A 144,179-nucleotide genomic window follows, 5' to 3' on the forward strand; every position below is an offset into this window, starting at 1 on the left:
GATGTTCTGGCCAAAATCACTTGAGTACTCTTGTTCTCAGCCTGAGGTTCCTTACTGCTCAGCATGCAGCTAGTGGGCTTTTTTTTCTCTCTTTTCACATCAACAGAGCAGGAATGCCCTGGCAGCAGTAATACTAAGGTACCACATTTCAGCTGAAGAGACAACCACTTTTTGAAATTGATCTGGCACAATATGAAGTGCTTGGGTTTTTTTGTAAAAGGAACAATAGACTCTGTTGGGGGACCCCAGGCCACTCAGTTTGTCTTCAGATTAAAAAATTAAGGTTGGGATTCCTATCACCTAAATTTATCTTTTCAGGAGTCAGGCATCTAATCCAAGATAGCCATGTTGGCTGCCTGTCTGGTCAGAGGACAGATGGATTGCCGAAATACAGTTCACCTCTCTGAAGACAGCTGCCAGTAGAGATGGGATGACTTGCCCTCTGCTCTTGCTCTTCTATGTACCTCATTTGAATCTTAAGGTAAACACCAACCTCTCACACAGCTTTGAGGGGAATCCACTCCTAAGAGTTCAAAGCTGCTGTAGAAGACTTCTTTCTGAATTGGGGAACTGATATCTGATAATTGGGGAACTGATAATCTCCATGAGATTTTGTTGTTGGGGTCATTTTTTTTGACCAGCATGCCTTCAACAAATGTGAAACCTGTTAAGAAATTAACAGATTGAGCTTTCTTCTGGCTTGTTTTGTTTTGTTTTGTTTCAAATGTACGTCATTATTTTATAAGGGAAGTGCTTGATTTGAGGCAGATACTTGGGTCAGTACTGACTGCTCAGAAAACAGAATTCTGATTCCCCCTTGGGGAAGGGAGGGTGATCTCAGAGCTGAGAGCAGGAGGGTAAAAGAATAGGCCTCTTGGTGTCTCCTCTCCCATTTGTGAATGGAACAAGCCTACCCAATACTTAATTTGGTAGATTAACAAAAGGAGCTATCCCTGCAGAGTTGGAAACAAGCTTCATTATGTCATGTGTTTAAAATTGCCAACAAGTCTCTATAGGACCTAATTTAATACATTAATTTGCTCACAAAAGTGCTTGAAGAACAACAAATCCATCTTGTACAACGACAAAGAAAGTCTCTATTGCCATACCTTGTCAAGCTGAACCAATCATAAAAGTAACTGTATCCTTCCCCTCTTTATTTGCACATATATATCTGATTCCATATGAGTGAGAGTACACGTAAAACTTCTCTGGGGCCCCAGATTGCTTTGGACTCTTAACTAAAACACCCCAAATGTTCTTCACTAGATCCCACCAAACATACCAATTACTTTTACATCAACCCAAAATGCATAGAGGGCCAGGCACCACATAATAGCACTCACAGGCAGAGGATTCAGGGAATAAGAAACAATCGACTTTACTCATGCACACACACACATATACTTTTACAAATATGTATTTTGATATATATTTTTTCTGTGTTCATCTATCAGATCAGTACTTATCTTTGGCTTCTCCAAAAGCTGCTGTTCCCCAGCAGAAGTTGATGTCCAGACTCTTTCAGGAGGAATTTTCTGATCAATACATGACAAGAGCATCCATCACACATTGCTCCGCCTTACACAAATTCCCTGACAGTGAGACAAGGTCCCCAGTGGGAAGAGACTGCACCCAGGGGCCTTCCGACAGATCTGGTCATCTACCGTGAGAGAGAAGGGCAAGGAGTGATTCAGAGTCCCTGTTCTCCACAGCTATGAAGCCAAGACTTGGTCTGGAAATGAGAGAGAGAAGCCAGGGCTGCACCCAGACCTGCCACACTGCAGACCTCACAAACAGAAACTATGCTGAAACATCTAAGGTGGACTTAAGCCAACCACCTGATCCTGACATTTAGTCCAGACCACCTGAACAGCTCACTGATCTCCTGAATTTAGTTGCCACAGCAGGTGCTTCAAGCCTGATCTCCAAGGTCATGGTGTTCATGACTCGAGGGCTGCCTCATGCCCACAAGGAGCGGATGTCTTCTCCCCAGCCTTGGCCAGCGGGAGTCAGCCCCATGCCACAGCACACACAGTACAGACTTTCCCACAAGGGGACGGATCCCCCATAGTCTCAGCACAGACCAACAAAATACTGCAGGATGTGCTTCATTTCCACACACAAACAGCCTGGGATTAGTGATGTTCCTGGGATTAAGCATGTGCTAAAATACTTTTCCAGAAGAAGGAAAGAAAGAGTATGAGAACGGACGTTGGCGATGAAGAGACAGATGCACACTCCTCTAGCTGCTTAATGCCAACAAAATATTCAGGACAAGATTAAGCACATGCTGCCCAAACTATTCAGATACTTGTTCATAAACTTGTAAAACATCACATCAAATCCTGTTAAACTAACATGAAAATATTTTTGAAATGGGAAAATCACTCTCACCTTTTTAATTTTTTCTAATAATTTCTGAGTCTATAGAGAACTTGTGTCTAACAACATTTTAAGTGCTTATTTGTATTCACTAGCATGCGAATCCATTTTAAGAAAGTACCTGTCTTTAGATTAGAGGATTGAATGAAAGGCTTAAATGCTGAAGAAATCAGCACATTCATTTATTTGTCAGCATTCTCTGATACAGTGATCCTGCGATGCATCACTCAGATGCTCTTTACTGAGAGGGAATGGCATTGCAATCAGTGAAGTGAAACTGAATCTAACAGTGCATGCCAGCAGCAAAAAACAAGCGCTCTGCAAAAGAACTTATAAGCAAAATGTTCAAACTATGTGTTTCTTCAAACCAGTACAGCGTCCAGTGTTGCCCACCCTTCCTCTTTGTTGCTCTTGATACAAGTTACTACAGACTGTTGTTTATTTAAGGTTTCAACTGCAGAAAAGGAAAAACAAACATGGAAAAGAAAAAAGCTTACCACTTCATATATAAAAACTCAAATTCTACAAAATATAGCCAGTGGTTTAGAAAATACAGAGAATACAATGGTCACTCTCATGGGTTCTTGTGCAATTTCAGGAGAGCACACACTGCTGCCACAGCTCACCGGGCAGGGAAGTGACCGTTCCGTGCTGGTGAGACTATGGTAAACACATGATGCTCAGCTCTGCGCTAATCTTTCAACTCTGTACTTGTATTGGTACCTCGGCAGTACATAAGAACTAAGCCAAAACCAGACATCAGAACGGGGACGGTAGTGTTAGCAAATGTCTGCGTTTTTACAAGAATGTATTACCTTAGTCCCTGAGTTTATGAATTGCTTAGCTATGTATTCCTCTTTATTGCTCTTCTCCTTCCTGCAGGCTGAGAGTTACTCTAACTTAATACTCCTGCGTTTCCACGCTTACACTGTTTTTCTCATGTCTTTTTTAACCTGACTCATATATGCAACATTCTAGGCTCGGATGTGATTAAGAGTCACCAGATGGTATTACTGGAGATTGGTTTGCTGATCTTATTTAAACTGACTTATTTAAGACCAGTTCCTTCCTGAAGAAATTTTATGGCCAAGAGTGATACATTCATTGCCAGTCTCAGTTGTGGAGAGGCTGACGCGTAAAATCTATTTTGTCTAAATAAGGGGTTTTTTCACAACTGATGTGTAGATTCTGCCTGTTGGTTACATCTATGCAAGCAAGCAGCCAGGAGCCTTGTAAATCCAAAATCAATCTACAGAGAAGTTTGCCTCTATTATTAAATTTGTTGAGATCCTAGAAAGAATTGTAAAGGTCTGATACTCTTGGGAGCTGGAAAAGTCAAAGCAGCATGAGAGCTCTGCTGGATCACTGACTGCCTACAGAAATGTGCTGCTTTGAAAATCAGTTCTTTATCAAAAGGTTTTTGGGCATATGTTGCCTGCAAAAGCTAAAATAGAAATGCATTTTTTGTTTCATCATGCTACACACAGTAATCAGGAATAGAACAATTCAGTCTGACGACAGTTTTCATTCTTTTAGGCAAAAAAAATACTGAATAGCTTTTTGTTTTCCAGTACTTGCCCTGTTGCTCCACTCTAATGTATAGCTTTCTTCCGCTTTTTCAACTGCCACTTATGCACTTTCTAAATCACAGGAAAATTAGTTTTTCATACAAAGGGAAAAGGTGTTTTAATAAATAAGGAAAAGCGAGAGTTCACTTTTACTGCAGTCATTTGTCACAGAAAGGGCATGGAAATTGAACAAGATCTTTGTTCGGTAGCATTTTTAATACTCTTGAAAATACTCTGTAATATTCCGTGTAACCAGTCTCTGCTTAAACTAACTCTTGCTGCATTTACAAAGAAGTCTGCAACAGTGAACTAGAAAGGATACATATTACATACATACATATTAAAGCTATGAAGAAAAAGAAATCTATGCATGTTTTCTCCAAGCTTTCACATCCTCTTCTCATTTTCCTTCAACAAGCCTTTAACCATCAGTTCCCTCATTGTGTCCTCAGTGTCCTATATAAGGATCCTTCTGGAAAAATGAAAGGTTTTCAGACCTCATGCAATGCTCAGCTGGGCAGTAGGACTCTGCCCATCCAGTTTACTAGCAGCCAAGCTGCACCCCAAGGACTTGACAGAGCAGACGCCAGAGCACACGCTGTGATCACTGAGCAGCCTCACTTAGTGGAACAGCCAGCCTACAACCTGCTCGCCTCTCTCAGGAGAGCACTGAGGTGTTTTAAGTGATGCCATGATTGTAACGCTTCCAAAATTACTTCATCATTCATCAGCTTGAAAACCGTGTTAATTAAGTGACAATAGCGAGTTTTGTGCTGCAAAGGAAACAAAAGAAGAACATTTTCTTGCCTCGAGGTGATTATTATTTGAGCCTTGATCCTGTCAAAGTTTATGCACCTGCTTAAGTACGTAACCAGTTCTGCTTGCTGTTAAGCAATTCACTCAGCCTGTGCCCACTGACTCCAGCCACAGCGGTACCACTTTCATGCTGAAGGTCCTGCACAGATGTTTGCAGCATCCCTGGTGTGGGATCTAAGCACTCCGGAGCATGAACAATGCCAGGGTCGGGGTGGGTTGGTGTGGAACATCCCTTAGCAACAAATCATGGTTACCTTTCCAGCTAAGTGGTGTGTGGAACTGAAAACACCATGTTGGTGGGGAGAAGTGAAAGAGATTGCAGAGAGATTCACCATGTTTATCTTCAGATGTATAAAAATTAAGCATCTAGTCTGAATAGGCTTTGTGCAGGTTTTTTTAATAGTCAATAGAGTGAAGTAAAAGTGCCTCATGTAAGAGGCCAAGGTGGTGGATGTACCTTGCTCCACTGATTACAGATGGAGGACGGACAAGTAGCTTAGATAAGATGTCAAATATTTTTTGAGGAGTAAATTTAGATGAGTTGAATCCCACCCTTAGTGTCTGATAAAGGGAATCTGAAAATGTGCCATAAGTTTTTGCACATGGACAAACATTGACACTATTGTTTCTCATTCATTTATTGTGCCTGCAGCTGGCACCCAAGACACCAGCCCATTGCCAATGACAGACACAACGTGAGCAGTGAGACTGATGTCTGACAAATTCTCCCTTCATTTAATTTGTATCTAAAATTGTTTTAATAAATTAATACAACTTAAATTAATAAAAACTAATAAAGATCTTTAACGGCAACTACACATATGTGGAACAAACTTAAACATGGCAAAACCTGTCCACTCAGTCTTTCAGACTCCATTGCTCTGTTGCTGTCTTTAGCAAGACTCTTGCTGACAGTAAACCAATTAGATGAATTTCAGTGCTGGCTATTTTGGGAGTAATCGCCTATACTACACAAGCACCTATTACTATCCACATAGGCCTTGGGACTGGAAGGAGAAAGGGAGGCTAGAATTAAATCAGATCCTCTTGGGTTTTATAGTTATGATGAGCAGAAGTGAAAATAGAGAAAAAAATCAGTCTCAACACTGGCAGCATTCAGGACCCAAGTGACTGTGAGCTTGGAAGTAACATGGAATTCAGACTCTTATTAATTTGCCCAGTCCTTCTCTCAGCTTATTGTAAACCAGGAATAATTCAGATTACATCAATGGAGTCAAATTCATATAAAATTAATATAAGATCTCAATGCAGCCAAAAGCTTCCCTGTTTAAAAATAAATAAATAAATAAATAAATAAATCCTGTATGCAAGACTTCATTCCCCAGAGCTATTTTTTTTCTGGTTTTTCCCCTTTAAATCTGAAAGAAAGAGGACCATTCAGTAAAACAAAAAGCAGTTATTCAGTGTTTCATATACTGACAACATTCATCCTCAGGAAGTCTTTGTTGATTGTGCCTCACATATATAGTAAGAAAGTAAAAGAAATACAAAACTGTGGTGTCTCCATATCCTATAGATGACATGAGATTATTGTGCCGTTATGTTTAAACAAAGAGCCACCCACCATTCATGGATAGTCTGCCCAACAACAGTAACCAGTTACCAGAGGTCAGGCAATATCTTCAGCCAATTAAAAATAGCATTTCTAGACACTGGCTCATGGAGACTAATGAATGATAGAAAATAAGGCAGACTAAATGTTATATTGCATTGACATAATGTATGTAAACAACAATTATTTCCTCAGTCCAAATTCTGAGACGGGTTTTTGTTTCCATTCAAGTAGCATACAATTAAATTTGAGTGTAATCTATCTGAGTGCTACAGTTAATTTAAAAAATGTTCAGAGAATGAATATGTATGTGAGCATATAGGTTTAGAACCTATATAAACATATATTTGTGCATATATACACATGCATATGCATATAACTATCAGTCTTAAATTATAGACATGTGAAGATCTTTAAATTACAAAAACCTGAAGAGTTATAGTGTAGATAACAGACATGAAAATCAAATGAGCAAGAACAATTTCTTACTTCAATTCAGTATTTTTAGCACTAATTTTATAAATACTAAATTTGAGCTATAATGAGAGCTCATGAATGTTTAGGTTACCACTGGAGACCCTTACAGTAAACACATATATATATAAAAATGAACCTAGCCGGCTCATAATGTAAAAAAGATTCTGATGTAGTCAGCAGGACAGGGGGCTGATAAAAGGCAGCCAGGACTCCAGGGTCCCGCTGAGTCTGCTCTGCGCAGCTAAAGGAGTTCACTCTGTCAGGGGCTGCAGCGGCTCCTGCAAGGCACAAATGAAGGCTGGGACTCCGGTAGCATCAACAAGCAATTCCAGCTTTAGCTCTTGTGTTTAACAGTTTTACAAAGCCATTTTCCTTCCTTCCTCTCTTGAATATTAACTATGTATTTTTCTTTAGTTATTTTCTAGACAATTTATTTTGCAACGTTGAGTTTTGCAACAGCCATTCCCCACAGTCACAGATTCCTGTTACTTTTTCTGCAGAGCTATCATTTAATCTAACTTGGCAGTTTGGGGGATCTTCAGCTTCCCCCTTCTCTGGCAAATTTCAGTCATTTTTGCCACCACAACCCATATGACTAGTTGCACAGGACTTTCGAATTGCTACATATTTGATTTCCTGATACTAAAGAGTATTTTACTGCTGTGCTTTGTAAATCCTTTGCTAAATTCAGGTCTCAAGTTCAGAGTTCAAGAATTATTTTGATGTTTCCCTTAGTTCCTCCTTGTGAGGAAGCTGATCCAGGATGGATGTTTCTCTCCTAAAACTTCTCCTTCCTGTTTCTTATCTATTATAAAATAAATAACTTTTTCCAATTACTTTAGGGTTATTTTTGTTTACAGACTGGACAAATGTATCTGCTAATTCCTAGATAGTTAAGCCACATCAGAACACTGGTGATTTGAGCACTCGCTAAAAACAGGCCCAGGGATTTCTTCTTCTCATTCGTGTTAGTCTTGTACCTTTGCACCCTCCTCTATCAATCTTCAGCCTTGCTCTTAGGAGTTCCCTGACATAATTTATGACATCAGTAACTGTAATACCCCTATGTCATATCTCTGCTACGCCCGTGAGATTGGCAGAGCGCGGTTCCTGCCCGGTTTAGTTGCGTCAAGAAGGCCAGGAATAACCTCTGGCACTCTGGATCACTTGGTTGTTTCCTATAGACTTGCATTTGTACAGAGGTATTGCAAATGTGAAGGGAGGAAAAAAAAACCTTATATTGGAGCATTCAAGGGAACAATGTGAGTTCTTTTAAATAGCTCTGCATTTTTATTTTCCAGTAAGATTGGTCTGATGAGTAACTTAAAAAGTAAATAAATAAACAAACCATTATTATGGCCGGTGGTGTGTATTATGAAGTCTACAAAGCCTCAGAGGTTGTTTTATTGCCTTCCTGCTGGCCCTGAGGCAGGTGAGGACTGCTAAATGCTGTTCCCAGAAGTCCACTGGTATCAACGAAGCTGGTAGGACCCACATGCTGCATTTGCCTTGTCATAGAAGCAGCAAACAGACAAAAATCAATGTTCTTCCAGAGGAAAAGGAACCAGTTTAGTACAAAAACATATCTGAAAACACAAAATCAGAGGTTTTTCCAGATCTCAGCACTAGAAACTGACAGTGCATGGGAGCAGACGGCGGGCAGCAAGCACACTGCAGGATCCAGCCTTCATTTCCAGTGCAGCTTTTCACCTAAACGCTCCCTTGCAAGGGGCCTGAATTCAAGCAACCTGAGTCACACAAAGTTAAATGCAAACTTGGCTCTGTAAGAGTTAAAAAAAAATGGCCACATGTTTCTACAAAGGTATTAAAAGTATCCTGTTGACTAGCCCAGTGTGTTCCTTGCTGCCCTGGATATCTTGCCTCTGTGTCTGCCAAAGAGGGAAAGAATTCTGATCTGTCCCACAGCCAAACCCAGGAGAACTAAACCCTTTGTCTCAGGAGCCTTTCACCTTTGCAGGATACTCTGAAAACCTGGAGAGAAATCAGAAGCAGGGGATGTTCTTGCCTTAAAAGAAATTTCACGTTGGTGTGTTCCTTCTCCTGAGGTTGCGCCTGTTTGCAGCCTGTCTCAAAGGGAAAATGCCGGAGCACAGTTAGGGACTGAAAGCTTCTAATACCAGTCTTGGCGAGCAGGGTCGATGTGGTCTCCAACCCCAGCAATAACAGCCGTTGAGAGAGAGCTCTGCTCTTTTGAAAAATGGCGATTGGTCCTTCATGTTACTGATGGGTTATTCTGCCATTAAGGCTATAAAGGACTTGAAGTTCTGTGCTTCAGGGCATAAACCAGCCTCTCTGGCAGCCTTGGCAGCAGTGGAAACTTGGCAAATTAGAAGACTGTCCACCATGGGGGTTTGTGTGTCTTTCTCTGAAGCATTTGATGCTGGCCACTGCTGGAGACAGGATATCGCATTGGCTGGACTACTAATCTGATTTAGAATAACAGACCTTTTATTCCTATTAAGCACACCTTGGTACAGAGTCAGGTTTCAACTGGTACTGATGGCAATGAAACACTAAAACCACAGCCCAAACTACCCATAGATATCTGGCACAATTCTTCTCAAAGAGAATACAGTGTGGGAAACTTTTACTTATTTACTCATGCCATGCCATATTTTTCAAATTAGGAGCAAAATATCAGTTGTCTACTTCACGATTTTCCCCCATAAATTGCCAAAGTAATGATGATGAATTATTTTGTACCTGAACAGCTAAATTCACATGACAGTTCTGCAAGGGAGACTTAATGGAAATAAGATTTATGTATGTGAGTAGAGTATTAGGTCCCCAAAGCAGAATAGCTTTTTAGCTCTCCATGTTGCTAGCACTTCTCTCAAATTGCACTTCCCTTTTCGCTTGATCCTTGGATGTAGGAAAGATTTGTTTTCAGATGTGTATGCCTGTAGCACTTGCTCAGGGTTTAGGTGCAAGCTGATCCCAGTCGCAGCCTGCAGTTATACTTTTGCAGGGTCCCTTGTTCCAGCCGACTTCTGCTGACCACAACTCTAATTTCCTCTCTGTGCAAATGTGAAATGAATACTATCATAACAGCCTTTCTTTATACATGCCAAAGAGAAAAAAATCTTTCTCTGCTTTATATTTGACCACACTGCATTTCAAAGACATGACCTCATCTCCACACAAAGTGGGACTTATCTCTTTCATCATATGCAGTACAAACTCCACCAGGATCACTGTGCAGCACCTCTTTTTATTCACTTGCCCAGCAGACAGCCATCCTAAAATGACCTCCAGTACGTACCAGTGGTGCTGGATCTTCCATTCGTTTGTGTTGTGTCATCATAGCTGAGAGCAGGGGGAAAAATATCAAGCAACTATGATATGTCAACCATAGAGTAAACTTGGTTCTGTGAAGCTTTCAGGACAGGAATTCTGATATGTCCTTGTACGTGCTGCACCTAGGACAGTGGATTTTGGTCTGCAGTCATAACTGTAGATTCAAATATTATTAAGAAGAATAAAAAAGCTAATTCTTCATGCCATCTCTTGGACACCACAGCTCCATGTCAAAGACAGAAGCTCATCCTTGTTTATACAACACTCAGCAGAAAACTTGACCAACCTGAGTGCGTACATGAAGCAGCAAGGACAGTCCCCTGAGCCCTCCTGGAGCTCACTCACTGAGTCATCAACACCAAATGCATGATCCTTCCTTTTAACAAACTGTTAAACTGGAAGCAAAAAAGCAAAACCCATAGAATCACGCTGGTTTAGGCTCTTTATCTTCTGTATCCTTTCTTACGGCTACATCCTAGGTATGTGCTTATCTTTATGCACCACAGATGAGCTCGTCCATCTAAACAATTTAAGTCATTGGAGTCATGTCCAATGCAGCAGATGTGCCCTGCTGCTGCCTGCTTGCCTTGCTGACCCCTCATCCAGTCTATCTGTGCTTGTCAGTGTCCCCACTTGCCTGACTTGCTCGGGCACATGGACTTCTTGACGCTCAGTTGAAGGGTATTTCCATACAACCTTTGGCAATTCTCCCTGCGAGCTGTAAATAATTACAAAGCCCCGCTGCCTACCCTGAGGAGAGAAGGGCCATGTACCTCAGCTGTCACAGCGTGGCCAAGGACATAATTTTGAGTGGCCACCAATTTTGGTTTACATGAGAAGACAACTGTGAGCTGCACCACTTGAAAAGCAGACAGGGTGCCTTTCTCTTGCCCCATCACAAGAGTGCTAGAGGGAAGGGCATGGGCAGAGCACCTCCTAAATTACCCTGAGATCACCCTGAGGCACCTGTACAGTGCTGCTGTACGCGTGGAGCCAAGGGTTGCTCTGAAGAATGGCGTTGGAGAAGATCTCAAGAGCCTGTTTAAACTTGAGCTGTTGTATGTAAGTGGCTTTTTTTGGTCTTTTTTGGTTTGTTTGTTTGTTTGTTTGTTTGTTTTTCAGGAAAAAGCCCACATTAATAACGTTTGAAGTAAAAACTATTCAGCAAGATCTATTTATAATTCTTCAGTCTGTCACTGATTTAACCAGAAAGTCATTTGTGTCCAGGAATGCGTATTGTTTGAGATGGAGAGACATCCTTCAGGGCTCATCCCTTGGACCCTCATCCATGAGCATTATTATTATTATTTAGATGCTTTATGAAAGTAAAAAAAAAAAAAAAAAAAAAAAGAATGAGGAACCCTTGCAATTTTTCTGTCCCTCGAGGATACCCAATTGGAGAAAAAGTAAATAACGCTTCAGCAATTTGCCATTACTTCCAAAAACATCAGCTTTTTTTACCCCATTGGTGACTAGAAGACCTGAGATCGGTGATAATGATATAAGATATCATAAAAACGTTTATCAGGGGAGAGTCACAGTCACAGCATCATTTGGGTTGGAAGGGACCTCTGGAGGTCAGCTAGTCCAATCCACTGCTCAAGCAGGATCAGCCAGTGCATGTCTATGACCATGTCCAGTTGAGTTTTGAGTTTCTCAACAGACAGGCTCCACAACATCTCTGAGCAACTTGTCCTAGCGTTGTCACCCTTACAGTGAAAAAAATAAAGTATTTTCTTATGTTCAGATTGAATTTACTGGTTTTTATTCCCATTGCCTTGTTCTGTCAGTGGGCACCACTGAGAAGAGCCTGGCCCCCTCTTCTTCATTCTGTCCTACCAGGCACTGATGAGACCCCTCCAAGACCTTTCTTCCTGGGACCAAACAGTCCCCTCTCAACCTCTTCGCCTGTGAGAGATTCCCCAGTCACTGCCTCCCAAAAAATGTACTGTCTAAGCAAACTAGGCTGATGAGGGAGTGACGTGCCCAAAGTCACACAACGTGTGACAGCACAGGATCCTCACACAAGCACCTCTGCTGGCCCTCAGCTCTTCTCCCAGGTATCTGACAGGGCTCCTTGCTGTCAATTCTGTCTTCTGAAGTGGGTAGCTTTGTGATACTTTGGAGCAGAGTATAAAGAAAAGAATTATAACCCCTGCAAGGGATCGTGTCTTACCAGGGGTTGCCTTTGCTGCACGAAGCCCTAAAGAGGAAAGGCAGCCTTGAACTTTTTGTGTTAAAGGGAACAACTCTGTCTTAATTTCCTGTGGTTTTACATGAGATCTCACCCCGAAGGACTGAGGCTGCATCTGTCACAAGCTCCATCTATTTGATTTTCTTGACTTTTTTTCTTGGACAGTTTTACAGTACTGGCATATGAACGTGTCTCTCCACACCCCTCTCAAAAGGCCTACTCATTTCTGCAATAGCTCTGCACCTAGTGTAGGGGTTTTTTGTGTCTTCGAGGTGGGATGCGTTTTTCATCAGCCACAGCCTTTCTTTGTTGAATGCCTGGAATAAGGAATAAAAATCCCATTACAACACATTTTCAGATAATGTGGATCCATAGCAAACACAAATCTGCAAAGCTCTTCAGGGAGTGGGAAGGCTTCTGAAGGGGCATTTTACATGCTAAGTGCCCGTCCTCCAGATGCTTCCAAGTCTGAAGTCATCATTTTCCTCATTAATCTTACAGGAGCTTTTTTCACTAATAGAACTACACCGTTTGTAAATAATAATAACAATAATAAAAATTAAAAAGTTGATATTTCAAACTCTAAAAAACAACGTAAGGAATGAGAAATACAAAGAAATGCCACGCAGGCTCAGACTTGTGGACGTGGGGTGAAAAAACAATAAAATATGAAAATGTCCTGATTTTTTTTTTTTAAGCAATCCAAGAGTACAGCACAGGCTCACAAGCTGGGAACGGGATCCATGGAGAAAGGGTTGCAAGGGGAACCCCAAACGCCCTGAGGAACCTATAGCCGCCCTTGAGAAAACGATTTGTGCGGGATTTGCCCAGGTGGCGGGGGGGGGGGGCGGGGCGGTCTCTGCTGCGGAGGCGGGGACGCTGCGCCGAGGCCCCGGCGGTGCCCCGGGGACCCCACGCTGCGCCCCCGCCCTCTGCCCGCCGGCACCGCACGGGGAGCGCGGGGCGGGGACCGGGGGCAGCCCCAGCGGGGCAGGCCGGGCCGGGCCGAGGGGCCCCGGGGTGACGCGCGGCCCCGCAGCGCCGGCGGTCGCTTCCCCGCCTTGGCAACGGTTGCTGAGGGGCGGGGCCTCGATGGGGCGGGGCCAGGCTGGCTCCGCCCATCTCCCCTCGGCTGCCTACAAGCCCCGTGGTGCGGCGCGCGGCGGCGGCACGTGACGCGGCGGGAGGGGGCCGGAGGAGGAGGGGGTCCGTCTCTCCTGCCGTGTCCCCTTTCTCGGCTCGGCAGACGCCATGTTGGTTTGAGCGGAAGATGACAGGGGGCGGCTGCGGGCGAGGATCGCGCTGAGGAACGGCACCCCCGGCTCGCAGCGGGGCGAGGCAGCGCGGCCAGCGCGGCTCGCGGGGGAGGGGGGGACGTACCTGCCGCGCCGCCGAGGGCGCCCGGAGCCGCCAGAGGACGAGGCGGGGGAGGGAGGAAGGGCGGGCTGAGGAGGCGGTGGCGATGCGCGCGGAGACCTGAGGCTGCGGGAGGCGGCCGCCGTTGAACGCCTCCCGGCCCCCGCCGAGTGCCGTCGCCGCCGGAGCGCCGCGGGGGAGGGCTTTCCCCTCCGGCCGCCCCTCAGGCAGCCCTCCCCGGCCCGTCTCCCCGCCAGACCCTGTTGAATGTCGCACACTGCCTAGGGAGTGCCGAAGCCCGGCGTCCTGCCCAGCGGCCCCGGGCCCACCCCGGCCCTTTCGCCTCTCTGCCCCGCCGCCGAGGGGCAGGAGCGAGGTCCTGCCTGCCTGCGCGCCCGGGTCGCCTGCGCCGGCTGAGGAGGTGACTTGGACGCACCATTATCCCGTGAATCATCCCGTCGTCATTTGTCAAGGCTTGGAGAGGAGGAAGAGGAGAGAGGGAGGAAAAAGCCCGCTCGCAGCTCATGTGGCGGTGTAGTCCTGCCTGGTCTACCTGGCACCGCTGGTGCTGCTGCTTCTGCCGCTGCTGACAGGGATCTGCTGCCATCTCTGGTCTCCTGCTGGCTCCTCGGCACAGCCCTGGCACCGCTTGCCCCTGGATATTTCTCCTCCTCAGCCGGCCGCCTGCCTCGCTGCGCATCGGGCACCTCTTGTTCGTAGGGGACGTGGAAGTTGCTGCCTCCAAAATTGACACCGGTTTTGCTTCTTGAAGGTCTCCAGCGGGCTGTTGTTGCTGCTTTTTTTTTTTTTTTAAAGTTGATTTTAAGCCATTAGGGTAACATCAAGATGTCCAGCAGCGTTCCAGCTGATATGGTAAGTCTTACACACCTTATTTAATAGTATTTTTATGGAATAACGTTTATTTCGGCCTGTTTGGGCAGAGAAGATGGAAAGAAGAGGAGTGTGGGGGAAAAGAAAAAGGATATCGGTTACATATTTAAGGAACAAAAAGTTCCCAGTTAATACTACCCCCCCGCCGCAGATGCTGGTTCCGCTTTGCTTTCTGGTAGCGGAGTGGGAGATCTGCAGCGTCGCCTTCTGAGTAGCAAGGCAAAGGATATCTGCTTTCTCTTACCTATGGCAGTTAATATCGGACTGCTTTTGCTTAGTGTGTGTAGCACTGTTGTTCAGCTCTGCCGAGCATTTTTGGGGAGGAAGATAAATACGAAGAGAGCATTCAGAATTATTTACTTGAGCCATTTCTCTCTTATTTTTTTCTTTCTAAACCAGATGAAATTTAGTCTGATCCTTCTTCATTTTCTTCTCAAACTCCGCTTGTTTCTTACCGACGCTTTGTCTTCCTATGTTGATGGGAAGTTAATCACTTGCTGTGGGTCAAGAGCGAGAGAGAAATTCTCATGCACTTATTTACATGGCGAGGTCCTTTGTGCACTAGCTGCAATCTGGACATTTTTCAAGGGCACTCCTAGTACTTCTTATGGCAGACGGTACTTCAGCCTGTGTTTGATACTCGGCTCGGTACATTTGAAATAGGAAGGTATAGCAGAGCATGAGGAAAGAGGGTGAATCAAGTCTGCTAGGTAATCTTTTGTTCAGCACGACTTTCTCCGTTTGTATATATTTCCATAAATCACTTAATTAGGGGGGAAAAGAAAAAGAGTTGTGTCTGCAGTTTGATATGTTGGTTATTATTTCTTATGGTGGAATATTTTCACGTATCTCCCCCTGACTTCACATTTAAAGGTACTTTTTTTCCTTAAAAGCAGCAGACTTGGCCATGCCTCTTTTTTTTTTTTTTTTTTTTTGTTCGGGATGAAGTTCTGTTTGCTAAGTAAAACCTGCCCTCGTAGTGGTAACAATAAAACCCAGTAGCCCTTGTTTCAGCCATCGATATATGATTAATGGTGCATATGTATGACAAGTGGGCTATTGAAATAATAACATCCTTTAGTTGCTTACTTTCAGTGTTTCCTTCACAGCTTTTGTACTGCAGTCAAAATGAGTGAATTCTGCCAAAAAAAGCAGAAACAAGGTAGTGGATAATCAAACACGGTGTTAAGCTCGCCTTTCTTTTTTTATTCCATTCCACTCCCCCTCCTCTGATTTTCTCACATACTACAAATAAATTTTGCCCCTTGGAAGAGAAGAGTGATGAGGAGACTATTGCTTCTGACTAAATCCTTTCAGCTATCAGTTTTCATATATTTCTTTTTAGGGTCTCTCTGGGTGTTAGAGTACTCTCAACCCCCTTCTTGCTTGCATGTGTCTGTCTGGCATTATATCACAGAAATCCTTGCCTTAGCTCTGGAGGGTTAGATGCAAATCTCTGAGTGCTGCTTGTTAAATTGCCCGGAGGACTCACTTGACGGTGACATGAAGAGCTCCTCTTCCCTGTCACCCTGGGCTGAGCGCTCTGCCACCTCCACACTGCTCCTAGGTACTGCCCACCTGGCAATCATGATCTTGCCACCATGCTTGTAAAGTTTAACATTTGACATTTTATACAAAATATACAAATTTTAAGATTGGTAAAATATTCTTTTGTTTCTATGAAACCTGTTTCCATCTGTTATGATGTAATGAGGATACCACTGACAGGCATAGCTAGGTCTAGTGATGCTGTGTTTCTTCAAATCAGGAAGAAGCTTGTTATATGTAGTGATGCTTAAATACTGAGTCATTACACAAACATTTGAGTGAAGATGTTACCAATGTCAGTAGAATTTAACTGAGTAAATTGACATATTCTGGTCTGTCTCAGGATCATTTTGTTGCATTATCAGCTGCAGTTTCTCTCTGAAAGTTTGAAATGTGTTATAGAAATTCATGTTATTAAATACAGCTAATAAATATCACTTTGTAAAAAAAACACATGGAAACTCATTTTGGGTCTCCTTTTGTCACCATCCTCCTTATTTCAAAGGAGCTTGTTCAGGAAGGAAAATGGGACTATTATTTCATTGATCTTTAGAGAGGAGCACTTAACAGGCTGTCACCTTGTTTTTATTTAGTGTAGGATTTTGCAGTTTGTGTTTCTCTTATCCACCCCCTGTATAATTTGCCTTTACAAAAAATTATTTCCCATTTCTGTAGGAGCTGGCATCAATGTGATAGTGTCATGTTACAAAGACTCGATCACAGTTTGTAATTCTGCTATGAATTGCTTAAGTGTTATAACAATTGTTTCAACTGTTTATGTCGGATTCATGAACTAGTCCTCTCATAATAATAATAATAATAAAACTATTATAATTGCTACTTTAAAAAAAATGTGTTAATTTGTCTTCCTGTCCCACCTTTGGGAAGGATCTGCTATACATAAACTCATAGTAAATTATCAAATCTTCAGCTTTGTTTTTGCATGTAGAGATGATTTAATCCAGTCTCCCTTTCTGTGACATTTCATTGACTTCTTTTGAGAACTACAGCATATTTTACCAGCTAACGATCTTAGCATCACTTCTAAAATAATTAACACAGTAATTTATCATTTGCATTCCACTAGTAAATTGGGTAGTGATGCACCGCATGCCAGGTATTGTACGTTTGTGGTGTGTTATTCCTTAGCAATGTGTGCTACTTATAGGTTAAAACTCCACTGCTGTAAAGAAACCTGCTGATATTGACCTCTCTACTTGAGTAGTTTCATTAACTTAATTAGGATTAGACATGTATGGGGCAGTGCTTGAAGACTACCGTATATCTAGTGCCTAATTTTGTTTAATTTTTCACATAAGTTCTAGTGATTGTAGTGGCAACAGGGCATCTCTGAATATGTTAAATAATTTCATTAGGTAATATATCAGTTTTGCCATTTAGTAGCAACTAGAGTTTGGCTGTGGATAACAGCAGGGCTGTTTGCAAGTTGTATTTCTTTTGTAATAATAAAGACACATTAGGTGATTTATGGACTTGTGAAGTTAATCACACTTTTTTTGAGTGGACTACATGAAAGTAGTTTGGCATTTGTGTAGACACTGGAGTTGACTATTTTAAAACAAGCTACGAAAAACCTATGCTCAGTCCAGAAGTTATTATTCAATTGAATAATCCCCTTTATTTCCGTGGAGTTGTCACTAGTGTCTGGGAAGCTGTGTCTCTGTATTCTGTGTGCCCGTGATAATTCTCCTTACAGATATAATTCTTCAGGGATCTTAGAAGTTCACAGCAAGGGGGCTGTATGACTGAAAAGTATTACAGTGTCCACTGTTTCCTGTATCTGTGTGTTTTGTGTAGGCACAAGAAGGCTCTGCCAGCACTTTCTTCCAGGGTAGTTCTTTGGATGCCCTCTAGGATATCAAGTTCTTTTTCTGTCTGAGTAGTAACTGAGGGTGATACTCTTGGCCCATGGTGGGCCTTTTTGTTTTTTTTTGGTCATTTGATAAACAACAGAACAAAAATCTATCAAACAGTTAAAGGTTTTCCATTTTATTGTGTACAACTATACTTAAGAGATATAGGCAGTATGAAAGAAATTATTTTTCATGAAACTGAGTGCTTGGTGCACGACATTTGTGGACACGCTAGAGGATACATTATGTGGTCTAAAACTCTTACGGACAATGCTAGAAGGGAGCAATAGGTGGAAGAAGAATAACAAATAGAAACCTTATTCAGTTGGTGCCTTGGTAGTGTCAGCATCTTCAGTGGGAATGTGTGTATCCATGTTCCTTTTTAGGAAATTTAGTATAGAGTGGTGATGAATAGCTTCATATATATATAAGGACTTCCTTTTAGATGCATATCAATGGAGGCTAACTGGGGAAAAGGATAGACATGTAACTGGTGCTATATCAGTAGGGGAATCTTGGCATCCAGAAGTAAGGTTCAGGCAGGAGGGACTAAAAGCTGGTTGTATGGCAGCTGAGTTTTGTTGTCCATCATTCAGTTTCAACAATTCCTTCATTTAAGAAGGAATTTAAGGATTTTCCTTCACTTAATAAGCGCAGTATCATTATAATATGCTTGGAACATAGAAAGAAAATACTTTGTTCACTCACAGCATTTTAAATTTTTCAACAAAATGCAGGAATTAATGCATCTCTGTTATTCTATTTTAACTACTTTTCCTTTTGTCTTCCTTTTTCCTGGTTTTGAAAATCATTGTGTTCTGGTAGCCTTTGTGCATAGAGTCACAGGTTAGTCCCTTAAGTTTAATAATAAAGATCTATTTATTTTTCTGGTTTTTTGTACCCCCTTGTTGGGAGTTCTAAATCGTTACATTCTCAGATAAAAATAGTATGTCAGGTTTTTCTGTGTGGATATTTTGTCTTCTGCTTCTTTGGTTCCCTCCCTCCTATTGTTTGCTGATTGTAACAAACAAGAGTATCCTATCCTTTGCCGTTCTTGGTGTTTTGTTTTGGATTTTTTCCCTTTCTTTTGGAGATAGAATTGGTGGGATCTGTATCAAAAAGAGGAGCTTGAAGCAGCTTCTTCCTGCCTCATAATATATTGTGCTAGCCTTTGTAGCATATTGCAGTGTTTCTTGTAACGAGATGAAGAACCTCTTTCTCTGTTATCTGCAGCCATGACCAGGGATAAACTTCTCAAAGCTTATGTTGAATGTATATATTTGGGTATACTTCAGAATGATTTGTGTTTACCATTTCCCCCACCCACATTTTGTCTTCCACAGATTAAAAAATGTCTTACCTATTTATCTAACACCCAGAAAGAAAATTCTTAGTGATGACTAGTGTTTTTATGTATGACACTGTAGTGGAAATTCCACAGCATCCTAACACATGAAACATACTCTGAAATTATGTTTGCATGTCCTTCATCTCATTTTCTTCAGGGATGAAGAGCTGTAACCTGTGGATGAGGTAATGATTGATATTTATGCTGGGCACTGGTGCACCACTGTATTTCAGATGAAGTGTAGGCTGGCAGTGTAAACTGCTTCTTCCTTCCTGCCACCCACCCTTGTTGTTGTTGTTACCTGAATTAGTTTCTCTCTACTTTGTTGTCTAACTCTTTGAAATACTGGAGGGGATGTGTACTGAAGGACGTTTAACTCCTCCCTTTTTGGGAATGCTGGGAAGCCAGCAGTAGCTGCTGGCAGGTTCCAGCAGGGCTCAGAGGCAAAAAAATGTTGAGTATCTGAGTGTAGCAAAATGCTACAGCAGGATCATTGAATTCTTCATGTTAAAAAATTGCCAGACATCATCTGTGGAACTGGACAGCTCGGTCAGGGCCTGGATGGGGACAAGTCGTGCAACTCTGATGTGGAATTAAGGACAACTTCAGGTACCAGTAATCTGTATTTCACCTTGGAGTCTGTGACTGCTGTCCATGCGTATTTAAACTTAAATTTTAGATCGTTCAAGGCCCATAACTTTCTTCCTTGTCTTTGCTTAAGGCTGTAGTAGGAAATTAGCCTGTCTGAATGCAGTCCTTGCAGCAGACTTGGTAAGCAATACTTTTATGGTACTGTAAACAGAATGACTAAGGGCATGCTTTTCTATTTAAGTGAGAGTTTTCCCTAAGTACAACTTCTGTGAATGTTGAAAGCCATGGTCATGGTATATGCCTAAGTGGAATTTACTTGTTTCATGTTTCTGGTCTGTCAGCTTTGTTTCTCACTAGAAGCCAGAATGTAAACTTTTGATGGTGTCTGTATGTGCTTATGCAATACTGAGCAGAATGGAGAGCTCAGTTCTGACGCAGCCTGTGAGTGCTACTCTAGCTTTCAGGAATCCAGAAATATCTGGAATGTGACTAATCATTATTGTGGTTTTATGTAAAAGAGATAGTACAGCTTATTTTCAGTCGTTGTACAGTATTGGATCCACTGACTTGGTTATTTTTCATTGTAACTGTGGTGAAAGCCAGAGCTGCAGATCAGTACTCTTTTCCATGTTAAGTCTGTTTTCGCAGCAATTAATTGAGCCTACTGAAGCAGCAAGCCTTCTCTGCCACAATTTTGCACGCATAAACTTTAGCTCACCGTAATTATTAATGGGATATGACTGAGTGCAGTGCTTTCATTTTAGAAGCTGTTGAAAATCAGCAGGAAGTCAATGAGAAATTTTAATGTCATTGATCTCATGTCAAATCAGAACTTTGAGACCCCAGCTCTTCATCAGTTTTTAACATAATTTAGAGGTTTGCCTTTTGAAATTCAGTTATTCTTAAAGTTACCTTGTAAATTCTGGTAGAATGACAATCTTTAGTTTTTGACAGTTTTTGTTAGACATATGTTGCAGAACATCTTAAAGCAATGACTGGAATATTTTTTGCTTGGTATACCTCCAGACAAACTGAAATTCACAGATGTACCACTAAGTGTTGCAAGCAATGATAGGAAGGAAATACTGAGGGAAGAAAAAAATGAACAATCAACACCCTGCAAGAATTTTTTTTTAAAAGGTTGCTGAGACACCAGTTGAGGTTCTGCAAATAGAATTATGCACTTCAATACTATGTTTTTCTTTGTATCCAAAAATAAATTTGCAGGGGGAGAAAAGTTGCTAACAGGTTTTCAAAGAATGTAGAGAAAATTACTTAGGAAGTCTGTTTATTTTTGAGAGCAATACTTAAAGTTCAGAGCTTCTTATTTGTAGTTCTGCTGGGCCTCAAAATTATGGTTCTGCAGAAATACGTGAACGTTACGTATTTGTGGAAATTCTGTGCGTTTTGTGGTCACTAGGTGGGATTGTGTTTAGCTCCTTGACAAAGAATATATTTGTTGCTGCTTGTAAACCATCCACAGTGAAGGCAATATCTCAATTTGTATTAAGGCTCTGCAAGTATATTGAAATCTGATTTTAAAATGCAGTGTTTATTTTCCACAAATAGAGACTTTGTGTAAAATGAAGATTTGGCAGATTATGCAATTGCAATACTGCCATTAGCGTCTTGTAGTTTTTTCTACTTTATGTAAAGAAATTTGAAAATAGCTTGCCAGTGACAGGAATACATTTGTTTTGTTTTGTTTGGTTTTTTTTTTTTTTTTTTCAGTTAAAATTATTTGAGAGATTCAGTTTAGAGTTAAATGGAAAGTTTGTGACGAAGTTTTGCTGAAAATTTATTCCATTATTTGTGTTGTTATGGAGACAAACTCAAGCAGTTTCTTGCTTGTTTCTATGTGTCACATATAAATTAACCAAGTAAAACCAGGAGATTCTGCCTTGGAGTTTGGCAGGTTTATTCTTCTACCAAAAACTGAATCTATGCCTTAGTGGGATGTAGGTACCAAAATGATACTTCATATTCAACAGTGTCGAGATGCAATCTGGAAATGTGTTTCTTGGTGTCTATCTACTTTGATGGTTTCAGTTTCTCTTGAGAGCTGGCACAGATTGCCGTTCAGGCTCATCTGATTTATGTCAATCCCTTGAACCACTGTTGAGGAACTAAGGTGGTCTTATCCTGGAGTACTCTTCAGCTGCAGCTGGGGATCTGGATTTTAATCTGTGAATCTATTGGCAGTTTGGATTAGAATGAAAGCTTCTCTCTCCGCTTTTTCTTAAAAAAACCCCAAACAAACAAACAAACAAAAAAACCAAAAAACAAACAAAAACAAACCCCACACCATATTTAGAGGATGGTCCTGAGCTCTTCTGGAAGCTTTTCTGTGATCTTCATTATGTGTTGCACTGTTTCATAAATTTTCTGAAGTACTTGATAAAAGTGTAGTACCAATTTAAAAATAAACACAAGAAAACTAAATGTGTTTTTCTTTCAGAGATTGAAAAGAACAATATGTTTAATCTAAAAAAGAATAGTACTTCCAAGTCGTAAACTGTAGCATTGGTTGATATCTCTTCAGCAGAGTTACAGTATGTTAATGCTTTGTGGTCTGGCAGAGATCTACATCCCTGTAATCTGTTTCTAATACTTAACGTATATTCTAGATGGTACTACTTAGTCTGTCTCTTGAATCTGACATATGTTTTTATTATAGAGAAATAATGGAATACTGATAGTGAAGTACAGTGTTAGTCAAAAGCCTTTTGCAGCTGAGGGTGTGTATTTACAATCATCATCTTCTTAAAGGTAGATTAGTGCCAATCTACATGTGCATATATGTGGCATATGTTGGTAAGCTTCAGGAAAGTTGTTATAAATTACTATAAAATAATTCTATAATAGTGATCCTTTTCAGTATTTTTTTAAGATGACTGTAACATTTTCAGATATGCTTTTATATAGTATAATCGACTGACTAGAAGCTTTTTTTTATGTTCTTAAAGCCTGAAATACCTGGTTGCAGTATTTTATATATATTTTATTTTAATTATAGAATTCATATTTGTATGGGCAGTAACATGAACATCAAAATAAACTTCATTTTTGGAATAGTGTTCTGTTGTACTTGAAGCATAACATGTCGCTTAGGGCATATCAAATCTGGATATGTAATTTTGCCTGTGAATGAATATACTTTTAATCTGTGCAAATGAGTTACACATTGTAACAGCTGTGAGGTATGATAGTGAAAGCTTAGCTCTCACTTCTGAACCTTGGTTATCCATCTGTGATGGAAACAAACTTTGACTTGCATGTTTTACTGATTTATACTTTGTATACATGTGTAGCTATTTTGGCAACAAACCCCAAACTCTGAGAAAGCATTATTAAAAGATTTTAAGTGAGGGGAGTAAGTCCCCATTCACCAACTCCATATGATTCAGTAATAATGAAATCAACATTAAATAGCACACAAAATTAGTAAATTCCAATATCATTATTAGAGCAAATGAGTGATAATGAGGATGTGTTATTGTATGTTTATAAGAATTATTAAAAAGCTGCTCTTTCATTAGAATTGTGTGCTCTGTCTATGTGGACTTTCACTTGTGTTAATTTTCTGGATTTTAACTGTTGGACTGTGATGTCCTATATAAAACAGGACTGACAGTGGTGTGGCATCATGTGCATGATGTAGCTGCCCCCCGGTAGCTGCTCAGCCTGAGTAGAACTGCAGGTAAATCCCTGCCTGACATTGGCCTTTTGCTGGTCAGTGTGGTTGGGACACTGGAGTAGGTGGTTTAGCTGTTCATGTGAACACCTGAGGAGATGCCTTGCTCTCTTTTATACAGAGGTCATGGTAATATTTCTTAGAGTGTGTAACTACTACATTTATACAGTCCTAAAATTACATTTAGCCTGTTGAAGGCAGCCTTGAGGCTGATGTGGCCCCTGGTGAAAATGAGTTTGACACCCCTGTCTGAGAGTCATTCTAGTTTCACTATCTCCTATCAGGAACTCCATGTTTGTAAGGTGGGGCTTGTCCAGTATGTTACCTTTGACCATAAAAATGTTTAGAGGTTGTTTGACTTAAATATTCAAAGATTTTGTACCAAAATGTGCTGCAATGTGTATTCTTCATGCTATTTATTTCCAAGAAAAGCTATTTTAAAGACCACCTTTATAATTAGAAGATGTGGTAAGTATTTAATATGACTGTCAGCTCTACGCTAGTTCACTTCAAACCCAAGTACAAAGGTAGAGAAGCTTTTATCTCTCTCCCAAAAAAGCTATTGAGTATTTCTAGTTGTCTAGGTGCAAGACTGGGATTTTAAGGTACAATATGTCAGATCTAGCACTAAGAGAACAGCTTGTTAGTGAGAAATTTGACTTTGTCTAGAAGGTCTCATTTTCATAACTAATAGCAAGATGACTAGGAGCTCTTATTAAAGAGAAACTGCAACTGTGTTTGATTTCTGTCTGCTTATTGCCTCTGGCCAGTGTAGCTTCATACAAATGAGGATTTCATGTAAATCTGGAAATGGTAATTTTTTTCCAAATTATGTATGTTTAAAATTATTTGGAGGTTTAAAATATTGACTGTAGTGTGTGGAATGCCAGGTAAACTGCAAGCGAGGTTGTGATGAGGGCTCCAGTGAAGGTGGCTGTGGGTATTTGCAAAATTATTTTAGCTTGAAGAAGGTTCCTTTTAATTGTTTCTTCTCACTAAGAAGAGAGCCCTGGTGCAGGTGTTTCTGAAGAAGAGTGTAGGTGCTTGGAACAGAGTAGCAGAGGGGTCCAGTGATGGGCTGTAGTGCTTTTTCACTAGCAAGAATGTCAAAAATTCTATTCTTTCAGATTGCTTTTAAAAAGGAGAGTTGAAGCATGTGGGTTTGCAATGAACTACCATCACTCACCTCAGCCAGGGTGATGTGACTCATTAACTTTTTCCTACATGCCACTTTTTATGGGAAAGAAAATGGTCCCTCTGTGCCCGTTTCTTCCGCTTTGGGGATAGCCAGGGGAATCCCCAGGGAGGGTGACACTGCAGGTGCAGAATATTTATTGTTCTGGCGTGCTGATGCTGGCACTTGGTAATGCTGGTGCGTGTGCTCATTGCGCTTACTGCAGGAGGTAAGTAGGCCTTGGAAAGGCTTTAATGGGGAATCTATGAAGTTTTGGTGGGGGTGGACTCCAAAGCTGCAGCTATAGCTTTCCCTGAACTGACTCTGAAGAGTGTAAAATCTTTCTATAAACTGCCTGGCACTTCTAAGATGAGGTTGTATTTTTCAATACAGATTTGTGGCTTTTGAGCAAATACAGTTTGTCTTGTATTTTTTTGGCCACTCTGAGAATGATGTATTAGGTTGGTGCAAAAGTAACTGCAGTTTCAGACCGTGAATTTTAAATCATTATAACTAGGCTCAGGCATAACTTTATTAAGCAAAATAGGAACAACTACAGTCAACATATTTTTGCCAATGAAAAGTAAGTTTATTCTCGTGGCATAAAAGTCTGTGCTTTGGGATTTGATGAACACTTGGAACACATTTTCTGCATCCTGTTGGTTGTGGAAGCGTTTTCTCTGCAAAAAGTTGTCAAGATGCTTGAGGAAGTGGTAGTCAGTTGGTGAGAGGTCAGGTGAATATGGCAGATGAGGCAAAACTTTGTAGCCCAATTTATTCAATTTTTGAAGTGTTGGTTGCATGACATGCAGTCAAGTGTTGTCATGGAACAGAATTGGGCCCTTTCTGTTGACTGATGCCAACTGCAGGTGCATCTTATTGATTTGCTGAGCACACTTCTCAGATGTAATGGTTTCACCAGGATTCAGAGAGCTGTAGTGGATCAGACCAGCAGCAGACTACCAAACAATGACCATGACCTTTTTCTGATGCAAGTTTTTCTTTGGGAGGTACTCTGGAGGTTCTTTTTGGTCCAGCCACTGAACTAGTGATCACTGGTTGTCATATACAATTCACTTTTCATTGCACGTCACAATCCAATTGAGAAATTGTTCCTTGTTGTTGTGTAGAATAAGAGAAGATGACACTTCAAAAGGATGGTTTTTTTTGATTTTTTGATCAGCTCATGAGGCACCTGCTTATCCAGCTTTTTCACCTTTCCAATTTGCTTCAAATGCCAAATGACTGTAGAATGGTTAACATTGAGTTCTTCAGCAACTTCTCCTGCGGTTGTAAGAGGATCAGCTTCGATGGTTGGTCTCAGTTGGTCATTTTTAACTTCCGATGGACAGCCACTGCACTGCTTTTCTTCAAGGCTCTTGTCTCCTTTGTGAAACTTCTGGAACCACCACTGCACTGTACGTTCATTCGTGGTTCCTGGGCCAAATGCATTGTTGATGTTGTGAGTTGTTTATGTTGCTTTATGACCCATTTTGAACTCGAATAAGAAAGTTGCTGAAATTTGCTTTTGTGTAACATCATTTCCACACTCTAAAAAAACCCATAAACAGCAAGTAATGTCAGTAGCAAAAAACCATAAAGCGAGAGAAGTGCAATCAAATTATGTATAGCATAACTACATTTAAGAATGTATTCCAGTATCAAACATCGAATTTCAACAATGCAAGAACCACAATTCCTATTGCACCAACATAATAGGTACCATAGAGCTATTTATGTTGTACATGGAAAACTCACTTGAAGAGGGAACTCTTCCACTTGTAAAATGAAGCACAAAACCCATCATAAATACTAGGATCAAGACTATTTAACAATATTTATCCATCCTGTGGTATAAAAGCATAATTGTCTCTTCTTCCAGAACTATGTGCTTTTTACCAGCTCTTTATTCAGCACCCCCTTGTTGTTCAGTGACTGAATTCAGAGCATTACCTTCCTCTACTGCTCAAACGTTTCTTGGAAGATAAGTTTTAATTTATCTGGAGCCTTCCTGTGATACTAGTCTCCTTAATAAGTACTTAATAAAAATCCATTTATTTTTTGGATGATCTGTGAGAGAAGAGGTTATTATTTATCAAAAACTGTGGATATTGTGGAATGAAATTTCACTTCAATATACTCCTTATACTAGGTAACTGCAGTAGAGCTGCAGGCAATGAAATCTTACAGTTTGAACCGCAGTCAGAAACAAAATGAAAACAAGATCAAGACTTTCTTGTGGTGTGTGGCATGTGTGGGTTTTTGTGTGTGTGTGTGTGTGTGTGTTGGTGGTGTATTTTTTTAGTCAAATTTTGTTGAAATTTCTCTGACCAACTCTGCTCTGGTGCATCTTCAGTGCCTGTCAGTTATGGTTGTTCAGAATAGTCGTGTTCCATGACTGTACCAGCATTGCAGTTAAGCTCAAGCTCGTGTGCTCTTTGCTGATGTGAAGGTTTTATTGCAGAATACTTAAGGTCAGTGAGTTAACTAAAATGATGCAAAAGTCAATGAAGTTTATACATTGATAGATGGTCTCAAGAACAACATTTGGAGAAAGATTGTAACCATATTTGTTAACAAGCTGTAAGAAGTGAGTTTTGGGGAAGCTGTGTTTTTGTACCAGCTTTGTTGTAGGGCTATGTTAGTATTTCTTTTAACTCTTATTATTGACTGAGAATCACATGATTTTGCTGAAGTGTTTTTGTTGATCTTTTAAAGAAACTGAAATTCTGAGCACTTTATTATCAAGTCTTGCCTTAATAATGCCTGTCAATTATTATGTTCCTACTTTTCAAATAGCATGCTATCAGTTTAAATCTTAAGTAATTTCAGGAGAAGACAACAAATCCACAGGACTTTCTGATGTTCAAGGATGTGTGGACTTAGTTGTATCCTTAAATTATCTCCCTCAAGTTCTGTGGGGTTTTTGGTGTGTGGTGTTTTTTGTTTTTTTTTTATTTATTTGTTTGTTTGTTTGGTTGGTTTTTTTTAATGAAATGAAATATTGGAAAGACAGCTAGCCCTATCTGCAGAGCACAGAATGATTATCAGTCAGTATCTTTATCTGCACATGTGCTGCTAAGTAAATTTCAAACTCAGCTTAAAAAAAAAAAAAGGCAAGCACGAAAGTGAATACATAATTCAGAGTGCTGACTAATGCCAGATAAGGTGTGGTGTAGGTAAATAGTTTCCTGCCTTTTATAGTTTATTCTGCTGCTGTGTAGCAGTCCTGACTTTGATGCTTAAATAATGTCCTAGGTTATGAATTTTATTTATCATGAACTTGTGGTTAGGAGGTCATTTTGTTCCCCTTAGTTCTATGCTGAAAAAAATAGAGAAACTTTTGGGTTTTTCTTGTACTTCTTAGCATATCAAAATGAAGACCAGAGGGAAAGAAAACTGGTATAGTTAGTGCCTCTATTAATACAGTTTTGAAGACTTTTTTTCCTTTTACTAGACATTGTTTTGCAGGACATGGGAGACAGAGAACTATATTGGAATAACCACAGCATTTTCTGTAGTCTTTTGTATCATGTAATATGTTTTTCTGTAAAATCAGATTGTAACATGTTCCAAAAAAAATGGCATACAGTTTTTAGGAAGAACCATAGCTATTTGGTGTGGCAGTTTGACATTTCCTATACAAAAATCACTTATTCAGAATCTTAAAATATCGTCATCTTGTATTTTTGTCCTGTCTTTAACTTTGGGGTAAAGCCAACAGTTGTTTTGTGGTGCTCCATTGGAACCCATATTGGCTAAGCCTAGAGTATCTGTGGAGCTGTTGAGATAGGGGAAAGAAGTCTTTTGAATTGTTTCAAAACAGTTCTTGCTGGGTTGCTGGGAAAAATGGCATTCACTTTCTTTTGTAGGCACTTTGGACTGCTGTAGCGGTTTGTAGGGTGGGTGGTGGTAGCAGCTGCAAGGAGTGCAGGGAGAAGCCAAGTCGTGATTACACAACCATCTAGTGACAAAGGTACAGGCACTGAACTTGGGAGTGTCAAAGCCTTCAGGCTTATTTATGGACAATAAATTGCTGTACAGGCATGATGGGTAACAAGGAACAGTCAGGGAGTCATCATAATTTTCTCTTACCATGCACAGGTTTTGTACTGTTAATGATTAAATTCAATTTAATGAAGCTTTTAATGTGTCAGATGATAACAGATTTCCGATGAAGGACATTCTCACCTTTCCTCTGCCTGCCAGAGACAAACATGTCCAACTCCATCCCTTAATATTTGTATTTTCATTACTGGTGCTGAATGGAGGTAGAAAGGCAGCGTGTGTTGCTTTCCCAGGTGGAAAAACTATGGAGATGTGTCTGTGTAAACGTTATCTCATCTTCTGGCAAAAGTAAATCTTGCATTACCAGATACAGACTCTAAAGCAATAAGGCTTCGAAGACTTGATTCAATTGCCTAAATGTGGCGTTCAGTGCCATTTTGCACATGCCCCTGTGTCCAGGGTGGCCAGAGGGAGCATGCAGCAATGACACACAGGTGGGGAGAGACCTGAGCCCTTTGGGAACAGCAGCTGTGCTGTATGGGAGAAGTACTTCATCACACCTAAAAATTGTACTAGATGTATATGTTTTGGTAATTCCTTTGAGCTGTTGGGACTTTGCAAAACCTCATTTGCAGTGCTTTCGTATTGGGTTTTGGTAGGTTGTCTTTTCCTATCTTAGATTCATTAAATAGTGCTTCAAAATCATTAAACATTTTAATTTACAGTAAATCACAGTTCTGCCGGCTTCGTTATTTCCTACTGAAAACTTTTACATCCATGGTTGTGAATACTGCAGTAGAAAGAAAATATTTCTGCATTCAAAATACCTTTCTTTTAGCATAGCAGATCTTCTCCCAATTACAACTATATGGAAATTTGAATGGTTTTAGGTGTACTACTGCATGTTACGGTGAAGTAAGTACAGTGTAATTCCAAATCTTTGCCAAGCATGTTCCAATCTAAGCTATTGCACACAACTTGTTAAAAAGAACAAAATGGAAGTTTATACACATTATCATAGTAAATATAAGAGTAATTTAAGTTACCAAACAAGTGAAAATTTCAACACAACTGCGTTAATTTTGAAATTTGTCTGAAGTCCTTGAAGGTGCATTATCTCTCCTCTCTCTAATTAATTGTAGAAAATTGGACTTGAATGGTGTATTCTAAACATCACAGCAGAAACCCAGTGTGTTTTTGTTTCAGTGTGTAATCATACTTGTGGAGCAGGAGAGAAAGAATATTGTCTATACAAGTGCTATGCTATTTTAATGATACTGAATTTTTTATAATGGAGTCTTGCAAAGAAACAAAGTCATATGTGTTTTGGGTTTTTTGTTTGTGTTTTATTTTTTTGTTCTGTGTGTGTTTTTGTTTGGGTTTTTGTTTGTTTGTTTGAGTTTTGTTTGTTTATTTCTTTTTAATATTGGATTAAAAGAAAGAGGCATACTACTTGAAGCTTGACAGGCCTCTCTTGACATTTGGCCTGAAATGTTTGCAAGATATTTCATATCCTCACAGCAGGCATGAATATGAGCGGGTTGAAAATTTATGCTTATGTAATTAAATAATGAAGATTCTTTGGCATTATATAAGATATGAATGCAGGAAAGTTTATCATTACCCTAGCAAGGTTTCCATTGTATAATGGAGTATGTTTAGCCTGTTGTGATAATGGTAATAGTTTTAAATTAAAAAAGGGGAGGTGCAGGTTAGACGTGTGGAAGAATTTTTTTACAATGAGAGTGGTAAAATACAGGAGCAGGTTTCCCAGAGACGTGGTAGGTGCCCCATCCCTGGAGACATTCAAGACCAGGCTGGACAGGACTCTGAGCAACCTGATCTAGTTGAAGATGTCCCTGCTCATTGCAGGGGTTTAGACCAGATGACCTTTGAAGGTCCCTTCCAACCCAAACCATTCTGTGATTCTATTCTATTACATTTCATACCTGTAATTTGATAAATATATTATACATTTATATTTTGGAATGCAGCTTTTGATACCTCTGTGTTGCTAAGGGTTGATTTACAGATTGAATGAAGACTTCATGCTGTGTTTCATATTAGCACTTTTGTTTTGGCTTAATTCAAGTTCTGAAACATAAGTTTTGTGTGTGTCACGGTTCTGTGTGTGTTTTTTAAAAAAATTTGTTTGTTGTATTGTTTTTTAAAGTTAAGTCTAGTGATCCCAAGTGAAACCTTTCCAGCATAAATTGTTGTAGTATTTTTAAGAGGAAACAATATCCAAGCTATTTGATTATTATCTTAAAACTAATGTATTTTGTCTCTGTATACTTAAAGGCTCCATCTTATTTTGCTTAAACATTTCATATTTTGAGGAATTTCTTATAGAGGAATCTTTAGATGGTAACTGTAAGTAGATATATATCTAAATGTAGTCTTCATTCTTTTGACAAAACTAATATTTGCATTTGTGCTTCTAGGAGTCCTCTTTTGGATGGCTAGATTTCTTTAGTGATGGATCAATCAAAAATTTACAAAGCATAATTGACAAACTGGGAACACTGGAAATAACAGTTGACCCAAAGATTCAGTTTTTTTTTTTTTAAATCATTTTTAAGTATAAAGAAGCAAAGAACAGCCCACAAGTATATTTGTTTAACTCCATCCATTTTCTACTGTGGATACATGGTCTGTTAGACTTTATAATACAGCTTCTATTTGCGGATGAGCGTGTCAGGATTGTTGAATGCAGGCAGTTTATTCAAAAGACTTTTATTGTTCAAACTAAGCTGAAAATGATCTGTAGGATAAAGCTGTGACCTAGTTCTGGATTTCCATGCTTTGGAAAGCATTATGTTGCCAAATCTGTGCACGTGTATGTATTTGTTTAATTCTCTTTCCTTCTTTTTGAAGACTGATGATTAATAAATTATCTTAAAGTTATTACTTACATATCTATGAATAGAATGTGCAAAATATTCTATTCAATGTTAAAATTTGGGTTTTCATTTTTGTGGGAAGAGAATTCTTCACTCAATGTAATGTATTGGAGAGAAGGTCAACCTACGTAACTCATGCTGGCTCTGAAGTGTAAATATGCACATTTGTAGCATCAGGATGTTATATAGGAAGGGAGAACTGACTGCGTAATCTGTAATGATATGTATTTGGATTTTCTAAGTTTAATAATGTTCACATTTCTTTTTCAGGAATGATCAAGTCTCTGTAAATGAGCAAATTTATTAAGATTTATGAGTATTATAGATTTTAAAAAATAGAATGGAGAATTGCACTTAAGTGGTTATGTTTTGTGTTTTGGTTTGCTTTTAAATTGGTGAATTATGAGGCTGTGCTATTTTAATAGTAGCTTGACCCCACACTGAGCTTGATTTTTGCGTCACTAAACTTCTGGTTAAGAGTTCACTGGTCTGCCAAATGTTTATTTGCAAGTTTAAGAAAAATCTCTAAAATAAAACAAGGTTTTCTGAGAAGATACCTTCACTTTTCCTTCAACTGTGTGAAAAGGTTAAGACTTTGATTTATAAAGTAATAGAAGGGAATTATACTTGTTCGAAACAAAAAAATCTCCTTTCCCCCCCAAACCCTGTGATATAAACCAAAGATGATGGAATTTTTTTTGTGAAAATTGTGTGTGGTGGCATGGCATTACATGCCAAAGGAGTATATACATAGAAGGCAGCTTAGTGGATATATGAATGAGGGGAAATTTTTTGTTTGTGGGTTTTTTCCTAACAAGCAATATAATATTCAGATATGCCCTCAGTTTTTTTGCTTGGCATGCTTCTAACCTTTTTACTTGAGGTACAAGAAAGTAATCCTGAAACTTGTCATTTTTCGGACCGTGGAATTTTTTTTCTCAGCAGAAACATGGAATAGGATATAATCTATAGAAACATGGTTTTTGTTCTAAACGTAAGTGCGTGTACTACAATAAATGCTTAGTTTTGTTTCATTTGGGAAATATTCAAAGGCTATTTAATTATTGTATCTCGGGTTAAAAAATTATATTTGGAGACTGAAGAAAATACCAATTTCATAACCTATGCCACCATCTGTTAAATACTCCAGAAGCTTATTTTTTTTTTTTTTCTGGATGGGTTTAGCCAGCTGTCTATTCTGCACTGTTGCCTGGATGGAGGCGTGCATTTAAGAATAACACAGTAGGCTTTCTGTGAGTTGACAGAAAAGCTTTTTTATTTTGATGTGAGACTCCTTTAGCTTGTCTGACACTTCCTTATATTTAGTCTCTGGCTGAGGAATGTATTTGAAACCTTTCCCCTGCTCCTTTCCTGTAGTCTGTGCTTTCATGTTCTCCCACTTCGGTCTGGACCTGCTCCACGGGACAAGACATGTGCCTCTCACCCAGCCCTCTGCGAGCCATGTGCGTGTATTTGCTAGTGGCAACCAAAGTCCGTTCTAATCCTATCGGCATCTAACCCGAATGGCATTTAGTTAATCTGTCTGGCACTCTCCTTTCTTTATCTGACCCTGTGAGATGATATAACTTTTTGTAACTTTATTTTAGGTAAGTGTTTCAGGGCAGTAATACAGACCAGTAGAGTTTACTGAAATAATTTTCCTTTTTAAAATGTTGTCTTCGTGATAAATAAAACCTATTCAATAATTGTGTCAGGGTGACCTGGCAGATTTTATTGTTGTTTTGTTGTTATGCTTAATTACAGTGTACATAAGGGCTGATAAGACAGGGAAAAAATTAAGTGTTTACAAAAGTCTGTAAAGAAAATTATTGCAGGTCAGTTAATTATTCTATTCTGCTGTTCAGTTTGCAGCAAAGCAACCTGTGTTCAGGAAAAAAAATAATAAATTGCAGAAAATCATTTAGAATTAGAAACTAGCTCTTTGCTGACTGCAATTTAGATCTGGCTTTAACTCTAAAATGTAGTTTTATAAATTAATTTTCTGACTTCGCCAGGAGCTTTAATTTTTCTTTTTTTTTAATTGTAAAATAATGACCAGGTAGAATCTAGCAGAACTCAGTTGAAGAAGCTACCTGAGACAATACACTGCATTTTCTGATTTGGATTTCCATGAAATACATTGTGGGCTGTGTCTGATCACTCACTCTTAGAATGGCAAAGCTCCTTTTGTTGGCTCACTCTCTTCTGTCAGGTTGAGACTGTTGGGTTGGGAAAGGATTTGGCTTCACTTCATGTGGAAATCCTTATTTGTTTATCCTTCATCACAGAGTTGGCCAGAGGCGTCTGTACCACTTAAAAACATGAAACCTCTGAATTCCATGTTGTGTATGAATACACCCCAGTATATTCTTGTCCTGTCCAGCTTAGTTTTCTGATCTTCTCAGAACAGCAGCACTCTGTTTTGGTGCAGCTTGATGGAGCAGCATTTTGCTGTCTCTCTGGAGTGTAGATATGCATTTGAAATGAGAACAAGAATTTGTTGCTATTGTATGGAGGACATCTGTGCTACTAATCAAGCTACGGTATCAGAACATTTGAAATGCTTGCTTTTCTTATATGTCTGCCAGTTGGATAAACTGAACTTGAGAATTAATTGCATCCAGTCTCTGCTGTTTGTACATAGTTTGCTTTGGCTTAACTTTATTGGCCCAGCTCATTGGAGGCTTATTCTAGGGAGATCAAGGACCTCAAATCAATGCTTTTAAAATCTCCTTTGCCCCAGCCTTTGTCTTCAAAGTCTCATTGGAAGCTTTGTAGCTAAAACCAGCGTATATAAGGTGATCGCAAGACAGTCCACTTATCTCTGTTCCTTGCAAGTGAACAGCCAAACCAAGCACTAAATGCCTTCATTCAAATGTTTTGATGAACCACTGGACAAAATTTTGTTGTAAGCTCTGCTTTGCCAACTACATTTGTCCCTCTACTTTCCTGTTTAGTCATTATGTCTGTACATGACTAGCCATGTAGTGTTTGCTCTCCACTGGCCATGTTTCCCCCATGTCCTTATAGCAGGATATGGTCAGTGGTCATGCAGCTGAAAGAGGAATTGGTCACTGAGTGATTTTATGGAGAAGTAATCTACCAGAAATTCCCCCAAAGCTTTTCCATATGTACAGCTTAAAATCACTCATCTGATGATGTTGGGTTCACTAGGTCTGACCCCAGCAAAGGGGAGAAAGTGGGGGCATCCCTTTCATTGGTAGCCTGCATTCACACAAGTTCAGGTGTAACAGAAAATGCACTCTTTTTATGAGAAGACAAGCTAGCTCAATGTTAGAGATCCAAGCGTGCTTTCATTTATGTAACCACCAATGTGCTGAGACAATACCAATCTCCAAATAGGATCATAACAATGAACATAGCTTAAAGGATTAGTTGCTTGTCAGGCAAAACAGAAGCACTCTTTTTTTTCTTTTTCTTTTATTTTTTTTATTAATATTGTGAATTGAATATTAATAGTAAAAGGCACATGAATACCTAAATAGTCTTAATTTTAAATAGTTATTGCTGTTGTAAAGTTCAGATGGAATTGAATAACCACAAAGAGAACTGAGAAAATAAATTTCTTTCATTTTAATACCTGTTTGATGCAATATTTATTCACTCCTTTCTCACATTCCTGGTGCCATAGTTATCAGACATTAATCTCCCTACTGGTGCTGCTTTGTATGTGGAGGGAAATAAATCAGAAGAACAGTGAGAAATCTGTAGCAATAAAAAAAATTTGGCCTGACAGAGGACATGCATTTTAATAAAAATGTAATGTGTGTCTATGTGGGAGGCATTGAAAGTGTTTGCCTATTCCCGTAATATTTTTATTTTTTTTTTAGCCCCTCAGCTATCAGTTGTAGTAATGAGATAATAGTATCAATTGTTATGGTAGAAGAAAAGATTTTTTTTTTTTTTTTTTTCCTTTTTAACTCTTAGAGTCTCATTTGTGAGTCAAATTTCCAGAACTTGTCAGTTAGGCTTAAACCTGTCGGTGGAGCTGCTGATGATCATGGTCTTCAAAGCCCTACTCAGTTTAGCAGTGCCTTGATATAGGCAATGTGTTTAATACAGATGAAATTAAAAAGTGAGAAGATCCATATTTATAGATCATAGAGTCTTAAGGTTAGATGAGACCTGTGAAGGTTGTGTAGCCCAAAGCAAAGGTCGCTCTGATCGTGGCTCAAAGCAGGGCTAACCTCAAACTTAAATCATGTTGCTCAAGCCTTGTCCACCTGAGTTCTGACTGTGTCCAAAGATGCCAATTCTGCTGCCTTTCAAGGCCAGAGCTTAAGCAGAGGTGTCTGGGCCAGAGCTTAAACTCAGATCACCAAGAGGGTTTATCTGCATAAACAGAGAGAATTTCCCTTGCTGCAGCTTGTCACCATCAAGATGGTACGAAATGCTGTGAGATACTTTAGCTCTCTGAATAAGAGTTTGCAACCAAACTGCATCAGAATTCCTTGTATTTTAAAGTCTGTAAGTGATTGATTTGAAATTTGTAGCAGGTAGGGAGTTTGCCTGTGCATAGGAGTTTGAAGAGATGACACTGATGTTTTTTCAAAATAATTTACCATTCTGCATTCCTGATTTTTCTTCATTAGGGTGTTTACCCTCATCCATAGTGGAAATGGTTGTGACTGTAGATTTTTATTGAAAAATGGGCTTAGATGAAATACCAAAGAAAATCGTCCATCTCAGTTATTTAGGTGAGAGTAGGAAAGAGAAAGCAAATTTATTTTGGGGGTTGAGTGACTTCAAAAAAGCATGACACTTCAATAAAAATAAGTACCTAAATAGGAAAAAAGAAAAGAATTCTCCTCAGATGCAAAACGGGCTCTTGAATGTGGGAAGCTTTGGAGGGGAGCAGTTGATAAGGTTTTTGTAAAGCAAAAACAATAAACAAGGAAATGTGTATTCTATTTGTTGTTGTTTGTAGCAGGATCAAGTACTTTAAAGGTGTATGCATAATGTTATGTTCTGCCTTCCATCTTTTTGGATCAGAAGTTAACCTTTTGATCCTTGCATGTGTAGTAACCTGTGTTTTGTTCACTCATATACTGTTTTTTTGTTTTGTTTTTAACTTTATTCTAAGCATTCAGGCTATTCAAAGAAACAAATAGAAAAAGGGGAAAAAGACACTATCAAAATGTGTTATTTAATCTGAATGGTGTCAGCAATACTAAAAGCAATGGGGAAAAAAGTGCCAATTGTGTTCTAAGTTGTTCTCTAAAATGCTACATTACATGTGTTTCATAAATTTTTGAAAACAGATGTTGCAAGAGAGAGTCTTACCTCTGAAATACGCATCCTGGTGGAATTTGGTACTAATTGTTGGAAAGGAGGAAAATCTGGAACAGAATCTCACTCTTTGCTTTTGTTATAGAAGTGGAAAGGAGCATCAGTTAGTGCTCTTATCCCTGGCTGGGCAAACACTTGATGTGTGAATGCTCCACTTGGATGTCCACACTGTTGCTATACCTTGCTGTTTGTATAGGACAAACACTTATTTTAATATCTCTTCACCTGGTTTTATTTACGAAAAGCCCTTCAGTTTTCTGAAGTGGGATAAAACACAGCTAACATTCTTAGTTTAATCCTGCAAGGCCACTGAGACCTGTGCTCCTCCCATATGGATGTCACATAAAATGAACAATACCTGCATTTGCTTTTTATCAAGCAGTGTCATCCTCACAGTTTGTTGTGAAATTGCCAGGTAGTATTTTTAGATGATGTGACAGTATTTTAGATAATGTTCTCCACTTCATGACTGCCTATGTGTGTCCATTTTGCTATTTCAATCTAATACCAAGTGTAAACAGTCAGAGAAGAAAAGCACGTTTATAGTATTTTCTTATCAAGGGAACATGAATGACTGCTCATACCTGATGAGTTTTTTGATCCTTGCAGTTTTACAGGAAAAAAAAAATCCATGCTGCCACTCAAAGAAAAAGAATTTCAATACTGGAAATAAATTTATAATATAAGAAAGCACCCAAACCACCTATAAAGCTTAGTAGACTCAGTAAAGGCTTTGGGTAGTATTCTAGGGAAGTGAAGATTGGGAAGATCTTAATTTTAATGAAAATGACACTTTTTCTCCTTTCAAATATAGGCCATGAAAAGTTCATGCTGTTTTAATGAATTTTTAAAAATGACCTTTTCATAATCTTAGTAGGTACAGGAAGAAATAATAAAAAGGCACAAATATACCTTCAAATCCCGAATTACTTTCTGAACAGATATTTATTCCCTGCAATATGTTTGTCTTTCTAAACAGATCCAAGGGTTGTTTTATTAAATTTACATTTAATTCTCAGTGCCAAGGGAGGACTAAAAGTAAAATAAGAATAATTGTTAAGTAGGTTTATATACTAATAACTGACAGCATTCTGATAAGACATGCCTTCTTCAGACTTCTGTCTGGCCTAAAAGTTGTAAAATCCCTGCTCTGGTTGTGGGAAAAGCTATGTTAATTCAGGTTTAATGTAGACAGCCATATGGTAGGAGAAGAAACAGGGTTTGTTTTTTTTTTTTTTTTTATTAGATAATGGTGGAAATACTGTAGACTACAGCATCTTACACTGCAACCCGGAAACTGTGCTGTGCTGCTTGCCAAACAGCTGAAGCCCCCTTTTCTGAGCTTGCTTCTTCAGGGCTTTGTACAAATTCCAGCTCCTCTAAGCACAGGGACAGGCCATCCCAGTAGTTGGGAAAATGAGTAGATGAGCCAGTAGACTGGCTTGGTTAAACAGGGAACTTGTGGTTGGATCATTATGCTCAAGAGATTGTGCTTAATGGGTGGTTTCCTACCTGCAGGTTTGTTACTAGCAGACCTGCAGGGGTCTGTTGTAGGATCTACATTGTTTAATATCTTGATCATAGAATCATTTTGGTTGGAAAAGACCTTTAAGATCATCAAATCCAACCATTCACCTAACACTGCCAAGTCCACATCTAAACCATGTCCCTAATAACCTCATCTACGTGTCTTTTAAACACCTCCAGGGATGGCAACTCAGCCACTTCCCTGGGCAGCCTGTTCCAATGTCTAATAACCCTTTCTGGGAATAAATTTTTCCTAATGTCCAGTCTAAACCTCCCCTGGTGCAGGGGACAGACTCGTTAGGTTTGCAAACACCAAACTGCAGGTGCTCTTGATCTATTTGTCTGCCTGGCTGGAGGACGCAGTTGGCCAGATGTGAGCTGTCAGTATGTCTTGGCAGGAGCAAAGGCTAACAGCATCCTGTCTGGTATCACGAGGAACGTAAACCAGGGAGCTGGGAAAAGTGATGGTTCCCATTTGCTTGGCACTCGGTAGACTCCACCAATGTCCAGCTTTGAGTGTTTCTTTCCTGTACCACACTGGAAGAGGAAATATACTGATCAGCTGCAGCATGTTCAGCAGAGGCCACTGAGATGGTCTGGGCTGGAGCACTTCTCCTGTGCGTAGAGGCTGAGGGAATGGGACTTCTTCACCCTGGAGAAGAGCCAGCTTCGGGCAGACCTAACACCATGCTCTGAGTACTTACAAGGAGGTTATCTAAAAGATGGAGCCAGGCTATTTACTAATGTAAAAAGGTGAGAGAATGAAGGACAGTGGTCATGAATGGGAACAGGAAAGGTTTCCAATTAAGGCGGGGTGGGCATACTGTAAGAGAAACTGATGACATTATGTTTCTTTGCTTTTGCATTCATCTGTATGAAACTTTTTTGACTCATTCATAAGTCTTGACTGCACATCTTGAGTGTTTAGGTTTACTTTCCTCCATCTCCTTGCTTGCTAGAGAAGTCTCCTGCTCCAAACAGTAGAAGACCTTCCTTCTTTTCCTGTTTCTTGGTGAACCAAACCACTCTGTGCAGCTTCTGATGGCATATATTTTATCTTTATTGGATAGCCACTGGAATATGCTGGGAGGTAAAGATGCTTCAATAAATTGGCCAAATCTTTAGGTTGAATGACTGCTTTGTTATTAATAAATTACCTTGAAATAATCTTAAATAAATCTAGGTTAAGGTAAAATTTAAAAACATGCTCTATTTATAATATTTCAAGTAGAAAACATAAATGATATAAGGAATACAAATACAGAAATAGAAGAGAGGATTATAGTTAATTGTTTTATGTTAAGATTGAACCTGGAAGACCTGCCTCTTGTATCCAGATGGTTTGACATATTTTATTTCTGGAAAGCCACCTTGACAGGGATTCTGTCTTTTTTGTTGTTGTTGTATTCCACATGTAGTTGCTTCTCCTTGGACATTTTTCTTTTTTTTCTTTTTCCTTTTTTTTTTTTTTTCCCCTCCAAATTCTTAGCTTTTTGAAAATCTTGAAAGGCTCAGAACATGTTTAATCTCTCCCTTGAAACATCTTAACTTATACTTCAGAGAATGTCTTCTGCTGTGTTAACAGAAGTGCTGCCTTGCTTTCTTGAAGATGGAATTGCAACTTTGTTTTATTAGGTGTCATTTTGAATAGTTTTTTTCCTGCTAATAACAACTAAAGAAGACTTAAACCATCATGTTCTTTCTTCTGTGCCCGCTCTAATGCCTATAAATCTTGGAGAGAAATGTCACCTTCAACTACATCATCTATCTGTGTCCAACATTCATTAAATAACACACTTGTTGCTAACATCTAAATGAGATAAATGTATATATTTCACTATTGGTTGTAGATTTGGGACCAGGCATGGAAATAAATTACAGCTTTTGAGTGATAATGGATTTGAGGTAGTCTGTCCTTCAGGAATGCTATAACCATTATTTTCTCTTGCATTTTTCTGCAGTGTCTTTAATGTATCCTCTTTAAATGAGTCCTTTAGCTCTCTTTTACTCCAGGCTTTCTTGTAGAGATTTCACAACACTCTGTCCTTGGTACTCTGCTCAGTTACGTTTGTGCAGCCGTCTCTGCTCCGTGTCTTCCTGCTGTGACTTTACCAAACATTTCCTTGTTCACAGACAGAACCATCTGCTGCCACATTTGTATGAAAACCTCTAGTCCAGGCTTGGCACCTTGTCCAGCTAAAATTTCTGTCCCTCTGACATGTCTTTGTTTAGCTCAAGCAGAACTGGGCTTGAAGCCACTCGCTTTACCTCTGTTCTGGTTATGTGGGCAGTATCAGCCTTCTGATCATCACTTGGTCCTATAATCTGCATGCCATTTGTGAAGGGGTGTGATTGAAAGGCTTTAAAGAGATCTTTATCTAAATCTTTCAGATTATTGTTTCATAGCAACTCTAAGTAATTTACATTGTTTTTACTTGTTTCTACAGCTAGAATTCTCTAGGTTCTTCTCATGTCTTTCTTTGGTTACTGTGGCATTCTTTTCTCTGATTCCTTTTATATGCTTCCAGAATGATCTGCAAAGATATAAATGTAATGTTTGCATTCTTAATATATCTGTTCACTGTTTCAACCCCAGTTCATGAAAAATAGATTGGTTATCATCCACTTCTGTTTTCTGCTGGGTGGTTTGGCTCTCAATGGCAACTGCTCCTGCACAGGCACTTAATGATCCAGTGAGTACCTCTTGACCTTTATCTCATGCTGCCCATTCTGTTCAGGAAGAATATTGTATATGTCTGCTGCAAAAGTAACTTTTCAACTTTTTTTCCCGTTTGAATTTCTTGTACAAATTTCTGCAAGAATTTTGACAGTGTGTAGGTGCTGTTCTAAGACCACTGGCCATAATAATAGTCAGCAGTGCTGTCTTTGTAGTTTGTCTGTACGTTTTTGTTGGGGTTTCTTTTTTTATTTTTATTTTTTTAAATTTTTATTTCCTTGCCAACCTTGAGTTATAAGGGACATTGTCTTTATTCTGGTCACAGTTAAATATGTTAGACTTTGATTTCTAGGCAATACTGTGACACAGATAAGTAAGGGAAAGGTGGACTGTGCCTTGAATATTATTTTTTTCCCCTTATAAACATAGACAGACAATCTGAAAATTGTAAGGTACACCTGAATGATGGAAGTCCTGGTCAGCAGCTACTCACAGCAGTAAGAAAAATGGGACAATAGGAGTAGGTACAAGTAGGACAAGAATTTGAAGGTAAAATATAAACATACTTTGGCTTGTGCTGAGACTGAGCTACCTGCAGATGAAATGAATTGTCAGATATGTAGGAGACTAAATCGAGGGAAAGTGGCTCGATGTCAGGTAAATGTGTGAACACAAAGGAGTCAGCTTGGACTGGGTGCTGGTAAGATGAAAATGCTGCTTAAAGGGGGACATGTTAGGAAAATAGATAGGAAAATTGATAGGAAGCTGAAGTGTTGTAAGAGTCAGAGAGGGCAAAGAGCACACAGAATCGTAGCAGTTCAGAGGAGACAAGGGATTAAACAGTCAGAGTGTTTTATTGCAGTTCTTGTTCACTTTCTGGAAATAAATTGGTTTTTGGCTTCCTGACAAGTCACAGTCAAACAGGCAGGGTGATATGATATGTCTTTTCTAGTGATTTGTGCACTGGTGTTTTTTGTTTTGTTTGTTTGTTTTTCCCCCAAGGAGCAAGAACTTACCCACCTAGAAAAAGTAAAGTTAAATTGTGTAGGGTGGTCCATGAGGGAAGCTGAATATGATACGCTATGCACATATAACAATTTCTCCAGTGTTTTATACTCACCTGTATTGCTGTGGATGGCTGGTTTCTTCAGTTGTATTTACTTATTTGTGTAGTTGTATCTAATTCATTGTGAATTGAAGTAGAAAATAAACCTTATCTACAGACAGTAATGTTGGCCAATGAATTAATTACCAGAAAGCTGTCAGCTAAAATGATATCTGCAAAGGATGACTTGTTGTGAAGCTTCCCTTTAAGTCTAATTCTTTCAGGAAGGAGTAAATAGCGTGTTCTAATATGGTTGCCAAGATAATTGTAAAGAGATGAGTTTTCTTCTCTTGTGTTAGAAGGTGGCTATGTATAGATCATCAGTTAATGTTGAACATACAGTACATCACTTAAGCCTTACCACTGGACCTCTAAACTTATTTCCATTTATCTTGATACAGTTGTTTTGAACTTTTAAAAGTTGCTTTTTAAAAAAATACCTAGAAGTGCTTCTCCTTTTTCCTTTTCCCTTCACTTATCACAGAAGTGGCCATTTAATTCTGGCTCTACTTTTAGACAAACAGCGCAAGCCCTGTCTTAAGTGAGAACCGGTACTCAGAGGTGGAAGTCTCAGAATGTTGGGTGATCAGTGGCAGAAGGCTTCTATAAAAACCTTGGTCAGTGTTTTAACCATCTTCTAACACTGTATGTATTATTAATGCAGTGAATGCAGGTCTGTCTTTCTGTAAGAATGTTTTTCTGGAACTCATTTGAGGTGCATGTGCAACCTGCAGTTTTATACATCAAAAATGTAATCTAATGGTTTCGAGAGCAATTAAAATAATTGTGAGTGTATGAAAACCGAAACAACTCTACTAACCCTTTATTGTACATAAAATGATCTAATCTATTAAAAGATACTGTTTATTTATAGTTCATGAACACTTAATGCTTGCTTTTATGGCAAGAGAAGCAATCAGTGTTATTTCAATAGATTAAATATTTGTTCTGATTTTGTTTGTGTTTTTGTATTGCTTTCATTCTTGAACGTGTGCAAAGGGAAAAACATTTTGATTAGTAATACAATTTTATGCTAGATCACGGTGAGTGTTAAAAAAATAAAAGAAGCTAGCATAAAAATATATTAAAATTGTTGAAGTACTGTTGGAATAACTGAAAGTGGAAGGCACTAGTGAAAAATGTTTGCTCTTTTTTTTTTTTCTTAGGTTAGACTAAGAGCATGTACTTAAAGTAGTACTTCTACACCCATTGCCACGGACAGTATGTCTAACTAAAACTATTCAGAGTGTGTGCAGGTACAGCATAGATTTCAAAATGGAAATGGAAGGCTTTCTTAGGTTGGGTCTTATGTCTTTGGTCTGTTGTCATGAACCTATGCTTTCAACTGTTACTCTTCCTGCTTTGCTTATAGGATAGGGTTTTTTTTCCCCCTATAAGTATTTCTTAGTGTTTCTATCTGCACTGGTTTCTGTGCAGGAGAAAAATCATATGACAGCATGTGTTTGTTTTTGGAGACACAGGAGGGGATGGAAGGAGGTCCATTTAGTGGCTTGTCATTATTAATATTTCTCTCTGCTTTTCTGTTTAATGTTTTTCTATAGAGCAGTAACAACTCTTTAGGAGAACCTATTTGGTTTCAATCTATTGCTACAAGGCAGCAGAAGCAACAGCCTGGGTAACTGCAGGTCAAACTCCCAGGTTCTCCACCCTCAAGCACATAAGAAATGATGCAGAGTCCTCTCTTGCAATCTATTTCTATTGAATCAGTGCTAGTTGGACACTCAGAGGACAGCTTAGTTGATCAAGAGAAGGGAAAAAAAAATAATCACTATGACTTTGTCTCTTGTGGTTTGCAATGTCAGTTATACTTCCCTCATCAATGAAACAAACAGGAACAACAAAACAAACAAGGGAGTATTTATTACCATTGCATTTTCCTTTGGAAAGTTTGGAAGTCTTTAATTGAGGAGTGTCTGAATGTAGCTTGTGAAGCAGAGAAGTGGGGTGAAATATTCTTTTGATTTATCTCCCTCTACTCATTTAGCTTACCACAAGTACTGTCCTTCTATGCGAGCGCTGTTACCAAACCACAAAAGAAATAATTAGTAGGCAAGAAACATTTAGTTTTGTGTTGCAGTTTGCAGAGTTCTGAAGAAACGTGTTTTCTGTGTATGTGCATGTGGTTTATGTTAATGATTATTAGTATTTAAAGAAAGATCAAAGTTGTGTTTTTTCAAACCTCCCTGTGCAACTTAGACTTAGTGCGGTTGAATTTGACTTCAACTTTATAAGTGAAAATATCACATTGTGAATTATGTTTACTATTAAACATTAACTTAGAAAATAATGTGTTCTGAGGAGCTATGAATTGTTATTAGCCCTTAAATTCAAGGAAAAATGTGAAATTCGGGTGCATGCAAGAGTAAAAATTAAAAGTGCTGTTTTCTGGGTAAAATTACTTTTTCTTGATTAAATACAGTCTTTCAAAATAGACCAAACTTGAGTGGACCACATGCTGAATTACTACTTTTTTAAACATGAAAACTATGCTTAACCTTTGTTCGAGGTAAGAAAAAGAACAGGAAGGTGCTGTAGGAGTTGATAGTTATGTAAAATTGTCTTTGGACAGAGAGGCAGATGAATTGTAAGATACAAAGATCATAAAGGTTGTGTGAGGTAAGTATTCAGTAGAATTTACTAGTGTGTTTTAACAAGGCAAACGATGTAATTTAATAGGAATCATTGTGAAAATGGTTGTCATGATTTATGTCAAACAAGGCTGTTTATTTTCAAGCCAAGAACAGTAATTGCTAGGAGGAAAATATCCTTCAGTTATGGCACCATGGAAATAAGACTCTGCATAAAGATTTTAGTCCTTTCCCTGAGATATCCAGAATAGGATTGTGTCAAAATAGGACTCCAGCTATGTTAGATGCTTGGACTGATCTTTGATAGTATTTTTTTATTCCTTCACTTTAATCACAAGAGACAAGAAAACTTTTAAACAACTTTGGATCTTCCCCCCCTCCCCATTTTGTTGCTTTATAACTTCACCCCAATGTTGCAAAATGACAGAGGAGAACTCTTTTTATCTTCTTTTTCCTTAATTTTAAATTGTGCATTAATAGTTAGATGTAACCAAATTGAAAATTTTGGAAACTTCTCAAAGTAGGGTAGATCTAGTTGGGTTGACTTGGAGATTCTTACACTGTAATATAATAACCAATTACATAGGGTAGTTTTGCTGTGCATTGCAGTACACTGTGTGGAGATCCCTCTACAAGTTAGTGTTCTTCCACAGGTCATTGTAATACTGAGAAGTAATACTGTAATAATTACAGAAGTGTTTGCTCATATATGGACATTTGTTCTTTGGTTTTTTAGCAGAGGTGTTAATGGGGAAAGGTAGAGGTGTCATTTACAAAATGCCCATAGTATTGGAGCTGCAAAGGAAGTATAAGAGAAGTTTACACTTGTGAGCTGACAAGCATTCTAGAATGTAAGATTGGATACAATACTGTACTGGTTTTCTTTTTGTGAAAGCATGAATTATTAATATTGTATGTAGAATCACACTATTAATAAACTGGTAATATATCTTAATTTCTTGTAGTGGCATTGAATGTGAATTATTTTTCATTATAATGCAACCACGTTACTTCAACATACGTATCCCAGATAATACATAGAACACGCAGTGGTTCTTAACAACACTCTAGTCACTTTTTCACTACTTAATAATTTTCTTACATGCACTTGTGTTTGATCTCTGTTTTGAAGTTTCAGATCATTTGCCCTTCTTTTGCACTGATTTTTATAAAATATCCTTATGGAGGCTTATTCTTGTTTGATATTTATTCTGTTGAAGATTGTTCTGTTATGTTAATCTGTTATATATATTGGATGGGTGCAAGACTGGGCTGCTTAGCATGAGCATATGTGTGATCTTTCCTATGTTGTTTTAAGAACATGACACCAAGGCTTTTGAGACTTGAGTGTTAGCAGGTAATTGCAATAATGGTCTCTTCTTCAGAGAGCAAATAGTACCCTGATGATTTTACTGACGCACTTGGGGAGGATGGTGAATATGATCAGCTGGTTCGGTGCTTGCATGAAAAGCTAATTAAACTTTTTAATGCTACCTTTGAGGCATGGATTGGAAATGTTTGAAATACCATGGGTTTTGAAGAGAGAGGTTTTGCTTACTGTCTGTTACAGTTTCCTGTGCTTCAGTTTTTAAAATATGAAACTAGTTCTTGCCAAAAAAGTGAATAATCTCCAATATTTGATTAAAAGTTTCAAAACTTTTGGCTCAGAGGTACTTTGGGCAAGCTCTTATGTGGGTCATAGCATGTTATGTATATTTAAGTGGTATTTCTGTGAAAGGTTTGCAACTTGAGAGGCCCAGAGGGTCAGTACCTTGTTTTTATTTATTTTTAACTACTTGGCCATTAATATTTATGGCCAGTTACTTTTCACAACCTAGAGCCTCAATGGCTTCATGTAGCTTTACAAAGATTGTGGCTGACGGCCGTCAATCTCATTCCATGCCGTGTTCATCACCATTGTACTTGATTTTCTTCCTTTTACTACTGTTCTGTTTCCCTTGCTGATGTTTTCCTGTGTTCCTTGCAGTCTGGAACTGGGGTTGGGTTTGGGATTTGTGTTGTGGGTTTTTGGGTTTTTTTTGCCGTTGTTGTTTTGCTTTAGGTTTTTGTTTGGTTTGTTCTTTGTGTGTGTGTGGTAGTGTGTGGGGTTTTTTGTTTTGTTTTCCCAGGGGAGACAGTTTCCAGGTTTTACAAGTTTTTATGGCCTGCCATTTTGTTCCACTTCTACCAGTTTCCTTTGTCATTCTCTGGGCTTCTGTGTTTAGTTGCTTTGTAGTGGTTTCAAGTTTCTTAATGAAGTGTTAAATTAAAAAAAATATATACTTTTTTTGAGCATCACTTACATCAGAGTAAATAATGACTGAACTGTCCCAGGTGGTACTCTCCTGTCAATTAGCTGATACTAACAAATGTATTTCCAACATAAGACTGAACTTTCCTGTAATATGTTGGTGTTTAGATCCTGTACAGTATCTGCCACAGTGCACACTTACCGAGCTACTCAGTGCCTTGATTTGTAGTGTAAACACTACACACTGTTCATGTGACACTTATTTTGTATAATTTGATAGGCTGTTTATTGTAAGTAAACAGCTTTGCCTGTTGGAGTAAGCAATGGAATAGTTATATGCACATGAGAGTTCATTATGTTCTTTGAAAACTAATTTCTTAGTGAGAATGTGAATATGAAAAGCAGATGATGCCACAGTTGTGTTGGCACCACGAAGTGACAGTATCGCTAGTCGCAGGTTGATGCAGATTGATTCTCAGCTGAATAGTCGTCCAAGCCGTGGTTAGCTTAAGACAATTGTTTTCTTGATAGATGCTTTGTATGACAAATGCACTTTTCTTTCTAAACGCTAGATCCTTCTTTCAGCTTTGTATAATGATTTGTCTCCCAAACTATTGGGAAGAATTAAATAGTTCTGACTATGTGGACTTTCATTCTCTTCCGATAGAGCAGCTGTATCTTCTATACTGTCTTGTGAGTATAAGCTAGACCCTTTGTAAGAAAGTTGTATCTACAAGTCTGCTACTGTGCTGTAATTGTGACTTAGTAATTAGCCAGAAAATCAGTTGACTGTTAACTAGAAACTTTGAAGTATATCTCTGTTAACATCAGCTTGTATGCACAGAATTGTCACTCAGTTGATGCATACATACGTATTTCCCCAAAAAAGATTCATACTAATGGACGTTTGGATGTTGTGTCTCCAGTAAAAGAACTTGCTCAATTCTGTTCTTACGCTCTTCTCTCCAAAAAACATCGTTGCTTTACCTTTTATCGTGTCATGACAGCAAATGCAAAGATATGGTATTCTTCTTTCCTGTGATGAAAAGATGTTGGGATTTTTGTGTGTGGTTTTTTTTGGTTGGTTTGGTTTGGTTTTAGTTTTTGGTGGTGGGGTTTTTTTGTTGCTTTTTTGTCATTGTAGCCAACATGAATATCTATCCACAACTCTGAGCTGAGCATGTTGAGTCCCAATAAGAAAGACGACCTGGATTGTTTGTTTTTGTGAGAGGGTATTTGCCGCTTCTTGTAACATCAAAGTAATGCTTCAGTTGAGATAATTATAAAAGTTTAGTAATTGTCTGGGAAATAATTCTCCATTAACTGTAATTAGTCATAACCAGTGGTACCAGTGAGATTTTTCATAATATGGTCAGTCATTGATGCTATCTGTCAAGACTGTCATGTCTTTTGCCTTAATGAAAAGAGGGGGTGAGAGAGTCTTTAAAACCTGTTATAGAATTTGTGGAACTATTAATGAAACACTCCTAGCTTTAAAACATCTGCTCTGAAAATAAGCTGTGGCCTGGAAGTATTATATATAAAGCAAAACAAACAGCTGTCCTAAAAAGCTAACAATCTGAGTGCATGAGAAACAAAGGGGAAGAGACACAGGTCATCACCATGTCTTGGTGAACTCAGACGTGTGGAGTTGGTGAGTAGTATGTGCTACCTGTACTGACCACATGTGCTAAAAACATAAGGACAGTGAAGTTTGGGATTCGGAATGTGACTTAAGTCTAAAATTATTTCATTCTATCAAAAGTCACAACATATGAGGAGAAGAGCCTGTTAAATGACTTATTCTCATGTTGCCTATGTATATAGATTTGAACAAATTAGTTCAGGGAACTAATATTTTTTTTTTTGTTTTAAAGGTAAGAATCATAGATGCTTGGGGGAGCTCTCAATAATATACCTCCGTAGTTGTCTATACATAGTGTTTAGCAAACAGTAATTAAGATGCAAGCTAGAATACATGTTGCCCCAGATTCACAGAAGCCAACCTTCCTCACTACTTTGACACAGAGCAGATGGCTTGTTATAATGTGGTTGTTGATGCACTAAGAACTGAGAGCCATGACTGGTATTGCTTATAATCGCTACCGATTAAAAGACTATAATGCCTTCAAGAAGGCATCACTATTCTCTCCTTCTGCTCAGGGTTTAGTGAGATATTTAGTTGATATTTATACTTGGAAGATGCCTGAATATCAATAGGATCTTAATTTTGTGCTTTTTATATATATTTGTTTGTAGATAGATTTTTCTGGAGGGCTGTAATGAAGCTTTTTATGTAATTTGATGTTTTTTGTATAAACTGGGCATACAAGACAAATGAAGAAAGGAAAAAGATATTGAATGCATGATCCCTAAAAAACTTTTTTCTTTTTTTTTTTTTTCCCCTCCTCACTAAAATCTAATTTCCTTTGAGGAAAGATCTTTTCATGGATGAAAAAGGTCAATGTAGAACCTACCACAACTTAGTGGTACCTTGCCAGGCAGATGCAGTCTGCTTTGGAAATGCTAGACTACCATGGGGGCAAGTACTTACTGTGTAGTAAATGTACAAGGATACTGCATCAGGAACTAGATCATCCAAAGAGGTCGAGCAGTAAGCTAACAACAGGTAAATTGTATGTTTCTGACTCTGTAGAAGGCTTAACAATACCAGAGAATGAGGCTGCCAAAATGAAAGGGCAGCTCTAACTCTTTTAGTCATTAGTAGACAGTCTGGATGCACTTGTGTTCTTCATGATGGAACAAGGATAGGAATTATTATTAGACTGCCAGGCAGTTGGAAGAACACAAGCACTTGACTGGCATTCAGAACAGAAAGGTGGATAAGCCAGGCCTTTTAGTGTTCAACAATGAATGCAGAGCACAATCAGTAACTGGATCAGACCTTATTTGTGATATCACTCAATTAACTTCAGTCAGTTGACTTCAGCAGGCTTAGCTTCTGGATGAATTAGTGCCATAATGTTTAAATAGAACAAAAACATGTAAACTTTATATAAACACATCTTATATTTCTGTTGAACATTAACTCATTGAGGAAGGAAAAAAATGGAAGAGTGTTCATTATTTTGTTCTGACAAGTACGGACATATGTTAAGGTCAAGCTGTTTGCTCTTGAAGAGTTGTATTCTGAATAAACTGGCATCACAATCCTTGATCTCTTATCACATAATTCAGTGTTTTCTCTGGGCTATTTTAGAAGGAAAACAATTAAAAGAGGTTGTGTTCTCATTCATATTCAAGTTGCGTGCTTTTGCTAGAGTAAATGAGACCTATGGTCATTGAAACATCAGTTTTTATTAAAATGTAAATGGTCTTTTTTATCAGAGACAAAAATATATATTGCTCTGTCTCTTGCCTCTTAATTATCACAGCTCAGTGGTGCTTTGGAATAGTGAAACTTTGGCTGGCTGCCATGATACACAGAAAGCACAGAGAAGCTGGGAATCAATACCTAATAATAAAAAATTAATTTTATGGTATTTCCACACAAGTAAACAAAAATATATCTCATAAGTCAAGGTGAAACTCTGTCTCCTTCATGTTTTAAAAAATATTTAAGACTTGCTTTGTTTTTGATATTCTCTCTTAAGGCTTGAAAAATTTAGCACTTGTGTGCTGACCAAGATGCAGAATCACACAAGGCCTGTCAGCAGCATCTCAAAATTACTCCCAAGTGGGAAGCTGCAAATTTACCACCTATTGCTGCCATTTCCATTGGGATGTCGGTCCTGAAAAATCTTAGGGAAGTTGTTTGTTGGTTTTTTTTTTTAATTCACACAATGTTGTAAATCATAGCTTAGAGCTGATACGAGGGGACTTTCAGGGGACCATGTCACACTTTATTTGTCTTTAGAGAGTGACTTTTTTTTTTTTCCTAGAATGTTTCTATCTGCATCTAGATTTATATTAGCTTTAATGTTGTACTTAGTTGCAGTGTGCTTTTAGCGTACCAAACAGTAAGCCTGCATTAAAACCATACAATGCAAAAGTTATTGCAAGAGAGAAGAGAATAGAAAAATTTGATTTAGAAGGTCATTTCCTTGCTTTTCCATTATTTCTCTTCTGCTCTAAATCAGACTATTTTTGTACTTGATTGTCACTGTCCCTTTTTGGGGGCCTGAGGAGTAGTGCATTTTAAAAATAGGCTTTCCATTGGAGATTAATTTGTTTCTGAGGAAAACTGTCATCTCATGGATCTTTTTCTCATGAGGAACTAAGGGGTGGATCTTTAATTTCCAAGAAAATGGATATGCTTTTTTTTCTTTCCTTATTTAAAGATTTATCCAAGGAATTTTCAAAATTGACTGGTTACTTATGTATTTTTGGTGAGACCTGAAAATTGAATATATACACTAGCTTTGAAATGATCTATAATGGCCTTTCCTGTCTCATGTGGTAGAAAGTGGGAGCAGAGGGAACAGTAATTGGACTTCTGCAATGAAGATTGACTCAGGAATACAGAGAGCTCAATACAGGTTTATTATGTTTATATAACTTAAAGTGAGAAATCACTTTTTAAAACTCAATTCAGAAACAAAACCACCAAACAAACCCAGTGAAGTGGGGGAGGGGGAAAGGAACAAAACAACAACAAAAAGAACAACCAACAAACAAAAACACCCTTACAACAAACACCACAAAACTAAGAAACAAATAACTTAATAATTATCTCTTAATCTCTAGGAGGGTTCTCTATACACAACCATGCTTACTCCAGCATCTAGTGCAAAAATCAGTGAGGTATTGTAGGAGGTCTTAAAACTTATCTCTTGCTGATTAAATGGCCCTGCCTACCTCCTTTGAATATTATTTTTGTCAGTCTGTCTTTCTGATATTGAATTCAGGTGAGTGGGCATTATTCTCAGAAGTAATGAAGTTGAATGGGAAGAGCTTCACTTGTCTCTCCTGAGAATTAGTATGTAGAACTAGATGATATCCATGACCATGTTCTGCCCGCAGTTGTCATTGTTTTGATTGCCTCTAGTTAACAGCAAATCCCTTGAAATGTCTTTATTTTTTCTGTATTTTTAATGATTTGTTTGTTTGTTTTGTTGGGGTTTTTTTGTTGTTGTTTTGGTTTGGGTTTTGTTGTTTTGGTGGTGGTGGTGTTTTTGTTTTTTTTCTTTGCTGAACTTCATTTCAAACTGAAGCTGATGTTTGTTTTCATCCAGGCTGTAACTGAAATATTACTTTTGTCTTTGTCTATGGTCTCACTGACCTATTCTGGTTATAAAAATTGTAATCCCTCCAAGTCTAGTACATAGTACCTGATTTTTGAAATTTTCATTATGCAGTAGGAAACAATAGTTTTCTGCCTCTGTTTTCTTACAGTGCACAAATAGAGCATTCAATATGCTCTTCCTTGCCCATTATTAGTTTCTCTTTATTCTTTGTAGTAAGTGAACAGCTGCATCTGAAACTTCGAGGAAGATGGTTAAATCAAATTGAGTCTCACAAAATTGGTTAAAGATAGGAAAAAATAATTGACTGGCGATTAAGAAAGGGTGGAAGGTATCTGTCTGCTCTTTGGGCTTGGAAAAAGCAGCTATGTATGGAACCAGTTCCTTGGAATTGGATTTTCTTCTTTGTTAGCAGCAGCAGTAGTATTCATTTTCAGATCGGAGGTGTTAGGCATTTCACAAAACAAGCATTCATAAACTTTATGGTCTTACATATCTCTTTTTAAAGATAGCATCAAACTGTCCTAAATAATATTTTAAAATATTACACAACTACTCTATAGAATAAAACCAAATGTTGGGTTATATCAGAATTTGATCCAAATTTGAGTGCCTGGCATTATCATTATTCACATTTGTCTAGTGAACTTCTAAGCTTTAAATACCAGCTGACATGACAAGGTGATGGGCTTAACCAGGGGCAGCTCTTGAAAAGAGATAACGGGACAGTAAGACAGATGGTGCGTGCTGATTTCACTTCTAAATTCTGGAGTCCAATGTTGAGATGTGTCACTAGAGGATATTTTTAGGGAGACAGAGATTGAAAAAATAGAAAAAGACACCTTTTTCTCTCTCCTACTCGCACAGTTTCCCACTTCAGAAAGAAAACCTGGAATGTTCTTCTCTGATAGTGTTGTATGTTTTGAAGAAGTCACGCAACAGCCTGTTTGTTGCTGCTTCTCCACTAACTCCATGTGCTGAAGGCCAGGGCCTCCAGGATCTGTCACTCCAGGATGGACCAGTTCCACTTTCACTGGGAGTCCCTGCTGAGAGCAGAAGCTCTAAAACACCAGAGTTATCAAACCACCTTGTTGTGACCATGCTTACCAGACCCAAGCAGTTCAATCTGACAGCATGATCTTCTCATGTGTGCATCATCATTTGATGCACGTTTATTATTATTTCCACTCTAGTGTTTTGAAATGACTGGTTTAGCATGGCATACTGATAGCTAAAGAGATCTCTACCAAGTTTTCATGTTAACTGGGCATATCAGTTTCTCTCTTTCGTATTCTAGTCACATTATTTCAAAGTGGAAAAAAAAACACACTTACTTTAACACTGGGTTGAAAGGATGAACTTTGCAAATAGTGAGCATGAATACCATGTGGTTACCTTTCTCCCATTTTTGTTACCTCATTGTATTAAAGCTCACTTCCAAAACATGGTCTTTTGTGTGTTGTAATTTACACATTGAAATTATGATGGACTTAAACAATTCTATCATAAGTGAAACTTATTTTGTGTGTGCAGGGTGAAACTGCCCTGTTCCTGGCTCGTGAGTAATTACAGCAGGTCTTTCTCTGAGTCTTTCCTGTCAGAATGGATTCACTTGGGGCCATTAACTGGGTAGGTTAATTCTGTACCCTGCAATTGAAGCATGCACCTGCGATACAGTAGACAAAGTGCCATGTGAGCTGAGAAGATCAGATACTCGAATACTTGCATTATTTCAGGTAATGGAGTGCCTATGTTATCTCATACTGCTGGGAGAGGAGTTATTCCTGGGTAGTCATTTGTGGCTCTGATTTGATCGAATTATTGAAAAGTCTTCTACTGACATGATCAGAATGTTTCAAGAAAAGGTTATTCTTCTGGTTTTACTCTTTTTTTTTGTTTGTTTTTTTTTTTTTTTTTTAAGGCTAATTTTTGGTAAAAATTCTTAACTAGATACTTTCGTGTGTTTTGTTTAGCTCACCTCCCTCCAAAAAACCAAAAAAGCAAAACTAGCTTTGTCCCAGGAATGCTAATAGTCAGAATAGTAAAGGAAACTATGTGAACTCCACTGGAATCTATTGTATTCCTCTAGTTATTTATGATAGTATCTGTATTAATTTAATTCGAAGAACAATGTTTCCTGGATATTTCTTTTTAAAAGATAAGCCTGGAACTCATAGGAGGATCATGAAGAACATATTGCTGTTGTATTATTTGAACTGAAGTGAGGGAGTGGCTAAAGTGTGACTGAGCACTAGGGTTTTAAGTTCAAGAATGTCCTGGTTTCCATAGAAACAGCTAGCTCTATCTTAGCTACCGAATTAAATGCTTATAGGATATTGCTTTTTCCTCCTCTAAATAAAATTTGGTTATGTGTTGTTTTGGTCTTCTCTCTCTTTCACTTCAAACTTCTCTGAAATTTGCTTAGTTTTTAATCAGTGCAAAGCTGTCAGCCATTTGTTGTTTGAAGGAAAATAGTTGCAAATAAAAATATATTTGTTTCTGTTTGTAGTAATCTATAGACGTGTATGTCATTGGAAGTGGCTGTGGAGTTCACCTTAATCTTGAACAGGGTGATTGATGTGAGGTGCTGTCACACTTCCATGGTGTCACATTGGGATCGCCCAACTTCCACAAGTGGCATGGCTTTGAATGAGTGATGCGGGTCTGTTGGCAATGAAGCTTCAGAGCTGTGTTTCATCTTGTTGACAATTTATGTTACCTCTCATGTCCCATGCTCCTTTTATTTCCAGATATGAAGTAAATTAATTGTAGGTGCAAGGTATTGTAAGGGTAGAACAAAGCCCCTTTGTGCATCGAAAGCTAAAGGCAGCAGTTCTGAGTGTTGCCAAATGTAAATTTCAGATGTTCAGTTGAGGAAGTACAGTTTAGTCACCTATATTTCCTATAAAGTGTCTGGTGAAAATAGGTGTCTAGAAATGTGATTCATAAGAACTGTAGTTTTATTTATTTATTTTACCAAGTGACTCTTGAACAAGAGTCCAGAATCAAGGATCTCTCTCATGAGAATGTTTGCATTGTCGGGCTACAAATTCATACTTCCTGCTCACTTTCTTACCTTATGCATCTGTGTCTCAGTTCCTCTACTGGCTAGTTTCTTGACCAAGAAGGAGCTAATATTGTTGTTCTAGATGCGTCTCTTAAATTACCAAAAACTCCGTAAATCTTCAGAAGGCTGCTTGGGAAAATGACATTGGATCCAATGATCACAAGCTGATACAGTTAAAATCAAATGAAAGAATCAACAAAGTAAGAGTGTACATAAATTCTTTGGATTTCAAAGGGGCAGATGCTGATTAAATAAAGTGGACTGAGTTAGCAAGAGGAGCCTATCTGAAGAATTTGCATGCTTGGTATTTCTTCAGGTTGAAGACATTGAAGTCATAAAATAGTCTGCATGCCAAATGAGTGAAAAAATGTGGAGAAACTGTGAATTTGACAGATGAACAATTGCATCAAGAAGGATATTGAGAAGCAGCAGAGAAGAAACAATGCAATAAAATTCACAAAATATATTTACCCAAGTGAAATTATGATGGATTCATTAGCCAGCTTTATTTGGAAGGAGAGTGTTTTTCAGATGAGGGAACTACAGAAGAGGCATGATCTGTCTGGACTTCAGTGAGCAGTTGATGTTGGCCTGGGAAGGGTTTGATAGGGTGTGTGGCTTGGGTAGAGAAGATGGTAAGATACAGTGCTCAGTGTGGAAGTGTCAGGGTGACAGTTATGCTTAGTGGAATTCTTTAAAGATTCATTTTGTGACCAGCTATCTTTCTGATGTTTTAATTTATACCACTGACACAAGGAAAATCAGAATATTGTTAGTTCCTTGATGATGAAAATTTGGAGGTACTGATAGTACAGATCATCATGGTGTATGGAAAAGATGGGATGATCTCAAAGGCTGAATTAATAGGAACAAAATTAATTGCATTAGTATAAAAGTATTCTGTACATCATGAGTGGGTAAAAACAATACTTTGTAATGCAAGCTTGAAGGCTTATGTCATGGAACTGACTGGGCTAGAGAAGAGCATTGTAAGATTACTGCATTACAAATGTGAGACAGTTGTGATGGTTGTATGGAAAATGGAGAGGCATTTGCAGACAGTCTAAGGAAGTTCTAGTATAATTTTATAAATTCCTGAAATACTATGTATAATTCTAATCATGCATACTTAAGACAAATTAATCAAAAGCCATTCACTTTGGAAAGGACCTTGAGAAGTTCTCTAGCCCAACCTCCTGCTGCAAGCAGAGTCACCACTAAATTTGGACCAGGTTGCTTGGAACTTTGTCTGTAGGGTCTTGAAAACCCCCAAGGACAGAACTTCCAGAGCATCTCTGCGTGAACTCTTACACTGCTTTGATGTTCTCAGGGTAAAAACCTTTCTTCATATATGTCATGGTTTAACCTGAGCTAGCAATACAACCACGATAGCTGCTTGCGCATTCCACACCCCCCACGCCCCAATAGGGGAGAGAATCAAAAGGGAAGGGAGAAATTTGGATTGAGAGAAACACAGTTTAATAAAGTAACAAAATACTAATACACTACTAGTAAATATATATATAAAATAGAAATGAAAGATATCCAAGGCCATTCCTCACGCACTCTGTCCACACTAAGCAGCCAGTCACAGGAAGGTGCACCCTGGTCTCAAACAGAGAGAGGAAAAAAAAGAGGGAAAAGGCAGGAAGGCTCAGAGGCCTCTGCAAAACAGCAAAAGGCCGAACTAAATGTCCCAAACCAAAACGCCCCCGGCTGCAGCAAAAAAGAGTGAAGAAAAATTAAAAACGTGCACAAGAGAAAGTGCCCAAGAGCCAGAGTGAGAATGCTTAAGAGCAGAATATACACCAACACCCCCCACCACCTTTTAAAGAATTAGCATGATGCTAATGGGATGGAATACTCTCATTGATCAGTCTGGATGTCAGCCAAGCTCTGCCCCATCTCTGCCCCGCTTCCTTGATGCCTCACACCTGTGGGCAGAGCACTCAAAGTGTCCTTAGTTCTTAGACCAATTAAAAACATCAACTCTGTTCTGGGGTGTTATCTCTTGTTCTCAAACTAAGTCCAAATAATGACTGTGCTAGAAGAAATGTTTCTAACTGCATGAAGAAAATTAACTCATTTTCAGTCAAACCAGCAAAATATCACAGTTCAAAGCCTCTAGTTTCTATTAATGACTATTGTTTGTTTTTCTTCTGTCTTGAACCTCAGTAAAGAGGTCCTTGTATGGGCATAGGAAGGCTGCTAATAGATGCCCACCAAGCCCAGTTCCCTTAACCTCTTTTGATGTGCTTTGGAGCTGTGAAGACAGTGATCACACCAAAGGCCAGCATATTAATGAGGAAAACCTTTGCTTGTTTATTTTTGAAATGTATGTCCTTATGTGTGGATGTAGAAGAAAGCCACCAAAACCCCAAGAGGAGAAAAAGCCTGTTATAACTAAAGCACAAAGTAGATGTGGCATCAGTGGATGTAACCTTTTCAAGAATACACTTACGCTGGGAATTAGAAGAAAGCTCCATTCAGTAAGACAGTCATGTTCTAGAGCAGCCTTCCAGGGAGTGTAAATACTGAAGTTCTTTGTTATATTCACATGGATACATTTCCAGAAGGCATGACATGAAATTATATACCTACTTCAGGAGTGAACTGGAGTCTAGAACCTGCAGGTCCCTGATGACTTGGCCTGTAGAATGCTGCTGTTTCACTTAGGCTGTTGTTCAGGCTTGGTTCAACCTTTCATGTGAATCTGGTGGAGAATTCAATCAGTAAAATGTGTTTGCATGGTCCTGTAAGGTTTCTCTTTGGCTGAGAGTCATTAGGAAACTCTGGTGCATCTTTGGAGAACAAACATTTCTTACAATTATAAACTAGGAAGATTTAAATGTATTGTATTTTGAGAAGTGAAACTTCAGTCTGTATTTCTGCTCTTATCTGATCACTTTCTGTTCCAGTTAGTTTTTAATTGAATTTCACATCTATTAAGAAAAGGAAAAAATTAGTCTTGTGGATGTATTTTAGACAGCTGAAGAAAAGCAGTTCAAACTTGGGGTTGCATAGCATGTGATGATGCGACACTTTTCCTCCTCTGCATTGTAATTGTAAGATGGGAGTAATCTTAGGCTGTTACTGGAGCTTAAAATTGATTAAAAAAAAAAAAATCTTATTTAACTGAATAGATGGGAAGTCATTTAAACATCAAGAAACATGGTGTAGGTTGTAAATCTCTCATTTCTTGATGTTTAAGTGACTTCCCATTTATTCAACTTTAGCTGTGAAATTAGAAGCACTGTAGCACTAAGACACTTTGTAGTTACACCTTAAAGAAGGAACAAACACTGTTGGAGATGCCTGTAATGAAAAAAAAAATCAATATATTCTGCATATACATGACACAAAAGTTGTAATCACAGTTATTACTACAACCTTTGCACATACATATATATAATCTATGGGTTTGTTTAGTTTTTCTCTTGTTTTTTTGGTTTACCATATATAATCTACATTGAGATTATTGTGTATGTGATGCAACTGGGGTAGCTACTGGAGCTGTAATTATGAAATTGGTGTTGGCTGTAGGGGGCAGGGAGGGCAAGCGAGGTTTTCATGCTTGAGATCACAGACAGAATGTGCTGTTGTATAACTGTGCAGAGATGGTGTAGTACACAAATTTTATTTAATCCTACTTCTGATACTATGGCTCTTCTTGACTGCTTTCATCGGTGATGTTGCAGTTGGTGCTATAATGCAGAAGTGTGAGGGTATGATCCTCATCAGTTTGCTGTAGTAAAAGACAGGAATTACCTTGGGTAGCCTGAAAAACAAAACCCAAGGTGGTCATTTTTATGCCCACTGTGGAAGAGCAAACTTGTCAGGGCCATGAGAATCGAGAAGGTTGCTCAGGATGAAGACTCTAGGCAAGAATAGATGGAGGGGCTTTAAGTATACAAGGGATACAGATACAACTTCCTTGCTAACTTTTAACATAGGAAATAGGATACGGGAGAACTAAGACCACTAAGAATAATTTCGTAACTTGAAAAAATAGAATTTGCTGCTTTTGTATCAAACCTTCTCTACCTAACCGAGATTTTTTTTTTCTGCACTTTCCTTTGAGTAAATGTGTGTATACTTTTTTTTTTTTTTTTTTTTTTTTTTTAGAATCAGACTTTCTTCAGTGTCATTGTGCCAGAAAGGATTGTTTTCCATCCCCTGTAGTTTGTTTGAAGTGCAATTCTCAGGCTTGCAGAATAATTAGTGCAGCAGTTGCAAGCTGTTAAATTTCCCAGAGCTCCTGAGGGAAATGAGATTAGACTCTAGATTTAAAGGCAAGTTTTGGGATTCTTTGCTTCAGACCCTTTGAGGCTGTGTGATGTGCAACTCAAGACTAAGATTCCTTCAAGTCAAGATTAAGATAGATAAATAGAAATATATATATATATCATATATATGCACATATATATAAACATGTGAACTAAGTGAGTCAGTGGCATGCTGTGCTATAAATAAGAAAATACCTTAGCCTTTCATTAGAGCAGCTATTTCCTCGCACTTGATGCAACATCTGCTTGACTGATTTAAGGATTTATTTTGGGCTTCTGCTGATATTTGGTGATCTTAGGGTTTTTTATTTAAATGAAAGTATTCTTTCCACATCTTACACATACTTTAGTATATCCTGTACAATTTTTAGGTTATCTTGATATGCTTTTTATATTTGAAAGTAAGATGATAAGAAATGTTATTCAGGAACAAAAAACTTCAGCACTACTAAGTTACCTATCTTGGGAGGGGGTTAAGGAAGGAATTAACATTTTTCAAGTTTTTCCTGCTGTTGCTTACATTGAGTTTTACATTGCGTATCAACTGTAGAAGTATGACGTAATCAAATTTTCCAGGAAGCCAAATTAGTTCGTTAGTTTTGGCTATTTCTCTGTAATATGCTTCTTCTTTCTGTATTTGCTTTAATGTGCCTGCTAATCTCAAAACTCAGTAGTGAAAATAAAAAGAAATGTGCCTCCTTAATGCTATGCTAACTGAAGAATAACTTCAGTTCTATATTAATGCTGTCCCCTAGTCATATTTTTAAGTGCTGGGCAGGAGGAGTCTTCTGAGGTTTTTTTTTAATCATCTCTTTGTTGGATCCGAATCAGACAGGTCTAGGGAGCTGATGCTTCGGTGTTATGTCTCCTGCCCAGGAAAGTGTTACGATCGTCAAAACAGATAATACCCACCACAGATAAACTACAGATGGATGAACAAAAAGTCCTTGGATAAACCTGCATAAAATCAGAGTTGGGGGACTGCTTGGCCAGAGGGAACAAGTGAAGGGGGGAGTCTCAGAAGCCAGGCAGAGGGAATGGTGGTGGGGAATGCGAGGGAGAGGCAGGTGGGCTGCTGGGGAGAAGCTCACAGCAGGCACCGCTGCCGACTGTTTGGGCTGGGTTGGTTGATTTGTTTTTTAAACAGGCAGCCTATTCCCGAGTACAATTAACAGTTTGTGACGCAGTCTAAACCTCCTAAATTTTTGGCAGTGTGTTGGTGTTGTAATGAGATGCATTAATGCTTAAAGGATAATTAAAGATAATGAGGTACAGAGAAAGTGTAATGGAGTGCAGCGCACCACGCCTCTGAAAGCTGGAGTGTGGCAAGCTGACTTTTGATGAAAATAACTGCTTTTCTACCTAGACACTTCTGTAGTTTCATCTGTGTATAGTAACTGAGGTTGTAACTATGTTGTAAACTCTTGGTTAAATAGGACAAATTAGGATTTAATAGAGAAATTGTGAGTGTCTGTGAGGGCCTAACATAAGGAACATAGCTGGGGGGGGGGGGGGACACCAGGTCAGAGAGAGCTCATTATTGGTATTCTTATGGATCAGTTGTCAGATCAGTCTTGTGCTTCCTCAATCATTTAACGACAAAGGTATGTGTAAAGGGATCTTGCTGCTAGAATTTGTTGATGACATGAAGTTTGGCAAATGCTCTTAGCGTAATGAAGAAAAAGTTTTACACAGAATTTTTTTGAGGATCTCACAGGTCATGGGCCTTAGACAAGGGGGGAGGCTTGACACATCTTTGTGGTGCAGAATACTTCTTTCTACCTAGGCTCCTTTCCCTGGGAGGGGTGGAGTAGTAGGAGTGGGATGAAATTTAGACCTTTGTACTTTGGGGCATTACAGCCAAAATATTCAGCATCCAAGCATGTAACTTGTAATTGAAAGAATCCAAGTCGAGAAAGGTATGAAATAACTGAGCAAACAGCGTGGTGCATTTACAAAGAAGATGTATGTGCTTTTCGGACACAGTCACAGATGTTTCCAGTAGACAGAGGAAATTACTGGTGGTGTTATACAAACATCTGGTGAGACATCATTTAGTATGCTTCAGAAACGGTCATCTGATTTGAGGAGAAAAGAAAAGAAACTGAAACTTGCAGAGATGGGCTCCTACGATGAATGGGGAAAGGGATAGCTCACCAGAAAAAGTGCCAAAAAGAGCTTGTCCAGCCAGAGCTTGGGTAGTCCAGCTAAAGAAACTGTATATGTAAGTGTTGTCTATACATACACAGGTAGAGACAGCTAAAAGGGGGAGAAAATATTTTAAATAATATAAGCAAAACAGTAAGTAGACATAATCTGGGTATTGCTGAATTTAGGCATAATGTTTTGAAGTTGTAATTGATCTGAGCAGTCAGATTTTTGGAGTAAACAGGATTAGTGGAACTTTGTCTGCTTTTTCTGCTAAATCTTGGTGAGATTGGTGAAAACAAGTCCTTAATTGTTCTGGAAATATTAAAGTGGAATTTTAATGTTTCTAGCCAGGTGTGTTCTGAATTTTCTGAATAATTGTCTTTGACTGAACAGCATTCCTGTAGCTTCTTTAACTTGTTATTTATGCTTTCCTGGTATGCAGTGATAGCCTTACAGTGGCTGTGGTGCTTTCTCAGAGGCAGCAGCCATTTGGCTTCTCCCCTGGGGTAACAGCAGAACTTGTATTTTCTGAAGGGTGTTAGCAAGGGTCAGGGAGTAGCTCTTTTATGCTAACTCTTTTTATGCTTGCTACAGTTTGAAATAGAGACTGGATTGCTTTTTGGAGGGGTCATTTTCTTCAGTGACGTTAAGTGTGCAGGATGATACAGATTTTAGTTTAGATACCTTCATTAGATGCTTAAAGATAGCTGAAATGAAATCAAGTCAAAGCATTCAAGAGAGATTAGACAATCTGTCTGGAGAGCACTTGAAATAAGTGAGGAGTGGGTAACTGAGGCAGGGCTGTCATGTTCAGTGGAGATGATATGCTGAGATTTTTGACCCTGAAGAAGTCTTGGAAACCTGAAAACTCACTGTAATTTTTTCCATTTGTATTTAATCTAGGAAAGAGTTTACTGAATTCCAATAAGGAAAGCTTTCTTACAACTTAAATTAAAATGAGAGCAACTGTTTGAGAGTATGATTTGGAAAAAAGTGTCCAAGCAGTTAGTATGCTAAAGTGTTGCTAAAAGATGATGCAGTTTAGACTTGTAGGCCAAAATGCAAAAGCAGCTAGAATCCCACTTGCCATGGGCATTAGTAAGTGATAGCTACTAAAATACATTTTGTGGCCCTGCTAGCAGTTGCTTTAGGAACCAAAATATAATCTCTTTTGCATTGCAAGTAATGTTATAGTGAGCTCTTTGTGCAGGTTATTGTAATGCTATATGGAAAAGTAATTACATTCAGTAACTTGCAAATAGAAGAGGAAAATTATAGCTGAAGATGCTGATGGTTAGATGAAGAAAATCTATGGTAGAAAAACTGTGATGTGGTGTATTACTATATTGTATGTGGATCTCAGTGACTTTGCTTGTCGAGAAAAACAGTGGTGAAATAAAGTTTTGGGTTCAGAGGAGTGGCAGATGGTTTTAAGTTCTGTGGCAGCTGGGACTGAGGAGGAATGCTGTCTGACTGCTGGTGTTTTGTAGGAGATGAAGTGGGTGAGATCAGGACTGACAAATATACTGGAGGAAACGTGCTGAGGCTTTTGCTGAGGCTCACAGGATATTCACGTGCAGATTTTACTATTTTTAGTGCTGTTTGGGTTACTTTTTCAAATTTATCTTTTTCTCTTCATTCAAAGAAGATACATTGCCAGTGTGTCTTGGCTGGAATTCTTTTATACCCCACTGAAAGCTTTTTTTTAATGGCACAGTTGATTCAGTTGCTATCTATCAGAACATTCTAATCTTTATCATAAAAAATGCCAGCTGGTAGAATTTGATCTTTGTAGCTTATATGTAAAGAAACAATTTTTTTTTTTTTTTTTTTTTTTACCTCTTTGACCCTATTTTTAACACCATCTTAAACTGTTTTCTCAAATCACCTTGGATTAATTTTCTCTGAAAACTAATGGCAACTTTTTAGGAACTTGAAAAAAAAAATAATTTTAGTCTTTTGTGGATACTTTCCTAATACTGCATTTTAATTTTTTTTTTTTTTATAGATAAATTTGCGCCTCATCTTGGTAAGCGGGAAAACGAAAGAATTTCTGTTTTCTCCAAATGACTCTGCTGCAGATATCGCAAAACATGTGTATGACAACTGGCCGATGGGTGAGTAGCTGTGTGGCTTTGGCTTTTTAACTGGCGAGCTAGAAGTTTCCTTGTATTTTCAGACTAAAGTGTCAATAAACTGATGTCTGTTCTCAACATTCAAATTAAGTATGTTTGTTGTGTACCCAGGCACAGATTTATATGGAAATACAATTGCCTTCTTGCCTTCTTTTTCCTTCTTTCTTCGGTTGGGCACATTTTTAGATGTCTGGATTATTTTCCACTTTATTTCTGAAATTTGCTTCCCCAAACTGTAGTACTTCTTTCCTCCTATCTTTAAACACCTTTCTTGATCAATCTTGTTAGAGAAACTAGTAAGTATGAGGAAATGTTGGCGATTGTCATTGGTGCCAGCCAGCTTGGGTTCATGTGAAGGGACAGTCCTGCTTGACCAACTTAATTTCTTTCTACGACAAGGTTACCCACTTAGTTGACCAAGGGAAGCCTGTCAATGTGATCTTTTTGGATTTCAGTAAAGCCTTCGATACTGTTTCTCACAGTATCTTCCTGGACAAGATGTCCAGGATGCAGCTGGATAAACACATAATGCAGTGGGTGCAACTGGCTGATGGGCCAGGCTCATCTTGTAGTTCTAGTTCTAGTAAGTGGGGTTATAGCTGGTGACCGGTCACTAGCAGGTTGCGCAAGGGATACGTCTTAGGGCCAGCGCTCCTCTATGTCTTTATAAATGGCTTAGACTCAGACTTGAGGGAATATTAAGTAAGTTTGCTGATGACACAAAATTGGGAGGAGCTGTCAACACTCTCAAGGGCAGAGAGACCCTGCAGAGTGATCTGAACAAATCGGAGAACTGGGCAATCACCAACTGCATGAAGTTCAACATGCGCAAGTGCTGGATTTTGCACCTGGGACACAGCAACCCTGGCTGTGCATACAGACTGGGAGATGAAATGCTGTAGAGCAGCTCTGCAGAGAGGGATCTGGGGGTTCTGGTCAATGGCAAGTTGAACACGGGCCAACAGTGTCCCTGGCAGCCAAGAGGGCCAACCGTGTCCTGGGTGTATCCAGCACAGCATTGCCAGCCGGGCAGGGAGGTGATTGTCCCACTCTGCTCTGCACTGGTGTGGGCTCACCTGGAGCTCTGTGTGCAGGTCTGGGTGACATAGGATAAAAATTATATTAAGCTGCTAGAGAGTGTCCAGAAGAGGGCTATGAAGTTGGTGAAGAGTTTGGAGAGGAAGCTCTATGAGGATCAGCTAAAGTCCCCTGTTTGTTCAGCTTGGAGGAGAGTGAGGGGAGACCTCATGGTGGCTACAGCTTCCTCACAAGAGGAGGAGGAGGAGGGGCAGGTGCTGATCTCTTCTCTCTGGTGACCAATGACAGAACCTGAGGGAATGGCAAGGGAGGTTTAGGTTAGACATTAGGAAATGGTTCTTCCCCCAGAGGGTGGTGGAGCACTGGAACAGGCTCCCCAGGGAGGTGTCACAGCCCCAAGCCTGACAGTGTTCAAGAAGAGACTGGACAGCACCCTCAGACACATGGTATGAACTGTGGGGTTGTTGTGCAGGAACAGAAGTTGGCCTTGATGATCCTTGTAGATCCCTTCCCACTCAGGACATTCTATGATTCTATATAAAACCTCTTATGTGAGGACAGCTAATGTAAAATGTAGCATGTCACAGGAATGCATTAGTGAAATTGAGTGTGAAGTACTTCTCTCTTTACTGCCTTATTTTGGAAAGAATCTGTAATAGTTATTTTTTTCCAAACAAATATAAACAAATATAAAGAAAACAAACCAAAAAAGCCCACCAACAACAAAACAACACCACACCATTTTAAGAAACGTTGAAGACTGAGGTTGTTTATGTGAATATATTTGGTGTTCTGCAAGAAAAGTAGCTTTAGAAAACGGAATCGAAATGGAACTGAAAACTTAAGGTGTGTATTCACATATGTGAATAGTTCATAGAATCACAGAATGGTTTGGATTGGAAGGGACCTTAAAGATCATTTAGTTCCATCCCCCCTGTGATGGGCAGGGATACCTTCCACTAGACCAAGTTGCTCAAATCCCCATCCACCCTGGTCCTGAACACTTCCAGGGACAGGACATGCACAACTTATCTGGGCAGCCTGTTCCAGTGCCTCACCACCTTCATGGGGAAGAATTTCTTCCTTATAGCTGATCTAAATCTACACTTTTTCAATTTAAAGCCGTTACCCCATGTCCTATCACTACATGACCTCGTAAAAAGTCCCTCTCCAGCTTTCCTGTAGGCTTCCTTTAGGTACTGGAAAGCTGCTAAAAGGTCTTCCTTGAGCCTTCTCTTCTCCAGGCTGAACAACCCCAACTCTCAACCTGTCTTCATAGGAGAGGTGCTCCAGCCCTCTGTTTAGTTCCACAAAAACAAAGCTCTTCTGTTCTCCCCGACTGTGATTTCATGGGAAAATAGCCAAAGCACAGACATAGCATTGCATACGATGAAAAATCTTTTTTTGGTACAGGACTTCATTTGGGTTGCTGTTATAATGTTAAAAGAGTCTGCTATTCACACAAACTAAAATGTGACACTGTTTCTGTGGTACCCTTTTCAAAGAGGTATGGTGGATGATAACTCATGCCAAAATGTTAGTGTTGATAATGCATATTTTAGGCCTTGTACTGGTCTTTGAGGTCAGGAAGAACAGAGTTTCAGGGGACTTGTTTGCTGTTTGTTTTGCATTATGTATTATGCAGCATTATGTATTTAGTAAAATATGTAATGAAGGAGGTTTTTAGTGCTCTCAAATGTTAGATATAGATGTAAAACACTTTTAAACTAAGGAAACTGGTTGATGTAGCATCTGTGTAGCTACTGTACGTATTTTAATGTGTGTCTACAACATCGTCGTAATGACCAAATGTTCTTTGTTTACTTCTATCTGTATTAGTAAATGCTGAACTGTGTTTTTCTTACTCAAGTTTATTCCTGAACATGTGGTTGCATGTTCAGAGTCTTGTGAAGAGCTTGGAAGTTGCAGTTTCTGAGTTTAGAGTTGGGAGGAAAACCAGACTTTAAAGTCTGTTTTTTAAAGGAAAGTAAAACCAGACACATAAGCCTCGGTTCAAATACCTGCTGTCCTGAGTGAGTGCTCTAAATCTGGATGGGTATTTAATTGCTTGTGCAAAGAAGAATAGTGTCAAAGTAAAAGACTGAAGAAAAATCTACTACAGAATAGTATATAGGTTTTCACAATTAGCCCACTAGGTGTTCAGACTGAAAGTGCGGCTCTTTGCCACAGGACTAAGAAAACTCGATGAGAACTAAAGACTCCTTGAAATAAACATTATATGAAATGGTTGCTTTTACCACCACTTTTACTTGTTGTGTTCTTGCAGGGAAAAATTTTGAAGTATCTTCACTCACATGCTGGCAGGATTAAGGCAAACCTCTCCTTCCCTCTTTTGCCAATACAGTTGCTAATTAAAGATCTCTTGACTTGTAGAGGAAAGTGAAAAATTTATATTAATGTATATAATCTAGGTAGGCTACGTGCTCTCTTCCCCTCTCATTTGCTTCTAAATAATACTAACTTTTTTCTTGTCCAGCAATTATCTGCTGAACTTTTTTTTTTTAAGAAGAAGTTGTAGGTAAATATTTTCTTCTTGGTTTACTTAGTCATCAGAGGAAATCAAAATTTGAAATCATGTCAGAAAGAAGTGTTTCAGGCTGCCAGCCAAGAAACAAAAATTAAAAGTATGAATAAACTGGCAGCTTAACCATGGAAAATACCTGTACCAAAATGTAGTCGGTCTTCTTTTGATTGCTGTTTTATGTCATTATGGACTGTAAAGTGGCTGAACTTCTCCTCTGTACAGCCATAGTATAGTGGAGTTCAGACTGTATGGAGTAAATAAATTGGTATCTTCCAAAAAATCACTTGCCCTAGCAGTGTGATAATTCTGATCCTTAACTTAGCCCACTTCACAGCATAGCACAGCAAAGAGGGCCTGTGCTTGAATTGCAAGACAATTGAATCAGACCCTGAGTGGAAATGCTTGAAAGTCAAGCAACGTTGCTTGCCTAATTTGATTTAATCTTATAAACTGGGCGCATGCAGCTCCCAGGATCTTGCAGCCTCTGTTGTTGCTGCCAGTTCTGCACAACTCCGGGGCTGCCACAGCTCCTGCTGCCGTCTCTGCCGGCTCACTGTTTCGCACCAGATGCCTTTCCATACGCCCTCCACCACCGTGGCTTTTGTTTTAAAGGCTTCCCTTTCTCCGCTTTTCAGTTCTTCTCCTTTTGTGGTGCCAGTTGCCACTGCGCCTGTATGTTAATTATATGTTCTCAGTGAACAGTTTGGTTTCTGATCCCTTGCTGAATATTCATTTTGGTATATAAACACTACAAAGGCAGAAAGAGAGAACATTTGTGAACAGCTGTTGCCAGATATCTGGTCAGCTAAGAAACAGATGACACTGTATTCCTAGAGAACCCATTTAAATTCAGCATTTCAAGGTTTTATGATATTTATTCGGAAAGCAATGCACAGATTTATTTGTTGTTCACGTTGTGAAAGGGTACAGTAAAGAGTAGGAAAAGAACATTAAGCTTATAAATGGTTTATGACAACTTAAGCATTATAGGAAAATGCATGCTTGCTGTTCCCAAATCACTGTTTGCCAGACAAAAAAATCCACAGATTGTCCTTTGAGAAGTTCTTTGCCATGTACCCGTCCATGTCTCCCCTGTGAGAGCCCTCGGTTTTGGGCTGCTCAGGTCACTGTCCACTCCGGACATGTCACTGTTTGGATTTGGCTGTCCCTGCCGCCGCTGGGCAGCCTGCAGAGCCTCCTCAGTGCTGTGGGCTGAGAATCATCTTTCAAATGATCCATCACATGTGCCCTGGCTGTGTGTGTGGCTGTTTTGCATCGCTGGGGAACAGCTCCAGTTGGACAATTAACTGGTGAGGAGGAGTTCAGCTTGAGAATCTTCTGAATGGGAAGAAACAAAGGCAGTTCTAGCCAAGTGGATATTAAGTCTCTGGAAGCAACTCACAGTTATGAAATGTTTTCTGTAGGATTTGTATATGTGCTAAATATCTCATTAAATCTGTGAAGTTAGTAATATTTGTACTTGCAGGCATAAAATGGTGTTTTTCAATGCCCAGTGTTAAATAATAAATTTAAGAATACATTTCAGGAGTATCATCTTGAATCATCTTTCTCTATCTTCAGCCTATGCTCTCTCTTCAGTGTTTCAAGCAGAAGAGTCCTGTTCTCAGTTTTTTTCCTGGGTAAAGATGAGATAAATAACAAAAGATGTTTTTATTACAACATAACTGTGAAAATTCTCTCACTTCAGATTGGGAAGAAGAACAAGTCAGCAGTCCAAATATCTTGCGGCTTATTTATCAAGGGAGGTTTCTTCATGGCAATGTGACACTAGGAGGTATGAAAATAATTTCCATTATCCATATTATAACCAGGCAAAGGGGATATTTATTTATAGTGTGGTAAATACTACTTTACTACTCAAGATAGCAGTATGGCTTGCTATATACTATTTTTTCCTCTGCACAGAGTGACACTGCATTTTATTGTGTATTTTATTTTATTTATTTTTCCATCTTCCAACCACTAGTTGCTAAACTTTTTGGAGGTACCACCTGGTAAGTCAAGTCTGTTGCATAAAGAAAGAGTAATACTGTTATTTGTTGTCTGTCTAAATGGAATATATTGCTCTGCCTCTCTTACATTGCACTGGCAGGGTAAGCTTCTTCATAAATGTCTTAAGTATTTTAAAATTTTTGCTACAGGTTATGATAATGGGTTAAACAACACTTTAAATCTTAGTGCAATGAAGGAAGACACTCTATGAATGAGAATGAGGGGAAGCATTCTTGCTGTCCAGTGCTCTCCCAGGGATACAATTGCATAGTTATGTGAAAACAAAAGTAAATGGCTTCACTTCATATGCTAAGAAAATGCAATTCAACTATGCCCCCTTGTGGCAAGTTTTTCCCCGCAATTACACATTTTGATGGGTATCTTTGATAGAGACGTGGCACAAATTTATTACAATAATCTATCCTTTTGTAGATAAAAGTTGGCAGTGTGAATATCAGCTATAGCAGTGATGAAATCAAATGACACTCTTCTCTGTGCCAGTTTAAAAATAAATTAATACTTCTACTTTCTCTGTATGTTCAGATTGTTGGTGCATTTGGTACTTGACTGCAATACAAAGAGGAGAATATAGAACAAAATCACAAATGAAATGTTTTTGAAGTTTCTTTTTGAAAATATTATTTCTGGACTACTTATGGTGGTCTTTCCTCCAAGAAGTGACTGGGATGATATAGCCATTGATTCGCTTTCTACCATTACTGATGTTGGCTAGTGATGTACTTTTAGAACAGATTTACTCTCCATATAAATCAATTTTTAATGCTGTTATATATACAGAGAAGATCATTGTCAATTCAGCTGGGAGAACACTGATATTTTTATTTACTCTTTAATTTGTCTGTTTACCAGGTGCCAATGCATGCAGATAGTAGCAGTTGCAGTAGAGCTGAAAGAAAAATGTTAAGTCTTTGGATCAGCTCTGCAATTATAGAGATGCTAGTCTTACCTTACATTTTCCGGGCAAGGATAGCTAAATGGGATTTTCTTTGCCATTCATCTCTAGGTGTTACTCTTGACCACCAGTGCTTGTACCCTTCAGTAACATTTGTCTAAATCCAAAACAACTTTGAGTATTTGTTTAATATATTTAATGCATTGTTTAACGAGTTAAGCTGAAAAATATTAGCTGTATGCTGTTGTCTCTTGCGTTAACTCAGGTCTGTGGATTTTGAACACTTACTTGGGTTCAGGACATTTTAGTTCATTCTGTTGCAATTTAATCATCATGATTTTACCCTAAGAATACTACATGTATATTAGTGGTTTTCAGAGATCTCTTTGTTGCTGTATTATTTTAAGAAAAAAAAAAATATCCCCCAAACGTTGGCTTACTTCAGTACTAATGAAGTTATTTGGAGTAAGATTATAGCTGAAAGAGGAACAGCAGTTCGTGAAGCAGCCTGAAAAGAGTGTTGCTTTAGTTTGTGGTGTTCGTTATAAGTAACCCTAAGTGAACTAGTTATCTTTAAAAGATAGGGTGCAGAATTTCTTACTAAATACAATATTTAGTTTCTTAGACTCTTATAATCTGCAGCTTTCTATAACTGAGTTATGACCTTTAGGGTTTTATTTGCTTTAGGTGATTAGGAAATATTGACTGGAATTTGGACCTACTGTGTGCTGAAAGTCGCTTTATCAACTAGTGAAAGAAAAGTTTCCAAGGAAACAGTTTGGTGTTTTCTTTTTAATGGGAGCCCATTTTTGTTCACATTTAAAATGACATTGTAATGTTCTAGTTGTAACTTTACATGTCTATGTAGTGTCATATGAATTTGAGATTCTTTTAAACTAAGCAGCATCAAAAAATGACAAATTGATAGGAAAAAAAAGCTGGCTTTTGGGTTTAAAATCTTATTTTAAAGGAACCATCTCTTTTGCCAGCTTCTCTGAATGGACTGTCACTGTAAGAACAGTAGAGCTGATGGCATTGGAAAGTAGTAGAGAGAAGCAGACCCCTCTGGAAAGCTGCTTGTGCCGCTCTCGCCCACAGTGCTCACGCCAGAGCGTGGTGTTGTGTCCTGCCCGCGGAAAGGGCTGGGTGGTGTCTGGCAAGGCAGGCTCTGTTCAGCTTCCAGCAGGAAATTTCATCCTTTAGCTAAATATTTGGTCTGCAGTTTGCATTTGAAAAAATATTACATAGGGAGGTAACACATAATCGACAGTTTTCTGGTTTTTGTTCTTTATTGCTGCCTTGCCTTAAACTGTGACACTTGTTAGATAATGGTAGTTGGCAATGTTTTACTTATTTATTGGGGAGGGGGAAGGGTAGCCAAACCACCTTGTGCCATACAGAAGTAAATTCTGACAATAAAAAAATCTAGAATAAAAGTGGAATTAAACAGGTGGGAAAGGAAGGAAAGTTTAGTTTAACTGAGAGAAAGGGGTGAAAGAACAAAGACAAGAGCACGAAAGGATGAGTGGGCATGGGTTTGGGTGCTCAGGCTCCGACAAGGTGCTCCAAGCAAGAAGCTGGAAATTGCTAATAACTTGTGTGAACTATGCAAACTACTAGCTGAAATAATTTAATTGAAATATTAGCATACTTTTACTTGATAACTGTAAATAATTAATCTTCACAGCTCACTAATCAAGTCTCCTCAAGTGTCTTGATATTATGAAAGATGTCCCTAATGTGATTAGTTTGCAATGTTTTGCTCTTTCTCTACTGGCTTCTTAGGAGTTTATGTCATGAAGGCAATCCCTTTTCAGTGAGTTTAAAAGACTGCTGTCATGCTCTTAGCGGAGTTTTCAGTTGTGTCACAGAGTCAAGTACCAAAAATACTTAATCCTTTTCAGACTGCAAGTTATCAATAGCTTCTAGTGGCAGGCACAGGCAGTGCTTCAAGTAAGCTAAGCAACGTTCAGATCTGACTGTCTGTGGAGATGGTCTTTCCCAAAGTACAGCTCCTCCAAAGAGGCTTGTGGATCTGTGTATCCCTCCATATGCTTACCCCTGTGTTTTAATCATAACTTACGTTTTTTCAAAGGAATACATGGGCAATGAACATGATTTAATAGCAGTGTTGTAGCTAGGCTTGTATGGAATGCATCTAGTAAGCAAATACTAGTGTGTTTGTTGTTTGTTTTTAATTTTTTTTATTCCTGAATTTTGAATCTATGCTGTAGTGATAAAATAGGCATTTTCATCTTCAGTTACGTTCAGTTTTAGTGGACATTCATTATTCATTTATTCGTTTAAAATGCTATGGTGCACTGCATGTGAAAATAGAAGATGTAAATGCAATTTGAGAGGACAAATTCTACTCAAGTCAGAATTTTTTGTGTATTTAGGGTTAAATTCTTGTTACATTTTTCACTAACTTTTTTCCGCTGTAAGGGGAGAGGACTAAACTTAGAATATCTTTACCTTACATTTCTCAGAAAAATAATCAAGAAAGATGCTTAATCTTAGGAGCTGGAGAGAGGAAACAAAGTTATGTAAAGAACTTGTAAAAATAACTCGAATAAGTCAAGGTTCAGAATATTGAATCTGGTAATGAGAATCTGATAAATATAACAAACACAGAGAATACTTTCATTTGAAGAAGACTAGAAAATTTGGTGTTATGCTGCGATACTCAAACCATATATTCAGCATTGTGTTGGTACACTGAAATCAGAATGTGAAAGTGATTATTTTAGTTTCAGAAACAAGCAGAATGAATTGCATTGCTAAAACTCACAAAGGCAACATTGTGAGAACTACCTTATCTTATTAGGTTTTAAATTTGATACTTTTCACATAGAGCTGATGTTACAGATTAATATTAAAAGAGAAGATGCAGACATTTTGTATTTCGGAAAACCTGTACCATAGATCAAAGTGTGTCTTAAGAAAATCTGTTCTCAAGTAGCACCTCTGTTTTGATGTCTTGGGAGTAACAATTTTGTGGCTGAATTAACCACTTTTTTGCATCGTTAACAATAAAGAGTTCTTAGCATCTGAGTCTTGGCATGTATGCCCACTTTTACTCAAAAGAGGAAAGCTAAGTTTCCTAACAGGAATATCATGTCTCTAAGAATACAGTGTTTTAAGTGATAGTTATCAGGTCCCAATACCTTGATCTACAAAACTTTAGCCAGAAACACCTTTATAGATCTATTTAGTAAGCAGTTCAAATCTAACAGTGTGAACTTTTGAATAGATGCTAATCCAATTATAGTTGGTTTCAATTGGGTGTTTTAGAGAAAGAAGGCTGCTGTAATGTATTAATAAATCTCCCTTTCTCCTTTTGCAGCATTAAAACTTCCTTTTGGCAAAACAACAGTCATGCATTTGGTGGCTAGAGAGACATTGCCAGAGCCAAACTCTCAAGGTACGTTGTGTGCTGGAGGTGTTTCTTACTCAAGTGCATGGCAAAGCAGTCAGATCTCTTGTAGGCTTTCTGAGTATTTCATAGTAGAGAAAAGTCCTTGAGGTCTTTTGTGAAGCAAGTAATGGAATGCGTTTTACATCTCTTTTTATAGAAAACTAAGAAATTAATTTTGTGCTTTACCATTTTTATAGAATGCAGACATTTCCTCAAACCTTAAAATCTTTCGTTTTTATTGTCAAAAACTACTCATGATTCATTTTTCAGTTATGTATGCATGTGTATAATAATAATAAAGCCATAATTTTTAAACCAAAAATAATTTTTAAAAATGTACCTGTATCAAGCATACTCGAACACATACCAACCTAATTACTTTAGAAATGGCACATAAGCAAAACTTTCTTCTTGCTCCACAGGTCAAAGGAACCGTGAAAAAACTGGAGAAAGCAATTGCTGTGTAATCCTGTAAACCCTGTTAGCTTTACCTGCTAAGTGTGATGTAATATAGTCTTTGTCTTTCATGCTGCTGGAATAGAAGGGGCCCTGCCTTGCTTCGGACACCTGTAGGAAGAGCCTGTCTGTAAATCCATGGAACTGAAATATTACACGAACACTGTCTCATTAGTTTGGGGTTTTTTTAAGAGAGAAATCTATGAACACTTTCATTGTTTATGTTTTTGTAATTCCTGCTTACTGTTTATTGAATAATCTTACAGTACATCAGTTCTTGAAATAATTCAATCTCCAGAAAAATTAATGTGTTCTTTTCCATAGCAGGAATCATTTTGCTACCACAAAAATCTCCATTAACTGGATCTAACCAATCAAACTTTGTAGAGGCAATTTGCACTAAGTATGGTTGACAGTATATTTCTCATCAACTATCTCTAACAATATTTGAGAGACCTAGTAATAACCTACAGCTTATAATGCAACACTGAACACCAGTATGTCTGTAATTAAAACAAATCTCACTTATGGCCAAATCAAAGGAAAAACTGTTAAGTCCTTTCTACCTAAGTCAACCTTGGTGGCCGAACTGGCACAGAATACTAACTAAACCAAGTCTAACTATATATATTTTCCCTGCAACAAACAAAAAACTATGTGCCTGTAATTTAAAAGCACTCTGTAGAGGGCTGATGAAACTGACTCTTTTTTTTGTTATTGCGTGCACTCTGATCACATATGTTAGTTGAGTGCTTATTCCGACAGCACAAACAAGTGCAGAGAGTGCATTTCCTAGCCTTAATATGGGAGGGGTAATTTCCTGTAGTTCATAGGCTTTTATTATTGTGCATAAGTGTTAGCAAACATCATTTACTAATCAATTTTATGTATTTGAATATTGGCAATTGGTGTTTTTCAGACATTTTCTCATCTGTACCTTAGTGTCCAGTGTCAGGCTTACTCATTAGAGACTTCAAAAGAATTACTGAAGTTTAAAAAGCAAAAAGAAAAACCTCTGCCATAGTACTAGTTTTGTTTCTTTATGTAATCTGCATTTGGTATTAGTGCTTGCAATGGTATTAAAATCAGAAGCTGATTTTTGAAGGCATACATAATTAAAAAGGATGCCATTCTTTTATTTCATATCAATAATTTAAACGTTGATATGCTAAAGAAATTTGCACAGCACTAAAGCATGAGCTAGTTTCATCTAAACCTGTAAAAAATAAAAATAAATAAAAAATATAAAAGATTTTATATTTTTTCACTGGGAGGAATTCTTCCTGGGTGAAATTACAAATATGTGTAGAATATATTTAATAAAAATCTTATAAAATACATAACTATAGAAGTGAAATATAAATTGGCGTGTAGTATAATAGAACAATATTCCATATAAATAGCTTTAGCCTTTAAAAATGAGTCACAGGTTGACATTGTGTTCTGTACTTAAGTGTCCACAACTCTTACAGATGTTCTGTGTAATCGTTTTTTTCGAATGATTGGCATCATTCAAATGTAATGAGGTTATTTTATTCATTGTTACTGCTTTGATGAAATGCTTTATATGCAGTAGATTTACAAAAATATTGTTCATACTGATCCGAATTAAATTTGTATAGAGCAGAGTTTTAAAAAAAATTGTAAATAGCACTAAACATTTTCTTTCTGCAACCTGTACTGATAGACTCTTCTGTAAACTAAATAAAAGAATATTGTAGTGCATTTTGGTGGTATTTTCAGGGTGGTAATTGAGTCCGTGACTACTTTTAATAATAGTTCTTAATCTGGAAACTAAGTAAGGACAACATTTTATTTATTAAAAAAAAAGAGGGTCGCAAAACCTGCTGAAAAGTGCTAATAGAACTTATCACTTCACTTTTGTTTCCCTTTTACGTCAAAAGAAGTGACCTAGAGGGGTGTTTTCTGTGGGAAGAGAGTGCGAGCACAGGCAGTCGCAGATGCGTTGCCCTGTCACACCCTGCTGTACGCACAGGAGTTGTCTGCTCCTACCATAAAGCTTTTGTCGTCTTCATTTCCTTACAGCGGGGAGCACGCACGTACCTCTGAGGGTGCTGGGAGCGCAGGTGAGAGCATTATTGTGTGCTCATTGCCCAAATGAATCTTGGCGGGGAGGGGTTCCTTGTACTCTGCAGTGCGGTCTCTAAGTAACTAACTACAGGGACACAAACCTCCTCTTTTTTTTTTAAATAAACATTTAATAAACATCAGCTTGAGAAAGCTACTAGAAGCATGTTGTCATGAAGCTTCCCATTTCCAAAATGTTGACTGCCTAAGTGACACAGGTTCAAATGGGAAATGGCTATGACAACAGCAGAAAAGGAAAGGGGCTGAGTTGGGACGTGTTATCTTAGCTAAACAGTCTTTCAGATGCATTGATTTTTGAGAAATGAATGTCTGAAATGTAATCTTGGTTTGAACAAGTAGCTACGTACTTAGTACAGTTTAAATACATGAAAATCCAGTAGCTTCTTGTTAAAATATTTGGCAAGCTTGGATAGCAAAGTATGTGGAGTTCCCTTTTGAGATGAGTAAGATGCATATATGCACGTGTCCAAGCAAATCCCTAAACACTGCTTGGTATTTAAGGTGTGAACTTGCCAAAATAACTCCTGCAGAAAGCAGATAGAACGGTTGCCTTAATTTTCCTGTAAATTGTCAGAAGTCTGCCCATTGCAGAGCATTTCTATTGTGGTGTGAGGCTGGTGGAAAACTGTGGGGCAGAATTCCTAAAGGATTTGTGATTTTTCTCCTTGGATGTTTTGTATTGTGGGTTGTATACTTGCCAAAACAAAAGCAGTAGCTCTTAATCCCAGATTCCTGTGCCTTGCTAAAGTTAATGCAGTGCTTCTCTTCTGATTGGAGTCAAGAAGATTCTTGCAGCCCACAAAGATTAAAGCCAGCTCTTTGCAGGAGGCTGTTGGATGGTCTGATAATACATTGAGGAGTTTGACATTTGATTTTTCATTGTTAGATAGAAATGATATTTTCCCTATGGATGAGTTAATAGGTATCATGAAGGAAGGGAAGGGGATGATGAATTGGAGCCCTACATATTCTGAAATATGAAGGGACCACATCTGTCTTCCATACTGCTGTGTGTGTTATCAATTGTAAATTGATATTCACATGTGAGGATTGATATCTGGTAGCAATGAAAGTACTCTAACTTTTATTTTCTTAAATGATAGCAAAAAAATGACGGGTGAAACAGTCTTTGAGATTAGCTCAGTTGCTGGAAGAAGAACATACGGCCACTGTCATGGTAAAGGCTTTGCTAAGGTGCTGCACTGAGGTTAACCCAGTGCTGATCTCTGCAGTCTCTGGATACCTTTCCTTAGTACACGGCGTTTGCAACTGGAGAAAGAGTGATTGAGTTCAGAAGAGAAATGTACAGCGCTCTGTAAAAGCTTCTTTCCTCCCACAGGGGTAAGGAGGGAAGCAGCTGTTCCTGGGGTGGCCAAAAGTGAGGAGTTTCTGCTGTTTCTCTTCGGGAAGAAAAGCTGGTGTATTTTGTGGTTCTGTCTGTGCTCTAAGATGTGTTATACAAATCTTACTTCAAGAAGCAAATAGGAAGATGGATGTACTTCTCCATCTAAAACTCTATCACTAACTTAATGCTAATTAAAGGGGTAAGTTTAAGCTGGTCCTGCGTAAATTGGCATCGAAACCATTAAGAGCAGTTGCACCATTGAAACTGATGGGACTTCTGTGCTTAAATCAGAAGAAATGCCAAGATCTGTTAAGATTCTTAAAAGAGAGTTCCTACCCCCTTTATTTCTTCTGAAGTACTTAGAGTATTTAGGAAGCATCTATCTTGGCCATCATTTGTCCATATCAAAGTTATTTCCAGAGCACAGTAAAAGGCCTTTGTTGGTCAAGAGGCTGACAGTAATAATTCATTATAATAGTTTAAAAATTCTTGTACAGTAGTAGCATACTTGTCCTTCTGTGCCATATGTACATACCTGTGATGAAGTTTACAATATAATAGCTAATTTGCTTATCAATTTATTATACTAGACTGTAAAATTACAAAACTATCTTTATGCTTTGAGTATTTCCAATTGTTATGATTGACTTATGCTTTTTTTTTTCCTAATTGGTAAGTTGTTGTGGGTTTTTTTATTTTGTTTTGTTTTTTAAATTAATCTGGAAAAGGAATGACAGTGAAATACAAAATAATGAAAGTTATTAAAGTCAAGTTCACAAAAAATAAGGAAGATTTAGTGGTACCTTAATCAAGCTCATGCAATGGATCACAGTAACAAATGAAGTTCAGTTTTGAATGTAAAGGAGGATGTAGACAGAGAAAGCAAAGTACCCACACAAGTCTGAGCTTTAAAAATTACCTGGATTGGTCTGAGACTGAGTTCTGGGCATCATGGGCAAACACTTCGTGTTGCAAGTTCCTTAGGGTTCGGCAAATGCTAACAAAAATGAGACCACAGAAATATTATAGAGAGATTGAAGAGAATGGAAGATAAAAATAGCCACAGTTATGACTAACACAGACAAAATGGATGGAGAACTTCTATTTTTGTCTTGTAGCTTTATTGGCCCAGTTTTTACATTTGTCTTTAAAGCAGAGGTGACAAATTCAAATCCAATAGAAAAGTTTTTCATTAAATCAATGGCACTCACTTACTTCCACCAGAAGTAATTTGAGGAGAAAAGCTGAGCAATGTTTAAAAGGAAAATGGATCATTGTAACCATGAAAACTGATAGACTTCCAGAATTATAATAAGCAGTGATGCCAAACTTTTTCTCAACAAGGTAGTAATTTTTGTCCTTCAGACGTTCCTATAACATTCGATGAAGAGCCCAGCTCTTGGAGGGAAAGCACTTCTGGCACATACCAGCTCCGCTGAGTACAAGCAATTGCCCAACAGGAGCCCCAGGCTGCGCAGGACCAGGACAAGCACATCGTGTACCCTGCTGAGAGTTTATCTGTACGAACCTGCTGCGGATCCTGAGTACAGAAGTTGATGCCTCTTGAGTGGTGCAAGATGAAAGCACCCTGCTTTATCAATTCGGAGAATGCTGAATTTATAGGTAGTAAATGTTTTGAATCTTCTACCAGAAAACACTCTTCAGCTACTTCTTTTTTTATAATGGAAGCAAGGTAATAGGATGAAACAGAACAATTTTGTTTTTGTGCTGTCTTCCATCTATTATTTGAACTAAAGGTCTGGAAGATATAATTGGAGAAATTTTAGGCACCTCCTGTAGGATCAACCATCAAACGGCTGGTCAAAACTCACCTACCAGCAGCTGTCCGTGCCACAAAGAGCAGCTGTGGGGAAGAGGTGACCCCTGCCCACAAATGGGCAACTCCCCTCACCAGGGTGACGTGGCTGTGAATGAGAGCAAAAGGGGGTGGTATCTGGTCACTTCATGAGGCTTTCAGTTGTTTCCAGGCAAAAAAGGAAGTTGGGATATTGTGCCAGTCGTTATGGGGCAGAATAACAGAGCAGAATTACCTGTAGAGGTTAGATTAAAAAAAAAATAAAATAAAAAATCCGTGACACTGAAAGCCAGCTGTGCTGGATGGATGATACTGCACTTCCAGACCCAGACAGAGAAATACGTATTGGTGTCTGTTACGTGCATCTGTCTGTTACCTGTGGTGGCTAAATGAAAGGAAGACTGAGTCTCAGTTCTTTAATTTCTGCAACTCACACGTGTCCCTGAATGCAGGTTGTTGATCCCCGGTGCTGCTGAGGTGACGGCTCTGCTGGAGCAGGCAGCGGAGCTGGTAGGGACCTCGCACCCCGCGGCGTCACCGAGTGAAAAGTCAGCTCTGCGACTGCACACACCAGTGTGAGATAATGTCCTCTCCCTTTTCCTCCTATTACCTTTCCTTAGCAGGGAGGCCAAAGGGTTAACAGGGAGCATCGGCCATGGTTTATTTTCACCCTGAAGTAAATGGTGACAGATGAAAAGCACGTCAGTCTTCAGTGGAAGGAAATGTCAACGTGGCAAATCAGCAAGTGCCCAGGCAAGGGAACTCAGCCAAATCCAGGCAGCTCTACCAGCCACTGAGTGTTCTGCCCTTCAGTGATGTAAATTCGGTGGGTATTCTTTTGGAATGCAATAATCTTCTCTTGCACTGTTGTGTTAACTAAGCGATGTTGGCCACATTGTTTGGTTCCTGGTCACCCTGATTGCCAGCATCCCAGGAAAGATCTTCTCTCAACAAACAGATATGGAGGCTGCCTCAGACTCTATTTTTCATGTCCTCTGAGCAATGACCATCTCTGGCTTCATTTCCAAAGTCTTCAAGCTTCCTGTTGTTCAGATTTTCTCCCATCCTGGTGCTGCTGCCTGCAGACAGCAGTGATCACCACTGGACACCTACTCTACTGAGCTGAGTCCATGGCAAGGACTGGAAAAAGATGTCACCAATGCAGATGAGGTGTGCTTCTGCAGCACACTCTGCTGAGCTGTGCACAGGACTCCTCCATGGCCATGGTTGGTGGTGGGTGGTCTGAACTGCCTGCAGGAGAGAAACACATTTTGAGCTTCCAAGCTAAGGGCAGGCCCCACCATTCATGACACTGTGGCCAGTTCAGCTGCATCTTCTTTCAAGTTAGGCAAGACAGTGTTGCAGCAAAGAACCTTGCTGGTGATCGAACTGTTAAGAGCTACTGTCCCTCCTGCAGCAGGAAGGCCGTAACCCCAGGGGTGCTCTTCCAAGTCTAATCATGAGAGGAGATGTGGGTCTGCTCGAGTGGTGCCCAATGACAGGATGAGGGGCAACAGGCACAGACCTGAAGCATAGGAGGTTCCATCTAAACATGAGGAGAAACTACTTTGAGGCTGACAGAGCACTGGAACAGGCTGCCCAAAGAGGCTGTGGAGTCTTCTCTGGAGACATTAAAAACCCGCCTGGATACATTCCTGTGTGATCTGCTCTGGTGAAACTGTTTTAGCAGGCGGGTTGGACTAGATGATCTCCAGAGGTCCCTTCCAACCCCAACCATTCTGTGATTCTGTGGGTCATGAGTACCATTAGTGCTGCCCTCCTGCTGAGGCGAGCACCACGCTGGCACGGGGCTGCCCCTGGCAGCATGGGAAACAGACAGGGAAAGAGAGCATGGGGAGGTGGTTTGAGACCTGACTGCGGTTCTCTTCGCAGCTGCTGGAGCTCCTTGTCACAGTGGGGCAGGGCTGGGACCCCCAGCCCAGGCTCCAGCAGCCTGAGCTCTCCTGGGAAGGACTTGCCTGTGGGTTGCCAATGCAATTTTATCATCTTGAGGATTGTGATGATGAGAATAATAGTGAGCTGGCTGTTGGGTGGCTGGGAGGTAATTGCAGGGCTGGGAGTCCTGAGCCAGCCCTGTCCTTGGAGAGCTACTGGGGAAGTGCGGTCACTGCTGATCACTGCTGCCAGCTTCACCTGGTTGCACAACTGCTCATCTTCCAGCCCCTGGTTCAGAAACTGACCCTATTTACCACAGTGCTGCATGGCTCAGCCTGTCTACTGAGGACCAGCCACATTGCCTTCCCATTAGGCCCAAGACCATCACTCACACCTGAGCTGGTTGCTCCTCCAAGGCAAAATGCTCCCATGAGGTCCCTGTGGAGGTGTGCTGCCACCAGTGGGATAGGGAGACTTGGGCTTCCTGAGAGTCTCACAAGGGACCAGGTGTGAGCCTGTGGCTTTCATTTGCCTCACTGGCCCAGCAGCTGCTGCCGCACAGTGAAGCCATTGGCTCCCCTTGGGCTTTGTCCAGGTGAGGAATGAAGGGCTGGTGGGGCTGACAGGGGTTGTCTCACTCTATAAAGACATAGTTTCTTCTGCCTGGTGCTTAAAAGCTTTGAGGAGGCTTTCGTTCATGTTAAATATTGTGTCAGTGCTTCTGTGCTTGGCTGTTTTAATCAACTGAAAATTAATGGTTGAGCCCCAGAGGCTGCGGCCAGGCACTGAGAAGCCTCTTGTTACCTCTGGAAATCAAGGCATCTGGAAGGTGTGGTGACTTGCTATCTGCTGTGTGCCAAACCTGCCTTTGAGGAGGGCTGCCTTGTCAGCGGTGTACGTTTGTGCCGTGGCAAGGCTTGCATGCACAAGTTCAGGGGCTGTGTAAGGAAACGTCGTAGAGATGTTGGCTCGATGTAGTGGTATGTGAGTCTCTAACTCCCCTTTGATTTAGCAAAAAACTTTCACCCCATTTCCTGGAAAGGGGAACTGGTGTGAAGGGTTATTTGACTCCCTTTTTATAATCTAACAGTTCTGCTGGAAATAGTTGCCTGGAGTATAGGTTTAGGTATTCCCCCGTGCTCCAAGAGGGAAGAGTTGGCCAACAGAAAGTAAACATAGAGATTCCTTGCATTTTCCTTAGGGTGAAACGTAGCTGCTGCCAGGGAAAACCTGAAGGGTTCCTCTGATCCCCGCAGGCTGATTCCAAAACCTGGAGAGACACCTCTCCTTTCTCAGGCGGCAAAATGGAAGCAAAAATCATTTTGATGACGGTGAGTCAGAGCAAACACAAGAGCCTCGAGATAATGAAGCTTCTGAGAGTACAACATAATTGGCATCTAATGCACAACTTACCTTTTCAGCTGCTGAGAGGTATTTAAATGTGAGTGATTCAGTTTCTGCACCTCTGGGACATTGCAGTCCTTAATGCCTGAGACATGTGTGAGAGAGGGGGAGACAGAAGGTGACCTCCCTGTAAAACATTTAGGGCATGCAAACGTAGGGGACTCCAGTAGCTATGAACACTCCCCGACTTGCCAGACCTTTCCTCAAAGAAAACTAGTGGGATTTGCAAAATCACAGACTGAAGCTTATTATCTGCTGAGTAAGAAGACCATGAGATTTCATGGCCCTCCAGTGCCCCCAGCCCCACGCAGGGCAGCATCGGGCAGCCCCAGCCGTGCTGGCACCGGCGTGGGCAGGAGGGAGCCAGGGGCTCAGCAGCTGCGCGGTGCAGCCATCTGTGTAAGGATGTTTAAATTAGAGGTGCATGAATCCCTAATTGCACGGTTTGGCCAAATATGTCGAAAGGTTTTTCAGCCAAAACTAAAACGGAGTACTTGTGGAACAACAGGAAGATCATATATTTAGCTGCCCTGGAGCAGAGCTGCAGTCAGAGGTGCTGGTTTCCAAGGCAAAAGGTAGCATGGTTAATGGAGGGGGAGGAAAAAATGCTGAATGCAATTCGGCTGGGGAAGAAAGCAGGGTACCGCAGTGTCTGGGCATCAGCATCAGCAACGAAAGGCTTGTTGTAAATAATGCTGCTCCCAGCACTCTGGGATTTTGCAGATTGTCATATTGAGGCCAGATTGATTCCTGGGTACAGGTGCTGAATTTCGGCATCTGATAGTCCTTCGCAACTGCAGTTCTTGAGCTTATTTCTTTATGGAAGTACAATTTCTATGCGTGAAAACAGCTTTGTTTGAAGAAATGCTCCAAGGCAGGAGAGCTGGTTTTATAAGGAAAAGCAGAAGTGACTTCTGTGGGGAGCAGAGGCTGTGGCTTTTCATCTGATGTTTTTGCCAGCTCTTGATGACGTGCTCACAGCACCTGCAGATCAGAACTTTCCTTCCTATACCTCCTGCCATTCCTGAGTGAGGGTATTTGTGCTCACTGTCATTTTCTTCAATGTGCAAGTAAGGTCTCACCAAATGATAAATACCAAAGCAGGCACTTTTATTAAGCTTTACAGTACTGTAAAAGTAGCTTGACTTTTTGTCCTAGTTTTGGCATGAACACAGTATTTTTATACTGAAAACCAGAAAAAAAAAATCTGTATGAGATACTAAAAGTGCAGAAGCACAAAATAGATGCTATTATTCATCTCTAGACTCAAAATCCAGCCCCAGTGTTTGAACCTGATTCAACAAAAATGTACTTCTTCCCATGTGGTGTCCCTTGTTTACACCTCTTTTAAGTACGGAGTTCACTTCATCAACAAGAAAAATCACCTTTCTGTCTGTCATAAACTCTTGGTAATGCTGCACCATCAATCCTGCCATGCCTGGAAGAGGAGCCGTGTCTCCTCCTGGCTGCTCCACCACTGTTCCCTCTGGCCCTGCTGGTCAGGGCCAGGGTGGTGACCCTCACCTGCTCCTTTGAGTCCGGATCAGACACCAGATGTGGCTGCCAGCGTTTCAGGTGCTATCACAAAATTACAAATGGGCAGGTCTCTGAACTTCTTTAGGAAGACACTACAATAATTTCTCCATTTTGTATCTTCTCTGCATGGATCCTGTGCCACTATATTTATATCGTCTTCTTTTTTTTTTTTTTTTATAAATGTAGGAAATACACTGTATTTGTTTAGCCAGGCTGCAGCAGCAGGAATCAATCTTCTTTCTTCACATGATGTATGCATCTTTTAGGATGCAGTTGTGTGCGGAGTAATAGCTGCTAGCTCTAATGCGGTCATTACGAAGCAATCACAGCACAGCACCACATCCCACCAGTCACACGGGGAATGGGAAATGAGGCTGCTGTACTCCAAGCCAATGCATAAAATGCTTTTGATTGTAGAAAGAAAGGTGGGCCAATGTGCAGGTACATCACATGATGACTGAGTTTGGGCTGGTGTAAATGAGCATGTTGGAATGCTGGGGACCAAACTGGAGGGCTGTTGTCTGCTCTCACTAGCAGCCATCTCACAGCCTTACTCTTGGTTTCCTCTTCCAGTGCATCATCTCTTTTAGGCCTTTTGTATTTTGGTTATGCCAAGCTTCAGGACATTATTCACGTGCTATGAGAAGAGAGCAAGAGAGGTTTTCCTACCAGCATGTGAATACAAGTCTAAGCTGACATGATGTCCCTGCTAGGAAAAGAGAAGATAGGAAAGGAGGTTGCACTGATTTTTGCTCTCCTGTGTTGGTCTTTTAGTGTTTTTTTCTGCACCTGTCTTAATAGCTGAGGATCTGCCTTATATAAATACATGAAGCTCATGTGTGACGTGATGCTGTTGTGTAAATTGCTCTGTCAAATCTGTCGGACCAAAGGGACCTGATGAACTGTTTGAGCGCTATGGCTGCCTGATAGATTTTGCTCAGTCCTCCTCAGCCCAGACTACCCTGGGATTTATTAGCAAGGTGGAAATCGCCGTACAATTTCCTCTCTTTCCTTTTAAAGCTACAAGTTGTGACCGGGCTGCCTTAGTTGGGAACCACTTAGCACTTGCGTGCTTTCTTTGAGCAGGCATGTGCTATGCTGCAAATACTTAGGAAATCAGAAAGGCTGATTGTCATTTGTGTGAAGGACCACATGTGCCATGAAGGAGATTTCAGCGCTGGCAGATGTGCAATTTGCATGTGGATGGAGCCTTTCAGTGCCTTTGTGCTGACAGCGATGCAAAGGGCTCCCAGCCCATTGAATCTAGAGGACTCCCGCGTCATTAAAATCAAAAGTGATTCCTATTAATGGATGCGGCATGGAGCATCCTGACCGAATATCCCACAAGGGTAGCAACTGCAAAAGGGTCGATCATGGACCCAAGACCCTTTGGAGTATCCTCCAGAAAAAATTGTACTAAATGGTTTACAGAGTGCTGGAGACCCCATGTCAATGCAGCTGTTTTACAAACTCTAATTATCTGAAATTTCATTTTGTCAAGCTACCCTTGTTGCAGGAAATGATAATGCACTAACAGAAGTAGCCAGCGCAAGACTATTGATTTTTAGGAGTATGCTGATAAATGAGGAGCACAGGAAGCAGACTTGGCTGGTCTCCAAGAATTGCTGATAGATAGGAGCAGCAAAAAGAAAAAGGTACTGAGAAACGTGGCCCCATCTGAGTCCCACAGTAGCTCACGGAAAGTTTTCTGTTGACTCCAGTCATATTTTTTTGCATCTAGCCCATACCAAATGTGATGAGAGCTGTGATGGAAGTTTCCCACTGAATGAGTTTGCCCCTCTTCTGAATTCAGGAGATTTCAGTCCTTTTTGAGACTCGAGCCAAGTCCCTCTGTGATGGGGATCCCTCTGGATGTCCAAGTAAGTCAACAGCCACGCTAGGTCAGTCTTCCCCTCCCATAGTTTTCCTTTGAGGACCTCCCCAAAGGAAGGGGAGAGTTGTCTTTCTCTTGATGGGTTGCTCTTTCACTCTACTTATGGTGCAAATGCAGCCACAGAGGGATCTGGGGACAGGTTTATCTGTCTAGGTGACAGTGGTGATGTTACATTTTATTAAAAACAAAACCAAACCAAACCCAAAACTTAAAGCTTTGTCATGTTCAATGTCTTCAAAAGAAAGCTATTGATTTCAGGAAGACTGTTGTTAGCACAACTATAAATAATTACAGAAGAGAAAACAACATTTGTGGAGGGGAGGGAAACAGTTAGTAGTGGCAGCCATTCAAATCTACACCCTGATTTCCTTCAGCAGGTGCAAAGTCCAAAGTCATGCATGGTCTTCCTTTTTGGAAAGTCTATTAATATTTTGCTTTGAAACATGCTCCCTTTAATAGAGATCAGCTCTGAAAATGTACCATCCACTTCCTACTCTCTGTTGTTGTTAGGTCTGAAGAGCACAAGGTAAGAGATTTGGAAGATTTGCCACCATGCTCACCTGAGTGTAACACCGTGAGTCCATAAGTACAGTTTCTAGATGACAACTGTGCTGATCTTTGAAAGGTCATGGAGATTGTGTGAGGTTCCCAACACTAGGAGAAAAGCAAGAGTTGCACCCATCTTGATGAGAAAAAAGTGTAAACAGACAAAAGTATAATCCAGAAACTACAGGCTGGTCACCCCGCTCTTTGGTCCCAGGGAAAATCATGGAGTGACCACTCCTGCATATGATTGTTAGGACATTCTGGTCTGGATGGGTGGCCAACCAGATAGGTAAAAGTAAAAGCCTGGTTGGATGATCAGGCTCATGGGGTGAAGGTTAATGGGTTGTGCTCTACCTGGAGCCCAGTAACAAGTGGGGTACCACAGGGCTATTGTGGGACCTGTTCTGTTCAACATCTTTATCAATGACCTGGAGGAGGCAACAGAGTGTACTTGTCCAGTTGACAGGTGACACCAAACTGAGGGGACCCATCAATATGCTGCCTTTCAGAGAGATCTAGGGAGCCAGGAGGAACGGGTCAGCAGGAACCTCATGAAATTCAACAGGGACAAATGCAAAGCCCCGTCCCCCTGCAACAGCACAGGCTCGGGGGCTGCCTGGCTGGGAGAAGCTGGGCTGAAAATGCCCTTTTGCCATGTAACCAAATGTCCACCACAAGGGTGGCCAGGCCTCAGAGTGGGTTGTCCAGGGAAGCTGTCCTGTTTCTTTGTCCTCAGAAGTTTTCAGGACCCATCTGGACCCCTGGTAACCTGGCCAGATCTCACAGCTGACCTTGTTCTGAGCAGCAGGTTGGACTAGAGACCTCCTGAAGTCCCTCCCAGCCTCTCTCCAGCCCTGCCTTGGATGATGGGAGCTTTGTGTGACAGGTGGTAAGGGCCACTGCATACTTAAAAGCTTTTACCTTCTAGATAGGAGCAAGGCAGGCAATCCATATTAAGATAAATGCAAGAAAGGCCAGTCTGAAAAAGGACAATTTATTTTCTCCGTTGTGCTTAGTAGTGTCTCCAATTCAAATGATTCTGCCAAAAAAAAAATACGTGGGTAATGAGACAAAAGTATGAGGTGGTTCGTTTCCTATCCGGGCCATCTTTTTCCTCTGGCAGGTATCTTGCAGCTTCAAAGAAATTGTACAGCTCCAGCTAAACCGCCCTTACTTTCCTGTGCATCCTCTGCAAGAAAGTGGTCTCCGAGCCCTTAAATCAATACTTTCCTTCCTGTCCCTCTGAGATCATTTATCTGCAGTTGCTTCATCACTCTTCCTGCAGACTGCTGAGCTCATTGGTTTCCCTACTGAGCTGGGCACCTTGCAAGAAAGTGTCAAATTCCCCTGCCCCAGCTCAGTTTGCTGGTTCAAAGGCATTTCCCTCTTCTGTCACAGCAAAGTCCTGTCTCTGGAAGCTGCAATTCATTCTACTGCTCCATCCCTATGCAAGGGGGACATGACAAGAACACAATTCCTGATGAATAAATAAAACCTTCTCTACAAATGACCCAAAGTGCTGTTAGGCTTCACTACAAGCCCATGCAGTGGAAATCCAAGGTTTACTTTGGAGGGTCAAGGCTGGGGCAACGCTGGATCCCCCTCCTGCCCAGTGCTCTGGGATGGAATGCCCTTGGCTCTGCCCCACAGCCTTGCTGCTCCCCTATTTAGCGCTGCACCTTCCTGCAGCAGGGAGCGGAGGTCACTGAAGATGCTTTTACCCCCTCCAGCAAGTTTTAGCTACTACATAGCTGTTTTTTGAGCCATCTGATGACTTTAGATTATACCTTGATATAATATTCATGGAGCCCCTGTGGAAAACCCTCCTGAGCTCCACACATTTCTCTCTGGACATATGCCCCATGCCAGGGGACACCACTGTCCCCTCAGCTCTCTGCCCGCAGCCCTGGCCCCTTGCAGGGCTGTGCTTGCTGCGTTGCTGCTCCCAGGTTCTGCAGCAGGGGTGCGGAGTGGGGTCCGGATCGCTCATGGGCACGTGGAACACACTGTGGCTTTCAGAGGGGCAAATGACTCACTTGCCTGCTTGGAACGAGATGGAGAAGAAAGCCCTGGTGGGCAACAGGTTGGTTGTGAGCCAGCAATGTGCCCTTGTGGCCAAGAAGGCCAACGGTATCCTGGGGTACATTAAGAAGAGTGTGACCAGCAGGTCGAGGGAGGTTATCGTCCTCCTCTACTCTGCCCTGGTGAGGCCGCATCTGGAGTGCTGTGTCCAGTTCTGGGCTCCCTAGTTTAAGAAGGACAAGGAATTACTGGAGGGAGTCCAGTGGTGGGCTACAAAGATGACCAGGGGCCTGGAGAATCTTTCTTATGAGGGGAAACTGAGAGAGCTGGGTCTGTTCAGCCTGGAGAAGAGAAGGCTGAGAGGGGATCTCATCAATGTTTATAAATATCTCAAAGGTGGGTGTCAAGAGGATGGGGCCAAACTCCTTTCAGTGGTGCCCAACAATAGCATGAGAGGCAATGGCTGCAGACTGAAGCACAGGAGGTTCCATCTGAACATGAAGAGAAACTTCTTTACCTGAGGGTGCCAGAGCCCTGGAACAGGCTGCCCAGAGGGCTTGTGGAGTCTCCTTCTCTGGAGATGTTCAAAACCCTCCTGGACACATTCCTGTGCAATCTACTCTGGGTGAACTTGCTTTAGTGGATGGGTTGGACTAGATGATCTCCAGAGGTCCCTTCCAACCCCAGCCATTCTGTGATTCTGTGAAATGCATCGGTTTCACAGCAGTTTGTGCAGCAGAGCCACATCATAGTGTTTCAGGGACCAAGGCAGCAGCTTCCCACCACAGCAGCCCCAAGTATCAGTGGGCACGGACAGACCCAGAGGCACCTCCAGATCAGGGGCAGGGGGTGAGTGGGCAACCGCACATCTGTATCTCAGCCCTGACCTTTCCCTGACTGCTGACCACGTATGCATGGGAAGGTTTGTCCTGGCACATCCCTCCTAGGGGTGAATTTCATTCTTGATGCAGAAGGTTTCCCGAGCCATAGGTGTTGGCCGTGTGGTGAGAGTTTGGCTCCAGGAGGCTGTGCTAGCACATACAAGCTTGAAAATTTTCCCTCACCCTCATAATTGACATAATTACCTAATTACAGGAGTGAGATGTCGACTGAGATTCATGTCAAAGGGGAAGCCAGGAGGATGGTGGCAGCCATGTGAAATTCTGGCTGAAAAGCAAAATCCCTTGACTGCAGCTTCTGCTTGAACACCAGGAAATTTCCCATTTTATCCCTGCCATTCATCTGAGACTTTTCCATTTTCTGATGTCCCTGTTTTTCACCAGGAACAGACCAGAGGTCCTGGCAGAGGCCGTGCGTTATTTTGTTATTTCACAAACACAGAAAGCCCATCAGTGTGCACTTCCCTGGCCCCGGCAGCTGGGCACGTCGCTGCCATGGAGAGTGCCCCAAAGACAGCACATGGGTGTTGGGATGCAGCATGTGTTTCACCTCCTACAAACCATGAAGAAGAGGGAGAATATGGGGAGGAAATCCGTCCCAGCACCTTATCTTACTAACATGCAAAAAATTATTTCATTGCCTATTTAATGCTGGCAGAAATGGCTCCAATTTGGAGGGTATGTTGGATGCTCACACTCTGCCTGCAGAGATGGGCATGGCTGGATGTGACGACTGCAGGTAATCGATCTCTGCTTCTCTGCGTAAAGTCTTGATGTCCATACCAGCAAACTGTGATGAGAAACAAAAGTGTGCGGTTGCAAACGCCACCGGCAGTGCTGAGTATGTTGGCTGCAGTAAAGCAGAGGAGCACTGAAGAGTGGCCGCTTCCCTCCCTGAGGAGCAGCCCCTGGGTTTTGCTCATCTATTTTTAAAGCACATTTTATTGAGACTTTTACGTGTGCAGCGGTGCAGAGCTGCAGCTGAGCTCTGAAGAGAAGAAAGCGTTTGGGCTTCCGGAAAGGCTTTGCTGAAGATAAGGGGTCCCAAGCGATGTTCAGAGGGGCTTCTGGCCCCTTCCCTGACTGCTGCTGCCCCAGCACAGCCTCCAGCGTCCTCTTGCACCTGCTGGCCTACTAACCCTGTGGCTGGACACAGGAGATGCTGGTCTCAGTTCATGTCTCTTAAGGGTATTTTTTGATTTACTTTTTGATCTCTTTTACTGCCATAGGTCTAAAAGGCTGCCATCACGTGAGAAAAACCTCCTGTGCCTTCCTCCAAGGAGAACTGGGAGGTTTGGTTTCCAATGGGCTGTCCTCAGGGTAGAGGGGGTCATAGAATCACTGAATAGTTTGGGTTGGAAGGGAGCTTCAAAGCTCATCTAGTCCAACCCCCCTGCAATGAGTAGCAACATCTTCAACTAGATCAGGTTGCTCAGAGCCCCATCCAGCCTGGCCTTGAATGTCTCCAGGGATGGGGCATCTGCCACCTCTCTGGGAAACCCGTTCCAGTGTTTCACTACCCTCATTGTAAAAAATTTCTTCCTCATGTCTAGTATGAATCTCTTCTCTTTTAGTTTAAAACCGTTACCCCTTGTCCTATCACAAAACAGGGCCTGCTAAAAAGCCTGTCCCCATCTTTCTTGTGGGCTCTTTCTAAGTACTGAAAGGCCATAATAAGGTCTCCCTGGAGCCTTCTCTTCTCCAAGCTGAACAACCCCAACTCAGCCTGTCTTCATAGCAGAGGTGTTGCAGCCCTTGGACCCTGGCTCGTGTTCGCTGTGTGGGGTTGCAGGTGAACTGTTTGAAGAGTACCCTGGGGTGTCCCCCTCTGGTCTCACAAGCAGAGTGGGAAGGAAGAAAGCAGAAAACTTCAGCTGTAGGCAGATATAGGGTCTCTGGGCTGGGGACCACCTGCATGTTGTTGGTGTAATTTTGCTGTGACTGCTGCCAGATGGAGCAGAAATGAACACAGCAAGAGAACAATTGCTCTGCTCTTTCCCCAAAGTCAAACACATCCCACAGACGTGCCATGGGCCACCACAAGCCTGGCAGGCAGCAATGCCATCCCTTTGAAAGGATGTGGTTGTGCATGGGGGCAAGTCCTGCACCTCAGCCTTACTGCTCCAGGCAACTTGTGTCCTTCCCTCCTCAGTAAGATGGATAAAAAGGACAGAGCACGGTTTGTCTGTGACTCAGGTGATGCATAGCTTTTCCTGCAAGGGAGGATGAGCTACATAAAGCTTAACTGACTGTTTTTTCGAGGAAGCTGAGCATGGTCGGGCAGTGGGTGGGCTGGAACTCAGCACTGCATGAGTGAAGGTCCTTCTGGTGGTGAGGAGGTCTCTGGGAGGGTCTCCATAACACCAGAAGTGTGGAGAGCGGGCAGATGCATAGCCAGCATCCCCCCTCCTCTGAGATCCCCCACCCCAGGGCTGGGTGGGGGCAGAGGGTGCCAGCTGAGGAGCGCGAGACCAGATTTATGTTTAAAGTCTTTTCCAGCCTTATTTTGTGTGGCCCTGCTTCTGTACTTTGGGTGGATTTATTTGTCAGCCACAGAAATAAGAAAATCTGTGTTATTGGGAGATTTTTATTGCCACATGTATGTATTGTTTGACCTTTTCCTCTTAGTTGTCCAAGATGTGCAGTGAGCCCCAGAGCAACCTTTTCACATCATCATAGAAACCGTTGCTGTCATAGCATGGAAACTTAATTTTAGCCTAGATTTTTGAAGGAGTGAGGCACGTAAACTCAGCTAGCTGTCTGTCCATCTGTCTCACTGCTCAGGCAGCCAGCTGGGTCTGCCTGCTCTCAATGGCTTCTGATGCCATTGATCAACCCTAACTCAGCCTGACAGGCAGGTGATGGTCCCAGTGGTGAGAAGCTCTTACAGGTGACGCAAAGAGTGACAGCTGTGTGGGTGAGATGGATGGAGACCTGAAGTGGAAGTAAGTGAGTGGCAGGAACATGAGCGAGGTTATTTGTTGCTGGTTTGATCCACCAATGGCCAAAGCAGGGAACTGGAGGGTGTGACACCAGCGCATGGAGATGGCCCATCTCCCACTGGAGTTACTGGGTAGGAGCCAGCCGGGGACAGAGGAGGGAAACAGGACATGAGTTATGATATAAGGAGATGAGCAACTGAAGGGTGAAGATTTTGGGCCCAACTTGGTATGAAATCAGGCTTTGCTCCCTCTGCCATCCCCAGGAAAACCAGCTACTGCAAAGCAGAGCTCAGGCTGGGCAGCTGGAAAGGCGGAGGTGGGGGAGCAGCTGCCCAGGGCTGGCCCAGAGGGCACCATTATTTCCCCATTATTTCCCCGTGGTCAAATCAGGGCAACGCATTCACATTTTGTGTGAGGTCCCAGGGACCAGGCGCTTCGCCTCCCTCCCCGCCTGCCCCAGCCTCGGGGACCTGCCTGCCTTTAGGAGGCCACATGTTCATTCATTTAACTCCTATTGTGCAGGCTACAACTGCAGCTTGGGAAACCCTGATTTATATTGCCAGTGAGTGCCAAGCATGGCAGATAGAGGCTAGGGCACCACTTGGCACAGAACAGGGAAGCAAATGGTCCTTTTTGCCCCGTGGAGGGAGTCTCTGAACTCAGGGAACCCCAAGGTTCATGGGCTTCATGTGGTAGGAGGATGGTGGAGTGCAGTGAAGAAGGGTTTTCTCATTTTGAAAATGGTATTTTAAATAGCTTACAATAACTCCTGCCCCACTTATCCCTTTTTCTGTCTTTCTGACCCTTTAAACACATAGACTTGTTTTAAGAAAAATCTTTGTGAGATTTTTACCCCCAAATAATTCCAAATCTCATAAATTCAAACATGCTGCATATTTTGTTTCCAAGCATCATAAGCCTCACAGTGAGGCTGCAGGGAGAAGCACATTTAGATATTACCAGGGCTTGCTTTGCCACGTATTGCTGATTTTATGGAGATAAAACTCTGCTGCAGGCTGTGCTCCAAAAGCCCATGGTGTAATGGTGACTTTCTCTAAACTGTTATTATAACATTTTTAACAGATCCCATGTGAAAAGTAACCTTCTCTGACTTATAGATGCCATTTTGCTGTATCCAAACATCTAGCCAATATTTAGACTCTTGCAAGCTATTTTCATCTGGAGAGAAAAAACAGCCCCAGGATGGCATTCAGTGTATTTCAAGGGTTTCTTCAGCTGTTGCTTAGTATTTGTGTCTGTTGCCTGTTGGTCTTCTTTACCTCAATTTTTAGAGTCATGCCTGTTCTCACTTGTGAATATCCAGGCAAACCCACCCTTGTGGTTTGTTGTCTGTCCGGGCCTTGTAATGACACTGCAAGAAAGGAGCTGCATACATCTTACATTTGTCTGGAGTGGCGGCTTTTGTGCCAGTTGACATCAATGGGACCTCCAGGCTCCACTGTGACAACACGTAGGGGAGGCTTTTCAAGGGCAAAAAGATGACCAGGTTGTAGGTGGTCACTCCCTATGAACCAGATGAGGCTATGCAAAAAAATACAGGTTTGCAACCCTGAAAGACCTTTTAACTCCAACAGATGAGGCCAGCTTTGCATGAATCTGGTTGCATAATGTGACCGAACATCAGGGCCGTTCAGAGGAGCAGCCTTCCTTTGCCAGGACTTGCATTTCAGGAGCCTTTTTCCCCTCCCAAGCCTTTCAGAATCAGTGAGATGTGAGGCAGACTCCCGGGATGAACCCTACCACATGCAGGGGGTTTAGGTACCCAGCTGCATCCCCCTCCTGGGGCCTTCATGGCCTCTTACACTAGTGCCCATCACTATGATGACTTTTGAAAGTAATTTGAGGCAACTGTACATACCCTTAGTTTCATAAGAAGCAATGTCATGATGTGGTGGACCCAAAGCCCATGGCACAGGACAGTGTTGGTGGAGATGGGGACACAAAGGGGGTTGATCTGAGCTTCCCGTGGTCTTGCAGGGGGGGTCTCCCAGACAGACCCTCCTCTTCCCACCTTCCCACCTTTCCAACCCAAGCAGTTCCCAAGCGGCAGCAGCACTGCAGACCAGCTGTAGGGATGTCGGATCTCACCAGGCTGTGGGAGGAAGGACACAGCAAAATCAATGGGCAGCGTCCATTTACTGTAATGGACTTAGGTTTGGGTCAGTGGGTTTCTTCCTCCTGTTAATCATCGTTGCAGCCCACTGTGCAAAGGCAGTGCTGGAAGCGAATAGGGAAACAATCCCATCCCTGCAGAGAACAAAGACAACCCATTAGCAATGCACGCAATGCTCTCTCGCTTGCATTTGCTCTGTCTTTTAATTGTGATGTGGGTTACACGCGAAGGAGGGGCTGGGCTCAGTTTATATATCCATTTTTCATTAAAAGGATTACTTGGAAAGAGGTGTCCCACGCATAGGCTTCGCTGATTAATTCTTGACATTTCTGAGAGTCGGAGGTCTCCCCATGCAATTCAGCTTCCTGACAACCTTTTCTTCTGGCTTAACTAGTGCTGAAATTAGATCTTAAAATTACCTGGTAGTCCACACAACTGCTTATGGAGAAGTCTGTGTTTGCCTGTGTCGAGGGTTAAGATTGCGGGGTGACAATAAAACCCTGGCAGATGTATTGTTAACCCCCTCTCCCCGCCCTCTTCCCCCTTTTTGCCCCTCCCTCTCCCCCCTTCCCACTCAGGACAGGCGATCGGGAGGGAAAGAAGGACAGAGAGAAGAGAGTTGGAAAAATTAACAATGTTTTACTAATGCTACTAATAAGAATAGAGAAAATAATACAAAATATACAAAACCAATCTTGAAAGTCTCAGCAACTGCAGAGCCGGCACCCAAAGTCCTGGATTAGACTCTGCAGCCAACCGGAGCTGGATTCAGTCTGTCACTAGGGCTCAGTTCGCAGGGACGACTAGCAAGGTCCTCTCCTAATGTCAGCCATAGGGAAAAGAGGAAAGGGAAAAGGGAAAAGGGACAAGATCCTCGTGATCTCCCACTTTTATATGAAGTATTCACGTGAATGGAATGTTATACACAGTTGGTCAGTTTCTTGGTCACCGGTTTCTCATTGCCCCTCTCACGAGATGTCCATCCATGCTTATCAATAAGTTTGCATTCCATTTCTAGGTTTACCAAAACATGTGTCTGGTTCTCCAGGAAAATGCAGTTAATATGAAGGCTGTAGCTGACAGGCAAAATTCACTGAAAGAGAAACTTGTTTTTAACAAAACCGGGACAGCCTGTGATGGGAGCTGGGTGAAGGCTCCCATCCACATGCCACAAACAGCCTGTTATCCCCTGGTCCCCCCAAAACCCCCATGGGAGCCAGCTGCCGCATGTGCTCCCCCTGCCCAGCCTGGCTGGTGTCCGTGCTCAGTGATGGGGACCGGCCAAGCTGCCTCCACACGTGTGTGTGAAACAGATTTTCAGTTCCAAGGGGAATCTCTCACCTGCTCCTTCCAGCAGAGGGTATTGGCACCGAGACAGGCAATGTCACTCATCTGCCAGTGTTGGACCCAGGTGCAAGTCACAGGTGCTGGTGGGGCCAGGGCTTGGTGAGACCCAGGCGGGACATCCAAAGGGCTTCGCTTCTGCAGGGTTGAGGAGCCTGTAAGTGAATAATGAAACTGTTGGTGATTAATGGACTTTTTAAATGGGGCTAGAACTTGGAGACAGTCCAGGGAAACACAGCCATGAGACACAAAGGAGCTACGCTCATCAGATCAATTATTCATTGCTGTTTTCCCAGCTCAGGTCTCTTGTTGACCTGGTATCACTGATGATGAAGAAAGGCCTGCAGAGAATAACTGGCAAGGTGCGACCGAAAGAACAGAAAGTTTGGACAGAGGCTCAGCATGCAGGTAAACATCATGTCAAATGGAAAACAACAGAAAGAGGTCAAGATTGAACTGGGAGATGAAAAATGAGGACAAGCTGAAAAATCTGGTGAAGAACTAATGGCAGTGGTAAGAGCTATGAAAATGGTACTAGGAGGAACTCAAGCCTAGAAACCCCACAAGGACTGGAGGGTCCTCCCAACATTTTGCTGAAGCTGGGAGTGAGCATATCTAGGACAGATCCACTGAGTGGGTCAGGGTGCTGGAGCATGAGAAACGGCAGCACCCCAGGGATGGGGACCGTGGAAATGAGCTAGCTGGAAAGAAGGCTGCCAGGGCTGGAGCTGGAGAAAATAAAGCATGATGTGATGAGGGAAACAGCTAACACAAGAAACTGCCCTGCTACTGAAGAGCTGAAAAAGACAGCTGTGATGACTTGGATGTGTGTCAGGAATGGCTCCTAAAAGATACCCTACATGGCAACACACAGAGGAGTGTGAGGCACTAGAAATAGAAGAATCCTGAGCATGGGGCGAGCACAGTGAAGAGCAAAACTGACCTAAATGGTTTGAAGACACGGGAAGGTACTCCAAGACCAGCAGGGTAGAAAGAAAACCCTTTACTGAGCTGATGGACTAGGAAAAAAAGATAGAAATTACAGAAATTGTAGTTTTCTGTCTAGGCACCTACCTCCCACTGCAATGCCTGGAGAAGAGGTTGGTGCTGGAAGGGCACCATCATCCATTAGTTTTTTTTCTACCAGGGAGGAACCATGAGGCATCAGAGCTGCCTGCTGGGAGCAAGGGTGGTTCAGGGAGCTTTTCCATGCAGCTCTTTGATGGTTTTCCAAAATTCTTCTTTACTCAGATTTACATTGAAATTTATAAGTGCCTAGCTCATGTTTTGGAGCTTTGAAGTGTATTTCAGGTAGCAGTAATGGGGTGGTGGATATGAAATAAATAATTAAATGAAGAGAAGCAGTTAGTAGAGACACAAACCTGAAAGCTCTACAAAGAAATGACCCCACTGCTCTTCTTGATCAAACACATTCCTTATGCAGATCAGGATATCTGGCTTTCAGGAATTCAGATGGGTTTGACTTAGTTGAAATAACAGATATGGCCAAGAAGGTAATGGCTTTGATTTACATTGTTGAAGGAGTGCTTATGCTCCGGGAGGATGGCTAGCGCTGCAGTGGCTCTTGTGCCCATCAAAACTGGAGGAGAACTTTGCTTCTGGGCACAGCTACAAGGCAAAACCAGGGTGGGAATCAGTGCATCAAGTAAGACAGGTTTGCAGGACCGCCTCGCCACAGCAGGATCACGATTTATGGAAAACAGGAGGATATGGATAAAGTGTTTGTATTTTTTTCTTACTGATGAAAAGCTGTAGCCATAAATACATATGCAGAGCTGGTCTTACTGATAGATCCATCAGGGCTTGCTCTTCTCCAGGATTTAGCTGTCAACCCAACAAAGGCAGCTGCTCAGAGGCTGAGTTTTGTTTCTGTTCCCACAGTCATCAATTTTTCAGTTAATCCCAGCCTGGACGGCTGCTTTAATCCCTCACCACATCGGCTGTGCCACGCTCTTTCCCCCTGGCGGGGCCCTGGGGTGTGAGGGGAGCTCAGGCAGGTGCCAGTCCCCTCCCAGCTACCACCGGGCTGTACCTCCAGCACCTCCCAGGACAGGTGGCACTCAAGAAAGCCTGCAAGAAAGCCAAAGGTTGCTGTCGTTGTTGTTGTTTATTTCCATAGGGCTGTTTTTCAAGCATTCAAGAAGTGCTGGAGGTAGACGTATGGTTGCAAAAGCAATAAAATTGCTTAGCTTCATTAGCAGGGCAAATTTTTAAGGGAACATCTAAAGAAAAAGATTGAACAAAATCCTGGAAGCAAGTAGGGAAGCATTGCACTAAAGGAATAAAATCCCTTCAACTCTTCCATGGTAAAATGCTTGGCTTGCTCTTTTGTGAGGCAGCATATTGTTCTGAAATTCATTTAATGTAAAAATAAAACTCCTGTCAGTTGTTGAAATGACAACAAACACTTTGACAGGCATCAAAGTATCTGCTCGTCTTTCTCAAGTTTAGTTTCATAGGAAATTCCAAAACTTGTTGGTTTAAATCCAGCAGAGAATAAAAGCCCATTGCAAAACCGGGGAATTCCCCACAAAAATGGAAATTCCAGCTCCCACACAGCGCTAGTTACTCTCATTAGCTTTAGTTTCTCACTCGCATGCTCCCTGGTTTCCCTCTGCTTTCTGGGACTCCCCGATGTAACTCCACAGCAGCTCAGGCGAGTGAGGAGGGACTGGGAGCTCACCTGGCATGGGAGAAGGTGCCCACGTTTCTTTGTGTTTTGCCACCAAAAGCAGCCCAGGAAAACAGCAGAATGGGGCTGGCAGTTTGGTCGAATATGGTCATGAGGGCTGGGAGCGTGCTTGTAGCACCGGGATGGGACACCTTACTGAGGAGGGAGAAGTCCTCCTCCAAACTTGCAGGCAAACTGAACTAAGGTTTGGGCAAATTATCTGCAAAAGGGGAAAACCCAAGCCCTGCTGGAGCTGCAACATGAATCAAGCCGGGTTCCTCCTGGGCTTGTCCCTGTCAGGAGTGTGCCCATGTGGGTCCTCTGCCTAGCCATGAGTGAATTCTTCTCTACCTGCACATCTATATCTACCAAATGAACAGGATTACCCCTATTCCAGTTTATCTCCACTCTGTAGTTAGGTTATTTGTTAAGGGATAGACAGATGGATCTTGAAGCACTTGTGGGAAAACTGCCTTTCTCCCTCTCCAGCTTGACTGTGCCAGCTCATCCCTTGAAAACTTGGCCAGGAGGGTGTTGAATGTAAAATGATTTAGCACTGGTTAAAATTTCATGGGAAACTTTTTCCTACCCCAGTGTTTTTTTTTTTTTCTTCTCTATCTGGTTTCCACACTTCAGCATCACATAGAGAATTGCTTTCCATGGAAAAACCAAACCCACCACCAGGAAAATCAGCTTTCTGCTCTTACAAGGAACAGAGCTGCTCGCCCTGGCCAGGAGGTTGCTGTCCCAGATGTGCGTTTGTGTGGGCTCACCCTGGCTGCACCCGGGCACGCAGCCATGGGGAGACATGTCCTTCGTGGCCCTCAGATCCCCAGCACATGCAAGTCCTGTGTGCACCTCAGTGTATCTGTGCATTCATACTCTAGTCCTTGGCATGTTTGGGGCCTTTTCCAGCAAAATACTGCAGCACAAAGCTTGCCTTTAGCGTGAGAAAGCCATTGCACAAGAGCCCCAGCTGTGGCTCCACATTGTGTTTTATCAAAACACGCTTGCATCATGTATGCAATTTTTACACAGTCCTGGCAAACCCTTCTGGGCACTGCTGCAGTGTGCATGGCAGCAAGAAGCATCACGACCTTTGGAAGCAGCCCTGCTGGTGCCACATGACTATGACCATGAGCCAGCACTGTGCCCTTGTGGCCAAGAGGGCCAATGGCATCCTGGGGTGTATTAGAAGGGAGGTGGTTAGTAGGTCAAGAGAGGTTCTCCTTCCCCTCTACTCTGCCCTGGTGAGACCACACCTGGAATATTGTGTCCAGTTTTGGGCCCCTCAGTTCCAGAAGGACAGGGAACTGCTGGAGAGGGTCCAGCGCAGGGCAACAAAGATGATTAAGGGAGTGTAGCATCTCCCTTATGAGGAAAGGCTGAGGGAGCTGGGTCTCTTTAGTTTGGAGGAGACTGAGGGGTGACCTTATTAATGTTTATAAATATACAAAGGGTGAGTGGCATGAGGATGGAGCCAGGCTCTTCTCGGTGGCAAACAATGATAGGACAAGGGGTAATGGGTTTAAGCTGGAACACAAGAGGTTCCACTTAAACTTGAGAAGAAACTTCTCAGTGAGTGTAACAGAGCACTGGAACAGGCTGCCCAGGGGGGTTGTGGAGTCTCCTCTGGAGACATTCAAAACCTGCCTGGACACCTTCCTGTGTAACCTCATCTAGGTGTTCCTGCTCCGGCAGGGGGATTGGACTAGATGATCTTTCGAGGTCCCTTCCAATCCCTGACATTCTGTGATTCTATGATTCTATGCAGGTTGCACCACTGAGTCCCAGCACCCAGTGATGAGGGGAATGCACTGGCATGCAGGCCTGGGGCAGGATGTGCCTCCGCCCAGGGACAAATAAGCAACTGTTAAAAGGAAAAAAAAATTGGAAGGGGGAAGGGGACAAGTAATGAACTGAAAGAATAAATTCATTTGCTATGACAGAAAAATAGCTCTGTATTGTTGAAGAATAGCGCATGGTCTACTTTGATTTTTAAGTTGTGTCTCCTATGATTCACAAACTGACTCATATCAGAGCATTGTCAGTTATATAAAGGGATATATTCTTGAAGATTTGTGATGGCTGAAATTTTCATGATGAATAAAATTCAGATTGGAGCCTCTGTTGTTACATTGCTGGATCATCTTGGCAATGACACACTATGGGAAGTGTAAAGAACAGGCTTAAGTCACACAAACCTGTACTTAAAAATTAGGAATTCATAAAGTTTGCCCCAGATAGGTGCTCTCCTACACTCACTGTACTTGGTCACGGGCAGCACAGCAACTAGTCAAGATTCAGATGGATATAAATAAGACTGGGGCTATTTCTGTTTCCTAATGGAAATGCCCAGGGAGATTGAGGGCTGTAGGACTGATAGAACTCTTCTGGCTCATCAAATCAAACCTTCTTTTGCCTCCAGCACTTCACCAGCTAATGCGGCTTATAAAGTTACTGTGCTCCAGACCCAAGTGGATGGGGGCCCTGTATGCTGGGTCAGTGGCTGCTCCGAGCCCACCAGGACATCCGGTGAATGCCAGCTAAAGTGCATGCATGGCAAGCTGCTGTCACTTTGCTCTTGTGACAGTGCTGGTTTGCAGTTCAGAAAGCTTCTTCAGCCTTCCTGTGCTTGCACTTGAGGTATGAGGGCAGCACTCACAGTCCCTCTCAGCCCCTCTCATCAGGCATGAAGTGCGCACTCCACCTGCGTCCTCTCCAGACAGGGAAGAGTCGCTCCCCCAGACACCTGCAGCCATCTCTGCTGATTCCACATGGTTTTGTTTGCCTTGAGCATGGCTGAACAGAGTGACGAGGGCTTCAAAGGAGGCTTTCCACCTCCTGTGTCAAACGTGGGACATGCAGAGCTACCCCACACTAGCATTGCAGAAGATGCACATGAGTTTTTTGCTATGTCAGCATTCTTACCCCTCACCACAGCTTACTGCAGACATCACTACCACCCTGCCAGGGCAGCCCTTGCACACTGTGCTGTTGCAATATGTTCTGTTCCTTCTGCTGTGGTCCTCAAGGTGGAATGGTTAGGGTTTAGGCATAATATTACCATTTGAAAGAGCTACATCACCAGACCTTGCAAGTTGTTAGTGTCTCACCCACAGGAATGGATATTCTCCACTGGATGTGGATAGCCCCTTGCATCATACCAAGCTCCAGGTGCTATGGAGGCACGTAGACCCTGAAAGCCCTCATCCTGAGACATGGGCTTTCTCTGGGGGAATCAGGGCACAAGCAGGACCAAAAGGCTTGTGGACTGATGAAGCTTTTAGTGCTAAACAAATACATCTAACTTGTAGTGGCTGATGCTGATGCTACAGCCACATTCCTCATGTGGTTTGCTGCTGTGATGGGCATTAAATGTTTAGATTAAGTTTTTCTTTATAAGAGTAGTTGCATCATCTATTTTTTCATTTCATGTTTCCATTTATAAGGCACAACTGTTGTCAGCACCTGGAATACTTAAAGTGAGCAATTAGGATAATTATTTTTATTAAGATAACACCAGAAAGCCCTCAGCGAGGGTGAGGACGCTTTGATTTCATGTGTTGTTCAAAGACAGGGCAGAGACTGTTTCTGCTGCACCTGATAGCCTGTCTCTTGCTTGTTATTTATTAAGTTAAAGAGCAGTCAATCTCTTAAATAAGCCCAGAACAGAGACTGGGCAAGAGCTGAGGATTTGGCCCACTGCTGTTACTGCATGGTCAGAGCCAACACCATGGAGAGTTGTCCCCGAGAATGCAGCTTCCTTCCAAATGAAAAGCCAGAGGAGATCTGATGGGCTTTGCAGTGTCCCTCAGAGGTTGCTGGGGCACATGAATTGCTGCTTTGCTGGCTGCAGAAATGTTGCATCCAGCACCACCGTAGTGGGAAGCGCGATTCATGTGGACTGAGCAGGGCCAGAAGTAGGATGCTGAGGGCTCACAACCTCTTGCTGATGCAGAGCTGCTGTGGAGGTCAACAGAGGGAGTTTTCCTCCACAGACAGAGTTGTGACACTGGACTCCTGCTCTACATAGGCAGTAAAAATGAAACAACCTGCAATAAACGCAACCTGGCTTGTTATTGATGAAAAAACTTGCTCCCACAGAGAATGATATTAAGGTCTAAGCCTTAACATAACAGATGGTTGAGCCCTTAAGTGTCCTGCTCAGATGTCTCCTATGACATTGACATCTGAGAGAATGGTTTAGACCTCTGACATCCCTGTGTTGGCTCTACACAGCCTGGCTGAGAAGCAGGGCCTGTATTCAAACCATAATCTATAGGTACCTCCCTAGGGTGCTTTGATTGCTTCCCTTTATTGACCACGGAAGCAGGCAGGGCCTGGGAATGCTGGATAATTGCGGTTTGAATTGCTCACGACTCTCTTGAACACAGACTTCACAGGAGGCACCAGTACCGGTTGCTGGTGTCATAGAAAATGCCCTGCACATCATAGTCTCTTTTTGAGACATCTGTCTAACCCAAGACACCATTGATCTGGACAGAGGTTCTTAAATAATGATTTTCCACATACAGAACTCCAAATAAAATTCCAATATTAAGATCTTAATTATTGCCTAAGCAACTTTAGCCTTATTGCCAGCTCTGGCTGAACAGACCCACTGCGTCATTAGGGAATTATAGCTAATGTAAACAGAACTCTGATGTATTTCTTCACAATATTGTGTTAAGTAAAATCCTTGAATTCCTCCAGTGTTATTTTAAAGAACTGCATGTGATAAGTCAACTTGGTTATGTGATCTGTGTGAAAAATTGCCAAATATCCCACAGGGCAAATATGAAAAAGCAGCAGACAAGACATTCTGAAGAAATGAGATTTTATTGACTTTTTCTGTCCCACCTTCAAAGGCCATCAATCAAATATTGTTGAAGACTGTGATTTCACAATTTCATTGCGATTCCAAAGGTTGGGTAGTAAAGTGAATCTCATGTTGGCATATCATTGATTGTGTGATTTTTCTTTTTCAAACCAAAAAAAGAAAGAAAGCAAGAAAGAAAACAGTGATGGAGACCAAGGAAACAATGAGAGTCCTTGATTCAGTCCCTTTCGACATCAATGACAGCTGGTGCTGGTCTGTTACAAGGACAGGATTCACACAGAAGAGGAATAAGATGGGAAGGCAAAACTCATGATCAGGGAAATTATTTCTGAGCAGATTAAGAAAATCTGGGTCCCATATTTGGGTTGGTTTTGTGTTTATTTATTTATTTTTTTTTAAAGTAGAGAAATTTTAAGTAGTGACACAGGTATCTATTTAGTCTACAGTATATTTTTCTTGATCTTTTCTCCTTTACAGCTGCCAAATACCACTGTTCCAGCAGATCAAAACTGAATAAGGTCTTTCATTCTGTTCCATATCATGTTTCTGTTTTGCAAGTGGTATGTCTTGAACAGAAAAAACAGCCTATGATAAACCTATTAATTCATGGACGATCACCCACTGTTGCAGCTGAAGCTCAGGAGAACTCCCAGCGATGGGTCAGTGCACAGGAGGACACCTGTCCTTCATGGCCTTCACTCATGCACAGTTGCAACAGCTTTCTCCATCTATCTGACCACGAAGATTTAGACTCTGCTCTACCACCTTGTTTCTGCCATCCTCTCCAAACCTTTTAAAGTCCCAGATCACACAGTCCATTACCAGGGGCCATCTTTGATTTTTCTCTTAGTCATATGTCTTGTACTTCAAGGGCCACAAGTTTTCTCTTTCTTCCTGTTTAGACTGCACATAGACTCTGACAAAATATTTTTATCTATTCATTTATATTTTTACCTATTTCCACTGTAGTCCCTATCTCAAACAACTTACATGATGAACTCGAGAACAGAGGTCCATATCCTTCAGTGCCTTAAATGGCCTTGAGCTGATAATTTTCAAGGAATACTATGAATGATACTGGGTGAGGATTTAGAGAAGCAGTGATTCTAAAATGCAATATGCTAAGTAAATTTCTGGTGTGAGCAACAACAGAGGAGGAGGAACCAGGGAGAGCTGCATGCTGAGGATGCAACAAGGGATATCAAGGATGAACAAAATTGCACACAAAAGGGTAAAACTGAGGAGGAGACAGGCAATAAATAACCTGAGGTAGCTTGTGCTAAATTAGAGCACACAGCTGTGAGTGAATTCTCGCTGTGAAGTGGTGTCACAGGTGAACCCAAAGTGTGCAAGGGCCTTTAGAAGCTTCCCTGGGATCCTGTTTCCAGATGTTGCTTCTCAGGGTTGGGGTCCAGCTGGAGATAAGACAAAATGAGTTCAAATGCTGCCAGTCATTGATGCTTCTTCCTGGAAGGCTGTGAGAAACTGTTTTTCTTAACATTTCAAATGAAACATCCTTGAAATGTCAGTGACAGTGTGATGAAAAGGATTTACTGCAAACCTGCCTGGAATGTGTATGAGGGGACAACGACAAGCAAGGAAAGAAGAAAATAAAGCAAGCAGAGCTGTAAATGAGTTAAAATATGGGGTTTGTTTATTAACACAGAATTTAGCATCCCAGTAACAATGCAGTTATTTACTGTTACACCAGAATATGTGTTATACATCAGTGTCTCCTGCAAGGCTATTTCTCTTAGCAGTGGGAGTCTTTCTTTCCTACTAGACGTTGAATCTGATTTCCAGATTATCTTAATTACTTTCCAACTGAGTCAAGATACTGGAATGTTTCTTTTGGAATTGTCCAAAATGAGCTTTTTCTTCTTTTCTTGGAGATTCACTTCTGTTTCCATATAGAGCTCATGGAGTGCTTAGTCTTCACATCCTCAGCAGCTGACTAGTTTCAATGGCAGCTTTGCACACAAAAGGCTTTGTCCGAACAGCCCCTTGGCAGTGCTGCGGGTGAAATGCATAAAACTATATCTGTGTGAAACTACCTGATCAGACAAGTATTTTCCAGTAAACTTAAAGGGAAGAGAGTATCCAATTTCCCTGGGCAACTCTGAACAATTCTGCAGCTATTTCTGTGGCGACAGCGACTGACAAGAAATGAAGTGAATGGTGGGGAGATGCATTGAGACACTTATTTCTGTCTTGATTAATACAACTGAAAGGCAGAAGCTGTAGTTAAACATGGGGTCCTGTGCTGAAGCCATTAACAGAAACGTGCTTTGATGGGAGGAGAGTAAATGGGCCAAGGTGTATTTTGTATGTGAATATTGCTAAGTATTATGTTTACCTGAGTGTTCAGGAGAAGAAACAAAAAAAGGAAAGAAAAAAGTGCTTTTTTATGGGTTTAAAAAATTAAACAGAAGCTAAGCGATTGGTTCTGAGCTTTGAAAAGCCTGCTTACATGAGTCACTGACAAAGTGACGATGTGAACCTTATTGAATGTATCAGTTCTTGGAATGGGACTTGAGGCTTTTCACTATGGAAAAACATTCCCTGAAACTAACTGCTTTATCGATGGGATTAGTGCCATCCAGACTTAACTCCGTACTGAAATCAATGTTGCCTTGTGAGAGGTCCAGGATAGTACTGGGCTCTTGTGAGCAGTTCTCCTTCCTTGTGCAGAGGTGCTGGGAACAGGGAGAACATAGCTGGTGACACAGCCATAGTTCATGGAACTGGATTTATCTGCATGCTGGGGAATGAGCTGATCTTTGGCATCAACTGATTTATTTCAAATTCTTGTTATGAATATTATTCCTGAAGCAGAAAGACTTCCTGACTGCAGTTATATTTGTTCTTATTACAGAGACATTCCTCATGTCATTGTGCTTAATTTACTTCCATAATGTTGTCAAGTTGCTCTCAAAATTAGAATCCAAGTTTTGACATACCAAAAATACCAAGCAGGACTCTCCAAAATACACGTAGTCTGAAGGCTGTATAGAATCACCACCCTGGAGACCAGTGAACTACGGGAGAGAATTTTTTATAAAAAGATAACAAATAATAGAGCTATTTTTGGATGTTCTTGTAAAATCAGCGGCTGTCTAAGAAGGGTGGTTTCTAGCATAGGCTTCATTGTAACTGGAAAATGGATCCATCTCCAGAGCTAAATCACACATATATCACACAGGCTGACAGCTCATATTGTATTACCTTTCTTTAATGCTGCATTTCTAAGTGATAATTATTTTAATGGGTGATTTTTCTAGTTTTGAGCAGTTCAATGATTTTCTGATATGGCTAAGCAGGTGTAACTTTTAAAAACCTTTGCTTCATATAAATTTGCCCTATAATTGATCATATAAGTCTCTGTGATACAATCCCTAGAAAATTATATGAGTAAAACCTACCATTTTATCTCCTTTGAGCTACTTGGATCCATTAGACAAGGTTCTCCATTCTCTCTTTAATTATTTGTTCTGGCAATAAAACCTTTGGTGGCTGTTTAAGAAATAAACCTGGAGTTCAAAAACTCCCAGTAGGAACTGTGGTGAATATAATTTCATTATACATAGCACAGAAACCACATTATTCTGTTTGCTGAACCCTTTGTGGTCTAGTGGGAGAGTCTTGGAACAGAAAGAGGAAAATACCTCCTTCCATGGGTTGCAAATTGGATCATATCTAAGTTTTAATTTTGAGCTGAGACAGCAGTGCCAAATGAGTCACTGGCCAGGTGAAGAAGAAATATGACAGAGTCCAATTTTTCTTTTTGTTTGTCGGCCTTGCCCTAGCCCTGTTTTGGATACGGGACAGGCAGATGCTTGTATGAGCCTCCTTCACTCTTCAGGGAACCACAGAAAGCAGCTTCCTGGGCACAGAAGCTCATGTTTTGAGGGTCACTGGCTAAGAAAGTAAGCCATGACCATGAAAGCTGTTCACACCATGTCTGTCAAGAGATTCCCATAAGGGAAAACATCCTTGCCAAGAAAACTGCAGCAAGTGAATACCTAAGGAAGGAGGACATCTGCTTTTCAAGAACTGCCGTCACACGGGAAGGCTCTGGGGCTACTGGTGCCTCTGCTTCTCATGGTGAAAACTGGTGCATGGGTAGATACAATTGTACTGGATTTTTTTCTCACTTACTGCCATTGCAAGGTAGGAGATTACCCAAGGATTATCCCTGTTCTGAACAGTCTCGAGGGCAGATGTGCAAGTCTGTGATCAACACACTGGGAACAGGGAGGTCCTGCAAATAACTCTGTTCCCTTCATATGCTCATGGAGGAGGAGGGCAGATGAGTCATGATATGGTCTTGTCCTGTTTCTTGTGACCCAAAGAGGGTGGCCAGGAGGAGGCAAGGCAAGGAGAGGGGTATATGCTTTCCAGGTAGAAAATAAGACACATGACATCTTGCTATTTTCTTTGACTTGTCCCTGAATGTATATACCAGTGCCAAAGACTAAATAGGTCCATTTGATATTCAGGAAACCTGCGGTCTCCAAAATAATCATCATATTTTTTCTATTCTGGTTACTTTCTTATTCATTATGAATATATACGTCATAAATTTGTGATAAACTGGAACAAATGTATTGGTAAGAGAGGACAGCCTTCCCTGTCACAGTAGGATATGTTAAGTCAATAATACCTCATATGTGCCATCAGTTCCTGCTAGACAGACCCTCATAGTCTTCATTACTGGCTCAATATGCTCTGTGAACAGGGAGGTTTCCAAGTGATGTGGATAAAGCTGCAGCTTTTATGAAAAGTCATCTCTCTTCTGGCATACTGTGACTTGCAAAGATCGACTTTATATGACTAAAATCATTATTAGGAAAAACCCCACCAAGTGTTGCTGGCTCAGAACAGTGTGATACCAGTCAGACATGAGAAGACATAACTGACTGGTCAGGTGAAACAGATCAGCTCCTCTTCATTGACAAGGATATTTGGAGAGGGCTGGTTGCCCGAATGGTTTGGGCTCCTCTGTTGTTCCCAGACACCTGACATGCAAATCTGGAGACAGCTCAGAGAAAAAGTCTGGCCCTAGCACAGCATGTGGTTACAGACTCCGCAGTGCTTCAACATGCCTTGTGAAGACCTGGGAATATTTCAGCCTGCATGGTTCTTGGATGACCAAAAGTACATCTTTGTCAGCTCTCCAGGAGGACAGGCGATCTTTTGTCTGCACCCCTAGCCAAGACTCATTTGGTGTCCTGAAGGGCAGAGCTCCTTTGATCATGTTTCATCAGCTTGCTTTGTCGAGCAGATTTCAGCCAACTTTTGATCTGTGGCTGGTAACGCAGTTCTAATTAGCAAGCAGGCAGTTCTGCAATCAGATGTCAGCCTCTGGCTTCAGGCAATGGGCTTCGAGAGGGCACCTGCTGTGGAAAAAGTCTTACCTGGGACGAGCCAGGACAGCCTTGTCACACACATCTGGTTTCACTGCACTCCCTGTGAGAGCAAGCTGGGGCACCCTGACAGGAAGAACTGCTCGTGGTCAGCTGTGACAGCTACACAGAAGCCTGTGGTGAAGTCTCAATAAGCAGTTAAAACATCCAGTTAAATGCCAGAACTGCTTTTCTTATCTGCAAATGTATTTTCTCTCTGTGAGATAGCATTCCTGGGCATATGCCACCAGTCCAGTCTCACCATGTCCTTCTTCCCAGTAGATCTCCTCTTCCATGTCATGACAGTGGCACATTTGTGCTGGCATAAAACAGGTGAGCTCTAAGTAGAGCTAATTATCATCTTACAGCTCCTTCTATGTTCGCCCTCACATTTCTGCACTTCAGCCACTGCAGAGCAATTCAAGGATTGGAAGGTGCCAGCCATTTTATGATACCTTTTTTTGTTTATTTTTCAAATGAGTTGCTCACACACAGATAAGAGTTCAGCTCTGTGGTGCTGTCAGATGCACCTGCTCTGCAGATGGCCTCAGCATGCTCTTGCCAGGGGAGCACTAGACATGGAAGTGAGAGCTTTCTCTTGTGAATCCACATCTGCTCATGTTCAGGTGAGTCTGCAGTATTAAAACAGTCATGGCATTTTGCTCAGATGATCGTGAAACATCTGGACAACAAAGCCATGGTCTAGAAGAGGCTGTTAGTGTGGGTATCACTGTTTTAGGTCCTGTGACAATAAAACACATCATATTACAGCTCTAAATAGTGGTGCGTGCTGAGAGGTAACTCTTCTGCAGGAACCAAAGATGTGCAGGATCCATGGGCCAGCCATGGCTTGGTTTTAGCTTCTCAGCCTGAGCTGGGATTCTCATTAAGCCTCAGTCATCTGCCCAGTTTTTCATTTAAATTATAGCTCTGCAGCAGTGTTTTAAAGACTTCAACTCAGCAGATGTCTTCCCATGTGGACACCATCTCAATCCATGCTGGTACCCTGGATACTGACCCTGGCTGCAGGGAGCCCTTGGGTACATATGATTTCCTGCCAACAGGGTATGGCTTGTACTGAGCCAGAAGAGATTTGTACATCTTCTCGAGAGTATCTGTCCCTGTCGCAATGTTGGAATAGACCGTCCTGTCTTGGTCTGAAACCTCTCTATTCCAGTGATTTATCCCCTCTTCTCCCAAGAGACACATGTGTGTCTAATGGCCCTTATGTCCTTTATCACCTGAGCCGTTGGAATAAGGCAGCTACTGCTATACCAGCTGCATACAAAGGTTGTTTGGTTTTGCCTTACTGTGAGTGCAGGCTGCTTTTAGCTTGTTTGGAAAAGCTGCTGCAGATGCAGGTTAATGCTGACATTTCTTTAACTGTTGGTGTCGAGTAATAACATGGTTGATGTTGCCTAGGGGATTAGCTGGACCCTGCAATGTCTCCTGCTGATTCTTGGTGCTCTTGGCTTGTGCATCTGCTGTAATTGCTTTCCCTGGCATCGAATCAGTGTCAAGCTACAGCCTCCCTGACACCCAGTGATGTCTCTCATAGCAAAAAATAAAAATCATTCTGTAACATTAAATCATGAAACCTGCTGGTGAATTCTCTGCACTGTGCTGGGGTACAGAGAGCTGTGAAAGCCTCTTCAATGGAATCAACTTTGTACTGAGAAGAAAAAAAAATCCTGTCTTTCATGAAATATTAATTCAGGTTGCCAGCATCAGCATTCTAGGATTTTGCTTTTTCAAACTCATCAGGTTTAAGGAAAATATATTTTCAGTCCTTGGCCCACCAAATATAGAACAGAGTTGCTCTGAGAGTTGTTTGTCAGCCTCATTCTTGCCTAAACTGCTTGAAACTTATTTTCCACTTAGTCTAATCATCCCTAGCCTTGAAATGAATTGTTCTGGAGCCAGAATCTGGCAATGGGAGCACTCAGACCTTGCAGGCATTGTTAGAGCTGGGTTCCTGCAGAGACTGTTCAGAGAACTCTTTTATTCCCTTCCCAAGTTTGTTTCCCAACTGTCATCATATAGTGTTTTCTTGTTTAAATAAAAGCTGCCCATCTGGTCTGGTCTTTGCAGTGTGCATTTAGTCAGCTTTTAGCAAACTAGCCTGAGGAAGTGCAGTACTTTCTGGGAAAAATCCCAGCAAACCCCCCTCTTCACTAGCAAATAAATCAAAGCTCACACTCCAGCACCCTCTGGCAGGAGGGTGCAAAAATGGTATTACTGCAAAGGGGAAGGAATCCCAGGAACACACAGAGAATAATAAGAGGAGACTCGTGATTAGGCATTCCTCAGCAATAACAGTGTCTTAGAGGCTCTTGGCAGAGCTTCTCAGGGCATGCTGCGGTGCTGTGCAGAGGCTTCTGCTACACAGAGCTAAAAAGCTAATGATCAGCTAACGCTGAAAGGAGCAGCCTCTGTCAGCTGTCTTAGTTACTGCATAGTTACTGAACACCATGTGGCATCAACTGTGAAATAAAATGGAAAATACCTCCAGTGAAAGAGGGAAGCTATTCAAGGAAAAGACACAGCACAAGGAGCTACAGGCTCTGTGGCAGACACCACAGAGACGACACTTGTCTTATGGAAGGCGATGCAACACCTGCAGTGGCTTCATCACTTGGCAGCATTGACAGAGGTTGCCAACAGCTCCAGAGCACACACATGGCTGACCAGCCCCAAACCAAACTGGTTGTTTGGGTTTTTTTTTAACTTGGACACAGATGCCTAAATCAGCATGGTGGCAGAAACAGTTCTATTAACACTGGAAGAGACAACACAGGTAACACAAGACATGCAGTAAACCCTGTAGACTTCATGAACTAATCTTTAACAAGGAAGAGTATGAAATGCAAGCTCAGATAAGTACCAAAGTGAATGTAAATTTGTTACATTCAGGAATGTGTATATGCAGGAAACTGAATCTCTTCATTATCTGGGAAACTTTACCTGCTGTATTACAACAGAAAGGATGGCACTGAAGAGAGGAGACTGAAAGAGGTGAGAGATCAGAACTGGGGAACATACAAAAACCTCTGATGACAGAAAGGATTCAAAGGATTCCTGTAAACATTTTGGGAGGGAGTGACTTCACTGCATGCAAAGGGAATGTTCTCTTAAGGGTATATTTGATGTCAGATATTTTTCTATTCTTGACACTCTATCATCAGCAGGTCTCTGGCAAGTCTGTAAAAAAACAGCATGTTTGTTCACATTCAGCATTCTATTTGGGAGATATTATTTTCTCCAACTACCACTGAATTTGCATTCAGCAGCCCAGATGTTTCATCAGGCCAGCCAACCATCTTTTGTTTCTCTTACTGCAGGGAGGGATGGAGACTGCCCTCACATGTCTTTTAAAGAGCATATCAAGAAAACAGCTACCCAGAGTAGCACTGGTAAAGCTGACACTGCAACTGGGGTAAGAACTTGACACAAAGCTCCTTCATTCTGCATTTTTTCCTACAAAGACCTGGGAAAACACAGTAGAAGAATCGCGCCAACACACCAAGCTGCTCTGATACCAGCTGGAGCACTTGGGCTAAAGCAAAGTGATCATAATGGAAGACAGCTGCAATGTGCATGTCCTATCAGATAGAAAGATTTACAGAAAAACGTAAGCCACATCTTTCTCAAGCAACATCTGGAAGATGCACAATGCAGAAATGTCTGACAAAATGGGATGCAAGTCTTATTCAGGTGGAGAAAACAAAGAAATCACTTGAACTCCTGCTGTAATGGCAACAGCAGGTTGGCTGAGATAGCTATGTGCAGAGACAGGAGATGGGTTTGTCCAGGCTGCAGACTTTTCAACACAAGTGCCAACACATACACCTCAGAAATGAACAGGACATTTTAAATCAGTGAGGTTGTTTGTTTATGCTGGAAGCTATGCATTTGGACCTTCTCAATTGTGACTTGCTATTACAATTTGGTTTGGGAAAAACAGGCATGGGGAGCTGTCTCTTTAAGGGAGCCTGGCAAAAGCTGGGCAGAAAGAGCTGTGCTTGCAGAGATGTGTCACAGCCGGGAGCGGCTGGATGTCAGGCTTGGAAAGGAGTGTGTCCCTGTCAGTGTCCTTTGCTAGGACTGATTGCAGAACATATTTAGCTTGCTACCATTTAAATGTACAAATGACTGCTCTGTGACTCAATTAACAGCTCCAGTGCTCCTGGCCAGCCTCTCTCCCTTGAAGGGCAAAAGGCAGCTCTCTGTGACTATTAATGCTCCTGCAACACTGCAGACTTGTTCTGATTTTCGTGTTGTGGCACTCCAGACCCACAATGCCAAGCCGATGATGGCATCCCAGCTGGCTCTCCTGGGCCTGCCTACTCACCATGCTCCCTCTGCCACGGCAGCATGTCCTACTTCCCCTTCCTCAGGGGCAGATGAGAGGCCGAACTCTTCTCCTTGTTTTGGAGGAAAACTGCTACCATTTCTGATAGAACTCAAGTTAGCAGGAATCGATCCACTGACTCTGAGAAAGGGTGCCCCAGTGGACAGCCTCCTCCCAGACAGTGGGACCCACTCTTGACTTCTATGAGGAATTCTCTGCGACCCCACCAAATGACTGCGGGAAAGTACTGGAGCCTGGTCCTCCTCTTGCCCATGCTATGTATGGTCACCAACGTGAACTGCTCTGACCATGTCCTGCATCCCTGCAGTCCCAGGACATCCGTGATCACTGTGACACTGGGCAGGAATGTGGTGTCTCTATGGTGAGTGCCACAGGGACAGCACTTGCTGGGGGACAGTGATGATCTTGTCAGGCTCGGTGAACCCTACTCAAGGTCAAGGCCATGGCCATGGGCCAGGCGGTGGGCCTCCAGAGGCATGGGCTTTCCCAGTGATGGAGACATGTTTTCACATAACACTTCTGTGCTAATGGTGGTGGTAGAAGGAAGGGTGAAACAAGGAAGAAAGCAACGAGATTTTAGATCCCAGGGGGAAGGTTTGTTGGAGGTGTCAGAGAAGATCATCTGACACCTTTTAGTGTAGGGGTGGTGGCACAAGTCTTTTGTGAGATCTGGGCCAGGCTGTGGACAGTTTTCTGAAGGACAACAGTGTCTAGGTAGAGGAATTCAGGCAAAGAAAGAGCAATTAACTCAGAGGAAAAAAAACTGAGAAGAACAGACTGCAAACTTGTAAGCCCAAATAATATATGGCTTACGTGTGTGAGGTCCAGTTGCAAGGGACAAGAATATGAGCTGCGGAGGACACACACCACTCCACATAGAGCACTGGGAAGAACAAAAGGCTATTTCTAGATGGTGTTTAATTTTTTGGGGGGAAGGACTGACCTATGTCAAATTTCAAAGTCCATGTGTCCTTTGGTATAATTAAGCAGGTTCAATTAAAAGCTGCAATAGTGATTTCTTTTGCAGACAATACGCCGTATTTGGGAACCTTCGAATACGGAAAAGGATGCTCAGGACCGTTCTTCAAGGTCCATCCGTTCTTCAAGTCGTCCATCCAGGATGACTGCTCTCATGACACCAAGAGCCAGCCTTGGGACTGCTTGAATTCAGCAGGTTCCCCGTTGTGTTGTCCACACTGGTGGAGTTAGCAGGACTTGGCAGTCTCCCTGCTCAGCACCTGACCCAGCCAAGACTTGGAAGGTTGCGTTAGCCCCACCAGCACCTTCCAAACTCATTGCATCCTGTTTAAGCCAACCAAAACACATAGTCTCACCAAAGTGCAGGCTTTGGGAGGGAATGGTTTTCCCCTTACATGTTTACTGCATTGCATCATGGGTGTGACATAACTTCTGGTTGAGAAATACAACCACCACCTCTAAAAAATGCAAGTGCCTAGCAGCTACAGTGGGTGGGATTTTCTCTTTTCTTTATTTTCATGTCAGTAAGGGGGAATTTGTAGGGGTTTTGCTGGGGAGTTTCTCCATCAACCCAACGGGAAATTCCACCTTGGCTGGAGAATGTGGCAAGAAATGAGGACCTACAGAGGTATTTAGGTACCAACATCTCACTGAAATAATGGGATTTTGGTACCCAAATCTCTTTGTGGGCTGGTTCCTCCAAGGGGAGCAGAAGATTTGGGAGTGGGAGTTCAAGCCGTGGAACCAAGGGGCTGCCCTCCTTGAGGACAGCGGTGAGTGCTGTCACAGGAGCCCTCCGTAACCGCTGGGGATCTCAGCGGAGGGGACAGCTGGGGCCTGGCCCAGCGGCACGGCTGACGAGAAGGCGAAGCCACAGCAACACGCACTGCTAGAACAGGCCTGAGCGAGGCCGCGCAGCCGCCCTTCGCGGGGCCCGGGTAGGGGCTGGAGGCGCCTGCCCCCGGTCCCTGCCCGGCACGGCTGCCCGAGCGAGGCCGCGCAGCAGAGGCCCGGGCGGGCCGCACGGGGGCGCCGCAGGACGGCCGTGCCGGCGGGAGGCCGCTGCTGCCGGGGCCTGCGGGGGCTGCCGCCCTTCCCGCCTCACCAACCCCTAGGGGCCCAAGGGGGAAGGAAACACGCCCTTCATCGCCGCAGGCTCCATTCGGGACTCGGTTAACCGCTTTCTGTTAATTTGCACTGTACCTATCCCAGCAGCAGTGGTCACCGTCACAGTCTCCTTGCTTGCACTGTGACTTTCCTGGCTTTTTTTCACAGACCGCAGTGGCACACCCAGAAACAATCATATAGACCAGTCACAGAGGGGCAGCAAGAATTTGGCTTATCACAGGCTGACAGGGTTATCAGGGGATATGTGGAAATTAAGGAAAGCCACAAGTTTCTCCCCCGGAGGAGGCATGTGGAGCCCTAACATCGAAGTGTGATCCTGCTCAAGGAGGGACTGTGTCAGAAACAGTCACCAGCACGACCAGGGCAGTGATTGTCCCCCTGTACTCAGCACTGGTGAGGCCACACCTGGAATCCTGTGTTCAGTTTTGGGTCCCTCACTACAAGAAAGACATTGAGGTGCTGGAGAGAGTTCAGAGAAAGGCAACAAAGCTGGTGAGGGGTCTGGAGCACAGGTCTGGTGAGGAGCAGCTGAGGGAACCGGGGCTCTTCAGCCTGGAGAAAAGGAGACTGAGGGGAGACCTGATCACTGTCTGCAACTGCCTGAAAGGAGGTTGTAGCATGGAGGGTGTTGGTCTCTTCTCCGAAGTAGGAAGTGATAGGACAAGAGGAAATGGCCTCAAGTTGTGCCAAGGGAGGTTTAGTTTTGATATTAGGAAAAAATTCTTCATCCAAAGGGTTGTCAGGCATTGGAACAGGCTGCCCAGGGTAGTGGTGGAGTCACTGTCCCTGAAGGTGTTTAAAAGGCATTTAGATGAGGTTCTTAGGGACATGGTTTAGAGGTGGATTTAACAGTTGGACTTGACAATCTTAAAGGTCTTTTTCAACCTAAACAATTCTATGATTCTATTTAATTCAGGTAGGAAGACAGAAATAACAAAATCTGTATTACTGCGAGGACTGAGAAAAAAAAGAAAAGCAGCAGAAGAGGTTGCAAGGATGTATATTAGCAGGACACAGGACCAAAGAAACAAAATTTGAGTATGGAAGAATATGTCACATAAAAATATCTGTGCTGGCTCAGACTGAGGATTTGTCTTCCAAAGTACCCTGCTTCTAGCAGCGGCTGTGAGATGCACAGTGAAAAGTAAAAGCAGCGCAAGTATATATATGTGTATATATATATGTATGTGTGTGTGTATATGTGTATATATATATATATTTATGTATACAAGCATGTATTGGCTGTACTCCCCTGGAAGTACTCTCCCAGTATCTGTCTCTTTTCAGTTCAGGAGTTTTCCCAAGCCTGACATAGTTTGTCTGTAGCTCTGACAGATCCCTCTGCCAAGCACTTGTCCCATGCCCCTGCACAGGTTTTGCATCTTCAGCGCTGTTTGCTGAAGGGCTCCACAAACTCACCTGGCACCATGACCAGTGCTACTTCTTCCTCCTAATTTTGATCCCATCTTAGTGTCATTTGACAGCTTGTGGTTCTTGTTCTGGAAGAGAACACCTTCTCTATTGAATCATGGGATCCCCATTTCCCACTGGCCATTTCGCAGCTCTGTTAGCATATCTTCTGAAGTTAGTAATCTCCTTCTGAAGCTGAACCAGTCAAGCCTACTCAGCCACTCCTTACATGTAAATCATTCCATATTTTTGGTGTTCATCCTGCCCTTCTCTGAACCTTTCAGGTTCTGGTATCTTCTTTTTGAGATGTGTGCACAGTTCTCAAGATGTGAGCAAAGCAGAGCCGTAAGCAATCCTTTCTGTACCGTTCTCCCTTCCTTTCCTAATGATCCCCTGCATTGGATTTGTCTGCTTGATCATTACTGAATGATGATAATATAACAGACGATAAAGAAAACTGTGACAAAGCAGGAAGAAAACTGAATTAGTTGAGTCAAAATCCTCTGGGAAACCATGGCAAAGAGGAAAACCATGGCAAAGAGGAAAACCATGGCAAAGAGGAAAACCAACATGGTGTTAAAGGCCGCTTTTGTAAAACCCTAGACTTCTAATGTCTCTGTAGTATCAAGAATAAATATTGCTGTGAACTGTCAATATGCAAGAGTTTAATGCTCCAGCTGCAAATTCAAGAATAAAGTGATGTGATATTACAGTTGCTTATCCCCACAAATAGAAGAGGATATATTTTGCATGTAGTTTTAGTAGCGAACATATTATAGAAGAACCAATTGCAGTACATAATTTTGGATCAGTGTTGAAAACATAAAAATTGAACGTGAAAGAAAGATAAAAAAGGATTAAAAAAATATTGTTCGCTGTTTCAAATAGTACATATAGAATAGTACTTCTAAAATGTCCTGAGTTGGAAGGGACCCACAAGGATCAAGTCCAACTCCTATCCCTGCACATGACAACCCCACAGTTCACACCATGTGTCTGAGGGTGTCGTCCAGTCTCTTCTTGAACACTGTCAGGCTTGGGGCTGTGACACCTCCCTGGGGAGCCTGTTCCAGTGCTTCACCACCCTCTGGGAGAAGAACCTTTTCCTAATGTCCAGTCTAAACCACCCCTGGCACATCTTTCTGCCATTCCCTCAGGTTCTGTCATTGGTCACTAAGAGAAGACTTCAGCATCTGCTCCTCCTCCTCCTCCTGTGAGGAAGCTGTAGCCGCCATGAGGTCTCCCCTCAGTCTCCTCTTCTCCAGGCTGAACAAACAAGAGACTTTGGCTGCTCCTCATACGGCTTCCTCTCCAAACCATTCACCAAGTTTGTAGCCCTCTTCTGGACACTCTATAGCAGCTTTTTTATCCTGTGTTGCCCAGAACTGCACACAGTGCTCCAGGTGAGGCCGCACCAGTGCAGAGCAGAGCGGGACAAATCACCTTCCTGCCCGGCTGGCAAGGCTGTGCTTGATGCACCCAGGACACAGTTGGCCTGCTTGACTGCAAGGGACACTGCTGGCTCATGTTCAACTTGCCGTTGACCAGAACCCCCAGATCCCTCTCTGCAGAGCTGCTCTCCAGCATCTCGTCCCCCTGTCTGTATGTACAGCCATGGTTGCTGTGTCTCAGGTACAAAATCTGGTACTTGTTGTTGTTGAACTTCATGCAGCTGGTGATTGCCCAGTTTTCCAATTTGTCCATATCCCTCTGCAGTGTCAACAGCTCCCCCCACTCTTGTGTCATCAGCAAACTTATTTAATATTCTCTCAAGTCCTGTGTCCAAGTCGTTTATGAAGACCCTAAAATACGATGTTTCCGCCCGGTTTCGAACCGGGGACCTTTCGCGTGTTAGGCGAATGTGATAACCACTACACTACGGAAACACACACTTGTGTTTGCTTTGTTCGTTTGTCTTGGTTTTGGTTTTGGGTTTGTGCTGTTTTGGTTTTTTTTTGTTTGTTTGCCTCACAGGGAAAATTTTGAGCAATTTAATAAAAGCAGTGAGTTGAGTTAGTCAGTCTGACGAGCTCAGGGATTGCATATGAAGTAGTGTAAGAGTTTGTGTCGGAGGTAGAAAATATTCCTGGAATTTGCATGCTAAACAAGGGAAAAATGAATGAGGCAGTTCTCCAGAGTTACCTGGATGAATGAATGCTCAAGGAAGGACGCTAAGGTGTAAACAGTCTATGGGAACGGATAAAGAGGTCAGTCAGTCTCAGCAGCTATGTTTTGAAGGTCAGAAAACGTAGGAATTCAGCAGCAAGTGCCAGAAGTCAAGCTGAGTTAGACCTTGAAAAGATCTGTGAAGATAAGTGCTGAAACGTTTAGTATCTTTATAAGTAGAAACAAAATTAAAAAGGAGGAAGTAGGGCTGCTGTGTACAGAGTAGGAGGCTGAGATCAAACAGATCTGGATTACACTTAGATCAAGGGCCAGATTCAAGAGGGTACGCAGGGCTGTAATGCCAGGAAGTTAATTTGTCTCTGGGAACAAAATTCACAATGCTGAACACATCTTACTCCTTTTTATAATAATCGAGAGAAAGTTACATTCCCAGGACTAAGATCTACCACAAATTCTGTGGTGTCTGAGCTGCTCATGAAGAAATGCCAAAGACAGCTTTCCAAAACTCTATCTTGTCTGGTTCTAGGTCTGTAACAAAGCTTCAGTCTCTCTGGCTACACTTATGTTAGTAAATAAAATATGGTTGAGGGTTCAGATGCTGCACCAGTCCGTGATTGTCCCCACTGTTTATTGGTTCCTGCTACAGGTACGGTGTGTGCCTGACAGCCCTTTCCCAGGCAATGCCTGGGCACAGTTCATGGGACAGCATGGGACTGCTCTTCCCAGTGAGAAGTCTGGAGGTGGCCACCTTGCTTTGGACTTTTTTTTTGAGGAGAAGAGAGTCTTGCTGTGTGGATGCAAGCTATACTGTGCAGCTTGCCCTCAAGGAGAGAGAACAGGACACAACCACAACCCATCTTATTTAGCAGCACAAGTCTAGCCTCTGAGATTGGGATAATCTAAATGACTGAGATGTTACCAAGATAGAATCATAGAATGACAGAATGGATTGAGTTGGAAGGGACCTTCAAAGCTCATCTAGTTCAACCCCCCTGCAATGAGCAGGGACATCTTCAACTAGATCAGGTTGCTCAGAGCCCTGTTAAGCCTGGCCTTGAATGTCTCCAGGGATGGGGCATCTGCCACCTCTGTGGGCAACCTGTGCCAGTGTTTCATCACCCTCATTGTAAAAAAATTCTGCTTTATATCTAGCCTAAATCTGCCCTGTTTTAGTTTAAAATCATTACCCCTTGTCCTATTGCTACAGGCCCTATTAAAATATCCAAGATACCTTGGATGACCTCAGTCATGTACTGTCAGAGGCCATTAACAACTGGGTAACTGGGGTTTTTTTCTTAAACTGATAGGAATCTCCTACATAGTACCTTTGAAGTTTCTTGTATCTAAAATAATCTTAGATCTGTCTCCACTTAATGTGCTCTTGTCTGACTTGCTGGAGGAGTTCTCTAGACAGCAGGATGCATAGCATCTCACATCCACCCATTCAAGCAGAATCCTTAGGTTCAGAGGAGTGCAAGATTCCTGCGCAGAAAAGGAGAGCAAAAGAGAGGTAATTGCCCCTGCTTCTAGTTTCCCAGCTGAGAGTTTTACCTGTGGAGAGCAAGTGGGAAAACCACAGGACTTGGATGGAGCCTGTGAGCTGAGAGCAAGGAAATTAAATTGTTTCTTCTCTAAATTCAGTTGAAATTTGTCAGGGTATGACTGCATATGAGGAGGCGAACTGGAACTGGAAGGACTTTATGTGGGTTAAATAATTTAGTTCACCCTAAACCACAGTTTTGGCAAACATAAAATTCTTTCTATGCATAATTCTGGGGTGAAATTGATTTGGGTCTTAAAACATAAAGAAACAAAAAAAAATCTATAATTTCCCTTTCACCTGTAATTCACCCATTAACACATTTATTTGAGATACTAAAGACCCATAGATCAACCTGAGGGTGACTTGAACCAATATTTTTAAACTTAGGGCTTACTTTCACTGGAGAAATGCTTTATCTCTGAGGCTGAACTTTGGGATGCTTCTTGCCTGGCCCTACTATTCTTTACAATGGAAAAAAAACCAGACAGATTTGGCTCCCCTTGCATCCTAAGTTTAAATAAATCAATCATACAATTTTTTTTTTTTCTCTTGTTTGCTTAGGAAAAGTTATTATCGCATTTAATTCTTCCTTGACCCTGAGGAGGAGGTTTTCCACTAACTAGGAGGAAGACGAAGGCCTGGCCAAGTAGAACGGACAAATCCCAGCATATAATTAGAGGTGGAAGTTTAGATTGAAAACCACTCAATGGCTGCTTTGAGTTCAGTAGAGTCAGAGGGTGTCTCTTCAGATGGTAAAATGAGTATTTTATCCACTTCTACTTTCATCAAGACTCTGATGTGTTCCCAGGGGAGGTTACATGGCCTTTCTAAGGTGTCTTTGTCTCCCTTACACAGATGAGTGTGACAAGGTGAGTCCTGCAACAGATGGTGATGAGGGTCCTTCTGTGGGGTGAGCGTCCTTCTCCCATGGGGCACAGCTTGTCAGGAATCAGCTGTACTTGGTGCAGGGGGAAAAATATCTGGTCCTGTCCTGCCAGTGAGTGAGGTATATAGACAATCAGCTACAGAAGGATGGGGTCCAGGACATGATCAGCTGGAGTTCCTTGCTGTGCCTATCAGATGTGATGAATCTGCTAAGCGTAACACAGCTTACCAGATGTCAATAGTAAGACTGTGGTCAATTATGGGAAGACTATATAGCTGTATGGTTTGTAGGCCTTGAATACTTTATTTTGGAAGATTTATTTCTTACTGGCTTTAAAGATGCAATTCAAATTTCCCTGGAAAAACCCATTAAAATTCCCTGAAAATGAAAACTAAACAACCTGTTGTGCAACACATGGCAAGTCCATTTGAATCCCAGCTATTCCTCAGCTTTTAATAATTGTACAAAGCCAAAAGGGCAACATATGTCATAGACACTGTGGTTTTCCCAAGAAAATTGTCTTAGCGTTTCTCAGTATCCTCTGGCATGCCTGGATGCAGCTTTTTCCGTGCTTTGCCTGTGAGTGATATCATTTCACAGCTTGGAAAATGCTAAATGGCTTTGCCAGAAACAATTATCTTTCAAGAGCAAAAAGTACAAAAGTCGTTTTCATCTCTGGCGCTTTGAGTGCACACAAAACACATGAATTATATCTAAGAATTTCCAATAAAATCATGGCTTGCTTCCCTCCAAATAAACACAGGATTCTGAAGGAAGCCCACTACACCCATTAAATCCTAATGGGGAAACAAAAAAAAGAGGGAGAAGTTGAATGAGAAAACTAGCCCCAGCATATCAGCAGGTGTAAGAACAACTTTGTTAAGAACGCAACTAACCCAAAGCGGTAACAGGATGTTAGCTCTGGTTATTTTAAGAAAAGATTACAGAGAAAAGGGTGGGATTAAGGGTGGTAGTTTCAGATAAAAGTCCTCTGTAAATGAGTACAAAAAGCCTTGTGTTACACCACCTCCTCCCACAGCTTTGGCCAAGCGCATTCTAAGATGTCTCTTTAGTTTTATAATAAAATTATGAAAATGCATGGAGCACACTTCTTGCCATTTCAGTGTCGTAAGTCTGGAGCCACTCCATTCTTGGCAGTCACACCTCATCTTGTTTTCAGCATTGCAGGGATACGATTTGGCCAAGAGGACTTCAAAACCCACTTTCTGATTCCAAGGTGATGTCTCGGCCCCACTTTTGTTGCATCAGCTTTGTCTGACGCATCTCCTTTGATTCCTGCGTCCCTGAACTAGTTCTGGATTAATCAACGCACAAGCAGAGAAAAAAGAAATGGAATAAATCAGAAAGGATGAAGCATGAGAGTATCACTCCGGCCAAAGCAGGAAAGAAGATCCTCCCACTGAAATGGAAATACCTGTTTGTAATTAACCTTCAATAATTTATTTGCCAGAAGTATGGCTGAATAACTTGGAAAGGAGCAAGTAACTCCCACAACAAAGCAAAAGGAGGAAAACAGACAGATAAACAGATCATCGGGCTTCATTTGTTTTGTTCTGTATGTTGCAATAAGGTACATTTTAAAACTGCTTTAGAGACCCACCTGCTGTTAATTATGACCATAAGGGCGACTAAAATGTCCAGGTTGAGCATCACTTTCCTCAAACATAACATATGTCCCCAGATGGGACTGGGAGGCCCCAAGGTGGAGTTCCACCCTCCAGCCCATGGACTGTCTTGGTGGGCTGCAATGGAGCTTCTTTGCAACCAGCGCTGTGGAGCCCTCAGGACAGAGGCTTCTGCCATACATGGCAAATACTCGCCTTGTGGCAAGCGAGCGGCAGCTAGCAGGAGGTGCTGCCAGACCGTATCAAAAAGATATTTCTAAGAGAGCATCTGCCAGCTCCCAGTAAGACTCAAATGCTGTGGGAATTGGGAGGGACCACCTGATCCAGAGCAGAGATACCACCAGCATTTGGGCTCTTTGAAAGGCAGTGTTTCTTTGTTCCAATGCTTTCTTCCAACACACTTAGGTGTAATTTGGCAAAAAAGAAAATCCAAGCTGGTACACTACTCTTGGAAGCAGGAGAGCTGCGTTTCAGCCCCTGAGCATGGGAAACGAGTACAGCTTCCAGACCCTCCTCTCTTGCTCTGACATTTTAGTTCCAGGACACACAAAGTACACAACTTTGGAGGTTGTGTTGCCTTATGTTGGGGAGCTGGCCATGCCTCCTTTCTCTAGCACAAGGCAGTTGGCTGGTTTGTGAGTGTTCGTGGAAGGGAAGGTATTGTCATTTCTGTAGCCATGGTGGTTTCCAACCCACACGATGCTGAGAGAGCCCAGACTGAGGTGGTGCCTGGCCTTTGCGAAGCCAAAGCTTTTGAAAATTTGATCCACCTCCACAGTCTCTCTGTTTTCCCTGGTACACATTCTTTTAGATCTTCACATTTGGCTAGACAAGAATGTTCAACTGCTTAGTCACACTGGGTCTGCCCACCACATTGCCTTTTCTACCACGCTATTGTGGTAGACAAGACAGTATTCATCTTACACTTCCCAGACTAGAAAGGGAGGTCTTGTTAAATATCTATGATAAAGACATATAAAAGCCTGTAGAACACAGAGATGGAAATAGGAATCAATTGTTCACTGTCTTTTCCAGAGCTAGGAAAAGAAAGCTAGGAAGTAGCAGGTTGAAAAGAAACAAAATGATGTTGTATTTGAATCTACCTGTAGTAAAGCAATGGAATCTCATGTCACAGCATGTTGTAAATGCTAAGATTTTACATGGGATCAGGGGAATCTGGAGAATTTAATGGAAAGTGAAGGACATCAAGGGCTACTACACACAAATATATGATTTCTCTCTTGGTTGCAAATTGCTGGAGATCAAGAGAGTGTTTTAAGGAAGCATCTTCATGTGTTTGCTTTATCATAGTTTCCCAAGAGATCTGCTTGGACTATTCTCAGGAAACAGCACACTGGTCTAGATGGACTATTGCTCTGGTCCAGGCAGCCCTTCTTAGGATTTATGAGTTGTGCTCCACAAATGCCTGCTTTTGTTCACTGATTTTAAGAGAAGCTGTTATGATGTGCTCATGTGGAGATATCTGCACTGTAGATGCCTAAGGTTAGAATAGATGTATCTCTTATATCTGTGACTGCCACTGTATCCAGATGTTCCTCAAGGTCTTTAATCTACCCCCAGGATAGGCTAGATGAACCTAAATTGTACACAGCTAAAATACTAAAGACAATGATAACATCACCTCTCAATTAAACAACAGCGGGTGTACTGGAGCAATCGGTAGTGGTATTTCATTCACATAGCTTGTTTTATTTCATGGTGACCTTCTGTCAGAAATCCCAGCCTTGGAGCTAGTGCTGGACAAAGGCTGAGCCTCAGGAGTAAACTCCAGAAAGGAGTTCTGGAATGGGACTAATTTTAGTTAATTGTGGATGTCTGTAACACAAATAACAGCTGCTAAATTCACTGCTGCAGGCTTGCTGTAGTGTTGGGGAATAAACTAGGGACTCCCAGGGTTCAGCTGACCTGTTTTAGGCTTTTCCTTGTCTGTTGGATATGAATTCTGCTTGGCGGACTAGCTTGGATGTCAACAATTCTACTTGCTCAGCTCTTGATGTTGCCACATCTGCAAAGAACCTGACCTGCAGAATGAATCATCTTTCCTTCCCATCCGTTCCTTTTGTATTGCACAAAGTTCACGTAATCCAAAGAAGCACGCCATGAAAACTGCCACCTGGCACCTCCCACCACCAAGCTGTGAGCACACAGCTTCAGATCCTCTTCGGTTTTGTTCAGGTGTGACTACTAAGCAGGTAGTCATGGCACCAAGCCTGACAATATTCAAGAAGCATTTGGACAACAACCTCAGACACATAGTGTGAATTTGGGGGTTGTCCTATGCACAGACAGGAGTTGGGCTTGGTGACCCTTGTGGGTCTCTTCCAGCTCAGGTCATTCTATGAGTCTAGGTGTGACCTTTGCAGCCCCATCAGCAGACAGGACTTCTTCTATGAGTATCCAGGATGCCTATAGACAGCCTGACTGTGAGACATGACCAGCCCATGCAAGGTCTGCAGCCTGTCCTTTGGCTGGATGTTTGCAGCCATGAGGTCCAGGATAGAAGAGAACACTGAATAATGCCCTTCCTCATTTCCACAGATTAGACTGAACTAGGACAGGCTGACTATCTGCTTAATCAAAAAGCAATGAATGATTAAGGTGCAACAAATTATTTTTAAATACAGAATTTCGTAATTCTAGCAAAAAGAAATCCCAGAGCAATTGTTTCATTGTTTTTTGCCTGTTGATTTGTACCTGGTGTTCCTGGGTACCTCAGTTTGGCATAAAAGAGGTTTTCTTATTCCTGAAGAATTTTAGGAGCCGTAGTCTCAGACCACTGCTCCCTTATTTATGCAACCATATCCATTAATAACCACAGGAGATGAACCAGGGCTCTATGGCAGTGACAGGCAGAAGTGGACTGCAACACGACAGGTATAGCTGTTCATCTTGTGTGGAGCGGTTGTTACAGAAACATGGCAGCAAAACATCGCTCAAAGTTTTTCTGTGAATGCTCACCCCAAAATGTCCTCCAGCCTTTCCAGTGAATAATCACTAATGAGCATGGTGCAGTCATAACAGACATTCCTTTGTTGTTTATATCTTTGCCTGCTTATTCACTGAAGGACTGTTCTACTCTTCTGCCTTTGTTCTGGAAAACAAAACCAACTCCTTCAGCTTTTCATTAATGTGTTTCTTATCAGCCTTTTTTTCGGGATTCTCCCAAGTAGGTGTATTCCTTTATGGTTAAATGTCAAAACAAGCACAGCACTCCAGCTGAGGTTTCAGCACTATTGATTACAGCTTCATAATTTCTTTCTACATCCTGCATGCGTTTCTGTCAAGATGCTCTAGAAGAAAGATACAGGAATGTGTGTGTGTGTGTGTGGGGGGGGTTGCTTGTTTGTTTGTGGTGTGGGTTTTTTTGTTTGTTTGTTTTTTGTGTGTGTGCTTTTTGTTTGTTTTGTTTTTGTGAGGTTTTTTGGGGGCACCATTAGTATCCTGCAGTAGTCTCACAGGACTTTCGGGATACACTGTAATCTCCAGACCTTTTTCTAATTGGCTGCTCAGCCAGCTGTTCCCCACTGCTTATTTGAGTGTCTTTCCTAAACTATCACTCTCCTCCATTCCAGAATTCCACTTCATTTTGGACAGTTTCTTCCAGATCCATGTTCACATGCTGTCCCACCCTGCCGACCTTATGAACGGTTATGGAAACGGGATTTAACCAAGCCTGGCATAGACCTCATGCTGTTCCCCTTCCAACACCTACAGCTCTTTTTTGCTGTTTGTCCCAGTTTGGGGGGCAGCCATGGCAATTTCATCAGCAGCATATTTCCTTAGTTGGGGGCATGGTGCTTCATGGGAGGCAATGTCAAGAACCTAATCCAAGTCCACCAGACTACTTCCTGTAAAGAGATTTTAGACCTGTACAGTATTGCCATGAACCATATGTTGACCTAAAGAAAATGGGAAGAGCAACAGTAACTCCAAAGTGTCAGAAAATATGTAATATTCAAACTTGTTTTCACATGGACCAAAAGACATGCCATACTCAAATACAAACCGTCTTGTCATCAACAACTGTGACCACTTTAGAATGAACCAGTTCATTGCATGCTGAAGCAACATTGTGGGTCAAGAAAACAGTTTCTGGCATAGCGCTATTTGTAGTTCCTTTTGCCATCTCTGAGAGGCTGCAAAAAATAAGATGTAGACATTAACATCTTGTGAATACATTTAACTTTCCATTTAGCTATAGCTTTATTCAGCATGACTATAGATAAGTGTAGCAGCAAACAATCATTGAAGCTTAAAGAACATTTTAAAAATAAGTACCAAGGCCTCATATTTGTTCTGAAACAGTTTGTTTCATATTCAGGGAATTCTGTTTAATTTAACTGTCTTGATTTTTTAATCCTGGCATCCCTTGGTGGGACATGTTCTGCAGAAGTTCATCAGCTGTCAGCGCAGCATTGTGACTCACTGGATCGTTCAGTCCAACCCAGCCCCTCAGCTCGGATTCTCAGAGTCCGAGGGGAAAAGAATAAGTAGGTTTTCAGCACAAGCTGAACTGAAGGTGTGAGCAGTTTCCCTGTCACCTGCCTTTGAGGAACAAGCCCCTCCAGGAGGTGACCTGGTCCTTGTCCCTAGGCCACGCGTGGCCATGCCCAACCACGCGGTTCTCCGGCTACGTGCTTAAACCTGGATCTCGTCCCACGCTCCCTCTGCTGAGGCGCTTTCCCCCACCTGCCACCGGCCTTGCCCTGCCCGGCCCGGGCCGCTCCCGCCCGCAGGGCCCCGCCCGGCCGCCGGAAGGGCCGGGCCGCGGCGGCCTCTCCCGCCGCCCGCCTCCCATTCATTGGGCGGTGTGAGGCGGGGCCAGGCGGCCCGCGCCCGAGGTGTAAAGCGGCGGCGGGGAGCGAGGGGCTGTCGTGGCGCCGCCTCGCCTCCCGCCTGAGCCCGCCGGCACGGGGCTGCCCTTCGGCGGGGCGCGGGTGAGTGCGGGGCTGCGCTGCGGCGGGCGGAGCGGAGCGGGTCGGGCCGGCCGGGCGGGTGGCGGCGGCCCCGGTCCCACGCGGGGCGTCCATTTTGCATGATGCAAGCGGGGCGGCGCGGAGGGTTCCCGAGGCTGGCCGGGCTGCCCTCCCGCCAAGACAGCCGCCCCTCCATTTTCTCTCCCTGGCCCCTCGCTTCCGTACGCCCGCGGTGCCGGCCGGTCCCTCCCGGAGCCATCCCTCGCCTCCCCCGCCTCTCCATGCCGCTCCCCCATGGCCCCTCTGCTGAGGGAGGGATCCCCCAAAATGCCGGGGCCGCCCGCCCGGCGGGAAGGGCCTTTGCGTGGTGTGGGGATGAGAGCTGCTACCAGCGATGCTGTGCCCGGTGCCGGCCGAGGTGGGCACTGCTGCCTCCAGCCGGGCTCTGCCGCCTCCGGAGCCAGCAGCAAGGCGGGGCAGAGCTGGGCATCTCATATTTGTGCGTGCACGTCTCCCAGCTAACCTGTTTTCTTGCTTATCTCTGCTGTGCAACACGAGCAGCGCCATAGAGTGTGCTTTGCTGGGCGGTGAAGGCCCAGGTGTCAAGGAGAAACTTTGGGCTGTTTCCCAGATGGTCTTTCCATGTCCAAGGTAGCACTGCCCTGACTGCTGGGCTGTGCTTTGTCTTCTCTTTCAAATAGCAAAAGAGGCTGAGAATTTACTGAAAATGTGGAAATTGTTCACAGCACTCCACGCAGACCAATACCCTCTGAATTGCTGCTGTGTGCTGTTCCTCAGCCTGCTCCTGTGGTGAGCACAGAGACTTATCTCCATTTCATTTGTCTGCATTTTGTAGGCAGCTGGCCTGACTAACAGATGGATTTATTTCTTTTCTTTTTTTTTTTTTTTGTATGTGTGAATGTTGTGGCAGACAGGGCAGAGCTTAGGGGGGGAGAATAAAACCCTAAAAAACCTCCAGAGGGATTTTATATGTATCTAAAGCTGGACAGAAGGATTGTGGCTATGTACAAAAATGCTAGTTAGTTATGTTGCCAGCTCCTAGGAGCTGTAGTTTTGGAGCAGGGTGTCATCATTGTCATAGGTGCTGTACAGGCTAGGAACAAAAAGGCAGTTGTGGAACTAAAGAGTTCACAGGCTGCAAATCCAGGCAGAAGAGCTGAGGCGATCACAGTGCTGCAGCTTTATGAGTGAACTGTCTCTTAGCTGAGTGGTTTTGCCACCTGCACGTGGCATGTGTAGTCACTTACAACCGTTACCTTTGTGCTTGAGCAACAACCTCATAGAATAGTTTGGGTTGGAAGGGACTTTCAGAGCTCATCTAGTCCAACCCCCCTGCAATGAGCAGGGACATCTTCAACTAGATCAGGTTGCTCAGAGCCCCGTCCAGCCTGGCCTTGAATGTTTCCAGGGAAACCACCTCTCTGGGCAACCTGTGCCAGTGTTTCACCACCCTCATTGTAAAAAAAATTTCTTCCTAGCCTGAATCTGCCCTGTTTTAGTTTAAAATCATTACCCCTTCTCCTGTTGCAATAGACCCTTCTAAAAAGTTTGTTCCCATCTTTCTCACAGGCCCCTTTTAAGTACTGAAAGGCTGCAATAATGTCTCCCTGGAGCCTTCTCTTCTCAGGCGAACCAGTGGACCTCAGCCTCCCTCTGCCCACCTCTGCGGGCTTCTCTAAGCTGTGGGCACAAGTGAGGGAGGTGTCACACAGGGCCCTCTGCAGTGGGGCAGCTCTGCCTCTTGAAGCTATTCACTCAGGGGTGCTTGTCTCTCTGCCATCTCCAAGGCAGAAACAAATGCAATGAACACTTGGAGAGAACAGGCAGAAACATACCTTTCTGGTCAGGCACTCTGGCCTTCTGTTGCCTTCAGCAGTCGACCGAAATGCCTTTTAGATGGGATATCTGTATAACGCAAAGAAGGGAGACTGTGTAACTGCACAGGCTGCATAGCTGCAAGTGTTGGCCCTGGCAAAAACAAGGAGCAAGCTCATTGATTGCCACAGGTCTTGAAAGTTATTTTGCTTTCAGGTATTTTGAATATCTTGCATTTTGAGTGACCTGAAGGGAACAGATCTTGACCATGCTCCTCTGCATGCATGCTCTAAGTAGTCCAACTGGATTTGAAATAGACCCATTTCCTGAACAGGAGGACTGCTGGGTGTTTAGTACCTGATTTATGCCATTTTCCTGGAAATGTGTAAAGTTAGGCTTGTGCTCATCAGTTAGGAGACTTGTTCAGAAGGCGCTCCTTGTTTTGGGTGAGCAGTAATGGACACCTGAGGCCAGCTTGGCTTCTAATTTGAACAATTCAGGTGTGGGTGTGACGTGTGATTGCACATACACAATGTGCTCTTGACTCCACGTGGAAAGATAAGGATTTGCTATACAGAAAAAAAAATACCTGAGACAAAAGAGGAAACCCATAACTCCTTATCTGCTCCAACTGGTTATTGGACTACCCAGCTCTAACTTGTAGTTTTACTGACACCTTTGTCCCTGCCTTCCCTACTGCCAGATTTCAATCAGATAGGATTCATCCCCATATGGTGTTGTGCCTGAGCTCTGTGTCTCTGCTTCAGGTTGTGTGACAACATGAGTGAGGGTTGATGCGTGGCAATCTAACTGGTACTGAGCACAGTTGATGGTCTGGTCTGTGAAAGAGGGATGGCAAAAAAGTGTGATGGTCATTGTTTAGTCTCGGGTGAGAAAGAAGACAGGGAGAAATATGGTTTCAGTGAAGGAGGGCAGGGCTCTTGTTGCCATTACTGCTTCTGCTACCTTTTGTTCACTTTTGATCTGTCAAATTCCTTGACTTTGATCCACCGTCACAGGTTAATGAGACTTCAGTGGCCTTTCAGAAATCACACTTCAAGTTATAAACCAGCTTTCAGTGATGCCAAAAGCTCAACCGTGTGCAGCATGGAGCAAGAGGAAGAGAGGGTGATGTACTTTGGCTGGAGATGTGCCTGGTGGATGCTGGTTTGATTCTGGTGAGGTTTATTGGCCAAGCCACTGTGGTGCCAAAGGGCAGATGGGACTGTGGCAGTGTCCATCTGCCTCTCCTGAAGGATGAGCTAACAAGTCCACTGACTTAACAAACTATGTGTAGAGAAACTAGTGGCATTGACCAGCAGAACCAGGAGGCTGGGTGGTGTGAAGAACTAGTTCAGCAGTTCTGGGCAAAATTGGTTGGGGTCAGATCCAGTCAATACTGTCTCAGAGTTAGTAACCCAAGGTGGATCTTCTCTCTATCTATGTCAGTGTGTTTGGCAGTATCTTGGTTTTTTTGTTGGTTTTTTTTTGTGTTTTTTCCGTTACCTGCTATACTACCATCTGTTATCCTAGGGCCAAAATCCTTGCAAACCTGTCATGTGCTGAATGGTGTTGAAGGTAGCAGTCATCTGGCCAAATGTAGTCATCTACGTCAAGGTAGCCAGCCCTAGCTCCTGTTACGGTCAGACAGGGAGGGCTGGACGTTCCTGGGGGGTGATTCATCTCGATGCAGTACATTAAAGCGGATAAGTTGTGACCTGAAAGCTCTTTCCACTGACTATAAAAGGAGGCATTGGGGGATTAGCTTGGTTGTAAAAGTCTGCACTATATATGTCTAAGCGTTTATCTCAATGAACTTGAAAGGTTCTCGGATTTCTCAGTGACTTTGGGAAGAGTTGTGGCTGTTTGCGTTATGGGTGGGTTGGTTCTGGTATTTGAGCACTCCCTCCATAGTGCTGTTGTTGCAATGTCACTTAAACCTACAGGAAAAAAAAAAAGAAAGAAAGAAAAAGGCATAGTTGAATGCGTTGGTCAAACATACCATGGAGGCTATCACCTGCCCTGTGAAACACCCACCGGTTGCAGCGTTCCTGACAACTGCCTGTGGTTCATGGGCAGTTTGGGGGTGTCAGCGATTTGGAGCTGGGGCTCCCATCTTCCCGCTGCAGTTTGTAGAAACGTCGGGATGCTGCTTGCCCCAACAGTGCTGGCCAGAGCTGCCTTCCCTTGGTGGTGGGTTGGGAACTGCTGCCCTTGCCAGGGTCCCTGAGTCTGCTGGAGACCACCAAGGTCTTAAGACCCCTGAATGATATCTGGTACAGAAGTCCCTTATTTCAGAGTTTACAAAATAAAATACTGTGAAATTTTTGGTTCCAGGTACATTTTTGAATTTGTTGTTTTTTTGTTTGTTTTTGTGTGTTTTTTTTTAATTTTTTTTTTTACTCAAGTGAAAAACAGTTCAGAAAAATGTGTTTTCATAGAGGTGCAGTTTTTGTGTGTTCAGGAGTTGCAGTAATTGCTCTAGGAGAAAATGTGCTACTAGCTCCTTTGCTGAGCAGGATCCCTCATTAAATTTTCCTGTTCATCCAACCTGTTCCTCAATGTCTACCGTGCTGTGTCTTGACTCCTTTTCTGAGAAATCCAAACAATTACTATACTAAAATACTAAATTTACTACCATTGACTTAATGGTAGTATTTAGCTTTGCATTTTCTTACACGTCTTTGTCCTACCTTTTTCTGAGATGGGGGATGACTCGGGTTCCCTTTCTCCAGACTTCCAGGCAAATACCCCAGCTGTCTCTTCTAAACTGTACAGATTTCGCAGTTTACTCCTGCCTCATTATTTTCCACATCCTTGTCATTTGTTTCTATCTTTCCGTGTAGATCTTATTTGCCCATTTAATTTTTAGATTACAAGGATGAGGATTTTACTTACTATCCTGTTTTTGAGGACTTGCAGTTAGCTACTGTCCCTATTTACTGATTGAGGTATGCTTTTCTTGAAATTTAGTGACTATTTGACAGTCAGCCACTTCTGCAAGTTTATGATAAGACATTCTGGAATTCTGAAAAAAAAAAAGGAACAATGAGTTTTTTATTTAACTAGGGATTGCCTCTGGTACTGATTCAGGCAGACAGTTAAAATCCACCATACCAGATCATTTATTTATTCCTGGAACCCATTCTGTCAAATGAGAAAGTGTTCTCAAAATAAATAGCTGTGCGTGCCGTGACCTGTTATTCCTGGCTGTGTGTGAGCCTGACTGTCCTGTGCTGCCGGGTATTTTAATGTAGGTGGGAAGAGCGGAGTTGTAGAGTAGATGCACATCATCTCTGGCTGCCGTTGTGCCTGCTGAGAAGTTTGCTGCTGGCATCCCAGCGACAGAGGCAATTGCTGCTTCAGTTTTCTGGCTGATGTGCTTGAGAGAGCTCTGCTCTTGACTTTTTCGGCTCAAATGATGCTGGTAGCACAGTCTGCTTCAGTGGTAGGGCTTTGCTGACTTGAGTTAGCAGCTAGGGTATGTGAAAGTTCAGCTAGTAAATATTATGGTGTGTCTGTAGAAAATATTTGCTGACCTGAGTTAGCAGTGTTTGGGTGAAGTGATCCGTGATGCTGCACAGATAGCTCAGTGCATGGAGCAGAGAGGATGATGACATCGGGGAGGTAGAGGCAGTGGTGGTACCAGGCATTTGGGGACACTTACCTCTGCAGCTGGTGAACTTGGAGCTGTTAGAAACTCAGCGTCTACATTGGTACAGTGCTGTTCTGCATGTCTGCAGTCGACCACGTTGGTTCAGTGTTTTGATTAAACCAAAGGTGAGTTTGCTTTGCATGTGGGGTATTTGTGGGGTGTGGTTTAGTGCTGCTTTCCACTGCTATAGAAGAAATACCATGCAAAATCACCTTTTAATTTTATGGGTAAAGCATGCTTGAGATCAGGGCTTCGGAGAACCTACTTCCAGGGGATCTTCTTCCCCAAGCTGCCTCTGCGGTGAGGTTGGGAGGTGGTATAATGCTGTGGACAGCAGAGGAACAGAAGGCCCCCCTATGAAATCTGAAGTCTGTAAGCAAAACCAGTTCTGCAAAATAAGAAAGGGGGGGGGGGGGGGAGGGAAAGAAGTGCAAGTTATAAACTGTAACAAAATCAGACCACTGGTAATGGTAGTAGCAGTTGGGAATGCTGATGTAGGAAGTTCATTTTGATGTGTATGTGGCAAGAGTAAACTGACTGTGCAAGCAATTACTGTGATTTGAAAAATGAACTGTTTCTTTAAGTTGAAGAAGAGCTTGCCTTCGTCGTGTGAAAGATTCTTAAAATAACCTAGGTAGAAAAACTGCACTGTTTAATTTGTAGAACTAGGTTATTTTGTTCAAGTGACCCTCTTATAAAACAGTTTCAGCTAGCAAAGTAAATAATGTGATGTATCTTTAGAAAATATTCCAGAAGGGATTAGTGGGCTCGAGTAACCAAAATATAATCTTTCATCCTTAGGTTGATGATGAAACTCCCCTCAAGGTTGCATGCTACTTGACATGTGAGATAGAATGCAGCAGCATCCTTTGCTTGGGAACTGTGCTATTTTTTTTTCCTTCCAAAAACTTCACAAAACAGGGTGACCTGTAACATGTATTGTGAAGATTTTTATTCTTTGTCTTACTTTGCAGTGACAGTCTGTGCATTGGACGAGTTTCTGTGCTTATAGCTTCCAAAAGCTGAGAGCAGGCCATGAAGAAATATACAGCAAAATCAACCCTTCCTCTTTATTGCTTTACCTAGAGCAGGAACAGAAGTTGTCTTGGAGGTTATTTGCAATACGAATCATGTAGCTATTAAGAGATATTAACAATGAATGTATGATTGGCACCATAGGAAAAAAAAGTTGCACAGTAGAGGACATGACTAGCTTGTCCAACACCATTTTAACAACCTGTTAAATAAAGGCACGTGGACGCTGTATAGAAAGGAAGTAATCAAACCAGGTATTTAAAAGTCTGTCTTACAGTTGGTACCTGAACTTGGCTAATACAGGTTTGAAACGCAAAGGTGCTGTACCGTTGTATATCTGCACATGCTGACTACAGGTGCATCAGGCAGGACCTTTCTGGCCATGCAGTCTGCTGGAGGAGCGGAGTGAGATGTTCTGGCACTCTCAGCAGTAAGAAGGCACAACACCCAGAAGTCAGCAGCTGAAAAATTGATTGAGGTGGAGGTGCCACATCCTGGAGGAGAAAAACAGTAGGTGTTTGTTGGGATTTTGGAAATGAGAACTTCTGAGAGATGAGAGTGGGAATTTGGCCTGTAGTATCTTTTCAGTTCAGGAAAGGTACCAACACAAGCAATAGAGTGAAAAGCGTAACAGTTAAGAGACTGGAGAGGAGCAGAAGCAAAATACTTATGCTTTGCTCTGAAGGTGCTAGAAACAGTGCTTGGGCAGTTGTGAAATCCAAAGCTTTGTCCAGAAAACACTTGTTTCTGAGGAACACAAGTGTAAGGAGGAGTCATTGTTCTTGTGAGGGAAATGAATCTTCTGAGTTGCTAAAGCCTCAAAGACCATTCAGAGACTTTCACATCTTTCTCTTAACTGTCCACAGAAAGGCAGGTTAAAATTCATGCAGCTGTTTTGGCTTCTGCTGACTCTCAGTTCAGTTTTTTTTCTGTCTTGAGGAGTGGTCTGGTGGAGTTTTCATAAATGTCTGCTAGAGCCCTGCAGTAGCTGGGCAAGGCGGGTGTCTCTGGAGGATCATTCCTCCCATCTCTCTTCCAAAGTGATACATGTATACCTGGAGGTGCCTGTCTTTGCCTATGAGTTACAGAGGAGGGTTAAATTGATACCCTAAACCCAAATGTCTGCTTTGGAGATGGCTAAAGCTTGTCAAGGGGAACCCTGCCCCTTGTAACCTGGTTGGCATGTGAAGAAATACAAGGATGTCTCCCAAGGAAGATTTTGTAAGTGATGAAGCCACCCTGTTGTGCTTTGACTGCTCCAAATAAACCATCACAGACGTTCGGGTACTTTGGAACCTGCTTTTTCCTTCGAAGGAAGTACCTGGAGAGCAGAACAGCACGGTGCAGGCACCATCAAAAGCACAACAGCAGCTCTTGGCTTTTCATGCTGCTGTTCAGACCCTTGGGGGAAAATGCTTATTACCAGTTTCAGTTACTTTGCTTTAAAACCACCTATATATATATATGTTTTCTTTTCCAAGTCCCAGTACAGTGGAGCTAAGCAGAATATTTACAGCCAGTAGTTTGTTTCCTTCCTGCTGTCACTTGAAGAGCCTGGCAGCAGCAGAGCTTATTATACTTCAAAGTTTCTTCTTCTAGATAAGTGACATGGGGAGAGGTGGCACTGTACGTGCTCAGAGATGTATATTGTAATGTATAATGCAACACCTCTTGGAGATTGTCATATTTAGGTCTCTCTGTGTACGTGCTCAGCCCTGTAAATATAATTGAGTGATTTCTTTTGATGCCAGAATGATGATGTGGAAAAATATAATAAGGTTTTTAAAAGGTATTAGGAGACTGGATGATATTAGTCATTTTTCTGCCAATAAAAAGTGAACATGTACTCCAAACATACTTTTGCTGATAGACACACCATTTTTTTAAGGATAGCTGTATAATTTCCCTTGACAGGACTGTGTGCTGGGTGACTTCCCTTATCTGTGTCACTGGATTCCAGGTGCAGGTTTGGGGCAGACTAGGCTTCTACATGAGGGGCAGGGAGGTGCAGGTAGCAATTCCAATAAAATCAGAACTCTGATTAAACTTCTAGCTTATAAACTGGACAACTACTAGGCTGATGGAGTTGATTAAAAAGTATATGGTGAATCTGTCTTTTTTGCTGATGGAAGTTAATCTCTTCTGTAAATTGACTTGCGCTTCCAAGTGAGCCAGAACAGGCTTCATTCACGGAGAGCTGTGGTTTGGAGAGCTGGCTTTCTGCCGCACAGACGGCAAAATAAACTGTAAGGCTGGCTACGAGGTAATGCCTGTCCTTGTGCAAAACAGGCGGCTGAGCCCACACTGGATTTTGCAGCGGCCTCATGGCTGAACTCGGGCCAAATCTGCCAGCTCTTTGCATTTCTTGCCTGCTGGTGTCTCTGCTCTTGCTGCGCCTCCAACCATCACATCCCTTAGTGACAGGGAGCTTTCTACCCCAATCCCTCCTTGGGCTGGCTGGTGTGGAGCCCCCACATTGAGGGGGTGCAGGGTCCCTCCACATGGCACTGTCAACAGTGAGGCCTGAAACATATGGCTTGTGGTCTGGCTCCTGGTGTAGATGGTGGGTGTCATCTTTGCTGTTTTGGAAAAACAAAAGAACAAAGCACACCAACCAACCAAAAAACCCCACCAAAAACCAAAAAGCCACACACACACAAAAAACCCAAACAAGACAGAATACTTGCCCCCCAGCCCCAAAACCAACCGACCAAGAAACCTTCAGTAAGTCTTGATTTGATCCCAGGCAGGAATGCAGATTTTTGTCATACTTTGAGAAAGGGTCTGAGATTAATATGAAATGGGCTGTGCTTGGACTTCTCTTTTTTCCCTAGCCTGACGCCATCAATAGCCTTGAATGTTTGGGATGGGCGGAGGCAAAACTCTCCTGAGACAACAGTTCTCCCATCAGGGAGCAGGGGAGAGTTGAACCGCGAATTTGTGGCTGAAAAAAAATGAGCTTTTACCCCAAGCAAACAAACTCTACACCTACCTCGCTGTGAAATGTAATTCTGCATCAGTGTTGCACCTCGTTTCTGATAAGATTTATTTAGGTAGTATGTATCAAAACTGAGCTCTGATATCTGTGTGAAAACAGGAGTGGTTGCTTACCCCATCATCAGATTGGTCAAACATCATGCTTGTATCATTTGCCATGCTCTGTACTGAGGAAATGCAAAGTCTTTACAGTGACAGCTTATGGGATTATTTACAAAACACTTCTGAAACTGAATTTTTTTCCCCAGTCAGACTAATAGTCCCATTTCATATGCCGTTTTTTTATTAGTTGAGTGCTCCTTTCTTTTTGAATAGGGGATTCTACTGGCCCTGGTGGTGCATGGGACCGAAGAACTGCAGAGCCAGGCAGGATTCAGTCAAACACTGAAATGAAAATGGGTGACTTGTGCAGCGTGGAGTTTCAACAGCAAGCGGGCGAATGTGTGGGTGAAGCTGCCATGGAAACTGCTTGTAGTGTCTGCAGAAAAGACCAAACTCTGTGTTACTGCTATTCCTAAATACTAGTCCTGTTTTAGCTGCCCTCTCCGCTCCTGTGGTCTGGGAATGTGGAGGGCAGCTGCCTGGGAAGGAGAGGAAGGTGGGGAGATGATGCAACGTGAGCAGCATGTTGCAAGGCTGAAGACAGGGCAGGTGATGGTGCTGCCGGAGCTGGGAGATGGCCAGGATGGTTTAATCTGGGGTGAGAAGTGAATGCCCATCACCCTGTCATGGTGAGGGATGGCTGAAGAAGCTGTGTTCCCTCACAGGCTAGGATATCAGTGTGTTGTCCATCATCTCTGAGTATGCTGGCTGCATACCTGCAGCGGTGTTACCCCTTGCCTCAAATGCGGGGTGGCAGGTGACTTTTGTCGTCTCCTATTTCTTTCTCTTTCACACAGCCCTGTGCTTTACCTCCTCTTCTCTGCTGCTTTGCATCATGCTCAGCTCCCGTTTTGCTGTGGGTGTCTGTCTAGACTACACTGACGTGGACACATCCTGTAGTCCTGGCAGCTGGGTTCTGTGGCCGCCCTGCCCAGTTCCCATCCCGAAACAATGATCTCTGGTGAGGCATATGTCATGGACTGGCAAGGAATGGGTCATTAACCATCAGTGAGATGGGACATTGCAATATCCCATTTATAGTGGAAGTGTGCCAGTGGGCTCAGCATCTCCGTCTGCCTTGGTTTGGGCTGCCTTCGAGCTTCCTCCTGTGAGGTGCTCTCTGCTCCTCCTGCTGTTCCCAGGCAGCGGGGGCATCCGTGGCCCCTCTGAATCATGTGCTGTTGGCTTCTTCAGCACTGAGTGACCGTGCTCGGTGGGTATGTCTGGTGTGAAGGCAGTACTGGCTTGATCAGACAGTAGCATTCAGCAATTTTAATGCAGCGTGCATCAGGGCACTGTCTCTCAGGTGAATGTCTTCCTGCAGAGCTCTCCAGTGGGAATTACAAATCTGCTAGGCAGGTGTCAAGAGCCACCCCCAAAACTGCAGACATGTATCATCCCCTCAGCTGCAGGAGAGTACATGGCTGCACACACCAGCCAGTGGGGGTGTGAGGTGCTTGTTTGTGCCTGCAAAGATGAACACGTGGGGCTTGGAAGGAGCTGATGCTTCTCCAGCCCTTGAATTATGGCTGGAATGCGAGAATACTGAGTCTGAAAGCAAACGTTTTAGCTCCTTTCATACTAGGCTTCTATTTGATGTTACGTAAATAAAATTTGCAGAAAGCTTTAGTATTAGGTCCATAGTCAAACAAGTGCCCTCAGAAGCTTGTAATATGTTTTTGAATGCAGCTGCTTTGCTTAATGAGAAATCAACTTCAGTTTCTTCAGAAAAATGAAGTTTTTCTTAATTCTTCCGATATGTTGATCCAACAGCCACATCAGGGTGCAGGGCTGGCAGGTCTGACTTGGAGGTCTGTGTGAGGCATGTCCTTGAGAATGGCCTCCAAATCAACAGAAAAACCTCTGGATTAATGAAAACGTATTTTAGTTACTTTTTAATGGCTTTATTTTGACTGCAGAAGCCCGAAGCACTGATGTAGCATAATTTGATGTTTCATAGAATGAGTGGTTTGGATTGGAAGGGACCTTTGAAGATCATGTAGTCCAACCCCGCCCTGCCATGGGCAAGGACATCATTCACTAGATCAGGTTGCTCAGAGCCCTGTCCAGCCTGACCTTGAATGCTTAATTTCCAGACACGGTTACCTGGGGATAGCAAAGTGTTTCTCAGAATCCTGGAGTCATTTTAGTGTAAGGCGCATGGAGCCCCATGGCTTGACCACGTACAACGTCTGCTCCCCTTCCTCCCTGAATGGGTGACTGTCCAGGGTAAGCTGAGCTGTCCCTTGTGTGAGCAATTCCTCCAAAGTTGGTTACAGAGCATTTCCCCTAAAACAGCTCTTCAGACAGAAACACCATTCCTGCTTTCCCAGTAAAGAGTTTCTTTGCTTTGAGTCAGCACCTGTTACAGTAATGGAGGAAGGTTTTAATTGGGACAGCAGTGTGGTGATAAGCCATGCGCCAGTGCTGGGAGTATCCCTGTTTGAGAAACATCTGACCTGCAGACACGCTGATCTGTGGGGGTGGCCAAAGGCTAGTCCATGTTCTGGCGCGTTGCTCAGGCAGGATGCCCATGGGTCCCTGGGCAGGGGCCACCAGGGTCTGTGGCTGCCACATGGCTCTGCCTCCAGCCGGAGCTGCCACTGCTCACCGTGAGCTACCTGCTGGCTGCCACTTGCTCCCCGCTGCTCAGGAATGGAGCAAAATCCGCTGATTTATACCCACTTTGATCTACCCCTTGTCCCTACCTGGAAATCTCCACTCAGCTGTGCCCTTCCTCCTGGTGAACTGACGGTGTTTGGGGAAGTCTTCTTCCTTCCTTCCTTCCTTCCTTATGTCTGTCTGTCTTATCAGATGTGCCCCAGGTTGATGTTTGTTGTTCTGCGTGAAGGTTAACACTCTTAATTTTTTATTTGTTTGTTTCTTCACTACTGTTTTAATAACGAACCAACTTCTGTCTCCAGCTAACTTGCTTCCTTATCTCTGAAGGGACATTTCCTACCTTCTTCCAAGGACTATTGTCTAAGAACCACGCTGAATGGCGTGGCCAGGCATTTTGGCTAAGCAAGGCTTTGTCTTCACTTTATCTGGGTTTAAGAAGACAGAAGCTCACTTACTGTTTCCCAAAGCATAGATTTTTTTTTTCTGCTCGATATCAATGCTGAGTCCCTGGCAGATTATGGGCGATGTGTCACTTCGAGCAGGTCCCTGGCAATCTGTCACAACCTTTCATTTGGCAAGTCTAATTATCAGTGGAGATCCCCTCGGGTTTTCTGACAAATTGAGGGAGTTAAATCAAGCAATTTTCTTGTAAAGTGTAATTTGAAGCCATGCTGAGGAACTATTTGATGAGACTGTACTAGAGCTGGTGGGAGACTTTTCAATTAGATGCTTTTTCATCAGAAAATAATGATTCGTGTAATGAGAGAGGTGTGCTGTCTTATATTGGCTAGGCAGGAAGACATCTCCTTAACTTTTTGATCCCTGAGGAGCTGTGGATGGCAAATGTGGCACTCTCCTCCTCCTCCTCCTCCAAACAGCTAGGTGCTGTTTTGAGGTGCCAGAGGATGGATCCTCACCGGCTGAAGCCTGAGATATGGGCTTAAAGGGCTGAGACCACCAAAGGCGCCTTTCGCTGGAGGGTACTTCTCAGGTGGGAATCCATCCTGGAAAGTGTCCCATCTCTTGCCCCAGCTGCCGGCTATGGTGTTTGCCACCTGCTCGGCTGTGGGCACAGCACTAGGTTCATTTCAGTGATGCTGTTTGCAGCACAATTCCCCAGGTTATTCTGGTACAGCTGCAGGGCTGATATGTGGTAGCTTGGGGAGAGGAACATCTGCTTTTGTGGTTTAAGCCTGCCAAAACAAACATACTGTCTGGCTGCACCTGAGTGTTCCCTGCTCTGAGGCAGGATGCACTATATCCAGTTTGTGTCTAATGGGTATTTCTCTAACCTGTTCTTGCAACACTTGGGTGGTGGAGACTCTCATCTTGTATCCCATCCCAGCCTTTCATTATGCCTGCAGTTGGAAAGTGAGTGTAACGTCAAATTCTCCACTGCAAATTAAGTCTAATACATTGTGTGTTTGTGCAGCTGCCAAGAACGGAAATTAATGTCTCTCCAACCTTTTACCTGTTGAGTGGCTTACTGTTTTCCACCTTTGATATTAATCACAACTGAAGCTTTGTGGACGTCACTGAACTGCCATTTTGGAGGACCTGCAGCTTGAATTCTGAGGGCTTGGAGCATTCCCCTCAGGACTTTCAGAGCAGGAACCTCCCTCCTTTATTTTGGTCCAAAATCACTACTCATTTAAAAATAGGTTTCATGTATCATCACAAATAACCCAGCTCAAGTGTTCTGCAGATGTTAAGACAAAACATTGAAGTTCGCCTGCTTTGAAAATTTGGGGAAGTTGAGACTTCTTGTCTAGACTTGGGGAAAAGGATAATCTTTGCCATGTCAGATGTTGTCCTGGGATGGGAGAGGAGGTTCTGACTACGGTCCAGCTGATAGCTGTGACAGTTTGGAAAGCAGGAGGGTGTGCTGCAGCACCCTACTGTTCTCCTGAGGCAACACTGGAGCACCAGCACCTTTGTCATGTCCAGCAGGGCTTGGTGTTCCCCTTTCAGTAACTGATAGCTGGTAAGTAGGTGGCATAGGGATTAGAGAGAGCACCTCACTGCTCCTTTTCCAATGAAATAAATTCTCCAGGGCTAGGAGACACTTGAAGAGGAACGGGAGATGCTGCTTTGGAAATGTCCCTCATGCTTGGGAGCTTGAGGAACAAAAACCTGTACCGTGCCCAGCCATCTGTGACAGTGGGCAACATGTCCCTCATGCTGTTGAAGCAGCTGCGCTCAATGGAGGAGAGTAATACAGTCCCCTTCTTCCAGGCAGTGTGTCTCAAAAGCAGGTGATTAAGATTGTGTTGTGTATACACTGCACACCCACATTGTGTGTGCGCCCTTATCTCGTTTTGTGTGTAGTTTATATTTAACTGGATGGCTTCCTTCTTTTGAGTAGCACGTGCCTTGCTAGTGGCTGATCTTATTTTTTAATGATAGAATTGACAAAGAATGTAGCACTTAGTACCTGTATATACACACACTGATGTAAATGTACCTTCCTATAATGCATATTGAGATATATGCATACATAGGCACACGTGAAAAAAAAAAAAATGACAATCAAGAAGGGAAGAATTTAACAGCACACAGGCAAGAGTTTCCTTGCCTGGTTAAATACTTGAGCACAACAGCTTCCCTTTACATATAGTGAAACCAGTGCAAAGATTTGCAGTTACTTGGGTGGCTTTTGAATGGGGTTCTGAGCTGTTACCCCTGCCCTGTTGGGATATCTTGCAGCTTCACCCAATGCTGAGGCATGGTCATGCCTTTATTTTCATCAGCCTTTTTCCTGGTGACAGGCATCTGTGAACAGCTATGGCCACAGCCCCTGAGCTGGTTCTCAGCACTTGTCCCACGTGTGTCCTCTTGAAGCTGCCGGCCTTTGCCAGTACGTTTGCTGGGGGTGCTTGCAGCAGCTTTGGGGACACAGCCAGACAAATCCTTGGGGTCTGACACCACGTCCTTTTGCTTCTGTTTCTAGAAGTTTTGAGATAGATGTTCAGGGGGAAAACTCAGCATCTGCTGTAGCTGTCTTTGTCTCTGCTTTGTCACTTGTTGCAGCGTAATTTAACAAAACATCAGAGATTTTCCAAGGCAAGGTGTTTTGGAAGGACACGTCTGACACAATTCCTGCTTTCTACTGTAATGGATCATGCCCAGGGCTGACAGGCAGCAGCTGTTGGCTTTCCTCAGTGTGTTTCCGAATGATGGCTCTAAAAGCACTGAGTGGTTCTGCTTTGGTCACTTAAAACATAACCTCTTTGCATCTAGGACTCTACAGTCAAATCTGACACTGCCAAAATATCTGTAATGCTAGTGGCAGTAGTAAGAATTGAGGTTTTCTACCTCCTCTTTTTCTGTGTAGGACTTCTCTGTGAATGATGCGACCTTAGGGATGGAAGTAGCAAAATCAGCCTCTGGAAAAGGGCTTCCAAATGGGTTTGTTACATGTGTGTTGATCAAAAAGCTGGCATCATTACTATGTGCTTGTTTGGGGAGCTTACCCATGTTTAAGTTAAAAATACAGGGCAAAACCCATTCCACATTGTTTGCTAAACATGCCAACATGGCTTAAGCACAAGTTCTTTGTTCTGTAGACTAGTAGCAGTGCTAGTGCAGCTGTATGGGCGATACATATGTTGAAGACCAAAAGGATGCTGAGGAAAAATAGAACTGCTCATAGGAC

General features: G+C 42.0%; 1 protein-coding gene across 1 annotated transcript; it reads left to right on the forward strand.

Annotated features, from left to right (window-relative positions):
• Positions 1-13,786: 13,786 nt before the first annotated feature.
• Positions 13,787-75,252, forward strand: UBL3 (ubiquitin like 3). The gene is made up of 5 exons (XM_080344976.1): positions 13,787-14,560; positions 63,914-64,022; positions 69,332-69,418; positions 73,896-73,973; positions 74,390-75,252. The coding sequence occupies exons 1-5, from the start codon at positions 14,534-14,536 to the stop codon at positions 74,440-74,442; spliced, it is 354 nt and encodes a 117-aa protein (XP_080201102.1). The 5' UTR covers positions 13,787-14,533; the 3' UTR covers positions 74,443-75,252.
• Positions 75,253-144,179: the final 68,927 nt, after the last annotated feature.

This window comes from Nesoenas mayeri (assembly GCF_963082525.1).
Source record: "Nesoenas mayeri genome assembly, chromosome: 1".
In the NCBI taxonomy this organism is placed as follows: domain Eukaryota; kingdom Metazoa; phylum Chordata; class Aves; order Columbiformes; family Columbidae; genus Nesoenas; species Nesoenas mayeri.

Bases quoted from the DNA above. Each gene is read 5' to 3' on its own strand.
- UBL3 (XM_080344976.1), top strand. From the start codon at position 14,534: ATGTCCAGCAGCGTTCCAGCTGATATG. The intron at 69,419-73,895 runs GTATGAAAATAA...CTCCTTTTGCAG, and splicing joins TGGCAATGTGACACTAGGAG to CATTAAAACTTCCTTTTGGC. The intron at 73,974-74,389 runs GTACGTTGTGTG...CTTGCTCCACAG, and splicing joins GCCAGAGCCAAACTCTCAAG to GTCAAAGGAACCGTGAAAAA.